The sequence below is a fragment of the Elephas maximus genome, chromosome 3 (assembly GCF_024166365.1).
Source record: "Elephas maximus indicus isolate mEleMax1 chromosome 3, mEleMax1 primary haplotype, whole genome shotgun sequence".
NCBI lineage: Eukaryota > Metazoa > Chordata > Mammalia > Proboscidea > Elephantidae > Elephas > Elephas maximus.
The window spans coordinates 165,351,697-165,495,875 of NC_064821.1; the positions used below are offsets into that span (position 1 = coordinate 165,351,697).

The following is a 144,179-nucleotide window of genomic DNA, read 5'->3' on the forward strand; positions in this document are numbered from 1 at the left end:
ACTGGGTAATACTAACCCTAGTGATGCCACTGAGTTCTACTCTGTCACATAGAGTCACAATGAGTCGGAATCAATTCCACAGTGCAAACAACAACAATCTTCATAATGACTCTATGAGGTAGATATGGTTATTTCCATGTTGCAGATGAGGAAACCGAGGTGTAAGGATAGTTTTGAACTTTGGTCAGCTGACTGAAAGCAGTGATTTCGCCTGGCACCTCTCCAACTCACCTGCCTCTCTGCCTTCACTAGAGAGGGCTGTCTGCTCCACTTGGGCTAACTACATTTGGGGTAGTTCTCCCAGAGGCCTTGCTCTCTCCAGCCCTGTGCTGGGGCACATGCTGCCCCCTCTGCCTGACTGTTCTTCCTCTCCCTTCAGATCCATTCAAGACCAGATTAGGCCCTCCCTTCTCAGCATAGCCTTCCCTGGCAAGGCAATGAGGCCAGGCCCTGCCTGCCCGGCACCCGCCTGACCTCCTCACCTCACTGTAATTATTTGCTTACAGTCTACTTCCACCACCAGAGAGGACAAACCCTCCAGGACCAGGGCTGGCTTTCTCCTCATTGTTGAATCCCCAAGGCCTGCTACTACGTCTGGCCTGTAACAGGAAGCTAAATTTTTGTGCATTAATGCATAAGCTCTCTGAGTTTTACACTTTATTGTCTCTACTGTCTGGCACCACATATTGTAGAAGCTTAGTCAACAGGAGTGGGAGCCTAATTTCCCCAGCCAGCCGCCTAACTTAACAAAACAAAGCAAAACTAAAATTGCCCCTCTCGCCTATCTCTACAACACACTTAAGGTCCCGAGGATTTAGATTGCTTTTTAAGTCCTCCCGTCAGTTGAAGCCAGCAGAATCCAGGGAGTCTGACTTCCCCTCCACTAGCCAGGATGGGGAGCAGCTGTCAGGGCGCAGGGCAGCCGCACCCCACGCCTCCTCCAAGTTCTTGCCTATTAAGGTAACAGTCCTCCGAGGGGCCGGAAGGAGGGTCCCCTCCAAGCAGCCTCCGCGGTCTGTGCGCTTGCCCGGCGCTGCGGGACCCAGCGGGGCCGCAGTCCTGCACGTTCTGGCGGGTGCCCCGCGACGGGTCCTGCCAGTTTCGGGGCGGCCTTGGATCCTACTTATCTCTTCTACCCAAGACTCTCTGCCTCGGTTTCCATAGCCACCGGGCCCGCGTCCTTATTCCTCCACCATCTCCGCAGGCCTCTGGGCTGGGCGCTGATTAAAGGGGTCCAGGGTTCTTAGCAGACGCTCCTTCCTCGCCGATGCTCCGATAACCACCTGGAGAGGTGCGCCTGCAGGGCGCGTGGCCCAGCATCTCAGGCAAAGGAGGTGGCCCCTCACTGCAGGAAAAGAGAAGCGGACCTACTCCCACCTACCGCCGAACGACCACCCCCGCGGCGCCCCCACCCGCCGCGAGCCCCTCCGCCCGCTCCGGCCGCGCCCCGCCCCCGGCCCGCCCCCGGCCCGCCCCCCGCAGGCCCCGCCCCCGGCCCGCCCGCCGGCTCCCGCCGCTCCCGGCGCTCGGAGCGCGGGCCTGGGGACTCGGGATCCCGTCGCCGGGGCCGCAGCATGGGGCGCTTCCGCGGGGGCCTGCGGTGCATCAAGTACCTGCTGCTCGGCTTCAACCTGCTCTTCTGGGTGAGACCCGGAGCCGGGAGGGCAGGAGAGGGACGGGGGCCGGGCGGGGGCGCGCAGGGCCGGCATCCCCGGGGAGCTGACCGCTGCGGCGTCCGAGCCGGGCTCTGGGGAGAAGGGAGGGCTGTTACCAAAAGGCCGAGGCAAGAGAAAGGCGGACAAAGAGGGAGGGGAGGGATGGAGGGCGAGAGAACGGAAAGAGGTTGAGCAGTGAGAAATGGTGAAAAGGGGAGAAACACCGTGAGCTCTTGACTGCTTTTGACTCCCAGCTGGTGACTCCCGGCGCGGGGACACCAGCCTCGCCTCACCTCCTGAAGGGCTGGGTCTTCGGCGGCCCCGCTCCCCTCCAGCCTCCCGTGCACACACACCCCCTTCTCGCTCTGCCTTCGCGGTGGAGCTGGGCCTGGCCACGGCATGGGAGAGAAAACCCCTGCCCTGGGGCTGGCGGGCGTGGTGCCCCATCCAGAGTACGTGGAGACACCACCTGCCTGTGATGGTTTGTCTAGGAAATAGGGATAGGAGTGAAAATGGGGTGGGGGGGTGTCCCTGGCTCTATTTCTGAGCATTAGGGGAGGGTACAGCTGGATGAGAGGGCGTGGGGAAGGGAGGGGCTTCGAAAGGGGTAGCGGCATCTCCCTATACCCCCTAGCCTGTAAAGCCTCAGTTAAATACTAATGCTCCCAGAGATGATCTCATTCAACTTTGCAGGGTTTTATTGAACTGACAGCATTCCTGGGATTAGTAGCTCACAGAGAAATAGGGCTGGAGAAGTGAGGCCGTGACCCATGTCTGGGGTATTATCGGGGGCAAGGTTAAACCCAGTGCTGTCGAGTCGATTAGGGCTAGGCTATTGCAGATCTCTGGATACTTGGTCCCAGGCCCTGGAGGACTGTGAGACAAGATCTGAAAACTATCCTGTCTGCCCCTTCCTCCCTGGGCTTTTTAAGAGAGTGTCAGCCAATGTAACTTCCCAGGTAGGCTCTGAGGGAAAATATATTTGTTGCTTTGGGGTAGGGGAGGTGGAGGTGTCTTAGGCCAGGGAGAGGGCAGCAAGGGCCTAGGTGCCTTGAAACTGCTAGAATGGAGGAGGATGGTTGCCCTACCTGCTCTGGAGAGGTTGTTTTCTCATGATTGCAACTAATTCATTATTGAATGATGGGCTGTTTGTGTCTGCCAAGCCCATTAGCTGAGATGCCAGGGTGACTCCAGTAACTCCAAGCTCCTCAGAGGCCAAGTTGCCATCTTCAGCATCCTTAAAGCAGTAGAAGCTGTGAAGGAGGTACCCTGTGGACAGCCCCTAGATTTAAAAAAAAATACACATAGTAGGCATTTTCATCCAACATACTATAGAGAAGGGCATTTTGACTCATAGTGACCCAGTGTGACAGAGTAGAACTGCCCCATATGGTTTCCTATGCTATAATCTTTACAAAGGAGCCCTGGTGGTGCAGTGGGTAAGCACTTGGCTGCTAACTGAAAGGTCGGCAGTTCAAACCCACCAGCTGCTCTGTAGGGGAAAGATGTGGAAGTCTGCTTCTGTAAAGATTACCTGTTGCCATCGAGTCAATTCCGACTCATAGTGACTGTATAGGACAGAGTAGAACTGCCCTATATGGTTTCCAAGGAGCAGCTGGTGGATTAGAACTGCCAGCCTTTTGGTTAGCAGCCAAGCTGTGCCATCAGGGCTCCACTGTAAAGATTACAGCTTTGAAAAAAAAACCTGTGGAGCAGTTCTACTCTGTTCTTTAGGGTCACTATGAGTCGAAATCGACTTGAGAGCAAATGGGTTTGGTTTTGGTTTGGAATCTTTGTGGGAGCAGATTGCCAGGTCTTTTCTTCCACAGAGCAGCTGGTGGGCTCGAACCACCAACCTTTCAACTGAAAGTTAGCTGCTAAGCACTTAATCTTTGTGCCACCAGGGCTCCTTAAAGGGCCTTTACATTGTGCTTTTTAATAGTCTGGCTTAATTTCAAGAGCAGTTAATTATAGCTGTCTTGCTTCTGCAACACCTTTCGCTCTCGCTGCTTACAAATTCAAAAGAAGTTTTCTATCAGCCTGAGAAGGAATCCTCAGGCTTGTCTCGGTGCGTATTTAGTGCCTGATATTGTGCCAGCCTTTCCAGGGATAATAGGTCACATTTGTAGATTGTTCTCAGTGTGTCAGGAACAGTGCTATACACATTACATTCATTACTTTTAATCCTCACAACAGCCCTGAGGCGCATACTATTATTATCCCCATTTTTACACAAGAGGAATCGGAGGCTCAAACAGGTTAATAACTTGCCCAAGGTCACATACCTAGTGAGTGGCAGAGATGGGACTCAGACTCAGCCTACATGTTCCTAAACCCTGTGTTACGTTCAGGTAAGCCAGTGTGTTCTCAGAGTGTGGTTCCTGGCTCAGCAGCGTCAGCATCACCTGGGAACTTGTCAGAAGTGGGAATTCTCAGACCCACCCCAGACCTGCTGAATCAGAAACTCTGGGGGGTCGGACCCAGCAAACTGTTTTAACAAGACCTCCAGGTAGTTCTGACGCACGTTCAGGTTTGAAAACCACTCTGTTAAACAGTGATATATTGTATATAAATGTAAAACACCGTTCCTGTTCTTTAAAAGCTGCTAATCTGGTTAGGAAACAAGACCAATGCATATAGAATAATAAAACAAATAAGACAGTATATAATCAAGTGAGAAGTTCACACTCTGACCATAAACATAGGAAGGAAGGGTATGGGAACAAAGCAGTGTTTAAGTGCCACATTTGTTAGCCACTAGTGTCAGGCACTGGGTTTAGCGTTAGGTCTGACCTTTTATAAACCAAAAAACCAAACCAGTTGCTGTCGAGTCGGCTCTGACTCATGGCGACCCCATGTGTGTCACAATAGAACTGTGCTCCGTAGGGTTTTCAGTGGCTGATTTTTCAGAAGTAGATTGCCAGCCCTTTCTTCCAAGGTACCTCTGAGTGGACTCCAAACTTTTGGTTAACAGCTGAGCTACCTGTTTATACCACCCAGGGACTTCCTGACATTTTATATTGTTGTTTGGTGCCCTTGAGTCAATTTCTACTCATAGCGACCTCATATGGCAGAGTAAAACTGCCCCGTAGGATTTTCTTGGCTGTAATCTTTACAGAAGCAGATTGCCAGGTCTTGTTCCCACAGACCCTCTGGGTAAGTTTGAACCGCCAACCTTTTGGTTAGAGCCACCAGGGCTTCTTGACATTTTATATATATATACGATCTAACTAAAATTTTAGAGAAAGGATCACAGTAATAGTGAGGAGTCAGGAAATTCTTCTGAAGAAGCAGATGCTTAAACTGAGCCTCGAAGGGTGGGTAGAATCCAGGTGGGCAAAGGTGAGGGGGTGACATACCATCCACAGGCAGAAGAACAGAGCAAGGGTGAGTGTGAGCGGCCATCTGACAGAGGGACCAGGCCGACTGGAGGGCAGAGATCTCACCTCTACCACTGACAAGCAGGATGAGCTTCGGCATGCTTTTCTAGCTTCTGGGCTCGTTTTCTCTTCTGTATGAACGGAATGATAGAGTTGTTGAGAAGATGAAAAGGGAATAGTAAAGCATATGACCTCACCTTACTATGAGCCTCGTACGCAGTGAGCACTCAGTAAATGTTAATTATTACTTTTATTAAGTACCTGACACATAGGAAGCTTTCAATAAATGTTAACTTTCTTTCCCCTCATTCCCCTAATATTGGAGAACAGTGTTTATGTGTTCAAGTGACTTGCGGCTTGTCTTCATTTTAGGGTAATAGACATTATCTTCTCGATTTGTGTTTGAATTTTTCCCCAACAGAACTTAAATGCTCTGAGAGGAGGGATTTTTTTTTTCTATTTTGTTCACTGCTGTATCCCCACGGGCCGAGAATGGTGCCTAGCATATAGGAGATATGGAATAAATATTTGCAGAATGAATGAAGAGATCTGCAGAATAGGGAACTTGGTACCAGCGGCCCTCCTGATTTGCAGAGAATCAGTTACCAACTTTACCTGGAGAACTGAGCTAAAATCTGATCCCTGGGCCTATCCCTGCCTGCTCATTACCTGTTGGTTTGTTCTTTGCATGCATGGATTCAACCCAGGAGGGAAATATGGGGGACTCACTCTCCCCCAGTTCCATTGCAGAAGGGGCTGGGTTTGGGGCTCTCAGAACAGCAACAGATCCAGGCAGCCTTTCCATGTCTACCTTTGCACAGCTGAAGGGAAAGCGGCAATCTGAAACCAGTACCTAACGATCTGGGGGAAAGCAGTTGTTTGGGATAAGTTTATCTGGATTATCTAGCTTCACTGAAACTGAGGAAACCTGATGCCCGAAAAGCCCCACCCTAGTTTCTGAAGTTGTTTTTTCCTGGTTGTAGGGTTTTGCGGGGAGTCTGGGGAAGGGGTGGAGGATGGTTTTCCTGGAAGGTTAGGCTTTAGCTGTAACTTATCATGTAACATTGTCACACACCCTTAGATGCTTATGTGCCTGCCCTTCTGAGGTATAGGGTGCTCCCGGGTGACAGCACTTCCTTTCCTGTCGGGAACTCACCAGAAGGCAGGCACAGAGGTGGGGCGGGACATACTTTGTGATCCACAATTTGATAAATGGATTTGCAACCTCCTTCTGGCAGCTTGGTTTTAGTTTTCCTAGGCTCCGCTCCTGGCTTCATAAACATCGAACTGCCAGAGCCAGCATAGCACTCCGTTGCCAAGCAAGGGCCACTGACTCTGTTCACCATTGAATTTTTAAAAAGCAAAAGCCCCCACTAAATGACTTTCTGTTATGGTTGATGTCTCACCCGAAACCCCTCCCAGCATCTGTCGTGTCTAAATTCGGACAGGACCATCAGATAGCATGGCATATTCCTTTGCCTTGCATTGAAATCACGTTTATTTTTTCCCCCTGCCGTTGCATAGCAATATAAATAAAACACCACAACCCACCAAGCCACAAACTTAAAGAAAAACCTGGGCGCTGTTTATTCCTTGCTTTATTGTTGTATGCTCAGCATTTTCCTATCATTGTGCTGTCCTGTGCTGCTGCTCCCTGTTACCGACCAACAGGAAGCCCGACTGTTCATTGTTGGAGTCAGATGCCATATATGGCAAGTTTGAAGCGGCTGTCTTTTCCTTCTCACCATTATTAATACAGCTTTGGGTTTTCACTCGGTGATGCCTAACAGGCGCTTTTAGGACAGTCGATGTTGCATGGGTTTGAGAATGAAAAACATTTGACTCAGCTCAAGCTTCCAGAGGCCACCTCCTCCTCTCTCTCAAACTTTTCTCAGACAGTAGCTTCACAGCTACCACCTGTCAGAAACTCTGGTAAGAAAAAATACCTAAAGAAAGTATTCTATGGGAGTCCATTCAAAAGCTAGACCACCCGGAAGGCAGATAGGAATGTCCTTAGCCTCACTGTAGGGCAGTCTTCATTTCTGATTTCTGCCGCAGTGGCCAGGCTCACTAGCGTGGACGACAGGGGCCTAGTGCTGCAGAGAGAGGCAAGGAGCTTCCATGGGGGCCAGTCTGGAGAGGCCAGAGCCCTGGTTCAAACAGGTCTAAGGATTAAAAGTCTGAAAATAGATACTGGCATCACACTACCTGGGGTTACTACTCCTGGCTCTACTATGAACTAGCTGGGGGACCTTGGACAAGTTATTTAACCTCTTTGAACTGTTTTCTAATCTATAAAACAGACATAATAAAGCACCAGCATCAAAACTATGAACTGTGTTCAGATAAAATGAGGTAATCTATGTGAAGTACTAAGCATGGTAGAGGCACATAATAAAAACTCATTAACAGAGGATATTAGTAAAAATAATAATAATAATAATAATAACCAAACCCATTGCTGTGGAGTCGATTCCGACACACAGCGACCCTAGAGGACAGAATAGAACTACCTCATGGGATTTCCGAGGAGCAGCTGGTGGATTCAAACCTGCCTACCCTTTGGTTAGCAGCCATAGCTCTTAACCACTGTGGCCACCAGGTTAGTAGTATCTAAATTTCAGAAGTACAAGTGGGAAAGCAGAATCCACAGTCTGAGAGGAAAAGCAAGCAGGGGTCCTAGGTCCACACAAAAGCAAAGCTGCAAGAGTCTTAAAGCATCTCAAGGCCATGAAGTCAAAAGGGGCAGTTCCTCCCTCTATCATCAGTGCTTTCAGCAAATGTGTGCTCACCATCTCCTGTGTGCCTCGCACCCTGCTCAGTGCTGAGAATTCAAAGACACAGTCCTTGATCTTGAGGCACTTGGACCTTTGCCCAATGCTCCATTTTGCCTTTGCTTATAGTTTATTGCCTGTCTAATGTCTGTGGTCCTCAGGGCAGGGAATGTCAGGCTGGTATCCCCATTCTCCCAACCCCTTAGCACCTAGTAGATTCAGCTCCAGCCAGCAGGGTTGTGCTCACTGATCCTGGAGCAGGAACTGTTTGTCACCTGCCCTGCCTTTGTGCCGCTAAGTGGAGGCTCAGGGGTGGCAATGGGGAAACTTTGGCTGATTAGTGCTTCTCAAACTTTAAAATGCATACACATCACCTGGGAATCTTGCTCAAAAGTACGTTCTGATTCAGCCCGTCTGCATTTCAAACAAGGCCTCAGGGATGGTGATACAGGTGCTGTCTGTCTGGGAAGCATACTGGAGAACTACTAGCCTAGATCTTGGCTGGAAGAGGCCAGAGACCCACAGGTGGCTTTTTGTTTCTGGATGGGGCGGGGAGGGCCCTGTCTCTTGGCTTGCTTGTGGCTACTCCCTTAGTTCCAATTGCCACTTTACCATTATTGTTTTAAGACACAATTTTTTACACTAAGAATCTATAGTTTCTAGAATCACCACGTTGCCATCTGGCCATTGTCCATTTCATTTCACTGTGCTATTTCTAGAACATCACTCATGTAGTATCTTGGTGTCTGCAGCCCTGTGTGACAAAAGAGAACATAAGCTTCATTTCTTATGTTAATATCAACAGTTGATGTCACAACAGGGCTGTCTCCTGAATCAAGTGTTGTTTTACTGACCAATGAGATAAATCATGTCGAAGTCACTAAGGAATTAAGAAGAGAATGAGGCAGAAGGTGGGAATACCAGATGGGCTGGGAGCGCATCTTACAGATAACCAAGGGTTACCTTCGCCTGCCTTTTCATCCCCTTTGGATTTGATTGGGAACAAAAATAACAATGATAGTGTTTGTATGATATTTTAGTTTGCAGAATGCTTTCACATGTACTACCCCCATTTGGTAATGTATCACAACAGTTCCACAAAATAGATGTAATTATCCCCATTTCATAGATGTGGAAGCTGAAAGTCAGGCATAGTCAGTGGTATGTCTAAGATCAGAGTCAGGGAGAGCCAAAGTCAGGATCCACATCCAGATCTTCTGGTTTTAAAGCCCATGTTCTTCTCACGGTATTAACTTATTAGAACCTGTGGAATATGAGAGATGCTACTGGCTGGGAAAATATGAAGGCTGAGACCAGAGAGTTTTTATCCAGTGTCAGATTTAGTCTTGATACATTCCAGAAATGCAGATACAGAGAGATGGGAGAAGCAGGCAAAGGGTTGAGAACAGTTTGGAGCCGAGGCAAAGCAAGTTGGAGAATTGAGAAAGGGTATGAATCAAAACACAGTTTAGAAAAGTAATTTCAGTAGCAGAAACTGAAGAACGATGAACATTATATAAATACTGGCTATGCACCAGTACTTTTCTAAGCACATTTTTATAGTAATTCTTTTAATCTTCACAACAACCCTATGAAGGGAGTCCCTGGGTGGCACAAACGGTTAAGAATTCAACTCCTAACTCCAAGATTGGCGACTCAAACCCACCCAGAGGCACCACGGAAGAAAGGCCTGGCAATCTGCTTCTGAAACATTCCAGCCTTGAAAACCCTATGGAGTGCACTTCTACTCTGACACTCATGGTGCCGTTATGAGTCGGAATTGAATCACCAGCAATAGTTTGGTTTATTATTCCTACAGAGGTACAGAGAGTATAAGTGACCTGCCCAAGGTTTCCGAGCTGGCCTGGGGCAGAGCTGGGTTTCTGTATGTGGCTCTAGAGTCTGTGTTCTTAACTACTCTGCATCTACGGACTAAAGGGGAGAGAAGTTTGAAGCTATGACAAGCATGTGAATTCTAGACCTGCGCTGTCCAACATGGTAGCTACTAGTCACATGTGGCTATTTAAATTAAATTCAACATTCAGTTCCTAAGTCTCACTAGTGGCTACAGTACTGGACAGCACAGACAGAAAATTTTCATCATTGGAGAAAGTTCTATTGGCCACTTCAACCCTTAATACATTTCTTTCTCCCCTAAATACATCTTTTCCTGTTTTTCTCTTATTGGGTCTTCAAAAAAAAAAAAAATTAAGATTAAAGAGGAGGGGGAGCATACCTTCTGTAAAAGGTCACTGACGTTTCTAGTATAGAAGGTTTAGGAAATGCAAGGGAATTCCAGCTGTCATGGAAAGAGGGAGCATAGAGCTACAATAAAAATTAGTAGAGAAAGGCAGCAGAGGACGCAGTTATTGGTGCCGTGAGAGTGGTGTTTCCTATCTCAAATAGGATTAAGTTTTCAGTTTGAATGTAACATTAGCAGTTCTACCAATACAGTAAGAACACTCAGGGCCAGGCATTGACTGTTTTAAGAGTGTAACATGAACTCATTTAATCCTTTAAGGAGACATTATTATTACCTCCATTTTGAAGATGAAGAAGCTGAGGGTCAGAGAGATTAAGTGACTTGCTCAAGGTCACAAGACTAGTAAGTGCAGAACCTGATTCAAACCCAGGCTGCCTAGAATCGCTGTTTTTATCTGCTGCACTCCCCTATACCACAGGGCTATATGTGTGGAGGTTTTTGTTCTTACCCTACGTAAGGGCATCCTTTCAGTCTGAACACTCAGAAGAGGTAAGATTTTCTAGGGGAGCAGTTGGCAAACATTCCAAAGTGTGTGCCAAGCCCTTTCTCCCCATGGTAATGGTGATTGGGAAAGAATCAATTTATAAACTGGGGGCAAGAGAATTGGGCAGGGATAGCAAAGGGACAGTGCTGGGATGCACTGGAAGCCCACCTGGTCTTCCTGTTCAAACTCAAATCTGTCTTGTCTTTTGTAAATGGGCAGATGCTGCCTACCTTCCTGACCTCAAATGTGTTCTAGTAACATTGTTGTTGAAAAAAAAATCTCTGTAAAACACCAAGCTAAACTTTTCATAATTTCTGCTGGATTCCATCCAAGCTAGGAGCCCTGGTGGTACAGTGGTTAAAGCACTCGGCTGCTAACCAAAAGGTCAGTGGTTTGAGCCTACCAGCCACTCCTTGGGAGAAAAAATGTGGCAGTCTGCTTCCGTAAAGATTTACAGCCTCGGGAATGCTGTAGGGCCATCTACTCTGTCCTATAGGGTCGTGATGAGTCAGAACTGACTCAACGGCAGTGGGTTTGGTTTTTTGGTTTTCCATCCAAGCTAACTTTTTAAAAAACAGGGTTTTGACTTATTTCAATCTAAACTGACTTCTACCAGGAACATTTTTTTCTTCCATTGTTCTCTCCATAACTAAAACGGGGTGAAGATAACTGAGAATCCTGTTTGTCTACTCAAAAATACTTATATCAACCACCTCGAAAAATCCTAGTCTGTAAAACAAATAATTTAATGCCCTGTCTTTCCATATATAAAACTTGATATGAATGAAACATCACAAGAGTCACTGTAGCCCTCAAGATAAGTGTTATTTATTCAGAGGGCCTGTGGGAAGCCTGGGATAAGGGGCAGCTGGATGCTACAAGAAGGAAGTCCAGAGAGGCTAGAAAAGACCATTTTAGCCCCCAGAGCTTATCCCCTAGGCAAAGTAAGGCAGACATTGGGTTTAATTCTTTTCTGTGACTTGGTAGATTGGATTTCAGCTCTATATGCGTTTGATCTTCCCTTGATAAAGCCATCTGCTCACCGGAAATGATGAGCCAGTAGTTTGTGACATTTGTTTTGCAGTTTAAAGAAAACTATATAGCCCTCTTTCTCCTAATTTTTGTTGTTCCCTGCTCTTCCCCTCCTTTCCCCTGTATTTTTATAGAGGAAAAAAACATGCATAACCACTTAAGAAATACAACAAAGTTTTTGCCATCTATATGTAAATTATCTGCTTTATCATTCGCAGCAAGCTTTTCATCCCAATTTCATTTCCTTCCCCTAAATTTGGTATTCACCCCACACTTCTAAGCTGCCTCCCGGCAATATCAGTCCCTCCGTGTTTAGAACATGCAAGTTCATTTTAATAACAACCTAAAGCAAACAGAAAAAGGTGTGTTTGACACAAATACAGAGCCCAGTGTTCTTTCCAGAGATGAATAGAACACTTCTGAATCCATCGTGGTTGGATTGCAGCGCCCTTCCAGCAGGGCCAAGAATTAAACACTGCCTGACTTTAAAATACACCCTTACCTGCAGGAAGTCTTTCAGGAATCTCTTAGCCTGAGCACGTTGTTATGGAATCTTTTGAGGAAAATGATAGAGGAAATCAGAGACACACGGTATCTTAAGGAGTTGCCATTCATTTCCAAGCTCACACCGCTGTCTCATCACCCACGGCTACGGTCCTGTCTCTCGATTCCGCCTCACCTGGTCCTGATGTCAAAGGCAAGGAAGGGCTGCAGGGTCCCTTGAAGGCGGTTTCACATGAGTGTCATGGCATTTGGCCCTCGTGTTTATTCTGATAAAATCCTTCATTTTGAGAAAGTTCCATCTGACTCCTCGCCTTGCTTTCACTGCATAATAGGATGAAAATCTTGGGAGCTGGCTTTCTCCTCTTTCAGAAAATTAGTATCGTCTTCCAGAGCAAATGTGCTTCTGACTTCTGCCTGCTAAAGGCTGAGACTCCGTTACCCTTATGATATCATAATGGAGTTTGCAATCACCTTGAGAATAGGGAGCACTCCATTACATGATCCCATCTGTGGTGAGAACTGCCACCAAGAGAAATTATTAGCTTAAAAGCTTTTGATGAAAACACTAGGATTGAAGTGTCACTTCCAACTTTGAGTGACCTCACGAGTAGAGTTGCAAATAAGTGGGGTTGTGTGTACACATGGTTTTCATCCCGGAGAAGCAGGAATACAGCATTGATTTTGTTCATTCTTTCCATTTGAGCACTGTGTGTGTGTGTGTATGTGTGTGTGTATGTGTCCCTGCATGGCATAAATGGTTTGTACTCAACTACTGACCTAGATGTTGGTAATTCTAACCCCCCGGGTGGTACTGCTGAAGAAAAACCTGGCTGTCTGCTTCCATAAAGCTTACAGTCAAGAAAATCCTATGGAGCAGTTCTACTCTGTAATACATGGGGTCACCATGAGTCAGAATCAACTTGAAGGCAACAGGTTTGGTTTTTGGTTTTATATGTTACCCATTTCTGTCAAGTCAATCCTGACTCATGGTAACCATACGTATATGTGTATATATATATGTGTGTACATACATATATATCTACACACACACCTGCATACATGTATATATGCAATATATAGGTATATATACACATAGAGATAGAAAGCACTGTATTTGAGTTACGGGTTCATATGCCGCTACCAGTAAAGGGAATGCATAGATTAATTCCTTGTGTCTGCGTGTGGTACGTAGTACACGCCCGAGCAGGCATAGGAAAACACAGAGCTGATACTACAAGCTCAGGGCTTGTTTGGCTTTTCTGTAGGCGAGTGTTTCTCTGAGTGTATCCAACACTGTGTTCACACAGCGCTTTTCTGAGGTGTCTGCACAGTGTTTCCCAGGTGCAGATGATTTTGAAAAGAATACTCTGCAAAGTATTCCCTTGGAGAGCTATGGGGAAGGTTGGTCACAGTCACTACTGTCAGCCTGAAAGGTGCCTTTGTGAAGGTCCTTTCTTCATTGCTGTAACACATGTTTGTTGGGCGCCCACTGCAAGGCAGAGGTAAGTGTTGGAGATACAATAACATAGACCCTGTCCTGGCCCTCACAGAGCTAAGGCCTTAGTTTTAAAAGCTGTTGAAATATTTAAATAGAAATGGTTATACGATTCTGTAATAGATTAATAGATACGGAGGGAAGCGCATATGTAGGCCAGAGTGGGCTTCCCAGAGGAAGTGACCTTTAGGGCTGAGAGCTGTAGGCCTTGGGTGTTAACCAGGCAGACGGGGAGGAGGAGAGCATTCTAAATCAAGGAAACAGCAAGAGCAGAGGCCTCAAGTGGGAGACAAGAAGTGAAACTGTGGCTAGAGCACCTGACCTTAGTTGACTGTGTCTCCCATCTCTGCAAAAGCACATATGCTGAGAACTTCCCTAAGTAAGGTTTTTTACCTAAAAGGGGGGATTTCTGCTGGATTCAGTCAATCACCAGGTAGCAGTTGTTAGGTGCCTTCAAGTCAATTCTGACTCATAGCAACCCCATGTGACAGACTAGAGCTGCCTCATAGGGTTTTCTAGGGTGTAACCTTTATAGGAGCAGATCTCCACGTCTTTCTCCTGAGGAACCCCTGGGTGGGTTTGAACTGTCAACCTTTTGGTTAGCAGCTGAATGCTTAACTGTTGCACCACGAGGGCTCCTTCAGCAGACAGCAGAGTAGTGTTTATTTGCTCTTTGTGATCAAGGCTGTTTAGCCTCCTCTGAGGGGTGGGGGGCAGACTGGAGGAGCAGTTCCAGGGAGGGGTGACCTTTGCATCTCAGCAGCCCCCCAGCCCTCTGTCTTCACTTGTGTACAAGTTACTTGCTCATCACTGGACCAGTGTTTCCTGTTTGTCATTCATGAAACTTTTTTTTTACATGAAAAAAAAAACCATGTGTCCCCAAGATAGGACATCGCCTCAGCAGTCCAGGGAAAGTTGAAATGAGTACAGTAAAATGAAGTTGAAATCCATTAAAGAGTTCTGCTTTGTGTTAAATAACTTGTTTGGGGCAGATAGCCATTATTTTAAGGAGACTTTTTGTTCATTCACTTTGCTTTAAATGTTTTCAAATCAAGTCCGTAGTCTTCTGCTTCTTTAGTTTTAGACTCAAACTGAACACAAAGACATGTTTACAATTTGGAACTTCATGTTCTGCAAATCTTCTGGAATATGGTTAGCTACTGAAATAACTTGCCCATGAAAATACATAATATAATTACAGTGTATCTGGTGATCCACTACTTAATGGCACATATTTGCATGTCACTGCTTTAACATTGGCTGAGATGAAACGATATATCTGAATGCAAAGGAGTGGCTGAGGTTAAAAGGAGAAGAGGGAATAGAGACAGAGGGGGTTGGAGCCCCTGGTGGTGCAAACTGTTAACATGCTCAGCTGCTAACCAAAAGGTTAGGAGTATGAGTCTACCCAGAGGCACCTTGGAAGAAAGACCTGACAACCTACTAACAAAAAATCAGCCATTGAAAACTCTGGAACTCAGCCAGTAGGAGAAAGGAAGTCTTGGTACACGCTACAATATGGATGGAGCTGGAAGACGTTATGCAGAGTAAAATAAATCAATCACAAAAGGACAAATATTACATAGCCTCACTTATATAAAAAGACAAGAAAAGGCAAATGTGTAGAAAACAAAGTTTATTAGTGGTTACCAGGGTGGAGGTGAGAGGGAAAGGGGAGGGGTTAAAGGTGGTGGGAATATTTTATTAATTAAGGGTACGGTTGCACAGCCAATTATTATAATTGTTGTCAATAAGTTGTACACCTGTAAAAAGTTGAATTGGCAAAAGTTGTGTGATAGATATGTTTACAACAATGACCAAAAAAAAAAAAAAAAAGTAGCTGCTGAGGCTGTTTACGTACAACCAAAACCTCATGGGATTTGGTTCCTTGGTTTGAAGGTTTAGGGTCATGGTTTCATGGGACATCTCAGTTAATTGGCCTAATAACGTGTTCAATGCTTCTGTTCTACCTCCTACTTCGTTGTGTAGTGCTTGGGGTCTTAAAAGCTTGCGAGCATTTGTCCAAGGCACAACAATTGCCTGGAGCAACAGAGGAAGAAGGAGAGTCAGGAATAGGAGGAGGATATGAACTGTGTGGCTAATTGGCTCCATGAACAACCACCTCCTTTGCCATGAGACCAGAAGAACTGGATGGTGCCTGGCTACCATTACTGAGTGTTTTGATCAAAGATTCTGTAGAAGAATCCTGATCAAGTGGAGGAAAATGCAGAATGGAATTGGAAATTCTCATGGACTCCAGACTTACTGGAGCCATGAAGTTTGGATGAACTTCTGAAACTGTTGCCCTGAGATAATCTTTAAACCTTAAACCAAAAATATCCCCTGAAGTCTTCTTAAAACCAAGCAACAGTTTAGCTTAACTAGTAAAAAAATATCTGTTTTGAGCATTGTGCTCTTTTAAGAACTATCTATATGGGATGAAATTGGTAACAGCAGCTCAAAAGATTAGATAGAAAACTTAGGGGGCAGTGAGTTTATATTTATAAGGAACAACTCAGAAAAGGAGAGTGAGAATGGTTGTACAACTTGAAGAATGTAATCGATGTCATTAAATGCTGTATGTAGAAGCCGTCGAATTGGTGTATGTTTTGCTGTGTATATTCTCAAAACAACAAAAGAGGAAAAAAAAATCCCTGTGGATCACACAGCTCTACTCTGACATACATGGCGTCATCATAAGTTGGAATCCACCCAACAGCAACTGGTTAGGATTAAAATTGGGGATTAGAAGGGCTTGCAGGCTCTCTACAGGCCATTCCAGGAGACCACCATCTCTTCCACTGTGTGGAACGCAGGGAGTGATGAGGACTTAATGACACTAGGCTTACTCATTTTGTTCCTGACTGGATTCCACATGAATTGTTTCAAACAATTTCTAGCCTGTGGTAGATCAACTAAAGTCCAGTGAACACAGAGTATTTCATGAGCCTTCCAGGACCAAAAGGCTCTATGGTCTCTGCTGATGCCACTTTACAAAATGGCGACTCCTCTGTCTCTTGTCACAAGCAGCTCCAGCCCTAACCAGGTCTTCACCCACAGTGTCCCCCACACAGTGAACAGCAGCATGCTGGGAGGATTCCCCTCCAAACAATGATGACATTCAGCTTAGCCACAGTTTCCTTGACCCAGAAGGAAACCCGTGTGGTTTGGGGCTCGAGGGCGTGGATGAGCAGGCGCAGATTTTTTTCTCCTTGCCTGGTGGCTTTAAATTGCAACCTCTCTTTTCATTTTCCATTATGCATCAAACACATCTGTGCCAGAACTGGACAAACGTATTCCGTCTGGGAGGATGATTCCAGACCACTATAAATTAGAGTTTGTATACAGAGATTCCAAAAATGTGGCCTGGTGGTGGGGTGTCCCTGGGACCAGCTACCTCCTCCACAGTCTACTTGGTGACTGCAGGCTTTGGCCCGATGCCTCTGTCAATAGGTTCTGCTTTGTATTTGGAAACTTTGCTTTTCCATCAAGTTGCTGCAGGGACAAGGATGGGCAGGGCTGGCTGGAGGCCCTGCCAAGCAGAGTTGGCCCAGGCAGCCTCCGGGTGCTCTGAGGATGGGGCTTCCCCGAGGGCATCGTTCTCTCTCCTGCCCCAGAAACAGCAGTAACTTCAAAGCTGGCTCCCTCCCAAACTGAAGCCCTCCCCAAGAGGACTCTCCTCACTTTTTCTGAATTGAACATATAAGCCACCCACCATGTAATGCTTTTTTAAGACAGTGTTTTTAAAGTCACAAGAGCAATAATGCAGGAAACTTAGAAAATGTAGTGCCAAGGAAAAAAATAATCACCTGTAGCCCCACCCTTCGAAGATGAAATATTGTTAATGTTGTAGCCTGTCTCCTTCTAATATTTTTCCATACCATGCTACTCTTTTTAAAAATCTTTTAGAAATTGGTTGAGCCCAGTTCTTGTAGCTGTCCCTCACATTACCCAATTAGTGCTTTCTTCTAAGTCCTGGAAAATTTTAGTTATTCCATATTAGAGAGTCCAGCTGGTAGAACTCTGCCCCTCTGACGCCTGCTCACTGAAGTACTGCCGCTTTTCTGAAGAAGCCAGTCACAAAGGGATTTGGCCTTTGGGGACAGAAGGTAAAGAGGGATAAAGTCGTATAAATCCAGCCACGTAGCCCCAGAGGGTAGTGCAGAGTCCTTAACACACAGCCCTACAAAACAGAAGGATCTTTTATTAAAAGGACTCTGGTCTTGCCCTGACTTTGATATCATTTTTCCTTACTGAACCTCTACTTCTTTGACTTTCATCCTTATACCTTCTTCTGGCCGGCATCTGTGAGTGCTTATCCCTGTCTGGGAAAGGCAGCCTCTAGATTGTCCGCCTGGTGATAGGCTAGGTGGGGCAGCCGAGCAGTCACCAGACTGGGTTGGCAGAACAGGAAGCTATTTTTACATCTCTGCTCACTTTCCCATAGTGTCTGGGGCACAGAAGGTGCCCAAGCAATATCTGTTGATTGATTGATACTGTGAAATTCAAGAGGGATGTTTGTAGAGAGAGAGGACGTGGTGGCTGGAGCCTGCTGGCGGGCGGTTGTGGCAGTCCTACAATGACGACAGCAAAGGGTCCAGCTCCGGGGCTGAGCCTCACGAAAGCCGTCAGAGTGGTAAAGGAGAGGAAGCAGGTGATGACTCTACCAGCCGCCAGCCTGCCCAGCCCTGCCTGCGCCAGTCCTCAGCCTCTCCACGCAGCCACACAGCACACAGACCTTGCTTTTTCAGAAAATTATTTTTTCCCTTTCTCACTTTCCATGGAAACTCAAAATAGCAACCAAGAAAAAAAAAAGCCAGCCAGGCTCCCTCCCTTCAACCATCCCCAGGCAGCGTGGTGACCGGTGACCATTGAGGAGTGGGGGGAGAAAGGGCTATGGACATCTCTGAAAAGCTTTTTAATTGGGGACTGCACACTCATGAGATGTAGGTGGGGTCTGAGGTTGGTGTGTTTTTTCCTATTTAGAAAAGTGGGTTTCCCCCAGGTCTCAGAGTTCATCTTGCTCTTGATGACCCAGCAGCTGAAGCACAGTCACCTGTCACTGTGGTGGTGGTGTTAGTCGCTGTCCAGTTGATTCTGATTCATGGAGGTCTCATGTATGAAGGGTAGAACTGTGCTCCGTAGGGTTTTCAAGGCTGTGACCTTGCGGGAGCAGATCGCCAGGCCTGACTTCCGAGGCACCTCTGCGTGGGTTCAAATCACCAACCTTTTGACTAGTAGTTGAACACTTAGCCATTTGTGCCACCCAGGGACTCCTGATGGTATTGGTGAAGAGATCCAAACTGCCCAGCAAGGGACAGTAGGGCAGGGGACAGATGCCTTCCAAGGGGAATATTATTCTTTGTGAGAAGCCTTCTGGGCTGTGCTGTGTTTGCCCCATAACCACAGGCAGCCTGGCAGAATGGGAAAAAACCCTGGACTTGGAGTCAGGAACCCCCAGTCCTATTATGACCCCAGGGATCTAGGAGGCTTGGAGCACACCATTGCACCTCTCTGAGCCTTAGTTTCCTCCCCCTGTAAAATGTGATGGGTGGGCAAGGGATGCCTGAGGGTCGGCTGTCTACAGTCGGTGACTCTGCCTGCTCTCAGGTTTGTGCACACACTTTCCCTGCCCTTGTAAACATGGTATTGTTTACCTTTCAGCTGGCAGGGTCAGCCGTCATTGCTTTTGGACTATGGTTTCGGTTTGGAGGCACCATAAAGGATTTATCATCAGAGGACAAGTCCCCAGAGTATTTCTACATGGGTGAGTGACTTCAGCTTCCCTAAGCATTAGCTCAGGATGGAGATGCCCCAGAGGAAAATCAGGCGTAGAGCATCACCAGCACTTGGACTTCTGGTGTGGGGGACAGAGGGGCAAGAAAGAGGTGGAAAGGAGCAGAAACCTGAGCCCTGCACGTTCCACCTAGCCCTCAGGGATATGTGGGAGCAAAGTGGGAGAGGACCCCACCTCCCACCTGGCTCTTCCCTTCTGCTCTTCAAAATCAAGGAAGACCAGTGCCGGTAAGATTAGACCCTGTGTATGTCTTTTTTTTTTTTTTTTTTTTTAATGTCTTTTAGCTACTTCAAGGAAAGAAATCCAGAGAAAATGTAACTAAAATTTATTTCCAAAGAATCAGAAAGCTTCCTTTTGCCCCCTCTGTGAAATGAGCTCACCACATATTCAGTCATTCACCCCTCCATCCAGGCTGACAAGGCCCCTGCCGAGTCAGGATTTTATTTGTAACCTTGTATTTTACATTATCTAGCAAAGAAATATAACTATGACTAGGGATGGTGGAGAGGAGATGAGCTAAAAGGAGAGAAGGAGAAAGGAGGGGAGGAGAGGGCTGCCCCTGGGGAGGGAGGGAAGAAGGCTGGGGGGGTGGCCGGGCAATAGTTCTGCCTCCTGCCTGCAGTAGGAAGGGGGTAAGGAGTAGGGGTGGGGTTGGAGCCTCCAATTCTGAGGCAGTGTTAGGAGTAGGGGCTAAGTGTTCTTTTCCTGGATTTAGTTCCATCTGATCTACTTCTGGAGTCCCCGGGTGGCACAAATGGTTGAGTACTCAGCCACTAACCAAAAGGCTGGCGGTTTGAATCTACCCAGAGGTGCCTCAGAAGAAAGGCCTGGCTTCTGAAAATCAGCCATTGAAAACCCTGTGGAGCACAGTTCTACTCTGACACACGTGGCGTCACCGCGAGTCAGAATCAACTTGACAGCAACTGGTTTCATTTTGTTTTTATTTTTTGTCTACTTTTAGTTTCTCCTGTAGCCTTTTCTCATTCTCCAGCTAAGTGGGCCTGGACTCTAGATTTCAAAAAGCTCAAGACCGTTGTCATTATACGTGATACCCCTATCTGACTGGCTGTTTTAAGATCAGTGCCAGATTGTAATCTTTAGTTATTTGTGGTGACCTCTGTGCTTGGAGAGAAGGAGGGCCCCGCACAGGTGGTTTTCTCCCATCCCAAAGAAGAGTAGAGTCTGTTTCCCAGGGGACATGAGAGCTCAGCCCCACAGTTATCCTCATGAAGGGCTGCCCAGGCTGCGTGACCTCCACTTCCAGGGCTCCCTCTGCAGAGCTCCCTTCTGTGAGGACAACACCCCTCTCAGGTAGGCTACCTTCAGAGGAAAGTGATAGAAAACCCACTAAAAGGTGAATAACACTTGAGACATTCCACTTTGTGTCAAATTTTAGATGCAGCCCATTATAAAGCATCCAATTGTGTCGGGTTCCACTTGGGAGCCCTGCTGGCGTAGTGGTTAAGAGCTCGGTTGCTAACCAAAAGGTGGGCAGTTTGAAGCCACCCACTGCTCCTTGGAAACCCGTGGGGAAGTTCTACTCTGTCTTTTGGGTCATTATGAGTCAGAATCGACTCAATGGCGAGTTTGGTTTGGTTTTGGTTTTCCACTAGGAAAAAAAGAAATGCTGCCAGTTTAACTATGACACCCCATGAGAGATCCTTCCCGATCTCAGAAATGTTATAATGTAAAACACTGTACGTCTCAAAACTGATGCAATATGGTTTAAAAAAATATATACCTAGATATGTGAAATTTCCAGATTTAGTTAGTTCGGTGCTCAACAAAGTCGTCAAGAATCCCAGTTCTTTTCTTCTTCCTATTCTGCCATCCGCAGTATAGTCTCAGACTTGTCCCCTCATGATTGCAAAATAGCTGCAACGGCTCCAAGTGTCATATCCTCCTATGGCAATATCCAAAGGAGAAAAAAGGAAGTTATACCTTATAGGGTCATTTTTAGGAATGAATAAAACCTTTCTCAGAAGTCCCCCAACAGACTTTCCCTGGCAGCTTATTGGCCAGAATTGCACTGTGTGTTCACACCTAAGCCAATTATGACCAAGAAGGGAATTACTATGTCTGGCTCTCTGACTAACCGAGAGTCACTCCTAGGCCTGGAGAGAGGCCCAGGCTGCCCACAGGTTCTCTGACAGTTGAACGAAATCGGAGTTTTGTTACAAGGAAGAAGCAAAGGAATCTGCAGTAGTACTTAACACTGAAATGCTCTTTTATACCCACTCGGTTTCCAGGTGTTGCACACTCTTTCATCCAAAAGCTAACACACACATTTACATATTCCACCTTAAGGAATTCCTGGTCTGACAGTCTCTGACAGCCTTTCCAGAAGCATTCTCCCCTCCCAGGGCAGGCCCCGAGCGTTCCAAGGAGAAAGCTCAGCCCTGCCCTTGTCCTGCACCACCTCCAGGAGCCAGTGAGCCCACCTCTACGTCCCCTGCTCCAGGAAACACACAGGAGCAGGCAGAGGGGAGGGCGGGAGAAGGACTGCCTTTTCCTTCATCTTGCTGACCTTCCAGGAGCTGCTTACTTCGGAGCTAGTCCCTGGGATTTCTCATTCTGTTTTGGTGTAGTCACAACTCAGTTCTCACTGAATTAACTGCAGCAAAGGTTTCATCCTCCCAATTTGGTGGGACTCTTGCCTCTCCAGACATATATAGAGGCTATGTGCAATTATAAATAACAGACAACAATCACCAGCCTGTGGTATAGACATAAACACTGAATTAAATAAGACAAGAGAGAGAGCAATAGCCTTGAGGAGGGGTGTGTGAATGGGACCTTGAAGGACGGATAGGTTTGGATAGACTGAGCTGGGGAGGGCCTTATTCATGTCTCTGAATAGGGTTGGCAAATACAGGACAGAGTAGAACTGCCCCATAGGGTTTCCAAGGATTGGCTGGTGGATTCGAACAGTCAGCCTTTTGGTTAGCAGCCAAGTTCTTAACCACTGTTCCACCAGGGCTCCATATGGCAGGCAACTACCATCTTTTCCTTTGCCCAAGGCAAATGTGGCTAACTGTTCAGGACACTTTTAGGGGAATCTTCCTGACCCAGCTCTTCCCAGTCATTTACAGCCAATGCTCAGGATGAGCCCTATTTGCTCTCCTTGCTCTGAGGTCTGTAGTTACTTGGTGTCCTGGCGTAGGTCAGTCCCTACACAATAGTGGAAGCCTTTTGCTCCTGAAATTCCTGCATGTTGGATATTATAATTCAGTCTGTCTGTTCCTTGCTGTGCTGCTGGTTTGCCCTGGAGCCCTATGGATATTGTGTCCCTCAGGTATGACTATCAGAATTTTCCAGAAAATAACTACATCTGTGCCTTGAGGTGGATGGGGAGGAGTCCACCCTTAAAACCTAAAACACAGAGAAACACCAACCAGTTCAATTATATTCAGAAAGTTTCTTTCACGTTGTTTGGCCAAAATTAACTGCCTAAAACTCAGCCATTTGCCCACTGTCATCACCAAGTCTGAGGGATTTAAATCTCTATAAAATGATTTTTTCAGAGACTGAGCTGGAAATTTTTCAGCAATAATAAAGATCAACCATGTAAAAAAGGCCCTGAAGTCCCAGGTCATGTGAAAAGCACGTAAGAGGGGCCATCTTCCTCTCAATGACAGTAAACATCTGGCTATCCGAAAGTCTCTCCATGGTTATTTTAGTTTTCTGGATTTTGTCAAATACTTGGTTTTATATAAACACAGCTACAGTCTATGTATCCAAGCAAGAGTGCCTCTATTCTTTCCATTCCTTGTAGGCTACCCTCAAACAGAAAAAAAACAAAACCTGTTGCTGTCGAGTCAATTACGACTCACAGCCACCTTATAGGACAGAGTAGAACTGCGCCATAGAGTTTCCAAGAAGCGCCTGGCAGAGTCAAACTGCCAACCCTTTGGTTAACAGCCATAGCACTTAACTGCTACGCCACCAGGGTTTCCGTAGGCTACTCCATTTTGGGAAAAAATATAACGTACCCATGGATACATCAGTCAGCATTTACAGTCCTGGGCTCTGGGGTCACGCAGGACAGTAAAAGAACGCTGTACTTGCCCCCAGGTAACTGGCAATGTATTTGAAAAGACTCATAGGCTTGACAGGTAAAATTACAATACAAACTAGTGTGTAACTAAACACCAACCAAGCAGTATTGGCAGTGGGTGCCTCAGGAGTCATTGTAAACTGACAGAAAGACTTGAGTTAGGTTTCAACTCAGAGTGATCCATGGAGAGCAGGGAAATGGAGAGGAGGAGGGGTTCTGGGGGCCAGAATGTGCCAGGCAGGGCGGAGGGCTCTTACTGTAGTCAAGAGGAAGGTGGGATTAGAGACATTCTGGTAGGAGAAGAGGAGGAAGGACAAGTACAGACAGCCTTGAATTTGCTTATTTGGCAAACAGTAGAAGTATAATTTAAGATTTGAGGCAGGAGTTCATCTGTAGTGTATCTTAAAGAGATTACTCTGTCAGAGTAGAACGAGAGGTAGTCAGTCACAGGACAGAAAACCAGTATGCTAGATGATTGTGGTAGTCAGGCCCGATTAAATAAGAGCATAACCCAGGGTGTTTGCAATAGGAATTGTGAAGAAATGGACATAAAGAAAAGGCATTATTAAACCAAACCAAACCCATTGCCATCAAGCCGATTCTGACTCATAGCCACCCTAGAGGACAGAGTAGATCTGCCCCATAGGGTTTCTAAGGAGTAGTTGGTGGATTCAAACTGCCGACCTTTTGATTAGCAGCCGGATTTGTAACCTCTACGCCACCAGGAAGAGCTCTAAACATATGAAGCCCAGCTAATTAAACCCAGGACAAAAGGAATCATTGTGACAAATGATATCAGTCATAGACCAAGTCAAGCCAAGAAGGAATAATTGATGATTTTCAGATGGAAACCTGAGTTGCAGAAGTCAGGCAGCTCCTGCAGGGTTATATGAGACTGAGGATGGAAGCCAGTGCCTGGAGCTGCCTCTGTGCATGATGTTAGCTGTTAGGGATTGAATTGTGTCCCCCAAAAATGTGTGCTGTAAATCCTAGCCCCTATATTTGTAAATGTAATCTCATTTGAGAATAGGGTTTTCTTTCTTGTGTTAATGAGGCTATGCCAGTGTAGGGTGTGTTTAAAGCCAATCACTTTTGAGATATAAAAAGAGCAGATTAGGCTCAGAAACAAGGAAGCATAAGTGGGGAAAGATTGATGTCACATGAAGATCACCAGGGAACAGAGGAGGAGAAGCTGAAAGAGACAAGGACATTCCCCCAGAGCCAACAGAGAGAGCCTTACTCTAGAGCCAGCACTCTGATATCAGACTTGTAGCCTCCTAAACTGTGAGAAAATAAAATTTCCGTTTGTTAAAGCCACCCACTTGTGGTATTTCTGTTGTGACAGCACTAGATAACTAAGACATTTGAAAAAAAAAAAAAAAAAACATTGCCGTTGAGTCAATTCCAACTCATAGTGACCCTATAGGATGGAAGAGAACTGCCTCATAGGGTCTCCAAAGAGCTGCAGGTGGATTTGAATTGCAGACCTTTTGGTTAGAGCTGAACTCTTAACCACTGCGCCACCAGGGCTCCAACTAAGACATTAAAAAAAAAAAAAATTAGTTGATAGCAATTTCACAGGTGTAGATTTGAGTTCGATATAAGAAACATTTTTAGTGATTTGATAAAAAAAAAATGGAACAGACTTCCGTAGATGAAAGTCAACTCTCCTTTCCATCGATATTAACCTGCTTCCATTGAGTGGGTTCCGACTTAGGGCAAGCCATGTGTGTCACAGTGGAATTGTGCTCCGTAGGGTTTTCATGGCTGTGACCTTTTGGAAGCAGGTCTCCAGGTCGTTCTTCCAAGGCCACTCTGGACCGGGTTCAAACCAGGGCTCACACCCCTGCTGAGAATTTGCATTTCTAACAAGTTCCCAGGAAGTTATACATAAGAATCTTGTAAAAATGTAGATTCTGATGCATTATCTGGGGTGGGAATGCAAATTCTCAGAAGGGAACTTGTTAGAAATGCAAACTCTCAGCAAGGGTTCAAACTGGAACAAACTGGTTTGAAGTCTTGGTTCCAACTGCCAACCTTTCAGTTAATAGCTGAGAGCTTAACCATTTGTGCCACCCGGAGAATCCATTTAACCACTAACAAGGCAAAAATCAGAAGAGGGTGTTTGTCAATTCAGGAGATTTCTGTGTTGAGCAAGAAAGTGACCTAGCTCTGTGCTAACATTCCTGATTCTGTTTTCTGATCCAAAGCAAAGCAGCATGTACTGCCTGAGACTGAGGAATGAGTTATCACATCATTCCCAAAAACTTTCTGAAAATGTCTGTCAGGACTCTTAAGAGCACATCGCAGAAACCTGACTCAAACTAACTTGAGCAGAAAAAGAAAAAAAAGTAATGGCTCTGTCTTAGGCTGAGTCCTCTAGAGAAGCAAAACCAGTGAAGGATATACAGAGAGAGCGAGAAAGAGAGAGGTTTATTTCAAGGAAATGGCTTACGTGGTTGTAGAGACTGGCAAGTCCCAAGTCCGTGGGTCAGGAGTCAGGCTGGAGGCTTCTCCGTAGCTGCAGGGACTAATGAACCCAAGATCGCCAGGTAGACAGCAGACTGCTGGCTCAAGTTCCGAGAACCGGAGGTCAGATGATGACAAGCCGAATGCAGGATCCAGAGCAGAGCAAAAGCCAGCAAGCTTTGCCAAAAAGTCCATATATATTGGATGCAGGCAACACCCCCAAGGAAACCCCCCTTCAACTGATTGGCTGCTTATAGCAGATCTCATCATGGCGGTGACTACATTATATCAGATCTCATCATGGAGGTGATTACATCGTTACATAACTACCAGACTACACCGTAACTGCCAAACCACTGAGACTCATAGCCCAGCGAAGTTGACACACAACCTTAACCATCCCAATTCTCATAACTGAAAAGGTCAGGATTAGTGCTGGTTTCAGGGATCACAAGATGTGATCAGAGTCAAGTTTGAAGCCATCTCTTGGCTCTGCTTCCCCTGGCTCCACTCTTCAGAGATTTTCTCTCCACGTGGCAAAATGGCTTCCAGTGGCCCTGCTACATCCTCCAGAGTAACCTCAGTGGAAGAATACACTTTTTTTCATTCCAACAGATCTATCTAAAGTCCTGAACCTAACTCTTATTGGCAATATTGGTTCCAGTGCCGATCCCTGAGCCAATCATTGTGGCCAACTGCTTGGGATTTGATTGTTAGCTTGAGCCTGGGCTACATGCCTACCTTGGAGCTTGAGGTGAGTCAGCCCCATTCAAACCACATGGACTGAGAATGGAGGAGGTTCATTCATTTCTCCAATAGAGTAAAAGAGGAAATGAATTCTAGGTAGAGAAAAACATCAGTCTACACAGCAGGACCTGACTCCTTCCTGCTTGTTCTGGTGGCCTGGGGCATGGATGTGGGCTCACCTACCCTTAGTTCTTCTTCCTCAGCCACATCTCCTGTCTCGAAGTCAGCCCTGGAGTGGCTGGTGGAGAAGATGCTCGTGGCCAGTGCTCAAAATCTGGGGAAGCGGATTATCATAGAATCTCGGCAGTAGGTAGAATAGAGAAATTAAGGATCAGAGGGTCAAGCAATGGGTGCTGGTAGTCAGTTCTGGTTTCCCAGCCTCTCACTGGTGGTGCTAAGCCCAGGTCTGCTGACACCGGGGCCTGTGCTTGCTCTGTTACCTATGCTGCCTGTCTTGGTTGTTGTATGGTAGCAGCAAGAAAAACTCCCTGGAAGGTCAGGGGCCTTTTCTGCACTTCAGGTATTTCTTCCGATGTGAATAAAAACAGCAGTGTGTATGTTCACAGAGTTTGATATTTCTTTTCCCAATAAACACTTTTCCAAATAAGTAAGGTACCTGCTCTCTAACAATAAAATGAGTTGCGAACTACTCTAGGATACCATTTATGGACTTGCATAGCAAACAGGGTGAGGTAATAGGACTCTTAAAATGAAGCAGGCCCAGTTTTTGGAAAATCTCACTTCACATGGCAGGGCACACAGTTCACTGATGTGTGTATTTTCTTTTCAGAATCAGGTCCAGAGCAATCAGCCAGCCCATTAAGCTCTTATCACACCTTTGTTAAAGAGTGTGTGTGAACAAGCTTGGCACGTTCAAGTGGCTCGTAAACAAGGCCTGACTACCTAGAGTCCTCCCTCTGAGAGGGATCTCAGAAGCCATATTGTCTAGCTCCCTGCTCCTTGGGCAGCTGACTGACAAGCTTTCTAAGAGAAATTGTTTCACCTTCTAGGGGAAGCTTTGCTCTTTGGAGTCCTTGGCTCTTCCTCCTTGGTGAACGGGGAGAGGTTCCCTTCCTGTGATAAAGATTCAGACTTAACTTCAAAGCCGGGAGAGCCGTATATCCTAGGATAGGGCAGGGAGAGTTGATCTGTGAGGGGGGTTGTGAGAAAGAAGGACAGGGAGAGAGGGTAGTCAGACTGACTGCTACCTGCCGCCTCTTCTCGAAGGACCTCTGATTTCAGCCCAACACTTGGAGGCAGATCCAAGGTCCCTGTGTCCACTGGTTGCTAATGTGGAGAAGGGAGAACCTGGCAAGAACAGAGCTGGCAGCAAAAAAGGTTTGAGTAACTTGGTGTTTCCAAGACCCTCTGCCTTTAGTCTGCTGCAGCAACTCCTGGGAGAAGTGCCCAGAGTCTTCCAAATTTGCAGACCTGCTCATCTGGGGCTGTCTCTTGGGCGGAGAGATGCCCCCAGAGTTCTTCTTTCTAGGAGTGCAGGGTGGGGAGCCAGCCCCTCAGCCTTGGAAAGCTATAGAGACAGTGTGTACTTGAGCACATGAAGTCATGTCTGTGAGCAGAGGATATTAGCAGGTTTTCTCCGTGAAAGGGTTGCCCACACAAACAGGAGCCACTTGGCTCTCCAGGATCACAGCCGGACTGCAGCTGACTTTCACTGTTGAATTCAGAGTCTCGGAGCCTGGCTTCCACCTTGGCTGGAGGTTCTGTGTCAGGAAAGAGTTCCCTTGCTGAGTGTTAAGGGGGCTGGCTTACCTTTTTAAAGACTCTGACTCACTGGTAATTTTTTTTTTTACTTCTTGGTTTTCACTTGTACCTGAGAGTCATGGTAACTGGCTAACAGAGATGAGCTGTAGCTTACATTGTTGAGATCCTTCCTGCAAAGCATTTTTGCAAGAAGGTAGAGTAGATAATTATTCCCATGGTGCAGATAACTGAACTGATTAATAGGAGGAGTTATCTAAAGCCACAGTTGGCAAACTTGGCTTTCTGGCTCCCGACTATGTACTTTCAGGAGAAAACCCAGGGATCATCAGTTCTAGACATTTCAAGCACTTTTGTCAAAAACAAAGAAGAAGAGCCCTACTGCCCTCCTTCCATTATCAAATTGCAAAATGAATGGATTTCTAACAAAGAGATTCAGCGTTCTTCTGAGGTCCCACTTAAAGTGTAGCTTAGGAGTTAAGGGCATGTGCTTTGGCGTAGCCCTCCTGGGTTCAGTTCCAGTCTTGCCACTCACTAGTTGTGCAATCTTAAGGTAAATTAATGAATCTCTCAGCAGATTCCTCCACTGTGAAATATGAATACTAACTACCTCTTGTTGTTGCTGTTAGCTTCTGTGGAGCTGGCTTCAACTGTGGCAACCCCATGCACAATAGAATGCTGAGCCATCTTCATGATCAGTTACGGACTGGACCATTATGAGCCATAGGATTTTCATTGGCTGATTTTGGGAGGTAGATTGCCAGGCTTGTCTTCCGAGTCCATCTTAGACTGGAAGCTCCACTGAAACCTGTTGAGCATTATATCAACACACAAGCCTCCGCTGAAAGATGGGTGGTGGCTATGCATAAGGCGCATTGCCCAAAATAGAACCCAGGTCTGCATGGAAGGTGAGAATTCTACCACTGAACCACCGCTGCCTCTCATCCACCTCATAGGGTTAGTGTCTTAAATGATTTAACACATGAACATGCTCAACACAGTACCTGTTGTGTAATTGTTATTAGATGACATTGAGTCGGTTCCAGTTCATAGAAACCCTGTGTCTCTTGTGCAAAGAGATGTACATTTTATGTACAACAGAACAAAACACTGCCATCCTCACAGTTGTTGTTTGAGCCCATTGTTGCAGCCACTGGGTCAGTCCATCTTTTTGAGGGTCTTCCTCTTTTTCAGTGACCCTTTTCTTGACCAAGCATGATGTCCTTCTCCAGGGACTGATCCCTCCTGATAACATGTCCAAAGTACTTGAGACGAAGTCTCACCATCCTCGCTTCCAAGGGGCATCCCCACGATATTTCTTCCAAGAGAGATTTGTTCATTTATCTGGCAGTCTGTGATATAGTCAATATTATTCGCCAACACCACGATACAAATGCATCAATTTTTCTTCCATCTTCCTTATTCATTGTCCAGCTTTCGCATGCATCTGCAGTGATTGAAAATACCATGGCTTGAGTCAGGCACACCTTAATCCTTAAAGTGACATCTTTGCTTTTTAACACTTTAAAGAGGTCTTTTGCAGCAGATTTGCCCAGTGCAATAAATACGTCATTTGATTTCTTGACTGCTGCTTCCATGGGCATTGATTGTGGATCTAAGTAAAATGAAATCGTTGACAATTTCAGTATTTCCTCCATTTATCATGATATTGTTTATTGGTCCAGTTGTGAGGATTTTTGCTTTCTTTATGTTGAGGTGTAATCCATACTGAAGGCCATCGTCTTTGATCTTCATCAGTAAGTGCTTCAAGTCCTCTTCACTTTCAGCAAGCAAGGTTGTATCATCTGCATATTACGGGTTGTTAATGAGTCTTCCTCCAATCCTGTTGCCGTGTTCTTCGTCATATAGTCCAGCTTCTCAGATTATTTGCTTAGCATGCAGATTGAATAAATGGTGAGAGGATACAACCCTGATGCACACCTTTCCTAATTTTAAACCACTCAGTATCCCTGTGTTCTGTTTGAATGACTGCTTCTTGGTCTCCGTACAAGTTCTGCATGAGCACAGCTAACGTTCTGGAATTCCCATTCTTTATAATATTATCCATAATTTGTTATGATCCACATAATCAAATGCCTTTGTGCAGTCGTTAAACACAGGTAAACATCCTTCTGGTATTGTCTACTTTCAGCCAGGACCCATCTGACATCAGCAGTGATATCCCTTGCTCCACATCCTGTTCTGAATCTGGCTTGAATTTCTGGCAGTTCCCTGTCGATGTACTGCCGCAACCACTTTTGAATGATCATCAGCAAAATTTTACTTGCGTGTGATATTAATGATATTGTTCAATAATTTCCATATTCTGTTGGTTCACTTTTCTTTGGAATGGGCACAAATAGGTATATCTTCCAGTTGGTTGGCCAGGTCGCTGTTTTCCAAATTTCTGGGCATAGACGAGTGAGCACCTCCAGCACTGCATCCATTTGTTGAAGCATCTCTATTGGTATTCCCTCAGCTCCTGGAGCCTTGTTTTCCACCAATGCCTTCAGTACGACTTGGACTTCTTCTTTCAGTATCATCGGTTCTTGAGCATATACTGCCTCCTGAAATGGTTGAATATCGACCAGTTCTTTTTGGTACAGTGACTCTGTGTATTCCTTCTCTCTTCTTTTGATGCTTCCTGCATCGTTCAGTATTTTGCCCAGAGAATCCTTCAATATTACAATTGAAGGCTTGAATTTTTTCTTCAGTTCTTTCAGCTTGAGAAATGCCGAGCATGTTCTCCCCTTTTGATTTTCTAATTCCAGGTCTGCACATTTCATTGTAACATTTTACCTTGTCTTCTTGAGCCGCCCTTTGAAATCTTCTGTTCAGCTCTTCTACTTCATCATTTCTTCCTTTTGCTTTAACTGTTCTACATTCAAGAGCAAGTTTCAGAGTCTCTTCTGACATACATTTTGATCATTTCATTCTTTCTGTTTTTTTTTTAATGACCTCTTGATTTCTTTATGTATGATGATGCCCTTGATGTCATCCCACAATTTGGCTGGTCTTTGGTCATTAGTGTTCAATGCATCAAATCCATTCTTGAGATGGTCTCTAAATTTAGGTAGGATATACTCATGGTTGTACTTTGGCTCTCATGGACTTGTTTTAATTTTCTTCAGCTTCAACTTGAACTTGCATATGAGCAATTGATGGTCTGTTAAGCAGTCAGCCCGTAGCCTTGTTCTGACTGGTGATATTGAGCTTCTCCATTGTTTCTTTCCACCAATGTAGTCAATTTAATTCCTGTATATTCCATCTGGTGAGATCCATGTGTATAGTCACTGTTTATGTTGTTGAGAAAAGGTATTTGCAATAAAGAAGTCATTGGTCTTGCAAAATTCCATCATGTGACCATGACCACCAGCATCATTTCTATCACCAAGGCCACATTTTCCAACTGCGAATTCTTCATCTTTGTTTCCAACTTTCACTTTCCAATCACCAGTAATTATCAATATTTTGATTGCATGTTTGATCGATGTCAGACTGCAGAAGTTGGTAAAAATCTTCACTTTCTTCACCTTTGGCCTTAGTGGTTGGTGCGTAAACTTGAACAATAGTCATATTAACTGGTCTTCCTTGTAGGCGTATGGATATCATCCTATCACTGACTCTGTTGTACTTCAGGATAGATCTTAAAATGTTATTTTTGATTATAAATGTGATGCAATTCCTCTTTAATTTGCCATTCCTGGTGTAGTAAACCAAATGATTGTCTGATTCAAAATGGCCAGTTCCAGTCCATTTCAGCTCACTAATGCCTAGGATATCGACCTTTATGCATTCCATTTCACTTTTGACAACTTTCAACTTTCCTAGATTCATGCTTCGTACATTTCTCACTCTGCTTATTAATGGATGTTTACAGCTGTTTCCTTTCATTTTGAATAGAGGCACACCAGCAGGTGAAGGTCCCAAGAGCTTTACTCCACCCACGTCATTAAGGTCAACTCTACTTTGAGGAGCCAGCTCTTCCCCAGTCGTATTTTGAGTGGCTTCCAACCTGAAGGGCTCATATTCCAGCACTATACCAATATTCCACTGCTATTTATAAGGTTTTCACTGGTCAGTTTTTTTTAGAAATAGACCACCAGCTCCTTCTTCCTAGTATATTTGAGTCTGGAAGCTCCACTGAAACCTGTCCACTATGGGTGATCCTGCTGGTATTTGAGACACCGATGGCATAGCTTCCAGCATCATAGCAACATGCAAGCCACGACAGTATGACAAACTGACAGACAAGCGGTGGTAAGCCTTCAATAAACATCAGCTCTTTTAATTACTGTAATTGAGGGCATGCTGAGGAAGGGTTCAGCCTATGAGAGGCATGATTACATGTGAGGAGGCAGGAAGAAAAGATAAAGGAGTAGCTCAAATGTCATTTAGTCAGAATAAGAGAATATTTTATAACATTGAGACTTCTCAGCCAGTAGGTTCTTGAGCTGATGTATGTCAAGTACACAGTAGAAATGCCACACACAGCAGGCTAAGCCACCGGTAAATGGTGGTTATTACTATTAGTGTTGGTTGACTCCATGACTTAATACATGCTAAACACTTAGAACAATGCCTGACAAATAGTACTTAATAACCAATAGCTGTTGCTGCTGATATTTAGAGAGAACCCATATCCATATTTTTCCCATAAACTGAGTCCCAGCCAATATATCAGATACATATTAATTGTGTGCTTTCAGGAGAAGGTGGGAAGGAGGGAGCGTTCGAAAGGCATAAAATGTTTTGAAATGAAAAATGGTCGTTAGCGGGTTACATAAGACCATCTGCTGCCAAAAAGCCACTAAAATTGATGACCGTGCCAATATCCAGTCTCTAAAGAGGAGGAGGGTATTTTAAAATGAGTTTATGCAGACAAAGCTTTTAAGAGGTCATTCTCTCCTTTCTGTATTAAGTGAAATGATGCTTCTAGCTTAAAAAGAAGTATCTGAAACCCAAGAGAGAAGGGGTGGAATTGTCAAGGTGTCCCATGGAAAGCTGTTGTTGGGAACAAGTCATTGGCATTGCAAGGCCCAGCTTTTAATGATAAATTTGCAATTCCAAAGCATATTCTTTTTTTCAATTCAAGGGAACTAGGACTCAGAAAGCATGAGGGATTTGGGAAATAGGTCATGCGTCTGTCACACATGCAGCTGCGGCAGGGACAGGACTCTACAGAAGCAATCTTGGAGTTAAAATGCGACTGTAAGTTAACTTGTTTATTCAACAGCTATTTTTTGAGGGCCAGACCATAGAAAGGATAAAGTCTCCTTTGAAAGCCATAGGTGGCCTTCAGGTGTGCAGAGTATTACAGCCAGATTTACAGCTGGACTGAGTAGGCCTGAGGAACTTTGCCACCGGTCGAATTTCTTTTGATTTTCCCTTCAGCCCCAACCAGCAATGTTCCTTTGGAATTGGGCTGAGTCTAGGGGTCCACACATACACATCATAGGGATGGAGGTTTATTGGGAGGAGGCCTTAAGAGTTAAAGCTTCCAGGCAATTTCAGGGTGTGTTTTCTTTGAGCTCTGGGACTCTGATTGTCTCAGAACAGGATATTGTACAAATAAGCAGATTTTCTTGGAAAGCTCATTGTTTCAGAAGGGCTGTGAGCCAGGATTGTTGCCTGAAGGACTGAGCATACTTGTTCTCAGCAGGGAGAAACTCTGTCCTCCTTGGATCCCTCAGCCTCAGTCCACTGAGCCCCCACCTTGCCCAGAGGCACCACTCTTTCCTATATTCCAGAATTTCTCAGGAGCCTTTTCTCAGGTTATAAAACCACCATCCACCAACCCTCTGTCAGTTTGTTTTACTGTGATGGCTTGTGTGTTGTTATGATGTTGGAAGCTATGCAACCAGTATTTCAAATGCCACCAGGTTCAGACACCACGGCAAACAGGTTTCAGTGGAGCTTCCAGACTAGTTGAACTAGGAAAATCTACTTCTGAAAATTAGTCAGTGAAAACCTGATGGACCACAACAAAAGATTGCCTGATATAGTGCTGGAAATGAGCCCCCTAGGTTGGAAGACACTACACAAATGTTGCAACAGTGGACTCAGACATACCAACAATTGTGAAGATGGTACAGGACTAAGCATTGCTTCCTTTGGTTACAGATACGGTTGCCATGAGTTGAGGCCAACTCCATGGCAACTAACAAAACAGTGGCAACTCAACAACAAAACCATCATCCTCATCTCCCCGGCCTTGGGAGAATATCGCCCCAGCCCTTCGGTTCAGCCCTGTGGCAGCTTCGGTGCTCACTGACATGTATTCCCAGGATACATTTCTAAGCAAAGATGGGTGATGACGGCCAGCAAGTCCTGAACTTATTAACAGTCTGATTCACTCTGTCCTCATCCATTTATCAACAAATACTTATTAAGAATTCTGCATTTTGCTGAATATATTCCAGATAGGATGAATATGATTTGTTTGTGGACTTAACATCTACCAAAAAACTAAACCAGTTGTCAAGTCAATTCTGACTCATGGCGACCCCACGTGTTGAAGAGTAGAACTGCATTACATAGGGTTTTCGAGGCTGCTGACCTTTCAGAAGCAGATCTCCAAGCCTTACTTCTGAGGCTCCTCAGGGTGTGTTTGAACCACCAAACTTTTTGTTAGTAGTCAAGTACTTGATCGTTTGCACCACCCAGGGAATTCCTAACATCTACAGAAAGAAACAAACCTGAGAACCTGCAAAGGCACAAGTGGAAAAGAACAGGCATGTCTAGATCACGGTGAATTCCCGTGTGGCTAGAGTATAGGAGAGACTGGTCCCTGGAGTAACACAAAGCTGTGACTTCCTGCAGAATATGTAGGCTGTATCATGATAAAAAAAAAAAAAAAGTTTTTTATCGTGTAACGGTGGGGAGGCAGTGAACATCTTAAGCAGGAAATCAATATAATAAGGTAAGTTACCCCTAAGACTTTCTACGTGGCCACTGAATATTGTGTTATTGTTGCTGCCCTCCAGTGCCCTTTCAGCCAGGTGGCCCAATACAAGGCGCGTGGGACAGGAACCAAGGCTCCAAGCCTGTGTGTCTTGGCTGGAGCCATTTTCCCTCTCCGAGCCCCATTTGTAAAACAGAAATAACAACACTTGCCTTACCTAACAGGGTTGTTTCAAGGAGCCAATAAGATAATGAAAGTGAAAGAGCATTGAAAAAAAATTTTTTTAATTATAAACAATAAGGTTTTTAGATAGTGGGGCCAAATAATAGTATTATTTTTAATATGGTATCATTATTTGCATTACCACATCCATCTCTTATGAACTCATTCTTTTAGAGAAAAGGAAAAGGGAGGAAGTGGCAGAGCCAGAACAGTAGGACTTCGCCTGTCCCTGAACAGGAGTCCTGTGAGACCAGGCCCTGGCCATGCAGGAAGCCCAGCAGCCTCGCCTGCCGGCTTCGTCTGTGTCAGTCAGCAGACAGATCTGCCCACAAACCGCGTTCGGCAGCCCAGAGGGGCCCCAGGAAGCACCCTGAATGCCAGGCTTCAGGGTTTCCCCACAGAGGTGGGACACCAGCTCCCCCGTGTCTCCAGAGAATGGGAGTGGTTTCCAGGTGACTCATAGGAATGAAATGTTAAAAGTGCCAAGAAACAACTAGCATTCTTTGTAGCAAGTCAAGTGCCAGGTCCCATATTGTGTTCTAACTTATCTTAGGATCAGAAAAGGAAATATAAAAAGGCTTGGCTTTCTTCTTCCCGGAACACGAGCATTTCTGTCTTCTTCTTTCTCTGTGAGAACAACTGTTCCAGGTAGCTTGACTTGGGTAGTAAGTGAAATCACCACCCAAATTCAGATTGCCCATGTTGCTAGGAGGAGCCCTGGTGGCACAGTGGTTAAGCCCTCAGCTGCTAACCGAAGGGATGGCAGTTCCAACCCACCAGCTGTTCCACAGGAGAAAGATGTGGCAGTCTGCTTCCATAAAGATTTACAGCCTTGGAAACCCTATGGGGCAGTTCTACTCTGTCCTATAGGAGTGCTCTGAGTCAGAATCGACTCGATGGCAAGGGATTTGGTTTAGTGTTGCGTAGAGAGGCAGGATAGAGTAATGGTTATGAACCATCTTTAGTAACGGCTAGAGGTCGATGGCTTTTTTCATCCCAGGTCTGCCAAGCACTGACTTTAGGCAAATTGCTTAACCTTTTGGTGCCGAAGTCTGTAAAATGGAGATAATCATGGTACCTACCTTATAGGCTTGTCATGAGGATTAAATTAAAAAATATACGTTAGGTGTTTAGCACAGTATCTGGAATAACATAAACTGTTCATAAAGGTAGCTTGTGTTATGTTAATAATAATAATATTCAATACATATTAGCATATCTGCTGCCCTCCTTGGCTATCACTCATAATCTCCCATTAAGGCCTGAACCAAAAGCTCCTCCCTGACCCACCCACCCCCTGCTTCCCCACCTGTTCCTGGGCAGATCATCAGCCCTTCTCCCTCCCAGACATTTTGCCCTCCTGGCCTCTCACGAGATGGGACAGCCATTAGTTCCCAAGGACCATGGCAAGGAAGCAGAAGGGTTCAGTAAAAGCCATGACTTCTCCCCCAGCTCAGACCCTAGCTCATAACTGTCCCTGGGCTCAGATTCATCCATTTCACGCCAATAGTAGTCATGCTGTCATTACAGAGTGGTAGAAATCTTAACTGCAAAGCGCCTGGCATATAGGAGGCTTACTGGGACAATTAAGAAGAGCATGAGACTTGGGAGTCAGACAGACAGACATGATTTCCAGTCCTGGCCCATTGTTTATAGGTTGTGTGACCTTGAGCAGGTTTCTTCACCTCTGTGAGCTTGGGTTTTCTTCTCTTTGAAATGGGGATAATAGTAGCCCCTACCTCATAATTTAAGTCAGCTAATGTATATGAAGTAATAAATGTTAACCATTATATTATTATCAACTAAATGCCATGATATGCCTGAAATCTTGAGCCATTTTTTGCAGAAGGCAGTGCTGTTAGTTCTGGCCCTCAGGGGAGGGAGAGACCAGAGGCAGCCTTTCTCACCGGGCTCTGAGTTGGCAGCATCTCCTCTGACCTCTTCCCACAGGGCTCTATGTGCTGGTTGGAGCTGGAGCCCTGATGATGGCCATGGGGTTCTTTGGGTGCTGTGGAGCCATGCGGGAGTCGCAGTGCGTGCTCGGATCAGTAAGTGGGGTCAGAGGGTGGGGGAAGAGGGAGGAGTGGCAAGGGATTTGGTCTGAAGGGAGTCCGGACATCTGGCCTCCAGCCCCAGCTTGTCTACAGACTCACTGAGACTTTGGCAACTCACTCCCTCTCTCTGCATCTCAGTTTCTCCATGTCCTTGTCTCATGTGGAAAGTGTGAAAATAAATGAGTCACTGGTGTGAAGATGTTTGGGGAGGAAAAATGCCTGAGAATTCTAAGGAGTTGTTATGATTGTTCTTCAAAAAACCATATTTCATAGTGGGTGAGGCAGCTAAAAGATTCCTGTAGCCAAGGGAAGCACTGTTACCTACAAGAAAAGCACTTCTGTTTGAGATCAATAACAACCAAACATCCCTCTTGTGGCTTATTTTAATGAGCAGCCACTGGTTAAAAAAAACAAAAAAAAAACCAAATAATTTCAAATAACTGCTATACCTCTAGTGTGGCCTAAGGAGAAACAAGGAGAAGGACAGGAAAAGAGAACAATTTGGTATTTCTCCACAGGGCTTCAGAATAGCAGTTTTATTAGGCAGCCTCTCATTGCTCATTGAAGTTTTTGGATTTTTCAACTGTGGCTGCTTATTCTGATCTCTGGCTACATAAAATTCCTCATTTCCTCAGCCCTCTGTTCTTCCTGTCTTTCCTCTGTCGCTGAGTATCACTGAGCTTAGTTTGACCAGAGCAAACCCAAGAAACCTGAACAGAGGGACATCCCCCTCACCTCCACTCCCCTTTCTGTCCCTAAAAGGCCACCGCCTCTGAGAGGCCTTCTTTCTGGACCATGCAATCCTCCTCAAGCCCAAGCCCCACCAGTCAACTCCCCTGTCTCCTGGCCTTATTTTAGATACTTAATAGAACCTTATTTGTTCATCAAATGTTTATTGAGCACATAGGTGCCAGGCAGTGTTTTCGGTACTCGGATTTTTATATCACTATCTGAAATTACTATGTTCACTGTTTTATTGGTTTACTTATCACACCTTCCCTCCTCTAACATAAGGTCCATGATAGCAGAGACATTGAGATCTTACCTTGCTCACTTGAACGAATGAATGGATGAATGAACTACAAGAAAGTGACTCAGCTGTTACGTAAAGGAGACTGAGGAGGCAAATGCTTCCTGTAGATCAATTCAAAATAACTCTGCGTAATGTTTTTCAAATGGAATTAGAATCAAAGAGCCTAATTAAATTGAAAAGGGATTGAATTAATGAAGTTAGTGTTTTCTCTCCTCTACAGTTTTTCACCTGCCTACTGGTGATATTTGCTGCTGAAGTAACCACTGGAGTATTTGCCTTTATAGGCAAGGGTGTAGTAAGTAAAAATGACTTCCAGTGTTTTCTGTATGATGGTTAAAGTGTTCTCTTTATGATGAAGGATATGAAAATATCAATACCCACAATAATATTAAGAAACCAAATAACCACCAAGATTATAGTTTAAGCAGAACTTCTTGACCTAGACGTGATGGACAGAGCTGAGCATATGTGTCTCTGAGTGTGCACGCGTATGCATGTGCACATGTTTCTGGGGAGACGGTCCATAGCTTGCAGTAGATTTATCCAAGGACCTTGATCCAGAGAAATAAATAAGTAAGCATCTCTGGCTTAAGATTAAGCCCAGTTTAAAATGGAGGTAGTGGTTAGATTGGAGACATGGGGAAGAGGGACGGGGAAGAGCCTGCACTTTCAACGCTTGTTAGACTTAGACTGTCATTTGTCCTTCAGACGTGGCCTGGACAGAGACTGTGTTGTTACCAAAGAATAAAGCCTGACCTACTGTGTGCTGGGTGGTTTACATTTGCTGCCTGAATGATAGGTGTCCAGAATAAGCTATTAGGAGAACCCACAGAGGAAGTGGCCTTCTTAGACAGGTAAAACAGACTGGAAAAGAGGAATGAAATGGAAAAGGAGGAAGAATGGAACCTTAAGTTTACCACAATTCAGATAAATTCATGTGCCATCAATATTGTGTTTATGATCTTATTTTAGATGAGAAAAAATGGTAAAAATGTAGAATAAGTAAAGGACACCTCCTTTGGAATTTTTCTAAAGTAGCTAGTTATATTTGTAGGTTAGTTTCAATTCAATTCCATACAGAATTAGAATTGGATCTTAGGACTTTTTGAGATCTTTGTGGATTTAGGGGTTACAGACCTTTACACTATAAAAAGCATTTAATAAGTTCTATATGATATTTCAGTGTAGAAACATTTTGCCTTAGTGATGAACACCTTTTAAACCATGTCATGAAAGAACTTGAGTACTTTTAACCAGTGGAGTATCAGCAAGGCATAGGATCCAAACCTGGCTGTACGTTAGGAACACATGGCGGAGGGAGGCGGCAGGAATCTGGGCCCCAGGTAATGCTGATGCCAGCTCAGGTTGGGAACCTCCACTCTTTAAGAAATTCTTCAAGTCCATGAATCTTCCATCCTGAAAAGCATCTTAGATACTCCAGAATATAACCTCTTCCATATGTGCAGAACTATCTTAACTGCCCCATGGGGTTTCTAAGGAGTAGCCGGTGGATTTGAACTGCTGACCTTTTGGTTAGCAGCTAAGCTCTTAAGCACTGCACCAGCTGAAAATACAGATAAACGTATGGAAAGACAGTATTTTTAAAGGGTGTAGAAGAGGAGATTTTCCTTGACAAAGGAAAACGTTTAAAATTCCCCACTTGTTTTCCCTTCCATTTACCTGGTATTTTTTCAGGCTATACGGCATGTTCAGACCATGTATGAAGAGGCTTACAATGATTACCTGAAAGACAAGGGAAAGGGAAATGGGACGCTCATCACCTTCCACTCAACGGTAAGTAACTATGCTTCTTTCTTAAAATGGCATCTTCTTTTAAAAATTATGCATGAGCCAGGTTCTCTCTAATCATTTTGATTAAGAATAAAAATAAGCCCAGTCAAGTCAAGCAGCACCTCCTATCTTAGCCCTTATGAGAGCTGTAGTGTGCATTGGATGCAGAACCCTAGAGGAGAAAGAGTCCCAACACACAGAGGTCACAAGAGGAAGTCAGGATATGTGTCCAAAACAGATAAAAGAGCACAAACAGGAACACAGAGAAAGCAGCCTAAATGAATATGTTAAAAATAACCAAAACTCAAGGAAATTTGAGCACAAGGTTTATTCTGAGTAGTAATTCTGTATGCATGTAGGGAGACCATTTTGATTCTAGAAAAAGCAAATGGCTCGAAGAAACTAGGTACAGTGAGACATAATGAGAAGAGAAGGGAGAAATATAGAAGGTCAACCATTGGCTAAGCTTAAAAAAAAAAAAAAAAAAGCTTAACATGATTGATTTAACCCTGCCCTCCCCCTTTTACTGAGATCAACTAGTATAGGGCCACTAGGTGGCCTCTGGCCCTCCACCCAGCCATATCTTTTGAAATTCAAATTCAGTAACCCTGGCTTCAAACTGGAATTAAAGGATTTGCAACTTTGGGTGAAAGAGAAGCTGCTGACACATTAATTTTGGTCTGGGATTTCTTTAAAGTATTTGGTTTTGTGGGTAAGAAAACCCCAAAATCAAGGCAGGAAATCTGCTCTTGATTTCTCTCTGACAAATGTCAAGTTCTCTAGGATAGCATTGTGGTATAACAGAAACAACTGTGTCTTCAATTCAGAAAAGCTCATTTCCAGAGATGAGTCTTCCACTTAACACTTTCGTAACCAGGAGCTGGTTACTTAGCCTCCCTGATACTCACTCAGCTCCCTGCTTTGTAAAATGAAGGGTCATATGAGATAGCCATGCTCCCTTTCTTCTCTAACATTCTGAGGGAACATGCTGTCCTTAGAGTAGAGTGGTCAAAGCTCCAGGGCGTTAGTCAGGGATGGCTTTACAAGGAGATGGGCAAGGCCAGGGTTGGGCGGATTTCTTAAACACTGTGATTTGGAGAAGCAGTTATGAACTCCTGTGCCAAGTGTATCCCAGTTCTTCTTTGTGACAAGAGTGTCTTGGAAAGGCCACCAAATTAGCTGCCAAGCACTTATAATGTTTCACCTCAGCTGCCCCAAGTACATCAAGCTACATACAAGTTCCTCTGTGTTTCAAGGGACATCCCCAAGGCATGATACCTGTTTGCCCATCAGTCCTCAAACTCTGGTCTCCTGGCCCCTGGGACTTAGTGTGGCCACTTCTTCCCAGACTGTCCCCAGTTAATGTGCCCTTCCTGAAGCTCATAAAATTTCAGCTACCCAGCAGGTTAAATTGCTCCCAGTAGGAAAGAAAGGATCTAAAGGCCCCAATTCCTGCCTAAAAAGCAGCAATTTACACAGACACTGTTAATTAGCTTGCTGCCCTGTTTGGATCGCTTTGAGTCACTTCCTATCATAAAATTCAGACAGCTTTGGAGGTCATTTTCTTATTTTGCCAGCACAATTATGTGATTCTTCGCTCTGTTTCCAGAAATGCTGGTTTGTGTTGCCATGACTGGGGCTTCATGGCCACCTTATTACCTCAGCCACCCTAGTCATTATCAGTGATCCCCAGCTCGTAGCTGCTGCTTCTTCCTCTGTGTCCTAAACTCTCTCTTCCGACTCTAGTTTCAGTGCTGTGGAAAAGAAAGCTCTGAACAGGTCCAACCCACATGCCCAAAGGAGCTTCTAAAACACAAGGTGAGTCCCTCAACCAGCATCCTATCCTACCTGTAGTGTAAAATGATACTTGCCCTCAGAGGAGGAGGGAGGGATGCTCAGGTCCTACGTCTGAGATTCTAGGAGGCCTTCTCCTAGGGCCTTCTGTGCCTAGGCTTTATATATGAAAATAATTGAAGTAATGCTGAGTTACAGTCTCTCAGTATCCTGGGGGATGATGCGTGCTGACTTGCCAGTAACGATGCAAAGGATTTCTGGCCTTAATTAAATTCACCAGGGCTGGAGGTGTGCATGCTAAGAATGCTGCCCCACACCTCTCCATGGGAATTACAGCACTGATAAACATTTTACTTGTTCAGTGCCATGTCTCAGGCACTATGCTAGGTTCTGGGAACTCCAAGATCCAAAAGGCATGAGCTCTCTGCCCTCAGTACCCTCACAGACTAGTCAGGGGAGATGGTGATATGACAGAAGTCTGTACTGGGTACCCTGGAGACACAAAGGAGTTAGGAAAGGCTTTATACAGGAGGGGATCCTTGAGCTCGGTTTTGACAAGGGAAGGTCATGCCAGGCCCAGAAAGCAGCAAGAACAGAAGCACGGTGGTATGAAACTCCAGGCTTGCAGAATAAGGAATTCAAAGGGAATAGTGAGTGATGTGTTCAGAGAGGCAGCAAAGGCGTGATTTTATACCTGGAGGTTTGGAGGAACCATTGCTTTCAGCAGAGAATTAAAATAATCAGTTTTGCACTTTAGAAAGAATACTCAGGCTGCTGGTGGCACAATGGTTAAGTGCTCAGCTGCTAACCAAAAGGTCAGCAGTTGGAACCCACCAGTGGCTCCATGGAAGAAAGACCTGGCAGTCTGCACCTTCAAATAATACCCCCTGGGAAACCGTATGGGGTAGTTCTACTCTGTCATATAGCATCATACAGTGTGAAAAGTAGAATGGAAGGCTGGAGACTAAGGGAGAGACTACTTGGGGGACACTTGTGGTCACCCTGATAAAAGAAGCTAAGGGGCTAACAGGTCACAAACAGTGGAGATGGAGAGGAAGCGATAGATTCGAGAACTGTTCAGGAGGTAGAATCAATAGGCCTGGTGACTTATTGAGTGTAAGCAGGGAGTGAAAGGGAGGAGGCTAAGATTTGCAGATTTTGGCTTGGGTGACTGGGCTGTTAGAGGGTCCACTCACTGAGACAGGCAAATATAGGAAAAGATGCAGATCATGGGGGCAGATGACAGTTTCATTTTTGGTCAGGTTTACACTTTAGGTGCCTGCAGGACTTACAGGTAGTCTGAGCTGCAGACATGGGTGTAGGAACTCCTGGCATATTGGTGGTAGTTGAAGCCGTAAGAGTGGATGAGAACACCCAGGGAGCATGTGTAGAGTAAGGAAAGAGATGGGCTGAGGACACTAAGCAAACGTAGAAAGACCAAAGTTTATTAGTGGTTATCAGGGGCGAGAGGGCGGGGAAAGGTTGGGTGGATTAACAGTGAGGGAAAAATCACACTGATTGAGGAGAGGGTTGCACAGCCAATTATTGTAATTGCTGTCAATAAGTTGTACACCTGTAAAAAGTTGAATTGGCAAAAGTTGTGCGATAGATATATTTACAAAAAAAGAATAGCAGCCGAGGCTGCCTGTGTACAACCAAACACCTCATGGGATTTGTTTCCTTGGTGTGGAGGTTTAAGGTCATGGTTTCATGGGATATCCTAGTTTATTGGCCTGATAACATGTTTAGTGCTTCCGTTCTACCTCCCAGTTTGTTGCGTAGTGCCTGGGGTCTTAAAAGCTTGGAAGTGGCCATGGAAGGCAGAACAATTGGTCTCTATTCACCTGGGGCAACAGGACGGAGAGTCAGGAATAGGAGGAGGATATGGAAAGTGTGGCTACTTGCCTCCGTGAACAACTGCATCCTTTGCCACGAGACCGGAACTGGATGGTGCCTGGCTACCATTACTGAATGTTTTCATCAAAGATTCTATAGAAGAATTCTGATCAAAAGGGGGAAAATGGAGAACAGAATTTCAAATTTTCATGGAAGCCAGACTTTCTGGAGCCATGGAGGCTGGATGGACCCCTGAAACTATTGCTCTGAAATAATCTTTAAATGTTAACCAAAAGTATCCCCTGAAGTCTTCTTAAAACCAAACAATAGTTCAGCTTAACTAATAAAATGTCTGTCTTGAGCATTACACTTTTTTAAGAACTACCTATATGGGATCAAAGTGACAACAGCAATTCGAGAGATTAGACAGGAACCTTAGGGATAGTAACTTTATGTTACTGGGGGAGGAACAATTCAGAAAAGGAGGGTGAGAATGGACGCACAACTCAAAGAATGTAATCAATGTCACTGAATTATAAATGTAGACATGGCTGAATTAGTGCATGTTTTGCTGTGTATATACTCAACAAGAACAACAAAATTCTGATAGAACTAAGTTAAAAAAAAAATAGTACAAGATATAGTGAAGGAAGGAGTCAGAGTCAGGGGAGAGTCCAAAGACAGTGGCATGTAAGAAACCACGGGAGGAAATAAAACCCAGTTCCAGTGCCATCGAGTCGAGGAAATAGTTATCCATAAAATCAAATGCTGGGACAAGGACAGGTTAAATGAAGACTGAAAATAGTTTGCTGGATTTGGTGTTAGAAGATGATTAGTGACTTTTGCCAGACAGAGCAGTGAAGTGGTTGGGGAAAACACAAGTACAGTGGAGGAAAGAGGAAGGAAATGAGGGAATATGGGGACAATGAGAGATACTTTAGGCATTTGGCTGTGAAGGCATGAATGAGATTTTAGTTCCAGCTCACGCCATGAATCATCCATCGAACGTTTATTGAGTCCTTCTGAGGCTTCTGAAATTAACAAGGCACAGCCACTACCCTCAAGGTGCCCACCGTCTTCTGGGGAGACATGTAAGCAAGCCTTAACATCACACGGGGTGAACAAGGGCTACGCTGGAGAGAGCATGTCAGACTCACCCAGGTGCATGGGAGTCGAGGGCTCACGTGAGGCTTTCCTGATGTGGTTCTTAGGACGAGTTTTGAAGGATGAATAGGAATCCAGGCAGCAAACAAAAGTGGGTGGGGTATTCCAGGCAGAGGGGGCAGGCAAAGACAGGGAAGCAAGAGAAGGTAGGTGTATTCAAGTAAATACAGGCAATGGGAGTGGCTGAAAGTCCAGGGTGCCTGTGGGAGGGGAGCAGTTTTTGAAGCGCTCGAATACTCTTGTGAAGCCAAGAGTTTAGAGTTCACACTGCAAGCTTAAGAAGGCATTGAAGGTAGAATCTGAAGTAAGAAGGGGACATCATCAAATTTACACTTTAATGAGGTTACTCTAGTTGCAGTGCGGAGGATTGATGGGAAATGAATAACCTGGAGCTGAGGAGACCAGTTGCGAAGGCTGCTCTCGTTGTCAGCCAAGAGACATTAGCTGGTAACCAGCTGGAGTGAGCGGCAGGAATGAAGAGGAGAAAGTCATTTAGAAAGTAAAATCTTCAGAACCTGGTAACCAGCTAGATAAGAGAGAAGAAAAGAGAATCCGCTGCTGGGTTTCTGGCTTCAATACCTGGAGAGATGATGGCATTGTTTGTTGAGCTGAGGACTAGAGGATAAGGAGCAAATTTGGGAGAAAAGAAAGTGAGTTTAGTGTTATACATGCTAATTTTGAGGAGTCAGTGGAACTTCCAACTGGAAATGTCCAGTAGACAGTTGGAAAATCTAGTATGTGACTCAGGAGAGAGGTTTGGATGTCTGTACTTTATGGTAATTTTGAAGCTGTAGGTATGAATTTGATCCATTAGGTCTGGAAGAAACTGACAAGGGTAGAACCCTGGGGAACAATATTTAAGGGTGAGCAGAGAAAGGGTTTCCAAACAAGGAAACTGGGGAGGAGCAACGAGACAGACAGAAGGAGACCCTAGCAAGTATGCTGTGGGTACCGTGGAAGGAGGAAATGGCCACCAGCATCAGGTGCTGTTGTTGAGGTCACTTCAGCATTTATTGACCAACTACCATACATGAATACAAAGATGAGTTACACAAACCCACTACTCTGAAGGAACTTGCAGTCTAACTGAAGAGAGGAACACAGAACTGGATGAAGTGCTGTAACAGAGATATCCACAGAGTGTGCATGGTGCTATGAAAGCACGGAGCCGCACTTAGGAGAGGCCAGAAGTTGGGGGATCAGGGACGGCTTCCCGGGGGGCAATGATGTATCAGCTAAATCTCCAAGTATAAGAAGCACGCAAGCACTGGGCAGTAGAGGGGCCGGAGGAAGACTGCCTGCAGGGGAACAGTGTAAGCAATGACACAGAAGCAAAAAACATGATGGTTTGTCTGGGGAACTAAAAGCCCGAGAAGGTCCAATAAGACAACTACTGAAAAACTGACAGGATTTACAGTTAAGGAAGCAACTGGTGAACCTTGACGAGAGCAGTTTCCGGGAAGGAGGGAAGACAGAGCCCAGGCTGCAGGACACGAGATGTGCAGAGGGGGGCACCCTTTCAGGTGGTTTGGCTGTAGGCAGAGGACACGAAAAGAGAGTTCATAAAAGACAAAATACAAATTACCATTAAACACACACAAAAAAAGTATGTGATTAATAATAATTGTAAGAATTAATAGCAAATTCGAATGAAGAGATGCCATTTTTTTTAACCTATAAAATTGGCCAACTTTTCTTTAATACTAATGCACAGAGTTGGCAAGGGTGATGTGAAATGAGCATTGTCAGAGACATTGGGACAGGGATTTTAGAGGTCAGTACGACCATGTAAGGTTGGAGGGTTAAGTATGTTCATGCTCTTTGATTCAGAATTTTCACATCCCAGAGTTACTCTAAAGAAAAAAAAAAAAAAATCTGAGATGTGAACGGAGATTTAGTGCGACAGGATTCATTGCAGTGTTATTTATAAGAACGGAATATTGGATAGGCCCTCAATGTGTAACTCTGGGGAATTGTTCAAAGAAATTATGGCACACTCATATGATGAAATGTTTTACAGCCATTAAGAATCAGGATATCAAGGAATTTTTAATGAAACAAGACATTTTTGAAGTTGTATTTTAAAGTTGTAAAAACACATGGCCATATATAAAGGATGAACTAAGTGTGGGAGTATATTTGTGTGTGTAAGAAAACTCACCAAAAATGTTACGTATTATCTTTAGCGTTAGGAATACAGATGATTTTTATTTTCTGCTTTTTACGTTATCTGTTTTCCAAATGTCTTCAATAACCATTTATTCCTTTTATAATTAAGCAAAAACTAATATGTATTTTGTTGGTTTGTTTTCCACAAAAAGAGGCTGCCTGAGAAGGAGAAGAGAGAATATGGGCAGAGCTCGAGGGGGACTGTCCTAGGAGAGGGGGTTTGTTTCCATTGATTGAACAACTTGAGCATGGTGTTATGTGATGAGTGGAATGTCAGTAGAGAAGAGGCCAAAGGTACAGGAAGGAGATGAGAGAATGAGATCCAGAGCCTGTAAAGGAGTTAACTTTCAGCAGAGAAAGGGCACCTGTGAGAGGAAAAGAAGGAAGGAGTGGCACTGCCTTGTTGACTTGGTCTTCTCAGTCCCTGCGACAGTCCTGGCACTGAATGAGTGGAGCATCTAAGCTTATAGGGGAGGGAGAGGAAAGTTGGAAGAACTGCTGTAAGTTGACTCTCATTTTTGCCAGGAAGTAAGGGAGCCACTGTCTAGAGCAGTAGTTCTCAAACTTTTACCATACTGTATTAGAATTATCTTTTGTGGGCTTGTGTCCTTCTCTAAGCTGTGAGCTCTCTGAGAGCAGAAACCATGTCTTATTTATCTCCATATCCCCACCCCTATTCCAGCGATTGATACAAGGTAGATACTGAGGAAATGTTCATTGAATGAATGAACAATGTGATAGCAGACATAAGGGGAGTGGTGAGGGCTTGGTGTAGCTTCCCTGGGGATCGGACGGAGCCGACCAGGGACAAATAAAATGGTTTGAGCAGATGGAAGACTCAGCTGGGTTTGAGCAAACCTCTGTACTTAAGAGGATTCCAAATAGAAGCTTTTGAAGCTGGGAAGACTAATTATGCTTACAGGTAATCTTCTATCCTTGTCCAATTTTCCCCTCCATCAAGGAGAGTTCTTTGAACCCAACCTTCAGGGGTCTCTTAGGGGAACAGATAAGAGGATAAGGACCCACCTAGCCCAGCTCGGCCACCATAGAAGAGAGGGGCGCTCCAGCTCCCAACACTTGGCTTCCCTAAGTTTAATTTGAACCTGTACAGACTTTGGTTCCCTAATGGGTAATACCAGCTGATGTAATAAATTAGATCGAGTATTTAGAAAGGCTTTTAAACTATAAATTATAATCCAAAAGCAATGGGTTATTATTTTAGGGATTTTTACTCACTATTCTTTGCTGAAGGTAAGAAGCCCCCAAATTTTAAATGCCCCAGATGCCAGAACTGCTTCCTCCAGCCGGGTTTCAAGACTCTAAAGCAGCCACTGGCCTAAACAGGAAAATCCCACCAAAAGGAGAGAATTATATCTTTTTTCCCCAAATTACGTTTTTGCTTTAAGGTTCCCAGGATGACGGTACCCGAGAGGGATGGTTTAGATATTGGTAGCAGCTGGTGTGGATAGTTACCCTGATTAACCTTCGCAGGATGGTCTGTAGAGAAGGAAGGGAGTGGGCCAGGGCGATTTCATGGATAGAATCAGTTGTTATTCCCGACATTTTTTTTTTTTTTTCCAGAATTGCATTGATGAAATTGAGACCGTAATCAGTGTTAAGCTCCAGCTCGTCGGAATTGTCGGTATTGGAATTGCAGGTCTCACGGTGAGAAAGTTCCAGAACTTACCTCTTTTACCTTGAACATTTTACTTCTCTTCAAGCATGATTTGGCGGTATCCTATGAGCTTTTTCTTATAAAGTACAAAGACATTTGTTCACAGGAACCTCTCCTAATAGCAAAGCCAATTAGATGCATCAATACAACTTTCAGCTTGAATGTAATCATGACCTTGAGCTTATCATTGCAATAGCTTCCCATTTTAAGGCTACCCAGTTTAAACTAGATAAGTGACTTTCAATTCTGGGTTTCTTCTTACCGTCAAACATTCTTACTACTGTAATATCAGGTCTCTCACCTGTGATGTGAAAAGGCAGTATAGTATCGGGATTGATAGTACCAGCTTGGGCATCATGCTGTCGGGATTCAACTCCTGGCTCCATTACTTATAAGCTCTGGGACCTGGAGACAGTTTCTCTGTGCCTCAATTCTGTCATCTGTAAAAGAGGGATTTTAATATACCGACCTCATTGGATTATGATGAAAATTAAATGAGATAATAGGTATAAAGTGCTAATGATATATTAAAGGAATTAATTCATATAAAGTGTCTATCACACTTGATAAATGCTAGCTCTGTAAAATTTGAGGGTTTCCAAACCCAAAATTCAGGCAAAGGGAATATCATATGCAAAGATGTGATGTATAGTGCATCCAGGCACCTGCAGCTGCTTCAGTACTGCTAAAGGACAAAAAAAGGGTGTGCTAGAAGAATTGATAGGGGCAGAAGGGCGTGGTAGGAGTAGCAAGAGATGGCACTGGAGAAGTCATCTGGATTATATAATAGAGGTCTGTGTTTGCCCCTTTAAAGAGCCTGGGCTTTATCCTTAAGCCAAAGGGGTGTTACCAAGCGTTACAAGGACCAAGGGTAACAGTGTGGTGGAAAGGTTGAAGGGAGGCAACGCTGGAGTCAGGGAGGCCAGTTAAGAGGTGATTTCTACTGTCCAGGAGTTAGGCAATAGTAGCTAACGTGCTTACTCTGTAGCCCTCTATATATTAACTCATGGCCTAATCTAAACGGAGGGCAATGGGAATTATCAGGAACTCAATGAATCCGCAGTGCTCAGGGTACCCACAAGCACCCTTCGCCTTTTTGGTATTTAGAGCACAGAGAGGTGGGACAGTGGGTGGAAATACAGTGCCTCCAAATCCAGGGGCATCTCTCAGGCCCTCCCTATCTGCTCTGGTGCTAGCCTGATGGCCATTCTGTGCTCCCCAGGGGCAGTCCTGGGGTACAAGTTTTGAAAATGTTCTACATTATGGAGGCATCGAATAGACCCTCCTAAACAATTCCCTGATCTCAACGAATGAGCAGCCTAAAAGTGGCCACCACTGACTCCTGACTGTGGCAGGCTGAGGCTGAAGAGGTTTCTTTCCGAGGGGATTCCCTCAGAGTTCAACCATAATAAGGTGGGGGTTGCATCAAACCTGGCAACCACGGTAATGGGAAGCGCCCTCTGTTGGCCATCTGGAATTAGCACCCGGTACAGTTTTTTCTTCAGTGCTTTTCTTTGTAAGAGTTTCACAGAGTAATCAGTTAACCAAACGTCCTTTAGGTGTCTCCCCTGCCACACGCTGGTTCTGAGTTCTGTCAGCCAGAAGTTTGAAATCCTGCTCCTGATGATTCCCTTACCATAAGCTCCCTTCCCTCCAAAAAAATAAAAAGATCATATGTGCTATTTTGAAATTAGCATTCCAAGTTCGTAGTCTGACAGGATAGGACTAAGGAGAGAACCAGAAAATTATGGGACCAATTTTTTAAAGAACATTGACAATAGTTTTTAAACATTGTACACCCACAGGTGGGATTTCACTGGCTCTACAAAATTGTAGGGGAAGTGAGCAAGAGCAAGAAAGGTCTTTTGTCATCCTTCCATTCAAATTATCTTAAGTGGCATGGATTTTGCCCAACTATTTGGCCTCTCAAAGAACTTTCCAAGAGAGAGAAAGAAGTCAGTAACCCCATGGTCAAACACCTCAGCTTATGGTAAAACTGTTGAGTTAAACAGTGAAGCAACATTTGTACTAGGAATGGGCCACAAAAAAAAAAAAAAAAAAAAAAAAAAATTAGAGAAGAAATGGACCAGGAATGAATAAATGCTTTTTAATATGTGGTCACCGTTGCAAAAATTCAAAACTTTTCTGACAATAGAAAGCTATTTAGAACGCAAGAGTATTTAAACAACATATTTTTCAAAATATATAAAAGAGATACAAGATCTGGTATTTACCTTAAATATAAAATCACAAAACCAGTAGTGTATCTGTCTGCTTTACAGTTATTAAGAACTCTTCTTTAAGCTAGAAACAGGGCTTTTTTCTTAAAGTCCTTGTTATTTGTTAACGGCAATAATGTAGTAGTAGTGCATTTTAAACGGTTAATGTGGAAATCCTTAACCAGTAGCCATTTTTAAGTACATATAAAAATGCCATTTCTAACCGGTGAGTATTGATTAACTTAAGTTAGACATGCAGGCAGTTTTCAGACACATATGCAAGTCACTAACATGCGGACCCTTCTGTTTCAGATCTTTGGCATGATATTCAGCATGGTCCTTTGCTGTGCAATACGAAACTCGCAAGATGTGATATGAAGCCACTTCTACATGAAAATTACAATCGAAAGCTTTCATACTAAATGTCATGGGAGCTGCCTTCCGGCTCATTTTTAATATCCAAAGGACATTAAGACCTGAAAGTAATTTGGTATCAATTGTACATTTGCACATGTTTGTATGGAGGGCTCACTACTGGCTTGCCCTTTGGGTGAGTGCCTATGTCCTGACTGAGAGCATGTTATGTGTGGGTGAGTGTTTCTGGTATATGCATTACAGATAATGAGAGCTGTTGGCTGGGAATTCCTAATTTTTGTTGTGGAAAGGGAGTAACCTATTTAACAACCAAAAAAAAAAAAGAATCAAAAGTTTTGATAAACTTTCAGAATTTGCCAGTTCAGAAAACTTGATAAATGGTCAGTTTCTCAAACTCTAGCCGTGGAAAGTCGGGTACAGAGAATTCAGGGATTTCTAGAAAATGGTGTCAAGAAACTACAGGCTTTGAGAGATCACAGTGGAATGTTAAAACTGACCGTCTAAGTTGTGTGTAAGGATTTCCTTTTTTTATATACATGCTATCCCCAGAATGTAGTAAACACAGCTTTAAAACTAAACACACCAGTGAAACTAAATATAGCATGGAAAATCTAATGTGAGCAACTCATGCTTTCCTAGTGTTTTTAAAAACAAAAAAAAACCTCCCTCTGGAAATAGCAGTCACATAGACAATCATGTGCCCTAAAAAAGTGAGTGTTTTTAGGACAAAAAAAAAAAAAGAAAAGAAAAAACTTGTAACAGCTTTTTATAGAAATATTTTTGTTCTCAGACAAAGACATGTACATATTGCTGTACTACTTTTCCTTTTCTGACTTTGCTCTGAATTCTGCAACCCTTACATCCTCAGAGTGGCTTTTATCTCGGACTTCTCTGTGTTTCTCCAGATGTAAGGCTAGAAAGACTAAAGCAAGAGGCCTGGCAGTTGCAAATTGTGGGGAAGAGAATCTTTACCAGCACTGTATCTTTGAAATACCTCATAACTTGAGTTTACGTATTTTCCTTTTTTTGTGTGTGTATTCTTATTTATTCACTTAGAGAATTCTTTTCCCTAGATTAAGAACTACAGTTTTCCCCACTTAAAATAAATAAAACAAAATCCAACTTAATTCATATATTATCTCATGAGCATTCTTGGCCAAACTAAAAAAATAATAACAATACACAAAAAAGCAATAGAAAAGCATCCTCGCCTGGGTGTGTGCACACAAGAGGGACAAGCTAAGGAAACAAGAATACTTATACACACACACACAACATAAATGTGTCCTTTCTGTACAAATCCCTTAAGAGAATAAAATTTTCAGCTCCTTTTATGGCTTTAATGATTGATTTTAGGTACGTAAACCCAAATGTAGAGTTCCTGGGTGGTGTGAACGGTTAAGCACTTGGCTACGAGCTGAGCGGTTCAAACCCACCTAGAGGTGCCTTGGAAGACACACGTGGCTGGCAACCTCCTTCTGAAAGGTCAAAGCCTTGAAAACCCCATGGAACACAGTTCTACTCTGCACACATGGGGTCACCATGAGTTGGACTCTCCGTGGCAGCTAACAACAATGACAACAGCAAACCCAAATTTAGGATGTGAATTGGCATATTAGTAACTTTCAACAACTTCATTGCTGTTGTTGTTAGGTGATTTTGAGGCGGTTTTCAATTCATAACGTCCCAATGTGACAGAGTAGAACTGCTGCATAGGGTTTCCTATACTGTAACTTTTACATAAGCAGATTGCGAAGTCTTTTCTCCCACGGAGTCACTGGGTGAATTCGAACTGCCAGCCTTTCAGTTAGCAGCCAAGTGCTTAACCATTGCATCACCAGGGCTTCTAACAACTTGGTACTCCAAATCATGGAGTTTTGTTTTTTGTTTTTCTTTAATTACATTTAAAAGTGCCACAACAAAGTGAAAGTATGGGGGACTGGGACACCCCAGGTGAGTGTGTACACGTGTGAGAAAACAAGTCTCTGGATGTGCACTAAGGGAAAGAAGCTTTTATAAAGCCTTTGCTGAAAAGATATAACTGCTTGAAATATTCTCAGTCCCATAGAAAGCCGCATTTCTCTTTCTGCCACACTTGCTACTACTAACTTTGGAGGAAGCTTTTCTAGGAAAACCCGTCAGATTAGAAGAAGGCTAAAAATTTAATTGTGCATAGCTATTTTACTGTGTCTGTTTTTTTTTATAACTAAAGAAAGATTATTTTAAGAAAATCACTTCATGAAATAGATATTTGTACTCCAATAGTTATGAAATGAAACTTTTAAAGCAAAAAAACAGACGACAGTCTAATCTCACTCTCGGTGGCTTTATTCATTAGGTCATTTAGTTCATTTCTCTGCCTGAAGACAGGCGACAGGCCCCAGGGCACACTGAGGGTCATTCCAACTCATCTCTGATTCAACAAAAATGAGTTTCGTTCCATATATGAGTTAACAGCCTTGAAGAAGACTACCATAGTTCAAAACGGGGAAGTGGAGAGCTGTTCCGTATATGGTTAATGTGCCCCTTTTGGGGGTAATTTTTCCAGAATTTGTGCCATGTGTAAAATTAGAGAACTACATCACTAAATGAGGGTAAGCTATACATTTTCTGTATATGTAGAAAGAGAGAGATGTATGTATGTGCGTATGTATATATCTTGAAATATATATACAGGTATGTAACTTGAATATACACATATATGTGTGTATGTGTGTATATATATATTGAAATATATATAACTTGAATGTATATACATATATAAAACTTGAATATATATACACCAAAGTATGTATATATGTGTGTGTATATATTTGAGTTTTATATATATGTATATATGTTCAAGTTATACATATTTCAAGATACATGTATATTTCAAGATATATATATACACACACATATATATTTTTTGTTGTTGTTGTTATTTCTGTTTACTTAAGCTCATTTGAGACCAGACCCAAACATTTCATTAAGCCTCTCTTGCCAAGGCACTAAATTAAAATTTCTTAATGATGACATATTTTAAGTTATTTCAAATTAAATTTTCTAAGAACTGGAATTGATTGTTTGATTTGTCTTAAAATACTGTTATATCTTTCTACACACCTTCACACAATTTATCTACATGTCCAACTACCAATCAACCCACACTATGGTGAAAAAGGAAACAGAGTAGTAACTTTTTTATGTTACTATTGGAAGCTGGACAAGCTGTGGTGGCGCAGTGCTTAAGAGCTCGGCTTCTGACCAAAAGGTCGAGAGTTTGAATCCACCAGCCCCTATGGGGCATTTCTACTCTGTCCTATAGGGTCCCTGTGAGTCAGAATCAACTCAGTGGGCACGGGTTTATTGGGAGCAGGACCTGCCCTTAAAGCAACACCTGCTCTAAGGACTTTGATTTCATATAGCTGTATTTCAATTAATATCGTTTTGCCCTAAGTATACTTCTCTTCCCCAGAATAGCTCCTTTGTTATCTGTGGCTCAGTCTGTAAAAATGCACAGTGAATCAAGGTCCAACGTAGACCCCCACACAACCAGCAACAATAGTTGCTCTCCTTTCCCTTTTGAACAACGCTAATAGGTTTGGCTGATGAGAATGAGGTTCATGGGAAGATGGCAGTGAGAGAGCATGCTTACACTTATGAAGTGTTCACCGAAGATTGTAAGAGGAACCCTTGCTGTCATAGGTCAAACATGGTTTCCGTGGCCCTATATGCTGCCATTGGGGCTTCCATAGGCCACGGACTTTCCTGGTTCACTGCCACCTTGACATCCCCTTTGGCCACCAGCCCCTCAATTTCAGCAACCCCATTTTTCCCACCCCTGAGAGGGAGTGCTCGTGGGCTCTTGAAGCTAGTAGATTAATTGAATCGTACTTTTGTTTCATTAAAATTAAATTTGTGTATATTTTAAGAGTTCTCCAGGTCTTTGCACATGTCATCATAATACTTTACTTTGTCTTCTCGAGCCGCCCTTTGAAATCTTCAGTTCTTTTACTTCATCATTTTTTCTGTGACGTTCAAGAGCAAGTTTCAGAGTCTTTTCTGACATCAACTTAGGTCTTTTCTTTCTTTCCCATTTTTTTAATGACCTCTTACTTTCTTCCTGTATGACATCCTTGATGTCATTCCACAACTCGTCTGGTCTTCAGTCATTAGTGTTCAGTGTGTCAAATCTATTCTTGAAATGGTCTCTAAATTCAGGTGAGACATACTCAAGGTCATACTTTGGCTCCCATGGACTTGTTCTAATTTTCTTCAGTTTCAGCTTGAACTTGCATCTGAGTAATTGATGGTCTGATCCAAAGTCGGCCCCTTGTTCTGACTGATGATACTGAGTTTTTTTATCGTCTCTTACCACAGATGTAGTGGATTTGATTCCTGGTAATTCCATCTGGCGAATTCCATGTGTATCGTCGCCCTTTATGTTGGTGAAAAAAGGTATTTGCAATGAAGAAATCATTAAGTCTTGCAAAATTCAATCTTGCAATCTCCAGCCTTATTTCTATCACCAAGGCCATATTTTCCAACTACCGATTCTTCTTTGTTTCCAACTTCCGCACTCCAGTCATCACCAGTAATTATCAGTGCATCCTGATTGCATGTTCGATCAATTTCAGACTGCAGAAGTTGGTAAAAGTCTTTAGTTTCTTCATCTTTGGCCTTAGTGGTTGGTGCATAAATTTGAAAAATAGTTGTATTAACTGTTCTTCCTTGTAGGCATATGGATATTATCCTACCACTGACAGTGTTGTACTTCAAGATAGACCTTGAAATGTTCTTTTTGGCAATGAGTGCAATACCGTTCGTCTTCAAGTTGTCATTCCCTGCATAGTAGACCATATGGTTGTCTGATTCAAAATGACCAGTACCAGTCCATTTCAGCTCACTAATGCCTAGGATACTGATCTTTATGCGTTCCATTTCATTTCTGATGATTTCCAGTTTTCCTAGATTCGTACTTCGTACATTCCACATTCCAATTATTAATGGATGTTTCCAGCTGTTTCTTCTCATTTTGAGTTGTGCCACACCAGCAAATAAAGGTCCTGAAAGCTTGACTCCATCCATGTCATTAAGGTAAACTCTTCTTTTAGGAGGCAGCTCTTCCCCAGTCATGTTTTGAGTGCCTTCCAACCTGGGGGGCTCATCTTCCTGCACTATATCAGACAATGTTCCACTGCTATTCACAAGGTTTTCACTGGCTAATTCTTTTCAGAAGTAGACCGCTGGGCCCTTCTTCCTAGTCTGTGCTTAGTCTGGAAGCTCAGCTGAAACCTGTCTGTCGGGGGTGACCCTGCTGGTATTTGAATACCAGTGACATAGCTTCCAGTATCACAGCAACGCACAAGCCCCCACAGTACAACAAACTGACAGAAGCGTAGGGGAAGCCAGGCTTAGCTGAGCCTAAGTGGCATGTCCACCGCCATCAGTCCCATTCAAACAACCTAAACTAACAGTGGGGGTAGGGAAGACCCTCAAAGGAAGGTTCAGTTTCCAGAAGAAAAGAAATGGATGCTACACAAGCAGAAGCAGCAGATGGAGGTAGGGTAATAGAATTAGAGAAAGTGAAACCAGAGTTGTCTTAAAGGATAAGTAGGGATTAATCTGGAGAGATGAGAGGGTAGGGAGGAGCTCAAGAGTCAACAGTAAGGATAGTGTGGAAGTTGCCTCAATAAAATAATTTTTATTGTAGTTCTTAAAAAGCAGCAATTTCTTATATAAAGAAGAGCTTCCACTACTTGAAGTTGTATTACTAAGAAGCATCAATTGGTTACCTACCAATAATATTCACCCTGGTACACTCACTCCTAAAGAATTTGGCCATTAGGAAAGCAGAGATTGGAGTTGCACTGATCCCAAATTCAATTAATTATGAAAGAACTCTTTGTATTTCAAAGTCAAATGAAAAACAAGAGGTACTTTTTTTTTTTTAAGCACTGAATCTCAAACTTCTTCTGCCAAGAATCAACTTCTTTAAATTTTAGGTTAAATTTAAAGACCACTGAAGAGGATCTTTCTCCTGTGACACACACAATGATTGCTCACCTTCCCATTTCCAAGCTGTCTATTCATGCTCCCTCTCTTAAACCCAGAGAAAACCAAGGCCCTCTAAAACAGCATTTCTCTCTTCCCCAGTTTCTGGATCCAGTTGAGGCAAGTTGTCAGTCATCCCAATCCCTAAACTCTCTCCCCAGTTAGGCAACATCTAATACTAAAGATTATCTGTCCTGTACAGCTCCACTTTCAAGAATAGTTTAATATAATGTATATGGGCATCTATTGCAAATGGATTGCCTTCAGTGGGAGGAAATGAGTCATCTCTGGTGTGCCCACTCTGAGGAACTCTGTGGTCCATGAAGGCACAGGCCCACCACACCCATGCCTAGCCTCTGTGCAGTTTGAAGAAGCCCATTTAAATAATGCCTTCTGAGCTGGACTGTTTATATGAAACCTCCCTAAACTTGTCAGCCTTTCAAGAGTTCAAGTGCTTAGAAAATGTTTTTCAGAATCTATGAATGTCATAGGTGACTAGTGCCAGTTAGGTTTGAATTTTACTCTTTTTCTCTATTAATCAAAGATTTATATCTAATAGACAGTTTTCGGAGAAGTTATATCCTGCAGCTTTAAGTATCCATGCTATCAAGTGATATGAGGCTCTAAAGCCCTAGATCAATATTTGGGGCCATGCTAATTAATACCGACCCTATAGGACAGAGTAGAGCTCTGTCATAAGGTTTCCTAGGCTGAAATCTTTACAGAAGAGGACTGCCACATCTTTCTCCTGCAGAGCAGCTGATGGGTTCAAACTGCCGACTTTTCAGTTAGCAGCCAAGTGCTTAACTAGTGTGCCACCAGGGCTCCTTGAACTTCAGGTAATACAGTAAAACTAGTGACAGTCCCTGACTCTTTTGTATAGAAAGGTGGAATTACTCCCTCCCTATTGGCAAAGCATGGGCTTGGTATTAACCCATCTATACAACCCTCCCCACCACCCAACACTGTCACATGCAGACATTTGCAAGATAGCTGGAGCCCTGTTTGTGTGGTAGTTAAGAACTCAGCTACTAACCAAAATCCACCATCTGCTCTATGGAAGCCCTGTGGGGCAGTTCTACCCTGCCCTATAGGGTCACTATGAGTCGGGATCAACTCGACAGCCATGGGTTTTGGTTTGGTGGCTGAATGCAATCATTGCTGTGGGGTTGGCTAACTCGCCCTGCTTATCAAGGTGATATTCACCTTGATAGTGGCAGTGTGGATGGAAAAAATGGACAAATACAGGGTAAGTAGTCTTTTTTTGAGGTCAAGTCTGCAGGGCACTGGGTCTGTCTCATTTCACACATCTATTGAAACCAAACTCTCATGAAAGATTGTCTGAGGAAGGAAAAGAGACGTAAACAACTGCTTGCTGAACTTATTTTCCGGAAAACAGTGTTTCAGTATTGATGATGGTTGATTAGAATCAGGATGACTCTATTCTGTTAAATCCCTCAGCACTCTTCCCCGTCCCTAAAATCTTTCATGATTGTTTTCCCTGACATCAAAAGTCAAAACAGGACAAGTTGCTTTCAGTTTAAATGCTGGAGAGTATCTCCTGTCACTTGAATGATTTAGGCTTCCACATGTAAAATGATCGTGGCCTCTTTTCTAGGCCTTGTAGATTGACTTTTTGGGGTATAACTTTTGTTGATCAGTTGGCCCACCAGAGTAATTTAATCAAATAGTTTCTGTAGTGTTTACTGAGTGTTCGTGGAGTTTTATCCAGCACATTCGCATGACTAGGATAAAGCATTATGTTGCAGATTTCACGTGTTCCTTCTTCCCCGCCTCCACACCAACTCTGCTTCTAGCCTTGAAGTAGGTGTTTCCAGTACCCTGGTGCCATCGATTCCTTCAGCTTCTGGTCACATTACCATCTCCTCCTAATTCTTAGTGGTCCCATATTCACTTTCTATGATAAGGCAAACATCCTGACCCTCTGTTAGAAGAGTCAGCTGAAGGCTGGCTTCATTAGCCCCTATACCCCCTTTTACTTCCACTCTACCCTCTCATGTGGAAACCATCCTTCATATGAGCTTGAAAGGCTGTTTCACTCGCCTTCCCTTCTAAAGCCCCTTCAGCCCTCTAATGCATGTATGGGTATGTGTATGGATGAAACAGGACTCAAAGTGTACATAAGGTATTGCGAAATATATTGATATTTTATTAGTTTTATTCCAGATAGACACATTAACCAAATTGCAAGTTACATTTCTATTGAAGTTAGACAGAAAACCCCACTGCATAAGATTTCTGAGGTTTGGTACAGTAGTCTGTCTTGATGGCCTCCTGTATACAGTCACTGTAGTCAGTGTTACACTTGCCACACCTACAGCTTACAGCAACAGGGTAGGAGTAATAGGGAGCAACATGGCGTGGGCATCCCGGTATTTCTACAGTCCTGTAGATGAAGTCTCTATATGCACAAACATTCTGGGACAGAGCATACTTGGGGAGAAACAGCTTGCCATTAATATCCTGAGGAAAAAAACAAAAAAGGGAGTATAATGTGATGGAACTTTCAGAAACATATAGATAATGGAATCAGATAAAAGTCAATTCACTTTTATTTGCTATCAAGTGTCCTCTGACACAAATAGGACCAGGGGAAGGATTCTTCATCCCACTCCCCAATACCAACTGAACATATCCACACTGAATCCCACAGAGACGGAATTGACAATCTTTTATCCATGATCATGGGAACAAGAATAAGGTTTAAATAAATACGGAGAAGTTAAACCATTATAAAATATTAAAATAATATTGTAATCTATACATTCTAGATTTAAGGAACCAGTAACAATTACATTTCAGAAATGAGGTTATGATTTATTTCATATTCTTTCTGGATAGGAATAGACTGACTCTAGGTTTATCTAACTGATAGCTAAAAAAAAAGGGAGATGAACTACATACCCGTGTCATACAATATCCAGCACAGACTGTGGTGTTGATAGCTAGGCAATAAGCACACTCCCACCTTTCGACGTGCATTGTGTACTCAGTTGGAACACAAAAAGACATCGTTTGCCCACATATGAAGCCAAAAAGTATGGACATCACGAAGATAGCAGTCATGCTAAATCAAAGATAAAATTAAAGAACCTATTATATGTATCTCTTCAGGACATTCAGAAGGAACACTTGGAGAGAGCTAAAATACATAAAATTGCCAATAATAATAATAACAGCTACCATTTATTAAGTGCCTTCTACGTGCTAGGCCCTAAGTAGGTGCTTTTACATATTTAATACTCACAGTAACGTTTTAGTACTCTTTGAGGTGTGGCTATGATCCACATACCCTATTGTGTAGAAACTTGCACAACACAAGTCCTATTTGCAAGCCCCTCTAAGCTCTACTGGGCAATGAAATGGCAACCTGAAATGCCACAATGGGAAAGTAGAGGAGATGTGTATGTTAACTAAGCATAAAATAATTCATTCAATGGAAAACCAATCCAAACACCTGCCTCTGTGATTTTAAGAAGTGAGTTAACAATTATACTTCAGGAAGGGCTTTCTCAGAACTGTAGTTTCCTGAAATGTTTGGCTCAATAGCCTAAAAGGCCAACAAACTGGCCGTAATCTAAAAGGGCAAAGAACCCAAGAAGCATGACCAAACTTTGGTGCCATCCCAGTGCATTACCCCTTTCCCATAGGTTTTCCAAGGCCATAAATCATTTCTGAAGCCAACTGCCACGTGTTTCTCCAGTGGATTCAAACCGTTGGCCTTTTGGTTAGCAGTCAAGAGTTTAACCGCTGTGCCACCATAGCTGGCACTAAATGCTCTGAAAGAGTCCAAATTATGGCTCCCTTACCTACAATTACCAAAGATTCCCTATGTTTACTTCACTCACTTCTGTATAGATAAGGAAGTGAACTAGATACTTTAAGAAGACTTTCCAATATTAAGGGTGAACTCTTCTAAATCCAGTTTTGCATATTCCAGAATTTTTTCGTAGTTTGTTGTTATTTGAATTAAGGCAAGAAAACAAAATTTCTCGCTCCTAGAGTCTTGTGTTCTCAAGCGCTTCACAAATGTGAGCCCCCTTCATGGCATAGAGTTGGTTTCATTTTTTTAGAGCCACATGCTTAGAGGATCTTTTGCAGGGTCTTAAAAACATCAGCTGAGGAAATGATGTAAAACACTCACCCACTATGCGGATATGGTTCTTGTCTATCTAACCAGCCTGCTACTTACTGGGTTTTCACCATCAGAAGTAATGAATTTCATGTATTCTAATTTCTAGCTCCGTGATTCTATGTAAAGTAGATGCCCAGTGACCTACTGGTAAGAATATTGGTCTATAAATTAAGAAACAGAGTTCTATTTTAAGATCTCCCATGGATCTATGAGAAATTGACTGAAATATTAAATCCGCCTGGGTCTTAGTTTCCCCATCTCAAATAGAAAGAGACAAGTACACCTGACTCTTTTTTAAGTTACTGGATAAAAATTGTTTTGGAAGTTTTACCTGTTACTGCCATATTCACCATGGACACTCTCTACTTTTTCAAAGTTCCTCTTATAAATGCAGGAGTGTAAAATAACAAAAGGAAAAAAACTATTGGCCATAGTAGCTATATAACTTTGTGGATGTAAAGGAGGGAAAAACTATCCTTTTTCTTCCTTATTGAAAATAGTGAAACCTCGTCCACAGAATCTTTCCGGTCCACAATTTCCTCACCTAGAAAAGAAAGGCTCAGAGCCCAGAAGATGGTCAGGAAGGTCTTTTCAGCACAAGTAGTCTGTGATTCTATATGGTAAATTAGTGTCTGATCCCTGGTTAAGAGCTAGTGACCTGGAATTCTGCTTCCAGATTTAATTGCAGATGTGTGTAACTGAGAAATTTAATATCCTGTGCATTCATTTTCCTATATGCCCCTTCCAAAAATCATAAAAAGATTAAAAAAAAATACACGTGACGCACTTGGAATTCTACAGAAGAAAGGCTATATAACTATGTAACACTCTATAAATTAGTGTTAATTAATACCTTCTTATATGCCACAATTTCTCCTTTATTGCCTCCTGGGTTCTCATCTCTGCAACTTAATTACCTCTTTTAAAATCATCATGCATGATTTATTGAGCCCCTGAACACAGAAGGCATGATTTCAGTTCCTAAATAATAAGAGATGTCAATGGCATGACCACATATGTCCCCACTTGCAATGTTTTTCCTTATTCCAAGATATGTTCTTTCCTTTGCCTCTTTCTCATTCTTTTCACTCTTCTAAGTCTCACCACCTTCGTTTAAAAAAAAAAAAAAAATTCTCTGTATTCTGCTAATTTCCTTTGCCAATCTTTTCTCTCCAAATTCCTTACTATACCATGAAAAGAATCTGTTGGCCACCCTATGAACAATCCTGGGACTTCACTAACCAAAAAACCAAACCAAACCCATTGCCACTGAGTTGATTCTAACTCACAGTGGCCCTATAGGACAGGGTAGAACTGTTTCCAAGGAGTGTCTGGTGGATTAGAACTGCTGACCTTTTGGTTAGCAGCCATAGCTTTTAACCGCTACACCATCAGGGTTTCCAGGGACTTTACTAAAGCACTGTAATTTTCCAGAAAGCAAAATGTACTATTAGGCAGGTGTGTGTTGGACACTATCCAAGGAGGTTTAGCTATTAAGTAGCTAAAAAGACCTTAGGATACAGAGTCCATTACCCCTGCAGGTGCTTAAAAATGAATCTACTTTGTTTTCCCTGAAGTATATTTTCATCATAGATGACCATCAACATTTGAGAGAATTAAATACACAGATTATTCAATTCATAAAAATATTTAAATAAAAAAATAAACAGGAGAAGAAAGCCATGCATATCAATGTTCATTAGGAAATTGATCAATTGTCAATGGAATTTTATTTTTTTCTTACGTATGTTATTCACTTACCTTCACCCCCACCGAGCAATTTCGAACAATAGTTTAAAAATTTTAAAGCCTATCAAAGCTTGCGATTTTAGAATAGATTTTAACATGGGGAAAATGAAGGAAAATTAGAATAAGAACATTTCACTACACAAAACCTTCTCAGGATAGACACCTACCTGACTTTGCACTGGAGCTGATGCTGTAATGGCCTTGACTAAAAGCTCTTGGTTCATTTTATACCCTTCAAGATAATTCCCCTCTGATCTTCTTGTTTATATAATTGCATTTGAATTATTGCTTTCTTATCTGAAAATCATCTACTGAAAATTCATAAATAAAATGTGTTTAGACAAGCAAGTTCATAATATCTTCCTCTGGCAGCTTTGACATTATTGCAGTGTGCACTTCCCTCTGTCCTATTTAAAAACAAAATCATCCTTTTAAATATTTCCTTTATTAATATGGTCTCAACACAGAATGAGGGGGGAAAAATAAATAAAAACTGAAAAACCTTAACGTCATAAGCAAGTCTTGGGAATGAGAATTTATTTGAGACTTGAATGCCCAAAATTTTACCTAAACACTCATTTAGACATCTATGAAGGTATTCCTCATCCACAAGGCAAAGGCAACTTCGTATATATGTATGAATATATGTATTTATATATATATGAATATATATATATTTCATTAGAACAAAATTTTTAATTAGTTCAAAATATTTTATTGTTTTTTCTCAGGATTATAAAAGCTGTTAAATAAAATTTACTTAGTGAAAAAAACTAGCCATTTAACTAACATGGCCAAATCTAGTAGGATGTCAAACTGATCTGAGATCAAATCCTGGCTCTGCTATTTACTAGCTATATGACATTGGCATGCTTGACCTCTCTATATCTAGGTTTCTTCACCAGTTATAAGGCAATATCAGTATTCATGTAAAGCACTTAGCATAGTGTCTGGCACATAATAAGTGTCTGATAAGTGATAGCTAATTTATAACAATTCAACATTTATTTATTTAACAAATATTTAGTCACAGTAGCTAGTACCTAGTCATAGTTGCTATTAGTTGCCGTTGAGTTAATTCTAACTCATGGTGCCCCCATATGACAAAGTAGAACTGCCCTATAGGGTTTTCTAAGCTGTAATCTTTACAGGAGCAGATCTCCAGGTCTTTCTCTTGTGGAGCCTAGAGTACACAGTAGATTTTATTTTTCTTGCACATATAAATGAGTGAACAAGTGCATGAAAAAATACGGAATTTTAGAACCAACCTACACGTTTCTCCATTTCCATAGTTATAGTCCTGTTTTGCTCCTTTCAATTCATTTTCCTCACTGTAACTAAAGTAATATACCATAAAATGCAATGGGAACTACTCATTGCCCTCAGAAAAAAGTCCAACCTCTTTAGTATTATTTACAAAGCCTTTCCGAGTTTCATCTGTCATCATTTCCCACCCTTCTCCCTAACTTCCCACACCCTTCCTCCACTTTCTCTGTTCTTCAGCCAAACTGAACTGAGTTCTGTAAATAAGCCACTTTCTCTCTTGTCTCCAAGGCCCTTCATATGGCATATCCTCCGCCTAGAACACCTGCCCCACACCTTATTCCATGCCTGATCTCACCTGCTACTCACCTTTCATTACCTAACTTAGAAAACCTCGCTTTGCAAAGCCTTCCCTGGTTCTCCAGGGCCTTTCTTATGGTTAGTAGTTTTTTTTTTTTTAATTAACTTTTATTGAGCTTCAAGTGAACGTTTACAAATCAAGTCAGACTGTCACATATAAGTTTATATACACCTTACTCCGTTCTCCCACTTGCTCTCCCCCTAATGAGTCAGCCCTTCTGGTCTCTCCTTTCGTGACAATTTTGCCAGCTTCCATCTCTCTCTATCCTCCCATCCCCCCTCCAGACAGGAGATGCCAACACAGTCTCAAGTGTCCACCTGATATCATTAGCTCACTCTTCATCAGCATCTCTCTCCTACTCACTGTCCAGTCCCTTTCATGACTGCTGAGTTGTCTTCGGGAATGGTTCCTGTCCTGGGCCAATAGAAGGTTTGGGGACCATGACCGCCGGGATTCCTCTAGTCTCAGTCAGACCATTAAGTATGGTCTTTTTGTGAGAATTTGGGGTCTGCATCCCACTGATCTCCTGCTCCCTCAGGGGTTCTCTGATGTGCTCCCTGCCAGGGCAGTCATCGGTTGTAGCCGGGCACCATCTAGTTCTTCTGGTCTCAGGATGATGTAAGACTCTGGTTCATGTGGCCCTTTCTATCTCTTGGGCTCTTAGTTATCGTGTGACCTTGGTGTTCTTCATTCTCCTTTGATCCAGGTGGGTTGAGACCAATTGATGCATCTTAGATGGCTGCTTGTTAGCATTTAGGACCCCAGACGCCACATTTCAAAGTGGGATGCAGAATGTTTTCATAATAGAATTATTTTCCCAATTGACTTAGAAGTCCCCTTAAGCCATAGTTCCCAAACCCCCGTCCTTGCTCCGCTGACCTTTGAAGTATTCAGTTTATCCTGGAAACTTCTTTGTTTTGGTCCAGTCCAGTCCAGTTGAGCTGACCTTCCATGTATTGAGTATTGTCCTTCCCTTCACCTAAAGCAGTTCTTATCTACTAACTAATCAGTAAAAACCCTCTCCCACCCTCCCTCCCTCCCCTCCTCGTAACCACAAAAGTATGTGTTCTTCTCAGTTTATACTATTTCTCAAGATCTTATAATAGTGGTCTTATACAATATTTGTCCTTTTGCCTCTGACTCATTTCGCTCAGCATAATGCCTTCCAGGTTCCTCCATGTTATGAAATGTTTCACAGATTCGTCACTGTTCTTTATCGATATGTAGTATTCCATTGTGTGAATATACCACAATTTATTTAACCAATCATCCGTTGATGGACACCTTGGTTGCTTCCAGCTTTTTGCTATTGTAAACAGACCTGCAATAAACATGGGTGTGCATATATCTGTTTGTGTAAAGGCTGTTATTTCTCTAGGGTATATTCCGAGGAGTGGGATTTCTGGGTTGTATGGTAGTTCTATTTCTAACTGTTTAAGATAACACCAAATAGATTTCCAAAGTGGTTGTACCATTTTACATTCCCACCAGCGGTGTATAAGAGTTCCAATCTCTCCGCAGCCTCTCCAACATTTATTATTTTGTGTTCTTTGGATTAATGCCAGCCTTGTTGGAGTGAGATGGAATCTCATCGTAGTTTTAATTTGCATTTCTCTAATGGCTAATGATCGAGAGCATTTTCTCATGTATCTGTTAGCTGCCTGAATATCTTCTTTAGTGAAGTGTGTGTTCATATCCTTTGCCCACTTCTTGATTGGGTTGTTTGTCTTTTTGTGGTTGGGTTTCGACAGAATCATATAGATTTTAGAGATCAGGCACTGGTCGGAGATGTCATAGCTGAAAATTCTTTCCCAGTCTGTAGGTGGTCTTTTTACTCTTTTGGTGAAGTCTTTAGATGAGCATAGGTGTTTGATTTTTAGGAGCTCCCAGTTATCTGGTTTCTCTTCATCATTTTTGGTAATGTTTTGTATTCTGTTTATGCCTTGTATTAGGGCTCCTAAGGTTGTCCCTATTTTTTCTTCCATGATCTTTATCGTTTTAGTCTTTATGTTTAGATCTTTGATCCACTTGGAGTTAGTTTTTGTGCATGGTGTGAGGTATGGGTCCTGTTTCATTTTTTTGCAAATGGATATCCATTTATGCCAGCACCATTTGTTAAAAAGACTATCTTTTCCCGCAATTAACTGACACTGGGCCTTTGTCAAATATCAACTGCTCATATGTGGATGGATTTATATCTGGGTTCTCAATTCTGTTCCACTGGTCTATGTGTCTGTTGTTGTACCAGTACCAGGCTGTTTTATGGTTAGTAGTTTTAAGAGAATTAGAGAAAATATATAGAACACCCATCACATGGGAGATGTTCAATAAATAGTAGATTCTTTTATAGGTTATTGACAACACATTTTGTCTTGGCTTATCCTAGTCTTTACCGCCTATAAGTCAACGAAAGAAATGAATTTTCCTGGAGAGATGGATGGAGAGATCCGAGTCTGGGATATAGACCAGAAGGGGCCATTCCAGGTATAAAGAGGCCACACTGGGGACCCCAAGTGTTGGAAATGTGAGTTGCTAAGAGGAGGACCCTGAAAACAGGGAAAGTGGAATAGAAGGTGCTGCTTCACCTGATTCCAGGGGAGATGTTAAGACAAGAGTATGCACCTGCAGGGGTGTTTTTTCCTAATAGAACTAGTGCCTCTATTGTGTTAAACCTTGATTCAAAAATCCAGTTTCTAGTGAATTTATATCAAATCCCTGGAAAATTATATATATACACACACACATAATAGATGAAAATGATAAACACTTGGCCTATTACTAGAAGAACTATAATAAATACCATGCGTTGGGTAGTGATTTTCTTTTCAAAGGGGCTTTGTGTATACGATGTCACATTGTTAAAGAATCCAAGTAGGTTGAACTTCATTATACTCAAGGTCGTACTTTGGCTCTTGTGAATTTGTTCTAATTTTCTTCAGCTTCAACTTGAACTTACATATAGGTAATTGGTGGTCTGTTCCGTAGTTGAACCCCGGTCTTGTTCTGATTCATAATATTGAGTTTTTCCATCATCTCTGTCCACAGATGTAGTTTATTTGATTCCTGTGTTTCCAACCAAGTGAGGTCCACGTATACAGTCATCATTTATGCTGTTAAAAAAAGGTATTTGAAATGAAGAAGTCGTTGGTCTTGCAAAATTTTATCACGCAACCTCTGGCATCATTTCTATCACCAAGGCCATATTTTCCAACTACCAATTCCTTTTCTGTGTTTCCAACTTTCGCATTCCAATCACCAGTAATTATCAATGCATCCTGATTGCATGTTCAATCAATTTCACACTGCAGAAGTTGGTAAAAATCTTCAATTTCTTCATCTTTGGCATTAGTGATTGGTGCATAAATTTGAATAATACTATTAACTGGTCTTCCTTGTAGGCGTATGGATATTATCCTATCACTGACAGAAGTGTGGGAGACATGGAGCTATAAAAGATCCAAATTGAACTTCTAAAAATACAAACAACTATATCTGTGATGAAAATACACTGTAACATGTTGACAACAGATTAGACATTGCATAGGAAAAGGTAAGTGAAGTTGAAGACATAGTGATACAAACTATTCTAAATGAAACACACAGAGGAAGAAAGAGGTGTATAGAAAAAAAATTACAGATATAATGGCCAAAATTTTTACAAACATTATGAATCTACATGTCCAAAAAGCTTATAAACCCCAAGCCTAAGAGACATGAAGAAAACCAAACCAAAATACACTATAATCAAATTGCTTAAAATTGAAGCAGGCAGAGGAAAATGAGGAGAGGAGCAAAGATAAATATGACAGTAGATTTCTAGTTAGAACAATCAGTGTAAACCAGAAGGCAGTGGACCAACATCGGTAAAGTACCAAAAGACAAAAACTCTCAGCCTAGAATTCTTAACTCAGCAAAAATATCTTTTTTAAAAATTTAGGCAAAATAGACTTTTACAGACATGCACAGTTTGAAAGAATTTATCACCAACAGACCTGCACCATAAGCAAAAAGAAAATGATACCAGGTGGAAATCTGGATCTGCACAAAGAAATAAAAAAGACTAGAAATGGTAATTACATGAGTATCTATAAAGATTTTCGTATCATTACTTAAATTTCTTTAATAGATAATTGACTATTGAAAGGAAAAATAATAATATATCATGAGGATTATAATACATGAAGAAGTAGAACGTAAGGCAACAAAAAATGTGCTACCTGGGGAGATACATATACTTGGACATATATACATTTATATATATATGTACACATACCTATATGTGTATATATGACTAGGAGTCTCCCTCAGTGGTGCAAAGAGTTCATGTACTAGGCTGCTCACCTAAAGGTTAGACGTTTGAGTCTACCCAGAGGTGCCTCAGAAGAAAGACCTGGCAATCTACTTCTGAAAAATCACCCATTGAAAACCCTATGGAGTACAGCTCTACTCTGACATACGTGGGGTCACCATGAGTCAGAACTGACTCAAGAGCAACTAGTAAAACTGGTAAAATATATTATAATAGCACAAAGGCCAAGAGGGCAAATACAGAAATACACTTTTGTAAGGTTCTTATGCTGTACAAAAGTGATACAAGCTGAAGGTAGAACATGATTAATTGAAAGATGTATAAAAATATAATGCTTAAAGCAACCACTGCAGCCCTGGTGGCGTAGTGGTTAAGAGCTTGGCTGCTAACCATAAGGTCAGCAGTTCAAATCCACCAGCCACTCCTTAGAAACCCTCTAGGGCACTTCTACTCTGTCATATGAGGTTACTTTGAATTGGAATCAACTCGATGTCACATAACAACAACAACAACAACAAAGCAACCACTAAAATAACACAACAGTTATAGGTAATAAGTCAACAAAGAAGATTAAACATAATTATGAAAAATGCTCAGTCCAAAAGAAGTCAGAAAAAGAGGTAAAAGGGAACAAAAAATAAATGAGACAAACATAAAGCAAATAGAAAGATGGTAGATTTAAACCCAACCACATAAAAAAATCACATAAAATACAGTCTGTGGTAAACAGAATTCAAAGAGAATCCCCAAGATTCCTGTCCACTGGTATGCACATCCTGTATTATGCCTTCTCCTTGATTGTAGGTGGACCCTTTTAAAAGACAGCCTAGAAGTTAGAGACAGAAAAAGTCAGAGAAATTCGAAGCTGCAGCAGCTGCAATCCTGTTAGCCTTGGAGAAGCAAACTGCCGTGTTGTGGAGAGGGTCTCATGGCAAGGACCTGACAGCGACCTGTAGGAGCGGAAAGCAGTTCCTGGCCAACAACTAGCAAGACAATGGGCACCTCAGTCATACAACCACAAGATCTGAATCATTCCAACAATTTGGGAAAACTAGTCAAGTCTCCAGGTGAGAATGTAACCAGTTGACACCTGATTTCAGCCTTGTGAGACTCTGAGCTGAGTAGAACTGTGCTCCATGCTGTCTTAGTTATCCAGTGCTCCTGTAACAGAAATACCACAAGCGGGTAGCTTTAACAAACACAAATTTATTTTCTTACAGTTAGAAGGTTAGAAGTTTGAAGTCAGAGTGTCAGTTCTAGAGGAAGGCTTTCTCTCTCTGTCGGCTCTGTCTCTTCAGCTTCTATTCCTTGGCTCCGTGGTGATTCTCATGGCATCTATCTTCCCTGATCTCTGCTCCCTTGCTTGCTTGTTTGATCTCTTTTATGTCTCAAAAGAGATTGACTTAAGAAACACTAATACACGAATACTGTCTCATTAACACAACAAAGACAACCCTTTCCCAAACAGGTTTATAACCATTACAGGATTTATAACACATATTTTGGGGGGACACAATTCAATCCATAACACATGAAAACTGAGATAATAAATGTGTGTTGTTTTAAGCCACAAAGTTTGTAGTAATTTGTTGCTCAGTAAATTAATGCATGGCATAAACACACCATTAAAAGGCAGAGATTGCCAAAGCGTAGGGAAAAAAAAAACAATTACACACTACCTATATTTTTTTTATATAAGAAAGCCACTTTAAATATGGAGGTACAAGTAAGTTCAAAGTTAAAGGGATAAAAAATTGTAAACCATATTAATATTAACAAAAAAAAGCTGGGGTAGCTATACTAATATAAGAAAAAGGAGATTTCACAGCAAAGAATATCACAAGTGTTAAAGAGAGTCATTTCAAAAAGATAAAGAATTCAATCCACCAAAAGGACTCCAAAAAACCAAAAATCCACTGCTGTTGAGTCAATTCCAACTCACAGCGACCCTATACCAGCAATTCTAAAAGTTTATGCACCTAATGATATATCTTCAAATTACATGAAGCAAACACTGATAGAACTTCAAGGAGAACTGGACAAATTCACAATTAAAGGTGTATACTTCAATGCCCCTCTCTCAACATTTGGTAGAACAAGTAGACAGAAAGTCATTAAAGATATAGAAGATTTGAACAACACTATCAAACAACTTTTCCCAATTGATATTTATACAACACTTCACCCCAAAACAACATAATATACATTCTTTTCAAGTTCTTAAGGAACATTTATCAAGATACGCCATATTCTGGGTAAAAAAAAAAAAACAACAACAACAAAAAACCTGAGTCTCAATACAATTTTAAAATTTTAGATTCAAATTGTACAAAGTATGATTTCTGACCAAAATGGAAAAAAATCAGACATATGATAATAAAAGGTTATCAGGAGGTAACAGAAAAAAATCAATGAGGGAATCAAAAAATTCCTAGAATCAAATGAGAATGAAAACACATTATACCAAAACTTTTGGGACACAGCAAAGACAAAACTCAGAGATCAATTTATACCAACAAACACACAACAAAAAAGAACAGACCAAAATCAAAATGTTAGCTCTACAACTCAGAGATCAGCAAAAGAAGCCCACAGTCACCAGAAAAAAAGAAATGATAAAGATTAGAGCAGAAATAAAGGAAACAGAGAACAGAAAAATAATAGAATCAACAAGACCAAAAGTTGGTTCTCTGAAAAGATCAATAAAATCGACAAACCACTGGCCAAACTGACAAAATAAAAACAGGAGAGGAAGCAAATAAGCAAAGTAAGAAATGAGATGGGGGGCATTACAACAGACCCAACTGAAATAAAAAGGATCATAACAGAATGCTATGAAAAATTGTTCTCCAACAAATTTGAGAACCTATAGGAAATGGACAAATTTCTAGAAACACACTACCCACCTAAACTAACACAAACTGAAAATCTGAACAGACCCATAACAAGAGATGAAAGAAGTAATTAGCAAAGAAAAACTCCCAACAAATAAAAGCCCTGGGCCAGATCCCTTCTCCAGAGAATTCTAACCAACGTTCAGAGAAGAGCTCACACCAATACTACTCAAAGTGTGTCAGAACATAGAAAAGGAAGAAATACTCCCAAATTCATTCTATGAAGCCAGCATAACCCTGATACCAAAACCAGGCAGAGACACCACAAAAAAAGAAAAGTACAGACCAATATCTCTCATGAATATAGATGTAAAAATCTCAACATAATTCTAGCCAATAGAATTCAGTATCATATCAAAAAAATAATAATATACCACAACCGAGTGGGATTCATACAGGTATGCAAGGATAGTTCAACACTAGAAAATCAATCAACATAATCTACCACATCAATAGAACAAAATAAAAGAATCACATGATCATCTCAACCAATGCAGAAAAGGCATTTGACAAAGTCCAACACCAATTCCTGATAAAAACTCTCAATAAAATGGAAGTAGAGGGGAAATTCCTCAACATAATAAACAGCATCTATACAACCAATAGCCAACATCGTTTTCAATGGAGAGAGGCTGAAAGCATTCCTCCTGAGATTGGGGTCAAGACAAGGATGCCCTTTATCACCACTCCTATTTCACACTGTGCTAGAGCACTAATGCAAGAAAAAGAAATAAAGGGCATCTAAATTGGAAAAGAAAGAAGTAAAACTAAACCTATTCACTTATGATATGATCCTGTACATAGGGAATGCCAAAGATTCCACAAGAAAACTACTGGAACTAATAGATTCAGTGGAGTAGCAGATATAAGATCAACATTCAAAAATCAGTTGGATTCCTATACACCAACAAAGAGAACTTCAAAAAGGAAAACAATACCAATTACAATAGCCCCCTTTTTTTTCTAAAAAGATAAAACACTTAGGAATAAATCTAACCAGGGATGTGAAAGATCTATACAAAGAAAACTACAAAACAGTACTGTCCTGGTGGAAGAACTGTATCCTTCAGTATTCCTGAGCCTGAACTGTAACCTGTTACTTCCCAAATAAACCCCATAATTGTGAGTATGGTCTGTGAGTTCTGCGTGGCCATTGCAATGAATTATCGAACCCAGCAGAGAAGTTGAGAGTGCTGTGCGAGGGATGGCTGGTGTCAAAATTAGTAAAGATGGTGAAGAGAGGAGGCTTGTCTGGACTCCCCCTCATCGGAGTCAGCCCTGCACTGTTGACCTTGGTTCTCCTTCCCCCTTGTGGGGTTGAAGGAAGTCAGACACTGCCCTCATGCTGTTTTTACACCCAGCAATACCATTCCTAGGTATATACCCAAGAGAAATGAAACCATATGTCCACACAAAACCTTAACACAAATCTTCATCGCACCAGTCGCCATAATAGCCACAAAGTGGAAACAACCCCAATGTCCATCAGCTGCTGAATGGATATATAGCTATACAATGAAATAGTATTCGGTAATAAAAAGAAATTAAGTACTGATACATGCTACAACATGGATGAACTTGGAAAACATGGTAAGTGAAAAAAGTGTCACAAAGGAGTACCTACTGGATAATTCCATTTATAGGAAATATACTGAATATGCAAATCTACAGAGCCAGAAAATAGATTGGGGTTGCTGAGGTCTGGGAGGATTATGGAAAAATAGGGGTGACTGCTAAGGAATACATGGTTTCTTTTGGGGGCGATGAAAATGTCCAGAAATTGATTGTGGTGATGGTTACACAACTCTGTGAATATACTGAAAACCATTAAATTGTACACTTTAAATGGGTAAATCGTATGGTAGATGAATTATATCTAAGTAAAGATGTTATTTAAAAATATCCTCAGAGCACTCTTCTTTGACCGCCAAATCTAATGCAGCATACTGCCCTGTCAGTTTTTATCACATTTTCCCATATTTTCTTCATAGCACTTAATTAATACTACATTAGCTGTTTACATGTTTAATGCTGTCTTTCCCTGCCCAACAAGAATGTAAGCACCATAAAGGCAGGGCTTTGTCTTGATCACCACTGTATCCTCAGGCTCCAAAACAATTTGTGACATATTTTTAAAAAACCCATTGCCATCAATTCCAACTCATAGTGACCCTATAGGACAGAGTAGAACTGCCCCACAGGGTTTCCAAGGAGTGGCTGATGAATTTGAACTGCCATCCTTATGGTTAGCAGACGAACTCTTAACCACTGAGGCATTAGGGCTCCAAATGACACATACTAGGTGTTCAATAAATATTTATTTAATGCATAAGTAAATGAAAATACAGATGTTATTCCCACAGTTCAAAATTATATCAAATGGAGGGATTATTAACTACTCTGAAGCCCTATATATAATTACAGGATAATTATAGGCAAAGCCAAGCTAAAATTCAACTTTCCTGACTTCCTCTTTATTGCATTAAAATTTTAACTCATATTTTAAAAAGCCACCCTAAATCCCAAATTACCTAAACAGAGGTGTGGCATTGGAACATGAATCAGACTTACCAACATTCCCCTCTCCCCGAAGAGTGGGTACTTTTCTAGTTTCTACTACATTCTATTTCCACAAAATTCTAAAATCCTGGACGCTAGATATTTTTTAAAAATCAGTTTAGCCATCTGAAGTCTGAGTTATCTGTGAAAGTCACATTAGAATGGTCTGCCATTTAAAACAAAACCTGTTTGTTTACATAACTTTCTTCTATGCTTTTTTCTTCAACAATACAGATAATTGACAGCAAGTAGAATTGGCCCTAACGTGCATATTGATCATTTTATTATCTGGAAGCTCCCAAGTGGAGAGGAAAATTTGATTTAATATGTATAAAAGTTATGCCACTTTGCTTCCTGACATGTCAGATTTATATGAACTTATGCAAGCTGTTTTCCTTCTGTTTCAAAACATTTTTTTAAATTAAGGTCATATATTAATATTAATAGGAATTGCTAACACCTGTAATAAAATTCATAGTGTTATAAAGTCATATGAGTATAAAATTTTCCTTTCCTGTATATCGAAACTTGGTCCTCTATCCCTTAATATATCTCTCATGCTACTTATGTTACTTTATATAACTTCATGGTAATTAAATATTACTTCTCTGGCTGAATAATATAAGAACAGTATTAACGCCACTCATAATAACTCGAGTAACCACTATTCAGCACCTAACCAACAGTATGTTCTTAATCTCACTAAAAATTATTTTAACTTTTGTCATCTCTTTTTATGCACTTTCTATTTTAAAAGGTCATAGTATTCTCACATGCAATAATCAATAAAAGATTCAGTTAGCAAATTAATCCATGGTAGCCAAGAAGTAATAAACTTACAATACAGTAATTTTCCATCACTACATGTATGTGTTTGCCCACGCGCTTAGAATTGTCTTCATTAAGAATGATGGATATTCAAAGGAGCTCTGGAGGTACAATGACTAAGAGCCTGGCTGCTAACTGAAAGGTTGGCAGTTCAAACCCACCCAGTGGCTCCGTGGGAGAAAAGACCTGACCATCTGTTCCCGTATAGGTTACAGCCTAGGAAACCCTATGGGGCAGTTCTGCTCTGTCACGTGGGGCCACTATGAGTCGAAATTGACTTGACGGCACCTAACAACAACAACATGATTCAGGAATTTAAAAAGAAGAATACACTAAGAAAGATGGATATTCAGGAATCTGTTCATTCATTTACTCAGAAAATCTCTATGAGATCTCTACCTTATGACAGACACTGTCCGCAAAGAGCTCATTGTCACCACTTGGCTTCCCAGACCCACAATCCTCACACATTCTGAAATAGCAGTCCTTACCTCTCTCCCCGAATTCCGGACCCATATATCCAACTACCTGCAAGACAACTCTAACTGAATGCTCCACAGGCACTTCATAGTCAGTGAGCACCCTGAATCCCCATGATTGGGTTATATGCCTCCTTCACGTGCCAGCATATGGACCCTCTGGGGCTTGCTTTCAAGAGAAGGCAGAAAGACAAAGCTAAGCCAGAATTCTTGCCCAAAATACCAACCAGATTCAGTGCACCTCTCCACAGGTGAAGGAAGGAAAAGAGACCAAGATACGTGTTTAGGGAAAAATCTTCCTCAAGGAAACCAGGAGCCGGGAAAAGCCTTTCCTTGTCCAGCACAAGAGGATGCCTCTCAGTCTCTCTCCAGCATTGCTGACAACTGTTCCCATTGGGCAGTGCCTAGGCTGTTAAGACCCTCCCAAAACAGCAGCCTATTTCTTCTACTTCCACAAAGGATTAATTGCTATAGCAATTGCTCTTCTACTGTAAACAATTGAAAACAGGACAAAATACATGAAACAACTGTTTTCAGACATTGCACAAAAAGTAGCACAAGATTGACCAGAAAGAAGGGAGACAAACAGGTGAAGTGCAATGATTGTCCTAGCTTAATTACTGTCTGCAGGCAGTTGCAAGACCCTAGCACAGAGTGGTGGAACCCTAACAGTGATGACCATCTTGCTGATTTAAGAAGACAGATATAGGAGCTTAGGGAGACTGAGGTGGCTAAAATTTGTAGGATAGAGTAATGGAAGGGGGGGAGCTGCCTAAAAGGGAAGTTCAGATCTGAAGGTGGGTTTGCAATGAGTCTTTGGCTGAAGATAAATCTGTGTATGATAGGGTCAAAACTGTGAGGCTAGGGAAGGAATAACCAGAAAGCAGGAGGCTGAACAACACCTGGGGCTTACTTGTAGTTTTTGTTGCCATAAGCCAGAGTGGAGAGATCTCATAAAACATGGAGCATTGGACAGAGTTCTCCTGCATCAGGAGAAAAATCAATAAATAGAAACAGACTCAAATGACGGAAATAACGGAATTAGCAGGTAAGAACCTTCAAATATCTTTCACAAATATTTTAAATAGGCTCAAAAATCTAAAGGAAAAATGAACAGGAAGTGAAGTGGAAGACCCAAATGGAGTTTCTGTTGTTGTTAGGTGCTCTCAAGTCAGTTCCAACTCATAACGACCCTTATTACAACAGAATGGAACATTATCTGGTTCTGCGCCATCCTCACAATAGCTGTTATGCTTTAGCCTATTGTTGCAGCCACTAAGTCAATCCAACTCGCTGAGGGTCTTCCTCTTTTCTTGCTGACCCTATACTTTACCAAGCATGATGTCTTTTTCCAGGGACTGATCCCTCCTGATAACATGTCCAAAGTATGTGAGACGAAGTCTCGCCATCCTTGCTTCTAATGAGCATTCTGGTTGTAATTCTTCCAAAACAGATTTGTTGGCTCTTCTGGCAGTCTATGTTATATTCAGTGTTCTTCACCAACACCATAATTCAAAGAAGCCAATTCTTCTTTGGTCTTCCTTACTCATTGTCCAGTTTTCACATGCATTTGAGACGACTGAAAACAACATGGCTTGGGTCAGGTGCACCTGAGTCCTTAAAGTGACATCTTTGCTTTTTAACGATTTAAAGAGATCTTTTGCAGCAGATTTGCCCAATGCAATGTGTAGTTCGATTTCTTGGCTGCTGCGTCCACAGGCGTTCATTGTGGATCCAAGTAAAATGAAATCCTTGACAAGTCAATCGTTTCTCCATTTATCATGATGTTGCTTATTGGTCCAGTTGTGAGGATTTTGTTTTCTTCATGTTGCGGTATAATCCATACTGAAGGTTGTGGTCTTTGATCTTCATCAGTAAGTGCTTCAAGTCCTCTTCACTTTCAGCAAACAAGGTAGGTCATCTGCATATCACAAGTTGTTAATGAGTCTTCCTCCAATCCTGCTGCCCCATTCTTTTTCATATAGTCCAGCCTCTCAGATTATTTGCTCAGCATACAGATTGAATAAGTATGGCAAAAGGATACAACTCTGACACACACCTTTCCTGACTTTAAACCATGCAGTATCCCCTTGCTTTGTCTGAGTAACTGCCTCTTGGTCTAAGTGCAGGTCCCTCATGAACACAATTAATTGTTCTGGAATTCCTATTCTTCAAAATGTTATCCATAATTTGTTATGAGCCACACAGTCAAGTGCCTTTGTGTAATCAATTAAACACAGGTAAACATCTTTCTGGTATTCTTTGCTTTCAAATACGATCCATCTGGCGTCAGCAACGATATCCCTTGTTCCACGCTCTCTTCTGAATGTGGCATGAATTTCTGCTAGTTCCCTGTTGGTGTACTGCTGCAACCACTTTTGACTGATCTTCAGCAAAACTGTACTTGTGTTTGATATTAATGATACTGTTTTATAATTTCTGCAGTCTGTTGGATTACCTTTCTTTGTAATGGATACAAATATGTTTCTCTAAGGAACTTCTAGAGATGAAAAATGCAATATATGAAATGAAAAAATTTTCTGAATGTGCTAAACAGCAAATTATATGCTACAGAAGAAAAGAGTAATAAACTTAAGTACATAGCAATAGAAACTGTGGTAGCCAGCCTCCAAGATGACTTCCAATTATCCTTACCTCCTGGTACTTACACTCTTGTATAATACCCACCCATATCATATCAGGGTTTGATATGTCTCTGTGATCAATGACTGTAGCATAATTAAAGGTAAGTGACTCCTGAGGCTAGGTCTTAAAAGGCATTTCCATTTCCATCTAGTTCACTTGAAACACTTGCTTGAGGGAAGTCAGTAAACAAGTCATAAAGATACTCAAGAGGCACTAACTATGGATCAGTTCATGTGCTGAGGAACAGAGGTTTCTTGTCAACAGTTAGCACCAACAATATCAGTGAGTGATCTTAGAACTTGATCATCAGTCCCAGTCAAGTCTTCAAATGGCTGCAGCCCCAAAATGACATCTTCACAGCAACTTCATAAGGAAAGCTACAAGCCAGAACCACCAACTAAGCCACTCTCAAATTCATGACTCACAGAAATTGTGTGACATAATAAATGTTTATTGTTTCTCTAAACACTGTATTTTGGGATAATATCTTAAGCAGCAATATATAATTTATACAGAAACTATCAAAAATGAAGGACAGCAGGGAAAAATGTTTAAGAAAAAGAAAAGCAGAGCCTAGTGGAACAATATCAAGCAGAATAAAATATATATATTTGTAGCCGTAGAATAAGAGTAGGGAATTGGAAAGAAGAAAAAAAAATGAAGAAAAAATAGCTCAAGTATTTCCAAATGTGATCAAAACAAGTCCACAGATCCTAGAAGTTCGAATAAAATAAGCATAAAGAAAACTACTCAAAAATATAATCAAATTTCTGAAGATAAGGCAACCAGAGAAAATGGACATGATAGGTAAAAAGGAACAGAGATAAACATTATAGCAGACTTGTTAGAAATTATGAGACAGAATGCAATAGAAAAAAATATTAAGAGTGCTGAAAGACTAAATCTGTCAACTTAGAACTCTATTTCCAGCAAAAATATCTTTTTCAAAAATGGGAGGAAAATAAAGACTTTTTCAGATGAAAGCAAACCTGAGAGAGTTCATCACCAGTAGAGCTGTATGCAATAAATGTTAAAGAAGCTCTTTGGGCAGAAAAAAAGAACAAAAGAAAAAAAAAAATTGGAACTATCCAATGGCTAGAAGAGCTTAAGAAAAAGGTAAACACGTGAATAATTTTTTTCTTATTTTCATTATCTTTAAAAGACTATTGAAGTAAAAGAAGCCAGACACAAAATATCACACATTGTATAATTCCAGTCATAAGAAATATCCAGAATAGGTAATACCATAGTGACAGAAGGCGGAATTGTGGATGCCAGGGCCTGGGAGGTGGGAATGGGGATTAACAGCTTAATGAGTATGGGATTTTCTTTTGAGGTGATGAAATTGCATTAGAACTAGATAGAGGTGATGTGGTTGGACAAAGTTGTAAAGGTACTAAAAGCCACTGAATTGTTCACTTAAAAATGGCAAGTTGTATGTTATGTAAATTTCCTTTCAATTAAAAAAAAAAAATACACTTGACAGCTTAAAGCAAAAAAACAAAATCAGAAAACTAGGTATTCTTTGGCTTATACTCTACACAGAAGTAAATTTTATGTTAAAAATTGAAAAAAGGGAGGGGAGGCCAAGACGGCAGAGTAGTCAGATGCTTCTGGTGAACCCTCTTACAACAAAGACCTGAAAAAACAAGTGAACTGAATATATTTATGACAGGCTAGGAGCCCTGAACATTAAAAACAAAAGAGAAAATGGACTGAGCAGCAGAGGGAGGGAGAGATGGTTCAGAAGCAGAGAGGAGTTGCCGGACCTGAATCTCTGGGAACCCTCAGGCAGCATTCCTGAGAGCAAGTGCAGGGGGCGTTGGTAGCATTCAGCTCCAGTTTCCTCAGGGAGAAACAGCCAGCAGCACAGCCTACTCACACCTCTGGAACCAGAGAAGAAAGGCACTTTCAGCAAAAGCTAAGTACTTGTGCATATTTTACTGAGCCCCTAGCCCCCAAGCTGGCTTCAGTAGCTGTTGATTTCCCTGGGCTTGAGATGCTCCCTGCTGATTCTCCAGGCCTTGGAGAAGGAATAAACTCACAACTGAGGGAAAAGAAAATCTGCCAGCTCCACTAGCCTGAGAAGCTCAGGACAGAAGCGGCTCCTGACCAGGCATAAATGGTCGTTGGATTTTGAATACATTTTCCCCCTGCGTGGACTTGTGTGGGCCTATTTCAGGGGAATAGTCCCTTGCTGGCAGACTGCAACTGTTTCAGCTGTGTGGTGGAGAGGTGGGTGTTTGATGTTGGACACTGCTTTGCCTATTCAACAGGGTCCTCACCTACCCACATCAGGAGCCTAAGGACTGATGGCTCCACTCAGGTCATGAAGCAACCTCTGACAAGGGTCCAAAGATAACTGGTACCTCCCAGTCTTTACAACCAGAAGCATTGGTTGCCCATGGTCCATCTGCATAACACACCCACCTGTGCACTTTAGGGGACAGGGATGTGCTTTCCCCACAGACACTTGGGGGATGATTGTTGGCCCACTCCCTTGCTCAGACCATGACCCCCTGCTGCAACCAGATACCAGTACCTACACCAAACACCCCTGCCCCTCTAAGACTATAGGACAGAGCCTGTACCACACACTTGAAGACCAACAACCTGGACACCTGAGTGGAATCCATACAAGAAAAGTGAATGGACTTCTAGGCTGATATACCTCATAACAGCTCTAGCCACCTGGTGACAGGACATGAGAGCTTCAAAGGTGAAAATAATCAAGCTAGCTCACTCAAGAAACCTATTTGGGCATATCAAAACAAAACAAAGCAAGAAGCAATAATTTATAGATGGCTTGGAGACAACAGTCAATATCAAATCACATAAAGAAGCAGACCATGATCACTTCAACAAGCTCTCAAAACAAAGAATCAAGAGATCTTCTGGCTGAAGGTGCCTTTCTGGAATAACCGGATGCAGAATACAAAAGATTAGTGTACAGAACTCTTCAAGATATCGGGAATGAGATCAGGCAATATGCAGAACAAGCCAAGGAACACACAGACAAAGCAGTTGAAGAAATTAAAAAGGTTATTATTCAAGAACATAATGAAAATTTTAATAAGCTCCGAGAATCCATAGAGACAGCAATCAGAAATTCAGAAGATTAACAATACAATTACAGAATTAGACAACTCAATAGAAAGTCAGAGGAGCAGAATTGAAGAAATGGAAGGCAGGATTGGTGAGACTGAAGATAAAGCACTTGGCACCAATATATTTGAAGAAAAATCAGATGAAAGAATTTAAAAAAATGAAGAAACCCTAAGAATCATGTGGGGCTCTATCAAAACAAATAACTTGCAAGTGACTGGAGTACCAGAACAGGGAGAGATAACAGAAAATACAGAGAGAATTGTTGAAGATTTGTTGGCAGAAAACATTCCTGATATTGTGAAAGATGAGAAGATATCTATCCGAGATGCTCATTGAACTCCGTGTAAGGTAGATCTTGAAGGAAAGTCATCAAAACAAACTTGACAAAACCAAAGATAAAGAATTTTAAAAGCAGCTAGGGATAATCAAAAAATCATCTATAAAGGAGAGTCAATAAGAATAAGCTCAGACTACTTGGCAGAAACCATGCAGGAAAGCAGGCAATGGGATGACTTATATAATGCATTGAAGGAGAAAAATTGCCAGCCAAGAATCATATATCCAGCAAAACTGTCCCTCAAATATGAAAGCAAAATTAGGACATTTCCAGATACACAGAAGTTTAGGGAATTTGTAAAAACCAAACAAAAAGTAAAAGAAATATTAAAGCAATTTCTCTGGTTAGAAAATCAATATTATCAGATATCAACCCAAGACTAGAACACTGGGCAGAGCAATCAGATGTCAACCCAGATAGGGAAATCACAAAAATAAATCAGATAAAAAAAATCCCAAACAGGGAAACAACGGGGTCGTTATGTAAAAGACAACAACATTAAAACAATAAAGAGGGATTCAAAAATGTAGTCATAGACCTTTCACACAGAGAGGAAGACAAGGTGATCAAAAGAAATAAAAGATAGATTTAAACTTAGAAAAATAGGGTTAAATATTAAGGTAACCACAAACGAGACTAACAATCCTGCTCATCAAAAAAAAAAAAAAAAAAACAAGAAAAAAATAGACTCAAAATCAACAACAACAAAAAAGGGGAAAAGACAGTATATAAACTACTCAGCCCAAAAAAATAAGTGGGAAAAAGAAACAGTCAATACCACACAAAAAAGACATCAAAATGACAGCACCAAACTCATACCTATCCATAATTACCTTGAGTGTGAATGGACTAAATGCACCAACAAAGAGACAAAGAGTGGCAGAAGGGATAAAAAACACAATCCACCTATATGCTGCCTACAAGAGACACACCTTAGATTTAGAGACACAAACAAACTAAGACTCAAAGGATGGAAAAAAATATATGAAGCAAACAAAAAAGAGCAGGAGTAGCAATATTAATTTCTGACAAAATACACTTTAAAGTTAAATCCACCACAAAGGATAAGGAAGGACACTATATAATGATTAAAGGGACAATATACCAGGAGGATATAACCATATTGAATATTTATGCACCCAATGACAGGGCTGCAAAATACATAAACTCTAACAGCATTGAAAAGCGAGATAGCCAGTTCCACAATTACAGTAGGAGACTTCAACACACCACTTTCAGTGAAGGACAGAACATCCAAAAAGAAACTCAATAAGGACACACAAGATCTAAATTCCACAATCAACCAAACTGACCTCATAGACATATGCAGAACACTCTACCCAACAGCAGCCAAGTACACTTTCTTTTCTAGTACACATGGAACATTCTCTAGAATAGACCACATATTAGGTCATAAAGCAAGCCTTGGCAGAATCCAAACCATTGAAATAATACAAAGCATCTTCTCTGACCATAAGGCCATAAAAGTAGAAATCAATAACAGAAAAAGCAGAGAAAAGAAATCAAGCATGGGAAAACTGAACAATACCATGCTCAAAAACAACTGGGTTATAGAAGACAATAAAGATGGAATAAAGAAATTCAGAGAATCCAATGAGAATGAAAACACTTCCTATCAGAACATTTGGGACACAGTGAAAGCAGTGCTCAGAGGTCAATTTATATCAATAAATGCACACATCCAAAAAGAAGAAAGAGCCAAAATCAAAGAACTATCCCTACAACCTGAACAAACAGAAAGAGAGCAATAAAAGAAACCCTCAGTAACCAAAAAAAAAAAAGGGAATAATAAAGATTAGATTAGAATTAAACGAAATAGTGAACAGAAAAACAACTGAAAGAATTAACAAGACCAAAAGCTGGTTCTTTGAAAAAATTCACAAAATTGATAAACCATTGGCCAAACCGACAAAAGAAAAACAGGAGAGGAAGCAAATAACCCAAATAAGAAATGAGATGGGCGACATTACAACAGACCCAACTGAAAGTAAAAGAACCATATCAGATTACTACAAAAAACTGTACTCTAACAAATTTGAAAACCTAGAAGAAATGGATGAATTTCTAGAAATACACTACCTACCTAAACTAACACAAACAGAGGTAGAACAACTTAATAAACCCGCAACAAAAGAAGACGTTGAAAAGGTGATCAAAAATCTCCCAACAATGACAACAAAAAAAAGCCCTGGCCTGGATGGCTTCACTGCAGAGTTCTACCAAACTTTCAGAAAAGAGCCAACGCCACTACTACTAAAGGTATTTCAGAGCATGGAAAAAGATGGAATACTACAAAACTCATTCTATGAAGCCAGCATATCCCTCATACCAAAACCAGGTAAAGACACCACACACACACAAAAAAATTACAGACCTATATCCCTCATGAGCTTAGATGCAAAAATCCTCAACAAAATTCTAGCCAATGGAATTCAACAATATATCAAAAAAATAACTCACCATGACCAAGTAGGATTCATACCAAGTATGCACAGATGGTTCAACATTAGAAAAACAATTAATGTAATCCGTCATATAAATAAAACAAAAGACAAGAACCACGTGATCTTATCAATTGATGCGGAAAAGGCATTTGACAAAGTCCAACACCCATTCATGATAAAAACTCTCAGCAAAATAGGAATAGAAGGGAAATTTCTCAACATAATAAAGGGCATTTGTACAAAGTCAACAGCCAACATCATCCTAAATGGAGAGAGACTGAAAGCATTTCCCTTGAGATCGGGAACTAGACAAGGATGCCCTTTATCACTACTCGTATTTGGCATTCTGCTAGATGTGCTAGCCAGAGCAATTAGACTAAATAAAGAGTATCCAGATTGCAGATGACAGTATCTTATACACAGAAAACCCTAAAGAATCCTCAAGAAAACTACTGAAACTAATAGAAGAGTTCAGCAGAGTATCAGGATACAAGATAAACATACAAAAATCAGTTGGATTCCTCTACATCAACAAAAAGAACATCAAAGAGGAAATCACCAAATCATTACCATTTGCAGTAGCCCCCAAGAAGATAAAGTACTTAAGAATAACTTACCAGAGATGCAAAAGAGCTATACAAAGGAAACCACAAGACACTATCGCAAGAAACCAAAAGAGACCTACGTAAGTGGAAAAACGTACCTTGCTCATGGATAGGAAGACTTAACATTGTAAAAATGTCTATTCTACCAAAAGCGATCTGTAGATAGAATGCAATTCTGACCCAAATACCAGTGACATTTTTTAATGAGTTGGAGAAACAACTCACCAATTTCATATGGAAGGGAAAGAGGCCCCAGAGAAGTAAAGCGTTACTGAAAAAGAACAAAGTGGGAGGCCTCATTCTACCTGACTTAGAACCTATTCTACCGCCACAGTAGTCAAAACAGCCTGGTAGTGGTACAACAACAGATACATAGTCCAATGGAACAGAATTGAGAATTCAGACATAAATCCATCCACATATGAGCAGCTGATATTTGACAAAGGCGTAAAGTCAGTTAAATGTGGAAAAGACAGTCTCTAAAAAATGGTGCTGGCATAACTGGTTATACATTTGCAAAACAATGAAACAAGGCCCGTACTTCACACCATGCACAAAAACTAACTCGAAATGCATCAAAGACTTAAATATAAAATCTAAAACTATCAAATTATTGAATAAAAAATAGGGACAATGCTAGGAGCCCTAATACATGGCATAAACAGTATACAAAACATTACTAACAAATGCAGAAGAAAAACTGGATAACTGGGAGGTTCTAAAAATCAAACACCTATGCTCATCCAAAGACTTCACCAAAAGAGTAAAAAGATTATCTACAGACTGGGAAAAAGTTTTTAGCTATGACATATCCAGTCAGCATCTGATCTCTAAAATCTAATACTGCAAAAACTCAACTACAAAAAGACAAATAACACAATTAAAAAATGGGCAAAGGATATGAACAGACACTTCACTAAAGAAGACATTTGGTTAGCTAACAGATACATGAGGAAATGCTCACAATCATTAGCCATTAGAGAAATGCAAATTAAAACTACAATGAAATTCCATCTCACTCCAACAAGGCTGGCATTCATCCAAAAAAAAACTAATAAATGTTGGAGAGGTTGTGGAGAGATTGGAACACTTATACACTGCTGGTGGGAATGTAAAATGGTACAACCACTTTGGAAATTGATTTGACACTTCCTTCAAAAGCTAGAAATAGAACTACCATACAAAAAAAAAATTTAAAAAGATACAATCCAGCAATCCCACTCCTTGGAATATATCCTAGAGAAGTAAGAGCCATCACACGAGCAGATATATGCACACCCATGTTCATTGCAGCACTGTTTGCAATAGCAAAAAGCTGGAAACAACCAAGGTGCCCATCAACAGATGAATGGATAAATAAATTATGGTATATTCACACAATGGAATACTATGCATCGATAAATAACAATGATGAATCTGTGAAACATTTCATAACATGGAGGAATCTGGAAGGCATTATGCTGAGTGAAATTAGTCAGTTGCAAAAGGACAAATATTGTTTGAGACCACTATTATAAGAACTCAAGAAATAGTTTAAGCAGAGAAGAAAATATTCTTTGATGGTTATGAGGGGGGGGAGGGAGGAAGGGAGAGGGGAATCCACTAATTAGATAGTAGATAATAACTAATTTGGTGAAGGAAGGACAACACAAAATACAGGCGAGGTCAGCACAGCTGGACTAAACCAAAAGCAAAGAAGTTTCCTGAATAAACAGAATGCTTCAAAGGCCAGCATAGTAGGGGTGGGGGCTTGGGGACCATGGTTTCAGGGGACATCTAGGTCAGTTGGCATAATAAAATCTATTAACAAAACATTCTGCAACCCATCTGGAGGAGTGGCTTCTGGGGTCTTAAATGCAAGCAAGCGGTCATCTAAGATGCATCAATTTGTCTCAGCCCACATGGAGCAAAGGAAAATGAAGAACACCAAAGACACAAGGTAAGTATGAGCCGAAGAGTAAGAATGGGCCATATAAATCAAAAACTAAATCTGCCTGAGACCAGAAGAACTAGATAGTGCCCGGCTACAACCAAAGACTGCCATGACGGGGAATACAACAGAGAATCCCTGAAGGAGCAGAACAGTGGGATGCAGACCTCAAATTCTTGTAAAAAGACCAGACTTAATGGTCTGACAGAGACTAGAAGGACTCCGGAGGTCATGGCCCCCAGACTTCCTGTTAGCCCAAGACTGGAACCATTCCCAAAGCCAAATCTTCAGACAGGGATTGGAGCAGACTACAAGACAGAAAATGATACTGGTGAGGAGTGAGCTTAAGTAGATACATGAGACTGTGTGCAGGTCCTCTCTGGAGGGGAGATGTGAAGGTTGAGGGGGACAGAAGCTAGCTGAATGGACACAGAAATACAGGGTGGAGAGAAGGAGTATGCTGTCTCATTTGGGAGAGAGCAACTAGGAGTATATAGCAAGGTGTATATAAGGTTTTGTATGAGAAACTGACTTGATTTGTAAACTTTCACTTAAAGCACAATAAAATTAAAAAAATAATTTACACTATAGTTTACTTCACTTGGTAAACAGTTTTATAAGAACACAGTGTTTGGAAAGTATATACTTTCTACTTTTATTTACGAAGTGCTTTGTACACTTAATACATATTTTCATACCAGTAATTAAATGTTTTTACTATCACTCTTAGGCAACATCTATTAAACTAAAAAATGTATAGATCCATAGATTCACTTTAATGTGTTGAATTGTGTCCCCCAAAAAAGACATGTTCAAGTCCTGACCCCTGGTACTTGTGAATGTGACCTTATTTGGAAATAGGGTCAGTGCAGGTATAATTATTTTAGGTAAAATGAGGTCATTGTGTTGGACCATAATCTCTTTATCGCTAGTGTCCTTTTAAGAAGAGACGCAGCAAGAAATACAGAGGGAGAAAGTCACAGGAAGGTGGAGGCAGAGATTGGAGTGCTGCATAAACAAAGAATGCTAGGGATTGCCAGTCCTTACTAGAAGCTCGGAGAGACACATGGGACAGATTCTCCCTTGGACTCGTCAGAATAAATCAACACTGCTGACACCTTCATTTCAGACTTCTAGCCTCCAGAACTGTGAGACAATTAGTTTCTGTTGTTTTAAGTCACCCGGTTTGCGGTACTTTGTTATAGTAGCCATAGGAAACTAACACATCCGTGAATTCCAACACTTGGAATTTATCCTAAAGAAATAAAAGCACTAATACTAGCATTGTTCATAGTGCAAAAAACTGGGAATGAATAGAATTCCCTTTATGTCAATTAGAATAAAGTAGGTTTTGTCAACAATAACACACAAACCCAAGCTCTCAGAGGCTTAAAATCACAAAGATGTATTTCTTAGTCATACTACATGACAATTAGGGGTTAGTGGGGGTCTTTGTTCCATGTCATTTTTACTCAGGGACCTAGGATGAGTAAGACTTCATTATCAGGAATGTCACAGATTGCGGCAGCAGGAGGAAGAGTGCCACAGAAGTTCTTACAGCATTAATTATTTTGGCTCAGAAGTTATATATACCACTCTACCCAAAATTCATTGGCCAGAACTACTCACATTGTCTCACAAAGGAAGAGGGGAAGTGTAATCTTCTCATATGCCTGGGAGGAGAGAAGAACTGGATATAAATGAATATTAAAATGCCTCTACCACCCCTTTGAATAAAGAAATGGCTAAATAAATTACTTTATATCCATGAAGTATTACACAGCCATTAAGAAGAATGGGCTGACACTATACCGCATAGAAAGATGTCCATGAGATATTGAGTGAGTGACGCAACACTCTGAAAAATATGCGTAATGTTACTCCGTTTTTGTAAATTAACCATGACCAGAAAACCTTGAGTGTACACGTTTATGTAAAAATATAACTAAGTAAATAAATAAATTATACCTATATCATCTATATCTATCTACCTGCCATGGAGAAAAGTAATGAAAAATACATCCTAGACTCTTGACAAGGGTTAACTAGGAGAGAGAAAGTTGGGGGAAGGGGATCCTGATGTAAGTAATAGATAGGGGAAAGAGGGGGGACAAAAGCAAAAGAAGAAAAAAAATAGGGATTTAAAATTTTATATGATCACATTTATGTAAATAATGTATATGCACACAGAAATGAAAAATCATTTTTAAAAACACTTTTCCTTTAAAATTAATTTTGATTGCTTTTATAGGCCTCAAATTACTTATCTGTTGAAATTAAATGATCTTTTCATTCCCTCCAGTTATAAACTCAGTGCTCTCATAACATCAATAATGCCGTCTTATCTGTCTCCTGTTTATCATTTCCTGTTTCTAACCCACAGTTGACCTGTCACTGATTAAAGTTCTCGAAGTATTACTACAGCCTGTGAACTATTAATTATACTGAATTCACATTGCCTAAATGATGAATAATTTATTTCTAACCTTTATATCAACCAAAGCAACTTGCTCTTTGACATCATTTAGATTTACATGAAATAGGAGATATTTTATTACTGCTAGAGTGATAAAGTTATGAATATTTTTCTTGTTGTTGTTGGATGCTGTCAAGTCGATTCTGACTCATAAAAACTCCATGTGACAGAGTAAAAGTGCCCCCATAGAGTTTTCTTGGCTGTAATCTTTACAGAAACAGATTGCCAGATCTTTCCCCTGCAGAACTGCTAGGTGGGTTCAAACCACCAACCTTTCAGCATTTAACTGCTGCACCACTAGGTATTAGATCTAATTCAAAAGTCTGAAACCTAAACTTTCACCCTAAGAAATTTTCTCATCTCTTATCTGACTCTTTCGACACTTGCAACAGCTTCACTCTTTTTTAACTGTACTAATCTTCCTCAAACAAAAGCCTTTCTCAACTATGGGGCTTGATGATAAGAGTTAGGAAATCTTATACTTTATATCTCTTTGTAAAATTTAAATTGTAAAATACTGTATTTTAAATAATAAAGTCTGATTTTCATTGCTTAAACTATATTCCATTATCCATGCCAAAAAAAAAAAAAAGTCCTAGCTTTGCAACATAACACTTGTAAGTCCTCCATGGCCTGGTTCTTGTAATTACTCTTCACCTCATCCTTTATATGGCTATTTCTTCTGCCTTGATTTTCTCTGTCCTTCATGTACATGTGTAGCATTTCTATTAATGTCCAAAATCCATGTCTTCCAGAAGTCCTTCTCTGATGCCAAGACACAAAATTTATCATTCACTTCTCTGATCTCCTACATATGTATACTGTTGAATTAATTACACTATATGTGGGTTATTGTTTGTTGTTGTTGTGATGTGATTCATTTGTTTCCGCATTTCTATCTGCTGCTGGACTAAAAGTCACTGAGAACAGAGATGTATATCATATAACCCCAAATTCAACGATCCATTCCCCGTTTGCAGGTATTACCATTCAGCAATATTTGACACGGGGGAATACTCCCTGCTTCTTGAATCACTTTGTTCTCTTGGTTTCCATGACCCCTTGTTGTTAGTTACTGTCGAGCGTGCTCTGACTCATGAAGACCTTATGTATAACAGAACAAAATGTTGCCTCTTCCTGTGCCATCTGGACAATGTTTTCAGAAGAGTGGCGAGGGGAGGGGGGCAGAGTGCAGAGGGAAGCACTTGCTTCTGAGTGCAAGTTCAAAAGGGGTGCCAGAGGCATGGAATGACATTCCAAGGTGCTGCAAATATGAAATGCACCTGACTGAGGCAGCCAGGCAAGAGGGGGTAAGGTGTTCCCACTAATGCACTGCCGCTATCAACGTCTATTCATCTTGACATTGAGAGGAAGGGTCACAACTTAGAGATTGCCCCTGGACACTCCTTACCCTCCCTATCCCTCTGAGCTTTCTGTTATTATCCATGAGATTTTTATTGGCTGATTTTTGGAAGTAGATCATCAGGCCTTTCTTCCAGTCTGTGTTAGTTTGGACGCTCTGCTGAAACCTGTCCACCATGGGTGGCTCTGCAGGTATTTGAAATCCAGTGGCAGAGCTTCCAGCATCATAGCAACAACACACAAGCTACCACAGTATGACAAAATGGGTGATAGTAAGGACCCCTACCACTCCTGGTTTTCTTCCGTCCCCACTAGCCTCTCCTTCTTAGTTTCCTTTGTTGGCTCCTCCTCTGTTTCCTGGCTTTTAAGTGTTCCAATGCTCCAGAGTTCAGTACTACCTCCTCTCTCTTCTATAACTACATATTCATTATCCTTGACAGTGCATTCAGCCCCACGCTTTATATATTGTCTACTTGCCAATAATGACTAAATCCTGACCCTTCTGGAGGACTCCAGAATCATTTTCCCAATGGCCTGTTCAACATGTCCATTTAGGTACCTAAATATTACATGTCTAAAACAGAACTTCAAAACATACTCCTTTTAACCTTGTACCTTCTCTTTCCCTCATGTCATCCTTATCTCCAGTCAATCTGTCAGCAAATCATTTTGGTTCCATTACCAAAATGTGTCCAAAATATGACATCTGACTGAGTCCCACACCTTTGCCAAGTCTAGTGTGGCTAATATTTGCCTTTTTTATAGCCAGTATTTGTCTGAGACCCCTTAACCCACATCTCTTTTGAAGCATATGGCCCACAGACATGCTCATTTTGGCTCCAGACAGACAAAGCTTATGCGCCATTCCCTTAAGACCCAGTAGCTGCAACCTATTTCTATAGAAACAGTCACTCATGCTGAGAAAAAGCTACCACAGGCTGCAGTGACCCATTAAATGACAACTCCAGAACAGTGCTACAAAAGTCACAACAGAGATTCAATAGTAGCGTGTTATTTAGCTTGCCAGATGGAATACACAGGAATCGAAATGACTACATCTGTGGAGAGAGACAATGGAGAAGCTCAATATCATCAGCCAGAACAAGGCCAGGTCCCAACCATGGGACAGACCATCAACTGCTCATATGCAAGTTCAAGTTGAAGCTAAAAAAAAATTAGAACAAGTCCATGACAGCCAAAATACGACTTTGAGTTTATCCTACCTGAATTCGGAGACCATCTCAAGAATAGATACGACTCATTGAACAGTAATGACCAAGATCAGACAAGTTATGGAATAACATCAGAGACATCATGCACATCATACAGATGGCTTCAAAGAATTAATAAGACGCAATTACTTAACGCTCAAAATAGTTTAATAGTAAAGAAAAAAGAGTAAATCTCAATAATGTGCTCCTAGCATTCAAAGGCTAACTGCAAATTTGAAAACTTGGCAAAAAAGAGTCTTCAAGGATACAAGAAAAGATAACAAAATATAATCATCCATCTGAATACAATTGTAACTTTTCAGGTAACATGTAGTTATTTCACATTTAGGCCAAAATATAAATTTAAAAAACTAAATTATTCATGTAAACATAAAAAATATTTTCTCAATGTCCAGATAGAATTTGGCTCTTTAGAAAACAAGAATAAAAAAATTAACTATAAATTTGATGTTATTAGGCTCCTTAATCACACTAATTTCCTGAAATTAAACAAATAGCTTTTCTGCTTCCATTAGCTTTTTCTTCCTATCCATTTTAGCAGTTGCAGCCCAATGATCCTCTGGCATCTTTCACATAGCTCCAAACTTCACTGTGGGTCCAAGAGTTGTTAGAGACGAAGGGGTCTGAATACAAAATAAAATACAATAAAAGTCTTAATTAAGAAAAGGAAAAAGAAAAAAAATCCAACTTCTAAAATTTGCCTTCTGAAATAAAATTTGAAAACTACCTGTTTTTGTGCTGTGACACGAAGTTGAGAAACTGGTAGATGATTATTTTTGTATTGTTTTTTAAATGTCTCTTCCTCTGAAACCATGCTCTTAGAGAAAGATGCAAAAAAGTATAATTTGGGGAAAACCATCATTAATATTATATTATTAAAATTTTGGCTACATATCACATATGAGGAGAAGAAAAAGAAAGAGGGAGGAAGAAGGAGAAAGAAGGAAAAAAAAGTAGAAGAAAAAAGATGACAACGACGATAAAAAATTCCTCAATCTGCCAAGTAAGAACCTAAATCTTGGTTCTATTTTATTCACCAAAATTTAACTCCTACAGCCAACAACATTACAAAAACAATGAAAAGATTCAAGGGACTATCAAATGGGTTTTTAGGCTAGTTTAACAATCATGTGGGATTCTATAATACTGAAATGTGCTTATTGTGTTGTAAAGTTTAAAAAATTAAATAAAGGAGGCAGGGCCAAGATGGCCGACTAGGTAGAAGCTATCTCGGATCTCTCTTGCAACAAAGACTCGGAAAAACAAGTGAATCGATCACATACATCACAATCTACGAACCCTGATCATCAAACACAGATCTAAAGAGTTGACCTGAGTGACAGAGACTGAGAACGAACAACCACGGGGAAGCAGCGACTGTTTTCGGAGCCTGGAGCCAGCATCCCAGTCAGGAAACCTTGGCACCGGGCTTTGCACTGGGCACAGGAGAGCTGAGCACGGCATCCTGAGACGGCGCAAACACGGGGCGCAGCCCTGGCCCCCTGAACTGACCTCGGGGGAAGCCCAGCCAGTGCATGCAGGCAGTGCCATGACGTGGCTGACAGGAGGAGAAGTCACCGGGAGGCAGCGACTGGTTTTGGCACCGGGAGTGCGGCTCCCAGATGGGGAAAATTGGCGCGGGGCTTTGGACTGGGAGCGGAGGAACTAACCGCGGCTTCTGAGACAGGGCAAGCACGGGTTACGGGCCTGACCCTCGGGGGCAATCTCTACCCAGCCAGCGCACACAGTCGACGCGCCCCTCAGGAATCTCAGATAAAACAGTCATCCCAAGCCAAGATAAGTAAGTTTGTCTATATTCTGGGGTGCTACTCTCTCCTATTTATCTGAACCCTCCCCTCCCCTTCCCAGGCAGCTTCATTAACATTGGAATTTCCTGAGCCAGAGAGTAAACTGCTCTGCGGTTTTTCTTTCTTTCTTTTTCTTTTTTTTTTTTTTGTCTTTTCCTAACCCATTCTCCTGGCCTGAGAGAAGCAGCTACAAAAAACCCAGGGACCAAAAATCCTTCCCTAATTGGACTAAAAACACAGAACCAGCTCTAGCCAAGCATATGTGATCCACAGTCTTGGGCTTGCATCCCTACAGGGAACAATGTGGCTATTATACTGCAAAGGCATTTCTGATAGGGATCGGACTGTAATTGTTTTAGCGCATTACTGGAAAGACAAGTTTCCCAGGTCTGATACCTCTGCGTATTCAACAGAGCCCTCACTGACCCACAACAGGGAACTGAGGGCTGAAGCTGCCCCCAGACCACCTACCCTCCTGCCTTAGGGGTCTAAGGAGGGTGACACCTACCAATCTGTAGAGGTACTTGCATTGGGGGCCTAAGGTACAGCTGCAGAGCCCACCCACCAAAGTGCTTTAGGAATAGAGACACACCTACCTCACTGGCACTTGGGGGAAGCCTGTCAGCATCCTGCCCCTCTGCTGTGTGTGAACTCCTGCTGCTACTAGAATCTGGTGCACACAACTATCACCACTACTTCTCTAGGTGGATAGGTGACAGTCTGCACCACACACTTGATGACCCAAAATCAGAGATTCTACTCAACTCAAGAATAGTGAATGGACTCTTATGCTTATATATCTGGTAACAGCCCAAACCAGCTGGTAATAGGACATAAGTGACTCAAGGGCTACAACAATCAAGACAGCACAATCTAGTAGCCCATCTATGTATATTGAAAGAAAACAAAACAAGATAAGACTCAGTGAGCAAATATAGAATAAATCACTAAAATATCTTAGTGATGGCTCGGAGACAGCAGTCGATATCAAACCACATAAAGAAGTAGACCATGATTGCTTCTACAACTCCCCAAACTAAAGAATCAAAATCTTTCCCAAATGAAGATACAATCCTGGAATTGCCAGATGCAGAATATAAAAAGCTAATTTACAGAATGCTTCAAGACATTGGGGATGACCTCAAAAATGAAATAAGGCAATCTACAGAAAAAGCCAAGGAACACACTGATAAAGCAGTTGAAGAAATCAAAAAGATTATTCAAGAACATAGTGGAAAAAATAATAAGCTGCAAGAATCCACAGAGAGACAGCATTCAGAAATCCAAAAGATTAACAATAAAATTACAGAATTAGACAACGCAGTAGGAAGTCAGAGGAGCAGAATCAAGCAATTGGAATGCAGAGTGGGAAATCTGGAGGACCAGGGAATCGACGCCAATATAGTTGAAAATAAATCAGATAAAAATTTTTAAAAAATGAAGAAACCCTAAGAATCATGTGGGACTCTATCAAGAAGGATAACTTGCGTGTCATTGGAGTCCCAGAACAGGGAGGAATAACAGAAAACACAGAGAGAATAGTTGAAGATCTGTTGGCAGAAAACTTCCCTGACATCATGAAAGACAAAAGGATATCTATCCAAGATGCTCATTGAACCCCATTTAAGATTGATCCAAAAAAGAAAATCACCAAGACATATTATCATCAAACTTGCCAAAACCAAAGATAAAGAGAAAATTTAAAAAGCAGCCAGGGATAAAAGAAAGGTCTTCTACAAAGGACAATCAATAAGAATAAGTTCAGACTACTCAGAAGAAACCATACAGGCAAGAAAGCAATGGGATGACATATAAAAATAGAGAGCACTAAAGGAGAAAAACTGCCAGCCAAGGATCATATATCCAGCAAAACTCTCTCTCAAATATGAAGATGAAATTAAAACATTTACAGATAAACACAAGCTTAGAGAATTTGCAAAAACCAAACCAAAGCTACAAGAAATTCTAAAGGAAATTATTTGGTCAGAAAACCAACAACATCAGATACCAGCACAACACAAGGTCACAGAATAGAACATCCTGAAACCAACTCAAATAGGAAAATCACAAAAACAAATTAAGATTAATTTAAAAAAGAAAAAAAACGCTCAAAACAGGGAATCATTGAAGTCAATATGTAAAAGATCACAATAATCAAAAAGAGGGACAAAATACAGGTGGCATAGAACTGCCATATGGACAGAGATACAAGGCGATATAGGACAATACAAGTTAGGTTTTTACTTAGAAAAATAGGGGTAAATATTAAGGTAACCACAAAGAGGTATAACAACTACATAACTCAAAATAAAAACCAAGAAAAACATAACGACTCAGCAAACATAAAGTCAAATACTATGAAAATGAGGATCTCACAATTTACAAAGAAAAACGTCTCAGCACAAAAAAGTAAGTGGAAAAATGAAATTGTCAACAACACACATAAACAGGCATCAAAATGACAGCACTCAACACATACTTATCTATAATTACACTGAATGTAAATGGACTAAACACACCAATAAAGAGACAGAGAGTCTCTGATAAAGAAACACGATCTGTCTATATGCTGCCTACAAGAGACACATCTTAGACTTAGAGACACAAACAAACTAAAACTCAAAGGATGGAAAAAAATATATCCAGCAAACAATAAGCAAAAAAGAAGAGGAGTAGCAATATTAATTTCTGACAAAATAGACTTCAAAGTTAAATCCACCACAAAGGATAAAGAAGGACACTACATAATGATTAAAGGGACAACTGACCAGGAATATATAACCATATTAAATATTTATGCACCCAATGACAGGGCTGCAAGAATCACAAAACAAACTTTAACAGAACTGAAAAGTGAGATAGACACCTCCACAATTATAGTAGGAGACTTTAACACACCACTTTCGGAGAAGGACAGGACTTCCAGTAAGAAGCTCAATAGAGACATGGAAGACCTAATTGCTACAATCAACCAACTTGACCTCATTGACTTATACAGAACACTCCACCCAAGTGCTGCAAAGTATACTTTTTTTTCTAGCGCTCATGGAACATTCTCCAGAATAGACCACATATTAGGTCATAAAACAAACCTTTGCAGAATCCAAAACATCGAAATATTACAAAGCATCTTCTCAGACCATAAGGCCATAAAAGTGGAAATCAATAACAGAAAAATTACGGAAAAGAAATCAAATACGTGGAAACTGAACAATACCCTGCTCAAAAAAGACTGGGTTATAGAAGACATTAAGGAGGGAATAAAGAAATTCATAGAATGCAACGAGAATGAAATCACTTCCTAATAAAGCCTCTGGGACACAGCAAAAGCAGTGCTCAGAGGTCAATTTATATCAATAAATGCACACATACAAAAAGAAGAAAGAGCCAAAATCAGAGAACTGTCCCTACAACTTGAACAAATAGAAAGTGAGCAACAAAAGAATCCATCAGGCACCAGAAGAAAACAAATAATAAAAAATAGAGCTGAACTAAATGAATTACAGAACAGAAAAACAATTGAAAGAATTAACAAAGCCAAAAGCTGGTTCTTTGAAAAAATTAACAAAATTGATAAACCACTGGCTAGACTGACTAAAGAAATACAGGAAAGGAAACAAGTAACCCGAATAAGAAACGAGAAGGGCCACATCACAACAGACCCAACTGAAATTAAAAGAATCATATCAGATTATTACGAAAAATTGTACTCTAACAAATTTGCAAACCTAGAAGAAATGGATGAATTCCCGGAAAAACACTACCTACCTAAACTAACACATTCAGAAGTAGAGCAACTAAATAGACCCATAACAAAAAAAGAGATTGAAACGGTAATCAAAAAACTCCCAACAAAAAAAAGCCCTGGCCCGGACGTCTTCACTGCAGAGTTCTACCAAACTTTCAGAGAAGAGTTAACACCACTACTACTGAAGGTATTTCAAAGCACAGAAAATGACGGAATACTACCCAACTCATTCTATGAAGCCACCATATCCCTCATACCAAAACCAGGTAAAGACATCACAAAAAAAGAAAATTACGGACCTATATCCCTCATGAACATAGATGCAAAAATCCTCAACAAAATTCTAGCCAATAGAATTCAAGAATATATCAAAAAAATAATCCACCACGACCAAGTGGGATTTATACCAGGTATGCAAAAAAAATAATAATAATTTTTTTTATGCAAGGCTGGTTTAATATTAGAAAAACCATTAATGTAATCCACCATATAAATAAAACAAAAGACAAAAACCACATGATCTTATCAATTGATGCAGCAAAGGCATTTGACGAAGTCCAACACCCATTCATGATAAAAACTCTCAGCAAAATACGAATTGAAGGAAAATTCCTCAACATAATAAAGGCATTATACAAAGCCAACAGCCAACATTACTCTAAATGGAGAGAGCCTGAAAGCATTTCCCTTGAGAACCAGAACCAGACAAGGATGCCCTTTATCACCTCTCTTATTCAACATTGTGCTAGAGGTCCTAGCCAGAGCAATTAGGCTAGACAAAGAAATAAAGGGCATCTGGATTGGCAAGGAAGAAGTAAAATTATCTCTATTTGCTGATGACATGATCTTATACACAGAAAACCCTAAGGAATCCTCCAGAAAACTACTGAAACTAATAGAAGAGTTTGGCAGAGTCTCAGGTTATAAGATAAACATACAAAAATCACTTGGATTCCTCTACATCAACAAAAAGAACATCGAAGAGGAAATCACCAAATCCATACCATTCACAGTAGCCCCCAAGAAGATAAAATACTTAGGAATAAATCTTACCAAAGATGTAAAAGACCTATACAAAGAAAACTACAAAGTACTACTGCAAGAAACTAAGAAGGACCTACTTAAGTGGAAAAATATACCTTGCTCATGGATAGGAAGACTTAACATAGTAAAAATGTCTATTCTACCAAAAGCCATCTATACATACAATGTGCTTCCAATCCAAATTCCAATGACATTTTTTAAGGCGATGTAGAAACAAATCACCAACTTCATATGGAAGGGAAAGAAGCCCCGGATAAGTAAAGCATTACTGAAAAAGAAGAAGAAAGTGGGAGGCCTAACTCTACCTGATTTTAGAACCTATTATACAACCACAGTAGTCAAAACAGCCTGGTACTGGTACAACAGCAGGCACATAGACCAATGGAACAGAATTGAGGACCCAGATATAAATCCATCCACATATGAACAGCTGATATTTGACAAAGGCCCAGTGTCAGCTAATTGTGGAAAAGATAGTCTTTGTAACAAATGGTGCTGGCATAACTGGATATCCATTTGCAAAAAAATGAAACAGGACCCATACCTCACACCATGCACAAAAACTAACTCCAAGTGGATCAAAGACCTAAACATAAAGACTAAAACGATAAAGATCATGGAAGAAAAAATAGGGACAACCTTAGGAGCCCTAATACAAGGCATAAACAGAATACAAAATATTACCAAAAATGACGAAGAGAAACCAGATAACTGGGAGCTCCTAAAAATCAAACACCTATGCTCATCTAAAGACTTCACCAAAAGAGTAAAAAGACCACTTACAGATTGGGAAAGAATTTTCAGTTATGATATCTCCGACCAGCGCCTGATCTCTAAAATCTATGTAATTCTGTTAAAACTCAACCACAAAAAGACAAAACAACCCAATCAAAAAGTGGGCAAAGGATATGAACACACACTTCACTAAAGAAGATATTCAGGCAGCTAACAGACACATGAGAAAATGCTCTCGATCATTAGCCATTAGAGAAATGCAAATTAAAACTACGATGAGATTCCATCTTACTCCAACAAGGCTGCGTTAATCCAAAAAACACAACATAATAGATTTTGGAGAGGCTGTGGAGAGATTGGAACTATTATACACTGCTGGTGGGAATGTAAAATGGTACAGCCACTTTGGAAATCTATCTGGCGTTTTCCTAAAAAGTTAGAAATAGAACTACCATACAACCCAGAAATCCCACTCCTTGGAATATACCCTAGAGAAATAACAGCCTTCACACGAACAGATATATGCACACCCATGTTTATTGCAGCTCTGTTTACAATAGCAAAAAGCTGGAAGCAACCAAGGTGTCCATCAACAGATGATTGGTTAAATAAATTGTGGTATATTCACACAATGGAATACTACGCATCGATAAAGAACAGTGACGAATCTGTGAAACATTTCACAACATGGAGGAACCTGGAAGACATTATGCTGAGTGAAATTAGTCAGGGCAAAAGGACAAATATTGTATAAGACCACTATTATAAGATCTTGAGAAATAGTATAAACTGAGAAGAACACATACTTTTGTGGTTACGAGGAGGGGAGGGAGGGAGGGCGGGAGAGGGTTATTTACTGATTAGTTAGTAGAAAAGAACTGCTTTAGGTGAAGGGAAGGACAATACTCAATACATGGAAGGTCAGCTCAACTGGACTGGACTGGACCAAAAGCAAAGAAGTTTCCAGGATAAACTGAATACTTCAAAGGTCAGCGGAGCAAGGACGGGGGTTTGGGGACTATGGCTTAAGGGAACTTCTAAGTCAATTGGCAAAATAATACTATTACGAAAACATTCTGCATCCCACTTTGAAATGTGGTGTCTGGGGTCTTAAATGCTAACAAGCAGCCATCTAGATGCATCAATGGGTCTCAACCCACCTGGATCAAAGGAGAATGAAGAACAAGAACACCAAGGTCACATGACAACTATGAGCCCAAGAGACAGAAAGGGCCACATGAACCAGAGTCTTACATCATCCTGAGACCAGAAGAACTAGATGGTGCCTGGCCACAACTGATGACTGCCCTGACAGGGAGCACAACAGAGAACCCCTGAGGGAGCAGGACATCAGTGGGATGCAGACCCCAAATTCTCATAAAAAGACCATACTTAATGGTCTGACTGAGACTAGAGGAATCCCGGCGGTCATGGTCCCCAAACCTTCTGTTGGCCCAGGACAGGAACCATTCCAGAAGACAACTCATCAGACATGGAAGGGACTGGACAATGGGTTGGAGAGAGATGCTGATGAAGAGTGAGCTACTTGTATCAGGTGGACACTTGAGACTGTGTTGGCATCTCCTGTCTGGAGGGGAGATGGGAGGGTAGAGAGGGTTAGAAACTGGCAAAATTGTCACGAAAGGAGAGACTGGAAGGGCTGACTCATTAGGGGGAGAGTAAGTGGGAGTATGGAATAAGGTGTATATAAGCTTATGTGTGACAGACTGACTTGATTTGTAAACGTTCACTTAAAGCTCAATAAAAATTATTTTAAAAAAATTAAATAAAATTATTCTAATCATTCTAAGATCAGCTAAGAAACTGGTCTAAACTCACACTGCTAAAAAATAGCAGGGATTTCAACTCCGGGATATTTAACTCCAAAGCCCCTTCTTTTTACTAATTCTCACCATATTTTTATATATCTGGACTTCAGTTTGAATTGGCAGTTATTAGAATAGTGATAACATGGGTTATGAAGCAGGTGGTCTGTTCAAATTATGGCTCCATGCCTTACTAGCTATGTGATCTTGGACAAGGTACTTGTATGACTCAGTTTATTCATTTGTAAAATGGAGATAACAGAATTGTCTATACTGCTACACCATGGAATTGTTATAATAAATAATCTTTGTAAAGCAGGCCTCTGAACTGGTTCTAAACAGTTCAATCATGGCCAAGTGAAACAAGGCAGGGCTTCCAAAACCAGCTCAAAGCAGTTCAGTCATGGCAGAGGGAGAGAAGGGAAGTGTACTCATTGTGTCGCAACCAGATCTCTTGTGCACTGGCTTTTGGCCCAAGAAGGAAACAGGTAGCAGGTGCCCCACTCAAAGATGGTACAATGGCTTTGAATATGTGATGCTCTCCACAGCCCTGCCCATAATCCAATCTCCTGCATGAGGCTCCTGAAAGTTTTCTGATGTGCGAGATTGGGTAATAGGCTCCAGAAAATGTCCTGATGCAGGACATTGGATTATTGGCAGGGCTATGTTTTTTTTTATGGACAGCCAAGAGGTAAGCAGTTCAAATCCGCCAAGCATTCCTTGGAAACTCTATTGGGCAGTTCTACTCTGTCCTATAGGGTCACTATGAGTCAGAATCAACTCGATGGCAGTGGGTTTGGTTTTTTGGGTTTATTGAGAGTGACATACATTCAAAGCAGCCCATCAGCCACCATCTTTGAGCAGGGCACCACTGCCCATTTCCTACTTGGGTCAAAAGCCAAAGCATAAGAGATTTGGTTGCTATGCAATGCATGCACTGCCCTTGTTTCCCTTGGTCATGGCTGAACTGCTTCAAACTGATTTGAAGTCCTGCCTTGTTTCCATCAGCTATGACTGTGCCATTTAGAACCAGTTCAGAGCTCTGATGTAAAGTGATTAGAACAGTGCCTGGCACACAGTTTTAATTACTAAAATGTTAATCATTATCTATACAACAGGGGTACTAGACAAAAAGCTCTACAAGTTACCTTCAATAATTAGGGTTTTAAGACATCAACTACTCATTATTCCAAAAGAAATAAAAGTAGAGAGCCCCAAAGCAGTGGAAAAGCTTGAAGGATCTTCAAAGAGTGAGATTAATAAAAGAAATGACTTTAGCTGGAATTTTTTAAGTATTTTAGTGCATTGTTCCATTTAGTATGTCAAGGTTAATCTATTTATAAATTCACTGAATCTAGGTTAAATTAGTCCCAGAAATTCATCATTATGACTTTATAAAATACTTGTGTGTGTGAACACACTCATGGTAAGGATTAATTACTGATATAAAGTATTAGGGGAGACAGCATTCTTAAACGTGCTATCCTTAATGCATTAACATTTTTAAGAGTGATAGAAATGTTAAAGTTGTCAATCAATATGTTGATATGGACTTTACCTAATAAGTGATGTAAAATAAGGGAACGAGTATAATATACAAAATAAAGAGCGCCCAGAAGAACACAGTTAGCTGTAGCAAGATAAAAAATATTCACCTTACCTTTCTTAGAGAAACAAAGAAGAAAAGAAAATATGATTAAAAATTTCCCTTATACATGTGGCTGGAAAGCAAGGCAATGATCACTCATCTCATATGCTAACTGTGTTATAGCCAGTATTTTCAAAATGCCATGTTTTCTGAAATTTGGGGGCAAATTATTTGAACCCTAATTTCTTTAAAATGCTGCAAATGCATAGGGCTTTGTGTTATGGTAGAGTTCTCCTGTATTTCAGTATTTCAATGACAGTTATCATCTCCATCTATTATACACATACATTAAGAAATAATGTAAAAAATAATAAATGTCACTTATCTGCAATTTTTACCAAAAGATCAGTCATTGCTGAACTATCTAAATTAATATATCAAATTCAAAGACCATTTTTCTCTTTTTATTACTCTCTTCATTTGATAAATTCTGGTTTTCCTTTGGATGTATTTTTACTTTTGTTGGTGTCTTCACAGTATATATCTATCAAAAAGAAAAACAATTCATTATCACATCAGATAAAATATATATTATAAAAAAAACTTAACAATTTCAAGGAAATATGAGGCTTTAGCAATCCAGAAATCTCCATTATTAGTAGCATGTATATGAGGCAGAATTTTTTAAAAATAATTTTTATTGTGCTTTAAGTGAAAGTTTACAAATCAAGTCAGTCTCTCACATATAAACTTATATACACCTTACTACATACTCCCATTTACTCTCCCCCAATGAGTCAGCCCGCTCCCTCCTTCCAGTCTCTCCTTTCATGACCATTTTGCCAATTTCTAACCCCCTCTACCTTCCCATCTCCTCTCTAGACAGGAGATGCCAACACAGTCTCAAGTGTCCACCTGTTACAAGTAGCTCCCTCCTCATCAGCACCTCTTTCCAACCCATTGTCCAGTCCAATCCATGTCTGATGAGTTGTCTTTTGGAATGGTTCCTGTCCTGGGCCAACAGAAGGTTTGGGTACCATGACCGCCAGGATTCTCCTAGTCTATAAGGCAGAATTTTTGGATAAGAATTTAATACAGATGTTTTCAATACTAGAAATTTTAGAGCCCTCCTCAAAAAATTTACAGTAGACTCTCATTGTCCTTCTCTTCAACTTAATGAAGAAAATGTCAGAAAGAGAGAAGGCTCCACCTTCAGCAGTCAACAATCTTAACAGGGCCTTGAATTTTACTAATCGGACTAAGAACAAAGAATTGAGTGAGTTTTGCTCTATCTACAGAAATCCTCACTGCTTTATGAGAAAACATATTTCTTTATTTTTTGTTGGTAAAGCAGCTCACATTAATCAATAACATTTGGTAATCCATTGTTGTTGTTGTTGTTGTTAGGTGCCATCGAGTCGGTTCCGACCCATAGCCACCCTATGCACAACAGAATGAAACACTGCCCAGTCCTGAGTCATCCTTACGATCATTGTTATGCTTGAGCTCTTTGTTGCAGCCACTGTGTCAATCCACCCCGTTGAGGGTCTTCCTCTTTTCCGCTGACCCTGTACTCTGCCAAGCATGATGTCCTTCTCCAGGGACTGATCCCTCCTGACAACATGTCCAAAGTATGTAAGACGCAGTCTCGCCATCCTCGCCTCTAAGGAGCATTCTGGCCACACTTCTTCCAAGACAGATTTGTTCGTTCTTTTGGCAGTCCATGGTATATTCAATATTCTTCACCAGCACCACAATTCAAAGGCGTCAACTCTTCTTCGGTCTTCCTTATTCCTTGCCCAGCTTTCACATGCATATGACATGATTGAAAATACCATGGCTTGGGTCAGGTGACCTTAGTCTTCAGGGTGACATCTTTGCTCTTCAACACTTTGAAGAAGAGGTCCTTTGCAGCAGATTTGCCCAATGCAATGTGTCTTTTGATTTCTTGACAGCTGCTTCCATGACTGTTGATTGTGGATCCAAGTAACATGAAATCCTTGACAACTTCAATCTTTTCTCCATTTATCATGATGTTGCTCATCGGTCCAGTTGTGAGGATTTTTGTTTTCTTTATGTTGAGGTGTAATCCATACTGAAGGCTGTGGTCTTTGATCTTCATTAGTAAGTGCTTCAAGTCCTCTTCACTTTCAGCAAGCAAGGTTGTGTCATCTGCATAATGCAGGTTGTTAATGAGTCTTCCTCAAAACCTGATACATCGTTCTTCTTCATATACTCCAGCTTCTCGGGATATTTGTTCAGCATACAGATTAAATAGGTATGGTGAAAGAATACAACCCCGATGCACACCTTTCCTGACTTTAAACCAATCAGAATCCCCTTGTTCTGTCCAAACAACTGTCTCTTGATCTATGTAAATGTTCCTCATGAGCACAATTAAGTGTTCTGGAATTCCCGTTCTTCACAATGTTATCCATAGTTTGTTATGACCCACACAGTCGAATGCCTTTGTATAGTCAATAAAACACAGGTAAACATCCTGGTATTCTCTGCTTTCAGTCAGGATTCATCTGACATCAGCAATGATATCCCTGGTTCCACGTCCTCTTTGGAAAACGGCCTGAATTTCTGGCAGTTCCCTGTCAATATATTGCTGCAGCCGTTTTTCAATGATCTTCAGCAAAATTTTGCTTGCATGTGATATTAATGATATTGTTCTATAATTTCCACGTTCGGTTGGATCACCTTTCTTGGGAATAGGCATAAATATGCATCTCTTCCTGTCAGTTGGCCAGGAAGCTGTCTTCCTTATTTCTTGGCATAGACAAGTGAGCATCTCCAGCGCTGCTTCTGTTTGTTGAAACATCTCAGTTGATATTCCATCAATTCCTGGAGCCTTGTTTTTCGCCAATGCCTTCAGAGCAGCTTGGACTTCTTCCTTCAGTACCACCTGTTCCTGATCATATGCCACCTCTTGAAATGGTTGAATATCGACTAATTCTTTTTGGTATAATGACTCTGTGTATTCCTTCCATCTTGTTTTGATGCTTCCTGCATCGTTTAATATTTTCTTCATGGAATCCTTCACTATTGCGACTCGAGGCTTAAATTTTTTCTTCAGTTCTTTCAGCTTGAGAAACACCGAGCATATTCTTCTCTTTTGGTTTTCCATCTCCAGCTCTTTGCACATGTCATTATAATACTTTACTTTGTCTTCTCGAGAGGCCTTGTGTGTTGGTAATCCATATTATTCTGTAATTCTTATACTTAAAAATTATGTTTAAAAAGTAAGGTCAGTGATATCAGCAAAAATGGCAGAGTAAGGATCTCCAAAAATTCACCCCTCCATTAAAGCAATAAAAACAATGCTAAAAATTATCAGAATCATCTTTTCAGAAATCTGGAAATTAACCAAAGGCTTGGAGACTGTTTATTCAAGAAGAACAGCTGAATTTCAGTAAGAACAGCAAGCTTTATGGTCTTTTAAATTTCCCTTGTCCTATCTCCAGCTCTCCAGCAGGTTTCATACAAAAGCCCACATTCTCAGTCAGTCTGGCAGTCACCAGAGGAAGCAGAACAGGGCTGGAGGTCTTTCAAAGCCTTATTCTCAGGGAATTGTCGTTATTTGACCTGTCTATTCGTTGGTTCCCCAGAAGACCCTACTTACAATGTTGTCTGTATTTGACTTAACTTGAGCTCACTCACTGCAAAAAGCACTTGTCTGGGGGTAGTGGAAGAGGAGCATTTGTTGATAACAATTACAGGTAAATGCTGTAACTTTGCAGCTGCTTGAGTCAGTGATTCACAGCTGAGGCAAACAATGTTATTTGCCACCAAGTTGATTCTGACTCCCGGTGACCCAATGTGTGCAGAGAAGGACTCCTTCATTGGGTTTTTTCAAGGCTCTGAACTTTGAGAAGCAGATCACCAGGTCTGTCTTTCAAGGAGCCTCTGAGTGAGTTCTAACCACCATCCTTTCAGCTAGTAGTTGAGCATTTAACCATCTGTACCACCCAGGAATTCCAGAGGCAAACAATAGACTAAACAAAAAGGTTAAAAGGAAAGGTGGGGAATAAAATGTCCATAGAGGCTTTGAAAAGCTCCGACATATTTCTAGAAATATAGAAGGCCATAGATATGCATAGGGCTGTCTTATGCTCAGGAAAGCCTTAAGAAGCTCTAAGCTCTCACCTCTGGCTGACCTTGAGGGTTTGCACAAGCAGGAATTGAAGGCTAAGGGAGAGTTGTCAAGTGTCTGGCTGAGCATTGATGGTGTATTCCAACACACACATACAACCTCTCAGCAAAAACTGGGAGATTTACTGGTTCCAGGAATTTAAGGAAATCACTGTCCAAACACTAGCTGAACACTAAGCTAATCAAATAGAGGCTAGTGGCACTCACAAAAAAAGAATACAGGCTTTATATAATTAGTTCAGAAAAGTGGCTACACAAACAATAATAGATACAAAAAACAGTAACAATACACCATACAGAAAAGGGAGATTCTGATTTCCAGAGTTGCCACATTATATTATATAAAATGTCCAGCTTTCAACAAAAAATTATGAGCCATTCAATGAAACAAGTATAGCCCATATATACACAGGTTAAAAAAGGCAATCACTAGAAATTGTCTTCGATGAAGCCTAGACATTGAACTTATTAAACAAAGATTTTAAATCAGCAATTTAAGTATGTGCAAAGAACTAAAGAAAACCATGCCTAAAGAAGTAAAGTATGAAAATGACTCTCACTAACTACAGTATCAATAAAGAAATTAGATTTACAAAAAAAGAATCGAGTAGAAATTCTTGGGTTGAAATGTACAATAACTGAAATGAAAAATTCACTAGATGGGCTCAATAGCAAATTTGAGCAAGCAGAAGAAAAAATTGGCAAACCTGAAGAGAAGTCAATTGAGATTATCCAGTCCGAGAAACAGAAAGAAAATGGAATAATGATAGATGAACAGAACGTCAGAGACTTGTGGGACACCATTAAACATACCAACATATACATTAGGAAAGCCCCAGAAAGAATGGAGAAAGAAAGAGTAGAAAGAATATTTGAAGAAATAATGACTGAAAACATTCCAAATTGGATAAAAATATGAATATACACATTCAAGAAGCTCAACAAAACTCACCTGGAATAAACTCAAAGAGATCCACACCTAGGCACATCATGATAAAATTGTAGAAAGCCAATGACAAAAAGAGTCTAAAAGGTAGCAAGTGAGAAGCAACTCATCAAGTACAAAGGACCCTCAATAATACAATAACAGCTGATTTCTCATCAGCAACCAGTGAAGACAGAGGCTTATTCGAAGTGTGAAGAAAAGAAAAAATTATCAAACATGAATTCTATACCTAGCAAAACAATCCTTCAGAAAAATGAAGGAGAATTTAAGACATTTCCAGATAAACAAAAACTGAGAGAACTCATGACTAGCAAATCTTCCCTACAAGAAATACTAAATAGAGTCCTTCAGCATGAAATGAAAAGACATTAGACAATAACTCAAATCCATATGAAGATATACAGCATAAATATATTTTTGTTTGTAACTCTTTTCCTATATGATTTAAAACACAAATGCATAAAGTAATAATTATAATATTGTGTTGATGAGCTTATAATAGGCTTATAATGCATAAATCTGTAGTTTGTATGACAGTAATAGAAGAGGGAAGAGGTAATGAAGCTATTTTAGAGCAAAGTTTTCTTTACCATTGAAATTATGTTGACATTAATCCAAACTAGATTGTTTTAATTTAAAGATGTTAATTGCAATCCTCAAGGCAACCACTAAGAAAATAAAAAGTATAGTAAAATAAACAAGGGAATTAAAACAGTATACTAGAAAATATCTGTTGAAAATGAAGAAGGTAGTAATGGAGAGACAGAGGAACAAAAAAATAAGATATATCAAAAACAAATAGCAAAATGGCAAACATAAATTTTACCTTATCAGTAATTATGCTGAATATAAGCGGATTAAACACTAATATAAATGCAGAGATTGGTAGGCTGAATTTTTCAAAAAATGATCCAACAACATGCAGTCCACAAGAGAAACACCTTAGATTCAGTGACATATAAGTTGAAAGTAAAAGAATGAAAAAGATATTTCATACAAACAGGAGAAGGGGAGGAGCAGAAGTGTCTACTAATATTAGGCAAAATAGGCTTTAAGACAAAAAATTGTTACTAGAGACAAAGGACATTTATTAAGGATAACAGGGTCAATCCATCAAGAAGATACAATTATAAACATATGCGAACCTAACAACAACAAAAAAGAAAAACCATTGCCATTGAGTTGATTCTGACTCATAGTGACACTATAGGACAGAGGAGAACTGCCCCCTCCCCCTACAGGATTTCCAAGGAGAGGCTGGTGAATTCGAACGACTGACCTTTTTGTTAGCAGCTGAACACTTAACCAGTGCATCACCAGGGTTCCAAACCGAACAACAGAGCCCCAAAATACATAAAGCAAAAACTAGTAAAAAAAAAATAATAATAAAATAGACAATTCAACAATAATAGTTGGAGACTTCACTATTCAACTTTCAATAATGGATAGAACAACTACACCAAAGATCAACTAGGAAACAGAAGACATGAACAACACTATAAACCCTGTAGTTATAACAGACATTTATATAAAAAAAAAAAAACAACTCCACTCAGCAACAACAAAATACACATTCTTCTCAAGTGCACATGGAACATTGTCTAGGATAAACCATATGTTAGGCTATGATTTTCAACCACAATGGAATGAATTAGCAATCAATAATAGAGGAAATTTGGGAATCCACAAATATATGGAAATGACACACTCCTAAATAACCAATGGGTTGCAGAAGAAATCGGAAGGGAAATTAGAAAATGAGATGAATGAAAACAAAAATGCAATGTATCAAAACTTATGGGATGCAGCAAAATCACTGTTTAGTGGAAAATTTATAGCTGTAAACACCTATATTAAAAAAAAATAAGATCAATGTAGAAAATTCAAACTCACAAAAAAAGACCAGACTTACTGGTCTGATGGAGACTGAAGAAACCCCAAGAGTATGGCCTCTAGACAAACTTTAAACTCTGTACTGAAGTCACTCCTGTGGTTCACACTTCAGCCAGAGATTAGACAAGCCCATAAAACAAACAATAATACACATAGCTTAATAACATATACAAGACTACATGGGCACACCAGCCCAGGGGCAAAGACAAGAAGGCAGAAGGGGACAGGAAAGCTGGATGAATGGAAATGGGGAACCCAAACTTGAGTAGGGGAGAGTGTTGATACATCGCAGGGTTGGCAACCAATGTCACAAACCAATATGTGTATTAATTGTTTAATGAGAAACTATCTTTGTAAACCTTCACCTAAAGCACAATTTAAAAAAATAATTAAAAATAAAAGATCAAGACTAAAGAGACATGCCAATTAAATGCAATGAAATATCCCACACTGGATTCTGGAACAGAAAAAGGACGTTAATGGAAAAACTGTTAGTCCAACACAAGTCTATAGTTTAATAATCGTGTATCAGCATAAATTTCTTTAAAAAAAATAAATAACCTATTGCTGTTAAGTCAATTCTGACTCATAGCAACTCTACAGGACATAGTAGAACTACCCCATAGGGTTTTCAAGGCTATAAATCTTACAGAAGCAGACTGTCACATCTTTTTCCTACAGAGCAGGTGGCAGGTTCAAACCACTGATCTTTCAATTAGTAGCCAAGTGCTTAATCACTGCACCACCAGGGCTCATGTAAGTTTCTTAGCTTTGACAAATGTACTAAGGCAATATAAGATGTAATGTGGGCCTTTTTTGCATGGCAGAGAGGCCAGCTCAGAAGGCAGAGAGGTCTGTTTACAGGACAGAGAGGACTACTAGCAGCAGAGGGCAGCTGAAAGAGTTGTCCTAGTTGAAAACTGTCCTGATTGATGAACTGTATCCTATTCTGAGTTGTATCCTATTACCTCCAAGTTGATCCTGGTCCTGAGTTGTAGCCTTTACTTCCATAATAAGCCTGTGAGTTCTACGTGGCCACTGCAACAAATTATCGAATCCAGCAGAGAAGTAAAGAGGGCTGTGGGGGGGGATGGCTGGTGTCAGAAATGACAAAAAACTTGGAGAGTGGAGGTGTTTGTTGGGTCTCCAACTCATAGAAACCAGTTTTGTACTGGTCCAGATTCTTATCCCTCAGAAATTTAGGCAATTCCGAGACCGGGGCAAGTTGGTGAACTAGTCAGATGCTCTTGCTGATCGCCTTACAACAAAGGCCTGAAAAAACAAGTCAATCAATTATATATATGACAAGCTAGGAAGCCTGAGCATCAAAGGCAAAATCAAGGAATCAGTCTGAGTGGTGGGTAGAGAGAGAGATGGTGCAGAAGCAGCAACAAGTTGCCGAGCCCACGCAGCGCCTCAGCTCCGATTCCTTGGCCCATTCCTTGGTGTGGCTGCGGTGGGGCTAGTGGTAGTTTCCCAGGACACAACAGCTTCAGTGAAAGAAAGCAACCGAGTGGAGCACCCCTGACCGTATGGCGTGTCTACAGTGGGGCTAGCCGTGGCATTTAGGAAGTGGCTGCTTCAGCAAAAGAAGGCAAGTGCGGGACATAGCCCTTACTCCCTGGGGCAATCTCAGCGGGGACCCAGCCAGCGCACACAGGCTACACACATCTCTGGAATCTGAGATAACACAGTGCTTTTGGCACAAGATAAGTGATTTTGTCTAATTTACCGCACGAATCTAATAGCTCCTTCTTTTGACAGAACTCTCTCCTATCTGTCTGAACCTTTCTCCCTCTGCCCCAGCTGGCTTCATTAACAGTTAATTTCCCTGGGCCTGAGATAGGACCTGCTCTGCTTCTTAAGCCATTCTCCTGGCCTGGGAGAAGGAATAAATTAACAAATTGGGGAAAAATACTCTGCCAATTCCCTAATCTGGAAGCTCAGAGCAGAAGTGGCTCCAGTCCAGGCACAAGTGATCCAGACTTTGTCTTTCACCCCTGCGTGGATCCAGGTGGCTGTTATATTGCAAGGGCAAATCTGTTGGAGATCTGACTGTTTCAGCTGGGCAGTGGAGAGGCAGGTTTTGGAGCTCTGACACCACTCTGCCTATTAAACAGGGCCTTCACCTACCAACAAAAAAAAGTAAATTTTACTTTTTTTCACCTACCCACAGCAGGGACCTGAGGACTGGAGGCTCTATCTACACCACCTAGCCACCTGTGAAAGGGGCCGAAGGATAGTGGTGTCTACCAATCCTTACAGGTATAAGCATTGGGTGCCTAAGGTACAGGTGCAGAGCCCGCCCACCACAGCGCTGTAGAGAACAGAGATGCTCCTTCTTCACTGACACTTGGGGGAAGGCTGTCAGCCCCCTGCCTTTCTCAGAGTGTGACCCCCTGCTGCTACCAGAAACCAGTGCATATACCCATCACCACTGCTCCTCTAAGATAGTAGGTGAAAGCCTACACCACACACTAGGTGACTGACTATCAGGACACCAGAGCTGAATCTATACAAGAATAGTGAATGAACTCCTAGGCTCATATACCTGGTAACAGCTCTAGCCATCTGGTAACAGGACATTAGTGCATCAAAGGCTCCAATAATCAAGTTAGCTCACTCTAGTAGCCTACTTGGTATATCCAAACAAAACAAAGCAAGAAACTAGGACACAGTGAGCAAACATAAAATAAATTAATACAAAACTAATAGATGGCTTGGAGACAACAGTCGATATCAAATCACATAAAGAAGTAGACCATGATTGCTTCAACAAACTCCCAAAACAAATAATCAAGGACTCTTCCAGATGAAGATGTATTCCTGGAATTACAAGAAGTAGAATACAAAAGATTAATATACAGAACTCATCATGACATTAGGAACAAGATCAGGCAACACACAGAAAAAGCCAAGGAACACACAGATTAAGCAGTTAAAGAAATTAAAAAGATTATTCAACAACATATTGAAAAATTTAATAAGCTTCAAGAATCCATGGAGAGACAGCAATTAGAAATTCAGAAGATTAACAATAAAGTTACAGAATTAGACAACTCAATAGGAAGTCAGAGGAGCAGAATTGAGGAATTGGAAAGCAGAATTAGTGAGAATGAAGATAAAACACTTGGCAACAATATATTCGAATTAAAATCAGATAAAAGAATTTTAAAAAATGAAGAAACCCTAAGAATCATGTGGGACTCTATCAAGAAGAATAACTTGAGAGTGATTGGAATACCAGAATGGGGAGGGATAACAGAAAATACAGAGAGAACTGCCGAAGATTTGTTGGCAGAAAACTTCCCTGACATCGTGAAAGATGAAACGATATCTATCCAAGATGTTCATTGAACCCCAAACAAGTTACACCCCAAAAGAAAGTTACCAAGACATATTATCACCAAACTTGCCAAAACCAAAGAGAAAGAGAAAATTTTAAGAGCAGCCAGGAATAAGCAAAAAGTCACCTATGAAGGAGAATCAATAAGTTCGAACTACTCGGCAGAAACCTTGTAGGCAAGAAGGCAATGGGATGACATATATAAAGCATTGAAGAAGAAGAATTGCCAGCCAAGAATCATATATCCAGCAAAACTGCCTCTCAAATATGAAGGTGAAATTAAGATATTTATAGATAAACAGAAGCTTAAAGAAACAGAAGCTTAGGGAACTTTAAAAAACCAAACCAAAACTACAAGAAATATTAAAGGGAATCCTCTGGTTAGAAAATCAATAATATCAGATATCAACCCAACACTAGAACACAGAACAGAGCAACCAGATATCAACACAGATATGGAAATCACAAAAATAAATCAAAATAAAAAAACACTCAAAACAGGGAATCAGTGATGTTATTATGTAAAAGATGACAATGTTAAATCCATAAAGAGAGACTAAATAAAGTAGGCACAGGTCTTCCATATGGAGAGGAAATCAAGGCAATATAGGGAGATACAAGGTAGGTTTAAACTTAGAAAAATAGGGATAAATATTAAGGCAACCACAAAGAAGACTAACAATCCTACACTCCAAAATAAAAAACGAGACAAACATAAGACTCAGCAAAAAGAAATTCAACTACAGTGAAAAAGAGGAACACATAATTTACAAAGAAAAACTTCTCAGCACAAAAAAGTAAGTGGAAAAAGGAAACTCAACAATGCACAAAAAAAAGGCATCAAAATGACAGCACTAAACTGGTAGCAATCTATAATCACGCTGAATGTAAATGGACAAAATGTACCAATAAAGAAACAGAGAGTGGCAGAATGGATTAAAAAAACACTATCCAGCTATATACTGCCTACAAAAGACACACTTTAGACTTAAAGACACAAACAAACTGAAATTCAAAGGATGGAAAAAAATACATCAAGCAAACAACAATCAAAAAAGAGCAGGAGTGGCTGTAATAATTTCTGACAAAACAGACTTCAAACTTAAATCTACCACAAAGGATAAGGAAGGACACTATACAATGATTAAAGGGACAATACACCAAGAAGCTATAACCATATTAAATATTTATGCACCCAACGACAGTGCTTCAAGGTACCTGAAACAAACTCTAACAGCATTGAAAAGTGAGGTAGCTAGCTCCACAATAACAGTAGGAGACTTCAACACACCACCTTTAGTGAAGGAAAGAAAATCCAGAAAGAAGCTCAATAAAGACACGGAAGAGCTAAATGGCACAATTAATCAACTTGACCTCACAGACATATACAGAAATTTAGATAATTCCTTACACCACATCTCAAATATCTATGAATTTTTCTTACATATATTTCAGTAAAAAGGTTTTTTAAGCAAGGTTATTCTTTAATAAGAGATCATGCCATATTCTAAATAATATAAGTAAATATGAGGAGCTCTACTGATGCAGTGGAAACCCTGGTGGCATAGAGGTTAAGTGCTACGGCTGCTAACCAAAGGGTCGGCAGTTCGAATCCGCCAGGCACTCCTTGGAAACTCTATGGGGCAGTTCTGCTCTGTCCTGTTGGGTCGCTATGAGTCAGAATCAACTCGATGACACTGGGTTTGGTTTTTGGTTTGGTTTACTGATGCAGTGGTTAAAGCACTTGGCTGCTAACCAAAAGGTCAGCAGTTCAAACCCACTAGCTGCTGTGTGGGAGAAAGATGTGGCAGTCTGCTTCCATACAGATTTACAGCCTTGAAAATTCAATAGGGCAGTTCTACTCTGTCACATGAGTTGAAATCAACTCGATGGCAGCTAACTACAACAAATATAAATAAATAATTCTATATAAAACCTCTCTAAATTATATAATTTACTAATTTTTATAATTTCCATGAGATAGATAATATTGTATATATGAAAGGATATGAGTGGGACTATTCCTTTTGCTCTGGGATTGTGAACCAGCCACAAAGCTGGGAGAAAAGGGGCTACTAACACATATCCCCAAGAGCAACCTATGATTGAGACCAGATCCTCCTCTAAGGATTACTACAGGTGAAAGAACAAGCTCTATAATCACCAAACACCTTTCTCCTTCCCAGTTGTTTCAAGGAAACTGAGAGGAAAAGGCATGAAATCTCAGTTTAATGGGATGGAGACAGGTTGAGGCACTCTTTCCCTCAACTCCCAAGAAAAGTAAAGAGGAAACTCCAAGAATATTCTTACAGAGGCTAGGAGCGCCTTCAAGAAGAGGAGACCGGCACCTCATTCCCTAGTTGACTATGAACGTAGGCAACAGAATTGCTTATATGTTCTGGCTGAGCAGAGGAAAAGGAAATTAGAGAGAAATGGATGGCAGAGAGGAGAGAGGAAGCAAAAGTAGAGCATCTCACACTGCCATTTCACATGGCAAGGCTGTGACTCCTGGATTAAATGAACATTGTGGAAAATAACTAAGATTAAGACACCTGGCTAGTGGAACCTACCCCAAGAAAGGTGGCTACTAATTAAAAGGCTCCAGAAGCAAGATGATGTAGGGTAAACAGCAAGGAGAGGTAAGTGGGGGTGATACTGGAAAATGTCAAATCAGAACCAGATTTCCCACATCAGGGACCGAGGCATTAGTGAACAACCAGCAAGTTCGGACCAACAAGATTGTGGGCAAATGTGGGCAGTGATTTAAAAAAAAAAAAAAAAAAAGGTGAAACAATTTCATGCTGATATCACAATAAATTTGAAATTTTCAAGAAACTAGCTTTGTGTGTGTGTGTGTGTTAAGTATATTGAGGAATAGAAATCAGGAATCTAAATACCCTAATTAATTTTTTAAACTGATAGTAGAAACTTCTTGTTTTAACCTAAAAAAAAAAAAAAAAAGACACTGCTATCGTGTAAAATGTCAGCAACCAACCTTTGGTAATGGTGTAGATAAAGTATTTTTGGCAGATGTCCACAAGTAGTCTCTTTTATCTTTGGATTTACCATGGTCAGCTGATGTGAAAGTTCTAGATATATTTTGTGAAGAAGCTGCTTTAGAATCAAATTTCCGATGACTTGTTTCAGGTGTTTCCAATAGAGACGTCTGTGTTTTCTGCATTGAACAACAAAAGTGAATTAAATCACCATTAAATGTCATTCTAATCATTTGTTTCTTTAATTAAAGTGCATCAGCTGGTAAAAATAACACTGAAGTAAACTAGAATTTACTCAGAAATTTATCATTAATTGGATAAGATTAAATAAATTACATTTATCCTCTTTGTCCCTTTTCCGCAAAGACATAAGATGAAAATGGTATCTACTCTTCTCTGTCTTCACGGAGTTGCTGTGAAAACAAATAATGTATCGCAACTCTTGATATGACTAAAAGTTGAAGGTTCTCTAAAGAGAAATCTCTATTCTTGGTGGTGAAAAGCCTTAAAGGTGGTAGAACACTTCCTGCCATCACCAGGGGCCTAGAAACCAGAGGACAACTTATTTTCATTTTCATTCATCCTCTCTTTCATGCATTCATACTTTCTCTCGGTCAACTAGAAAATATCAGCATTTTCCTAATCTACCAGTCTCATCCCCATTCCCTCCCCACAAAAGTGGAAAAAACTCTGAAAATAAAGAATTAGAGGAATTTTCAGGAACGGATATTTGCTTCAATTGTGAAAGTAAACAAATCGCAAATTTACTCTAAACGCTTAGACATTATTTCAACTAAGTTTCCTCAGGTCACTTTTTCTCTACTGTTGTATACAGCTTTCTTTAGCAGCTGACCTAGCCTTTTAGTAAAAGCTAATAGTAGTTGCTTTAGTGGGATCCTGCATGGAACCCATGCTCATCACTTTCTATTTTATCACTTCCTTCAGTCACCACGGGAAACCCTGGTGGTATAGTGGTTAATAGCTACGGCTGCTAACCAAAAGCTGGCAGTTCCAATTCACCAAGCTATCCTTGGAAACCCCATGGAGAAGTTCTACTCTGTCCTTTAGGGTGGCTATGAGTTGGAATCGACTTGACGGCAAGGAGTTTCTGTTCACCACCATCTCTCTGAAGATAATCATGACAATCACTCACATGAGAGAATGGAGTACAAAAAAAAGGGCTACAAGGACAATACCACAAACCTGATGGTTTAATTTTCAGTGGGTTTAAATTAATATGGCTTAGAGTGCAGGATCAAGAGGCAACTATGTGTACCATAAAAACATTAGACTAGGAGCCAAGTAATATTTTTTTTTCTCCTGGATCTTTCACTATCTTGGATAATGATTCTAAGTAAATCACCAACTATCTAAGGGCTTAAATTTATACATCTCTCTAATATCAAGGGGTTAAATGAGATGATTTGTAAGTTTCTTGCTCAGTTCTAGTCATCTGTCATTTCATAATCCTTTTTCTAGCAGGTGGGAATTGTGGCGCCATTTTTTCAGAGTTGCATTTCTGTATTCTTTTTCCTACATTTCTGTATTTGCTCTCTGGATTCATCAGAGTCACATACACACACACATCCCACCACTTTCAAAACGTAACTGCTTTCATGGACAATTTTTCCTTCCTAACAATGACAATTTAGAGTCACGGCACCATCATGTGGCCATGTCTTGGAGATGACATTTGCCTGATTGCCTAAAAGAAAACATATTCCATTCCAAAATACTGAAATATCTCTTTTCATATACATCATGAAAATGTACTTTCCTATAAGTTACATTGTTTTCTGAAGGTTACACTTCAAACGATGCATGTATACAGAACATTCACAATTTTCTGTTATATATTTTTTAAAACAAACTCTTAAATTTGGCACTTGCTTTACAAATACTATTTCATCTAATCCTCATAACAAATTTAGGAGATGGGTACTGTTATTATGCAATTATAGATGAGGAAACTCAGGCATTGAGAAGTAACTTGCCCTAAATCAGGAATCCTATTGGAAAATCTAATGATGAATAAGGATGGTGATATTTCAATATTTTTGGCAATGAAATATAGCAAACAAAAGTGTAGCTTATTTTTTTTAATCATTTATTTTATCATTTTCCCATTATTTTCAACATATCTACCCAGGTCCCAATATAAAATAAAGAGAAATTATTAATCTACTTAATAACAGATAATTACTGAAATTATACATAACTCAAAACAACTGTAAGAATATGTGATACATACTTTCGTGATATGAACACATTCTATATTTAGAAAAGAATATTGGAGTTTAACCAATTTATTCATTTTCATCAGACACTTACCTAAGGCTATAACTAGCTCTGCTGGCTAATTGTATTATGACAATAATTTCTCCAAAAATAATGTGCTCAAGTATCTACTATAGTGTCTGGATATATGAGGCAGCTAATATTCATTTATAGATTCAATCTTTCTTTCCTTCTTCTTTGAACCCAAACTTGATAAAATTGTAACATTTTCTATACCTTATAACTGAACTGTCTCCTGACTGTTCTGATTGTAATTTCCATTCTAATTGTAACCAAAACAATATCTGTTTCCTGTGGAAACTTAGGAGACTATGCCACTGTGTATGAAAAATACACTTAATTATTTTAACCAAAAATTCCAATCAAAATTGTTCTATAACAATCCTAGACTGCCAAATGGGTTAGATGGTGAGGGATACTCTTCTTCCCAGTACCTGGTACATCATTTTCATGTGAAGAGAGCACTATTAGAGCAACATTTCTAACTTCTCTCTGTTTCCTTAGGGGAGGAACAATGATTTAAAGTGATTCATCAATTTGGAAGGAAACTGGGCATGTATAGTTCCTTCCTTTTCCTGTTGGGAATCAGAGGAAGCACACTCCTGTTCTGCTCCTTTATGCCATAGGTTTTACAAAGCAAGTCATCAAGTGGGTAGGCCTGTCCCAGTCCTGTTCTACCTGTGACAGAGTAGGTAAATCTGTCTAATTTGGCAATTCAGGATTAGTAAATTCTCTTGCTGCAAATATAAGCCGCATTCTCCAATATTATCTCTTCTAAAGATATTATTTTGGTTCTTTGTCTATCTCAACTGATTTAGAGTTAAGAGAGAAAGCATGTAATTTATCAGGTCCCTTCACAACTCAACATTAGAAATAATCTAAATATGAGCACTAGAAGTTTTTAAGAAAAATATTGGAAATTGCTCAAGAAACACAGAAGCACCTAACTAATTTGAGACAATACTATAAACAGATTAGAGAGAGTGAACAAAATCTTCTCTCTAAATTTCCAAATAACAAATGCTTTAAGATTTTTAGCTGATGTTTTTTCATTAATAAATAGCAAGAAACAATTTAGGAAATGAAATTGTGTGAATATTTAGAATGTTCTTTTGCCACATATGAATAAAAATTATTTCTAAGCGGATGTTAAAAAATATTGGTTATAAAGAAAACTATGAGAATTATACACAACTCTTACCTTGTCTCTTTTGTCTTTGAGAACAACTGTGTTTTCTTTTCCCTCTCTTTTGAGTTTTTCCTATTAAAAATACAAAAGAACATACAACATAATCATTACTATTGTCACAAATGAATGTTCATACTATCAAAGTAATAATCTTTCCTAAAAAGTATTAAAACAAAACAAGAAGACTGACCACTAAATCTTATAAATTAATGGGACAAAAAATTATTTCCTTTCTACCAAGGTATGTTATTTGGTTTTGATTATCTTTATGATTACTCTGATCTTTCTCTAGTGTGTATTTGTGGAGTATTGAGTAACTCTTTTAAAACTATGAATCTCAACTTTCTCATTTATAAAATGAAGTGGATGGATGAGATTATTGGGTAAGAGAGACACACAACTAAATTATTTGTGAAGGGTTACGTAGAAGTCTAAAATTTTACAGCTCATTAGAAGTAGAATTCACTTTGTTCTAGGAGTGTTGAGAAAAAGTGCATTTCAGTTGGACCTTAAATAATGAACACTTTTCAACATGAGATAAACAGGGGTAAGGGATAAAAATAAAGAAAAATCTGAGAAGCAAAGATAATCGTATGCCTAAATATAGAAAAGTATAAAATATTTAGTAAATAACACATCGCTTTTGCTGGAGAGTACAGTGTGTGTAAGGAAATAGAGTGTCTGGCCTATAGAAATGAATACATAGTATGCATGTAATACGACAGTCATCTGTGAAACAGAATTGCTATAATCCCACAGTAAATGACTTGCCATCAAGTTGATTCTGACTTCATAGCAACTCTATGTGTGCCAGAGAACAGTGCTTCATAGTGTTTTCAGTTGCTGATATTTCAGAACTAGATCACCAGGCCTTTCTTCCAAGACACCTCTAGGTAAACTCAAACTTCCAGCTTTTCAGTTAGCCACCAAGTGCCTTAACGATTTGCACCACCCAGAGACTCCCTTATAGCCCCAGGGAACGTGAAGGGTCTTTGAGGAGGAAAAGCCTTCCGGTTGGCAGAATTTTAGGCAGTCAAACTGTCCTTGCCTATCCCAATATCTATCCTCTCTGAATGCTTCATGTACACCATGCTATCTCCCCCACAGTGTTGCTACTGACAGAGAATTCACTTCACCATGAAAGAAGCAGGCAGTAAGCTGATGTAATAGTATTCACTGTTCTTATTATGTATACTATCATCCACCAACAGTTGATCTTCAGCTATAGTGACTACCGGGGTCTATTCCAAAGGACTGGAGTGCTCTTCCTAAAGTATATTCTCTAAACTAGCAATATTGCATTGATTCTTTTACAGGTAAATGGAATATCTTGGTTTCTAGAGTTACAGGAGGGAGAAAACAACTCTCACAAGTGCTCTGTCTCTACAATTCTGACTTTTGGTGGTTAGAGATCTTAGTACACACTGTGCTGAAATAACACATGTTTCTGAGGTATGAATTAGGTCATGCACAAATATGTATCCTTGGTGATGGCTAATTGATCATAAGTTTCCTAAGTCCAAAAGACATGAGCAGCCCACTAACGTCCCTATTTAATCTGAGTAACCAAAATATTCTAGGTCTGTAAACATAAGATTGACTTGAGCCACCAGCATAGAGAATGGCAACCCTGTATCCAGATTTCAGACCCAAATCAATTTACAAATGTAGAGCACTTTGAATAAAAAAGAAGCCTAATACTCATGTGGAAGAACTCTGCAGTAATATTACAAATACATGCTGCATCCTTCCTACTTCTGCACTAGGGAGATAAATACTTTTAGGGAATTGGACTCTAAGCTAACACCAATTCCTGGGGGCCCATAATGTTACTATTATTCACTAGTGAGAGGGCAGGCATATTAAAGTTGGGGAATAAATGGATTTTAAACTGAGCCCAGAGACTTCATGATGGACTCAGATTAAACCTATCCTTTGGTTATTTCTGTAGATCCTGAGTATATAGTTTGAATAGATAAACGGAGTAACAGTATAATCCCCACACTGGTTCTGACCCACAGAATGAGAGTTTTTAAGGTTGGAAGAACCAACTGGAAGATTTGAAACTGTCCCTCCACATTAAGATTAAAATACCACAACCCTAGGCAGAGACTAAAGGCCCAACAAAGCATGAAAGATGTAAGGGAGGTGATTTATCACAGTCCCAATAAAGCAAAAAAAAAAAAAAAAATTCTTTTTAATAAAGCCAACCTATTTTAATTGGCAGCTAAGACTGTCATCCACTTCGTTGTGCCAACGGACTTATCTGTAAACATGAGGATTTTCATATTGACTAGGATCAAAACTGACAACTGAGGAAAAAATGTTGCACATAAAATAGGCTGAATCTATAAAAATATAAAGCTTAAGTTAAACAGATATAGATATCATGGTCAAAGGGCAGACTATAGATATATTAATTGCTTACACGGAAAAAGAAGGGCCCAAATCAATAACCTAATTTTATACCTTGAGAAACCAGAAAAGGCAGAGCAAACTAAACCCAAAGCAACCAATAGGAAGAAAATAATAAAGATTTAGAGCATAGATAAACAAAATAAAGAATAGAAAAACAGAGAAAATCGACAAAACCAAAATTTGGTTCTTTGAGATAACAAAATTGACAAACCCTTAGCTAGACTTACACAGAAAAAGAGAGAAGACACTACCAAAATCAGAAATGGAAGAAGCAACACTACTGCAAACCTTACAGAAATTAAAAGGATTGTAAGAGAATATTATGAACAGTTGTATAACCACAAAGTAGATAACCTAGGTGAAACAGATAAATTCCTAGAAACATTTAAAATGTCTAAATTGGAGAGGCAGAGTCAACATGGCACTATAGACAGAAGCGCCATGCCATCTCTCTGCAGCAAAGACCCAAAAAACTAAGTAAAACAGATATGAACATCAATCCTGGAACCCTAAGCATCAAATGAAGGAAGAAAGGACTCAATCAAGCACCCAAGGGAATAAGAAAATGACAGAAAACAGAGAATGAGGACAGTTATCAAGTGGAGGTATCCTACTAGCTAATACAGCACGGATTCACCTTCTGGGACTACAGCCACCAGGGAGTGCCAACAGTGAGTACGGGAAGGCAGCTTCACAGAGCACCCAGCAAGAGACAGGGATACACACTTTACAACCCCCTACCTTTCTTCCCTCTACATGGCCTTCACCGATTTCCAACAGGCCACGGTCACTCCACTGGAGAGACAACAGTTCATTGCCATCAGGGTCTACCCCTCCCCCATCAGCCAATCCCTTCAGAGCCATTTTTTGTTTAGTTTTCTTTGTTTTTTGGCTTTTTTTTTTTTTTGCTTCTCTCTCTCTCCCTTCCTTCCTTTCTTTTCTCCTGCCCAGCTAGCCCTGTGTGCCATCCACTCCACTTGTTGAGGGGCTATGATTTTTTTGCTTTGTTCTTTTTTTTTTCCTCTTTCTTCTCTCTCTTTTCCTTTATCCTGCCCGCCCAGCCTTGTGCACCATCCTCACTCCTTCTCGAGGGCCTGTGCTGTAACACTCAGCTGAAAAGTCATTGAACGTGACCTCTCCTGGTCTGCACCACCATCACTGATGAGCTCCCTCAGTGCCAATTTATTTATTTTTGGTTTATATTTGTTTTTGTTGTTGTTGGTGGTGGTGTTTCTTCATTCTCTCTCCCTTTCTTCCTCCTTTCCTTTCTCCCACCCACCTAGCCCCATGTGCCACCTCCCTTTCTTGGTGGTCTGTGCTGTACTGCTCAGCTGGAGATCCTCTGGCACGCAGCCTACCTGGGTCTGCACCACCCCACAGATCAGCTCTCTCAGTACCATATTTTTTTGTTTTTCTTTATCTTTCCCCTTCTCCCTTTTCCTACTCCCTCCCACCTAGGCCCTACACTGCCTCCACCCCTTCATGACACCTGTGCCATGCCACCTGGTGAGAGAGACATCAGCTTGCTACCTCTCAATTCTAATCACCCCCAATGGCTGACTCCCCTACCATGATATAAATTTTTTATTGTGGTTGTTTTATTTTTTTTATTTACTTTTTTGTTCTTTGGTTGTTTGGTTTCTCCTCCCTGGAGTAGTTTGCAACTGGACTAGTTGGTACTTCTTTCCTTTCTTTTCTCCTGCCTACCTAGCACCTGTCTCTGCCAATGCCCCTTCTCAACAGACTGAACCACACCGCATGGCTAGAGAGTCATCAACGCACAGTCACACCAGGTCTTCCCTGCTCCAACCCACCAAATCCTACTGTGCAGCCATTTTATTGTTTTTCTCCCTTCATTTTTTCTTTTTCTTTTGTATCTCTCTCTTCTTTCTCTTCTTTTACCCACCCACTTAGCTCTGCACATCATGTCCTCTACTTTCACCCCTTCCTATCTACACCATGTGCTGAGTGCTGTGCCCTGAGCAGCACCAACATGGTCCCCTAGACCCCACCCTGCACTTCCCCCTGGCTTGCTCCATCAGCCCCAGTTCATGTCAGAAACTACTTACCCTGCTCCTCCACCATCACTAGACTCACCCTGCTGCACCACAGCTGACTGACCAGCCCTGTCCACCTGGACAAGATAGTGAGAATAATCATGCCCACGGGTAAGCAAGCAACAAAACACTCTCGGCCCACCTTCTCAGACATAACCAAATAAAACAAAAAAGCAGAAAAAACAATCATATCTACAATCAATAAATGAAGACAATAATTCCTGAATGTCCCGGAGAAAGCAAACAATAATAAATAAAAAAAAAAAAAAAAAACAGGAGAGGATGTCCCCAGAAAGCAATCAAAATAAAACATCAGATGACCTTGTGGTAGAAGAAAAGGCACTAGAACTACCTGATAGGGAATTCAGAACTCTAATATTCAGGGTTCTCCAACAGATGAAGGAAAATGGAGACAAAAATAAGGAAAAGATAGACAAAATTATGGAAAATACAGACAAGATCAGGGAAACCACAGCCAAGACAATGGAAGAATTCAAGGATAATACAGGAAGAAAATGTCAAAATGAATAACAGCCAGAAATCATACAGAAACAGCCACAACAAATCTGAAAGATAACAAGATTTCAGAAATGGACTGCAGAATAGAAGGTTTTAGGAGCAGATTTGAAACAATGGAAGACTGGATCAGAAAACCTGAAGACAAATCAATAAATACCACTTTGTTTGAGAAAAAATTAAAGAATGAAGAAACCTTGAAAATGATGTGGGATAAAATCAAAAGCAAAAATTTGCATGTGATCAGAGTTCCGGAACAGGGGGGTCAACGGAAAACACAGAGAGGATCACTGAAGATTTGCTGACAGAAAACTTCCCTAATATCTGTCGTGAAACAAGAAAAGCCAACCACCCAAGAAGCTCAATGAACCCCATATAGCATAGACTTCATAGGCCAATGGAACAGAATTGAGAAGCCAGATGTAAATCCATCCACCTACGGTCACCTGATATTCAACAAGGGCCCAAAGTCTATCAAATGGGGAAAATATAGTCTTTTTAACAAATAGTGCTGGCAAAACTGGATGTCCATATGCAAAAAAAAAAAAAAAAAAAATTAAACAGGGTCCCTACCTCACACCATACTCAAAATCTAATTCAAAATGGATCAGACACCTAAATACAAAACCAAAAACTATAAAGACTGTAGAAGAAAAAATAGGGTCAACATTAAAGTCCTAATACATGGCATAAACAGGATACAACCATAACTAACAATATGCAAACAACAGAAGATAAGCTAGTTAACTGGGATCTTCTAAAAATGAAACACTTATGCTCATCAAAAGACTACACTTGAAGAATAAAGAGGGAATATAAAGACTATGAAAAAAAAATTTGGCTATGTTCTCATCTTTAAAATTTATAGAAAAATCCAACACCTCTACAACAAAAAGACAAATAATCCAATTAAAAAATGGCAAAGGATATGAACAGACACTTCACCAAAGAAGGCATTCTGGCAGCTAACAGACACGTAAGGAAATGCTTGCGATCACTAGCCATTAAAAAAAAAAAAAGAAATGCAAATCAAAACTTCAATAGACACCATCTCACTCAGACATTACTGGCACAAATCAAAGAAACTGAAAATAACAGATGGTGGAGTGGCTATGGGGAGACTGGAATTCACATGCACTGCTGGTGGTAATGCAAAATGATAACAACCATTCTGGAAAATGATATAGTACTTCCTTCAAAAGCTAGAAAGAGAAATACCATATGATGCAGCAATCCCACCTCTAGGAATATATCCCAGAGAAATAAAAGCCATCACACAAATATACACATGCACACCCATGTTCACTGCAGCATTATTCACAATCGCAAAAGATGGAAACAACCTAAGTGTTCATCAACAGTTGAATGGATAAACTACGGTACATACACACAATGGAATACTATGCAACAATAAAGAACAATGATGAATCTGCTGAGCACCTCACAACATGGATGAAACTGAAAGGCATTATGCTGAGTGAAATAAGTCAATCACTAAAGGACAAATACTGTATGAGACCACTTTTATAAAAACTCATGAGAAGGTTTCACACAGAAACAAATGATCTTTGATGGTTACTAGGGAAGGGAGGAGTAGGAAGAGAAAAACACTAACTAGACAATAGATAAGTACTGACGTTGATGAAGGGTAAGACAGTACACAACACTGGGGAAGTCAGCACAATTTGACCAAAGCAAAGTCACAAAAATTCATAGACACATCCAGACTCCCTAAGGGACCGAATTACCGGGCTGAGGCCTCGGAACCGTGGTCTTGGGGGACATCTATCTCAATTGGCATAGCATAGTTTATAAAACAAGTTTTACATTCTACTTTGGTGAGTAGCGTCTGGGGTCTTAAAAGCTTGTGAGCAGCCATCTAAGATATTTCACTGGTCCTACCCTTCCTGGAGCAAGGGAGAATGCAGAAAACCAAAGACACAAGGGAAAGATTAATCCAAAGGACTTACGCACCACAAGAACCATAGCCTCCATCAGACTGAGTCCAGCACAACTAGATGGTGCCCAGCTACCACCACAGACTGCTCAGACAGGGATCACAACAGAGGGTGCTGGACAGAGCTGGAGATAAATGTAGAACAAAATTTAAACTCACAAGAAAAAAAAAAGCCAGACTTACTGGTCTGACAGAGACTGGAGAAACCCCAAGAGTATGGCCCCCAGACATCCTTTTAACTCAGTACTACAGTCACTCCTGAGATTCACCCTTCGGCCAAAGCTGAGACAGACCCATAAAACAAAGTGAGACTAAATGGGCATGCTAGCTCAGGGACAATGACAAGAAAGCAGGAGGGGACAGAAAAGCTGGTAAATAATGACCCAAGGTTGGAAAGGGGAGTGTTGGCATGTCATATGGTTGGCAAACAATGTCACAAAACAATATGTGTATTAATTGTTTAATGACAAACTAATTTCTGTAAACTCTGTAAACCTTTATCTAAAAAAAAAAAAAATTTTTTTTCAACTTAAAAAAATGAAAATAATTGCGATGTTTTGGGTTAAATAACATACATTATTAAAATTAAAAAATAAAATAAAATGCCTAAATTTACACAAGAAGAAATAGAAAATCTCAACAGACCTGTAACAAGGGAGGATTTTAAAAGAGTAATCAAAATACTCTCAAAAAGAAAATCCAGGACCAGGTGGTTTCACTAGGGTATCTTACCAAACACGTAAAGAATAATTAGCACCAATTTTTTTCACACTCTTCCAAAATATAGAGGAGGGAACACTTCCTAACTCATTTTATGAGGCCAACATAACTCTAATACCAAAGCCAGATAAAGATATCAAAATAAATGAAAACTAAAACTATGGAAACTCTTAGAAGAAAACATAGCGGTAAAGCTTTAGAACCTTCTTTTAGGCAATGGATTCTTAAACATAACACCAAAAACACAAGCAACAAGAGAAAAACAGATAAATCAGACTTCAAAATTAAAAACTTTTGTGAATTAAGGGACATTCCCAAGAGGGTGAAAATACAACCTAGAGAATGGAAGAAAATATTTAGAAACTATATATCAGATAAGGATATAAAGAACTATTAAAACTCAACAGCAAAAAGACTAACAACCCAATTTAAAAATGGCCAAAGGACTTGGATAGACATTTCTTCAAAGAAGATATACAAATAGCCAATAAGCATATGAAAAGATGTTCAACACTACTAGTCATTCCCAAACCAAAACCAAACCCAGTACCGTCAAGTCGATTCCAACTCATAGCTCCAAACCACAATGAGATACAACTTCATGCCCACTAGGATGGTTTTGGTGATGGATTGAATTGGGTCCCCCAAAAAACATGTGTCAACTTGGTTAGGCCAAGATTCCCAGTATTGTGTGGCTGTGCTCCATTTTGTGATTGTAATTTTATGTTAAGAGGATTAGGGTGGGATTGTAACATCACTCTTACTCAGGTCACCTCCCTGATCCAGTGTAAAGGGAGCTTCCCTGGGGTGCGGCTGGCACCACCTTTTATCTCTCAAGAGATAAAAGGAAAGGGAAGCAAGCAAAGAGTTGGGGACCTCATACCACCACGAAAGCAGCACCAGGAGTAGAGCGTGTTCTTTGGACACAGAGTCTCTGCACCTGAGAAGCTCCTCGACCAGGGGAAGCCTTCCTCCAGAGATGACAGAGAGACAGAAAGCCTTCCCCTGGAGCCGACGCCCTGAATTTGGATTTGTAACCTACTAGACTGTGAGAAAATAAATTTCTATTTGTTAAAGCATTCACTTGTGGTATTTCTGTTATTGCAGCACTAGATGAGTAAGACAGCTATTGTTTTAAAAAAAGAGAAAAGAAAGAGAGAGGAGGCAGAGCCAGGAAAGTGGAGTAGTCAGATGCTTCTTGTGGTCCCTCTTACAACAAAGACTGAAAAAAAATCAATCGTTTATACATGACAATCTAGGAGCCTTGAACATCAAAGAAAAAGTTGAGGAATTGGACTGAGTGGAAGGAGGAGGGAGAGACGGTTCGGAAGCACCGGGGAATTGCCAGACCTGAACTCGCTGCCACTGGAACCCTGCAGGCTGGATTGTCTAGCACACAAGAGGTGAGGCAAGCAGTAGCACTCAGGACACTTTTTCCAATCAGAAGAGACTGAGCAACAGAGAGTCTGATTGAGCCACCAGAACCAGTGAGAAACAGTGCTCAGTCGGTGAAAGATGAGTACAAGTAGCTAACCTATCACTTGGATCAAAGAAAAACCCCCTCTTTTGGGGAAGTATCCCTCACCCATTTACGTGCCCCCTCCCTGCTCTGCTCTGGATCCAGTCCGGCTTCAGTGATTGCTGTATGCCCTGGGCCAGAAGTAAGACCTGTCACATGACCAGAGCCATCCTCCCAGCTTTGGAGAGGGAACAAATTAACAAACAGGAAAAAATAATCTGCCAGGTCCCCTAAACCAGGAACTCAGAGCAGGAACAGCCCCTTTGTCTAGGGAGAGGCATAATAGGTCCATGGACTTTGAATGCCTTTCACCCCTGTGTAGAGCTATGTGGGCCCATTTCAACAGCGCAGACCCTCATCAGCACAGTACAACAGAATGTATACGTGATGCCTATTTTCAACTGTATCAGCTATAAGGGGGCGTGGTAGGCTTATGACATTTGACACTGCCCTGCCCATTAAGTAGGATCCTCTCCTATCCACATCAGAGGTCTGAGGACTGGTGGCTCCAATCACACCCATGACAGGGGTCCAAAAATAAGTGATGACTCCCAGTCCTAACATCCAACAGCATTGGGTGCCCATACTCCAGCTGCAAAACCCACCTACCTATGCGCTCTAGGGAACAAGGACATACCTTCCACCCAGATGCTAAGGGACAGTAGTCAGCCCTCTGCCTTGATCAGTACATGACCCACTACTGCAGCCAGATATGTATACCTAGTCCAATCACCCCTGCCCATCTAGGACTGTAGGTGAGTGCCTGCACCACATACTTGTTGATTGGCCACCTGGACACCTGAGCTGAAGCCACACAAAAATGTAAACAGGCTCCTAGGCTCACATAACAAACAAAAAAGAGCAGGAGTGGCAATATTAATCTCTGACAAAATAGAATTTAAAGCAAAATCCACCACAAAAGATAAAGAAGGACACTATATAATGATTAACAGGTCAATACAGCAGGATGACATAACCATAATAAATATTTACGCACCCAATGCCAGGGCTCCAAAATACATAAAACAAACTCTAAAAGCATGGAAAAGAGAAACAGACAACTCCGCATTAATAGTAGGAGACTTCGACACACCACTTTCCATGAAAGACAGAACATCCAGAAAGAAGCTCAATAAAGACCTGGAAGATTTAAGTGCTACAATCAACCAACTTGATCTCATACATATATACAGAACACTCCACCCAAAAGCAGCCAAGTTTACTAACTTTTCCAATGTACATGAAACAGCCTCCAAAATAGACCGCATATTAGGTCACAAAGTAAGCCGTAACAGAATCCAAAACATCGAAATATTACAAAGCACCTTTTCTGACCATAAAGTCATAAAAGCAAAAATCAATAACAGAAAAAGCAAGGGGAAAAAAAAAAAAAGCAACAACAACCAAATACATGGAAACTGAACAACAACTTGCTCAAGAACTACTGGGCTATAGAAGAAATTAAGGACAGAACAAATTCACAGAATCAAATGAGAACAAAAACACATCTGATTAGAACCTTTGGGACTAGCAAAAACAGCACTCAGAGGTCAATTTATACCAACAAATGCACACATGCAAAAAGAAGAATGGGTCAAAATCAAAACATTAACACTACAACTCCAACAAGTAAAAAGACAGCAGTAAAAGAAGCCCTCAGGCACCAGAAAAAAGCAAATAAAAAAAATCAGAGCAGAATTAAATGAAGTAGAAAACAGAAAAACAACTGAAAAAGTTAAGACCAAAAGCTGGTTCTTTGAAAAGATCAACAAAATTGATAAACCATTGGCCAAACTGACAAAAGAAAAACAGGAGAGGAGGCAAATAACCTGAATAAGAAATGAGATGGGCGATATCATAACAGACCCAACTGAAATTAAAAGAATCATAACAGAATACTATGAAAAATTGTACTCCAACAAATTTGAAAACCTAGAAGAATTAGACAAATTTCTAGAAACACACTACCTACCTAAACTAACACAAACAGAAGTGGAACAACTAAATAAATCTATAGCAAAAGAAGAGACTGAAAAAGTATAATTTTAAAACTCCCAAGAAAAAAAAAAGCCCTGGCCGTGACAGTTTCACTGGAGAGCTCTACAAAACTTTCAGAGAAGAGTTAACACCAGAACTACTAAAGGTATTTCAGAGCATAGAAAAGGAGGGAATACTGCCAAACTCATTCTACGAAGCCAGCATAACCCTGATACCAAAACCAGATAAAGACACCACAAAAAAAAGAAAATTAACAGACCAGTATCCCTCATGAACACAGATGTGAAAATCATCAACAAAGTTCTAGCCAATAGAATCCAACAACGTATCAAAAAAAAATTAACCATGACCAAGTGGGATTCATACCAGGTATATATACAGGGATGGTTCAACATTAGAAAAACAATGTAGTCCATCACATAAATAAAACAAAAGACAAGAACAGCATGATCTTATCAATTGATGCAGAAAAGGCATTTGATAAAGTCCAACACCCATTCATTATAAAAACTCTCAGCAAAATAGAAATAGAAGGGAAATTTCTCAACATAATAAAGGGACTTTATACCAAGCCAATAGTCAACATCATCCTAAATGGAGACAGTCTGAAAGTATTCCCCTTGAGAAAAGGAACCAGGCAAGGATGGCCTTTATCACCACTCTTATTCAACATACTGCTGGAGGTCCTAGCCAGAGCAATTAGGCTAGAAAAAGAAATAAAGGGCATCTAAATTGCTAAGGAAGAAATAAAAGCATCAATATTTGCAAATGATATGATCTTATACACAGACAACCTCAAAGAATCCACAAGAAAACTACAGGAACTAATAGAAGATTTTAGCAAAGCATCACGAAACAAGGTAAACATACAAACTCATTTGGATTCCTCATCAACAAAGACAACATCAAAGAGGGAATCAACAAATCAATACCATTTACAATAGCCCCCGAGAAGATAAAATATTTAGGAATAAATCTAACCAGAGACGTAAAAGACCTATACAAGGAAAACTACAAGACAGTACTGCAAGAAACCAAAAGACACATAAATAAGTGGAAAAACGTACCTTGCTCATAGATAGGAAAACTCAACATTGTGAAAATGTTGATTCAATCCAAAAGGATCTACAGATACAATGCAATCCCTATCCAAATTCCAATGACTTTTTTTTTTAGGTAAGTAGTGTTTTTCTAGGAATTCATCCATTTCTTCTAGGTTTGCAAATTTGTTAGAGTACAATTTTTCATAATAATCTCATATGATTCTTTTAATTTCAGTTAGGTCTGTTGTGATATGGCCCATCTCATTTCTTATTGGGGTTATTTGTTTCCTTTCCTGTATTTCTTTAGTCAGTCTGGCCAATGGTTTATCAGTTTTGTTAATTTTTTCAAAGAACCAGCTTTTGGCTTTGTTAATTCTTTCAATTGTTTTTCTGTTCTCTAATTCATTTAGTTAAGCCCTGTTTTTTATTATTTGTTTTCTTCTGGTGCCTGATGGATTCTTTTGTTGCTCGCTTTCTCTTTGTTCAAGTTGTAGGGACAGTTCTCTAATTTTGTCTCTTTCTTCTTTATGTGTGTATGCCTTTATCGATATAAATTGACCTCTGAGCACTGCTTTTGCTGTGTCCCGCTGTTTTGATAGGAAGTGTTTTCATTCTCATTGCATTCTATCAATTTCTTTATTCCCTCCTTAATGTCTACTATAACCCAGTCTTTTTTGAGCAGGGTATTGTTCAGTTTTTGATTTCTTTTCCCTGATTTTTCTCTTATTGATTTCTACTTTTATGGCCTTGTGGTCTGAGAAGATGCTTTGTAATATTTTGATGTTTTGGATTCTGCAAAGGTTTGTTTTATGACCTAATATGTGATCTATTCTAGAGAATGTTCCATGTGTACTAGAAAAAAAAGCACACTTTGCAGCTGTTGGGTGGAGTATTCTGTATAAGTCTATGAGGTCAAGTTGGTTGACTGTAGCAATTAGGTCTTCCGTGTCTCTATTGAGATCCTTACTGGAAGTCCTACCCTTCTCCGAAAGTGGTGTGTTGAAGTCTCCTACTGTAATTGTGGAGGTGTCTATCTCACTTTTCAATTCTGTTAAAGTTTGTTTTATGTATCTTGCAGCCCTGTCATTGGGTGCATAAATATTTAATATGGTTATATCTTCCTGGTCAATTGTCCCTTTAATCATTACGTAGTGTCCTTCTTTATCCTTTGTGGTGGATTTAACTTTGAAGTCTATTTTGTCAGAAATTAATATTACCACTCCTGCTCTTTTTTTGGTTGTTGTTTGCTTGATATATTTTTTTCCATCATGTGAGTTTTAGTTTGTTTGTGTCTCTAAGTCTAAGGCATGTCTTTTGTAGGCAGCATATAGATGGATTGTGTTTCTTTATCCAGTCTGAGACTCTCTGTCTCTTTATTGGTGCATTTTGATTCTTTAATTTGGGGTTTTGTAGAAGCAATCATGGTCTGCTTCTTTATGTGATTTGATATCGACTGCTGTCTCTGAGCCATCTATAAGATATTGTAGTGATTTATTTTATATTTACATTCAGCATAATTATAGATGAGTTTAGTGCTGTCATTTTGATGCCTTTGTGTGTGTGTTGTTGACAATTTCATTTTTCCACTTACTTTTTTGTGCTGAGATGTTTTTCTTTCTAAATTGTGTGTTCCTCGTTTTCATAGTAGTTGAATTTATGTTTGCTGAGTTGTTATGTTTTTCTTGGTTTTTATTTTGAATTATGGAATTGTTAGACCTCTTTGTGGTTACCTTAATATTTACCCCTATTTTTCTAAGTAAAAACCTAACTTGTGTCATCCTATGTCACCTTGTTTTCCTCTCCATATGGAAGATCTATGCCTCCTGTACTTAGTCCCTCTTTTTGATTATTGTAATCTTTTACATAATGACTTCAATGATTCTGTTTTGAGTTTTTTCTTTTTAAAATTAATCTTAATTTGTTTTTGTGATTTCCCTGTTTGAGTTGATATCAGGATGTTCTGCTCTGTGACCTTGTGTTGTGTTGGTATCTGATATTACTGATTTTCTGACCAATTTCCTTTAGTAATTCTTGTAGCTTTGGTTTGGTTTTTGCAAATTCTCTGAGCTTGTGTTTATCTGTAAATGTTTTAATTTTGCCTTCATATTTGAGAGAGAGTTTTGCTGGATATATGATCGTTGGCTAGCAGTTTTTCTCCTTCAGTGCTCTATATATGTCATCCCGTTGCCTTCTACCCTGTATGGTTTCTGCTGAGTAGTCTGAACTTATTCTTATTGATTCTCCTTTGTAGGTGACTTTTCTTTTATCCCTGGCTGCTTTTAAAATTTTCTCTTTATCCTTGGTTTCGGCAAGTTTGATGATAATACGCCTTGGTGATTTTCTTTTTTGGATTAATCTTACATGGGGTTCGATGAGCATCTTGGATAGATATCCTCTCATCTTTCATGATGCCAGGGAAGTTTTCTGCCAACAGATCTTCAACTATTCTCTCTGTATTTTCTGTTATCCCTCCCTGTTCTGAAATTTCAATCACATGCAAGTTATTCTTCTTGATAGAGTCCCACGTGATTCTAAGGGTTTCTTCATTTTTTTAAATTCTTTTATCTGATTTTTCTTCAACTATATTGGTGTCAATTGCCTTATCCACCAACACCCCCACTCTGCATTCCAATTCCTTGATTCTGCTCCTCTTTCTATTGAGTTGTCTAATTCCGTAATTTTACTGCTAATCTTTTGGATTTCTGAATGCTATCTCTCTATGGATTCTTGCAGCTTATTGATCTTTCCACTGTGTTCTTGAATAATCTTTTTGATTTCTTCAACTGCTTTATCAGTGTGTTCCTTGGCTCTTTCTGTAGATTGCCTTATTTCATTTCTGAGGTCATTCCTGATGTCTTGAAGCATTCTGTATATTAGTTTTTTATATTCTGCATCTGGCAATTCCAGGATTGTATCTTCATTTGGGAAAGATTTTGATTCTTTAATTTGGGGGTTTGTAGAAGCAGTCATGGTCTGCTTCTTTATGTGATTTGATATCGACTGCTGTCTCTGAGCCATCTATAAGATATTGTAGTGATTTATTTTATATTTGCTCACTGAGTCTTATCTCGTTTTGTTTCAATATACCCAGATGGGCTACTAGATTGTGCTGTCTTGATTGTTGTCAGCTTTGAATCATTTATGTCCTATTACCAGCTGGTTTGGGCTGTTACCAGATATATAAGCCTAAGAGTCCATATACTATTCTTGAATAGAATCAGCTTAGGTGTTCTGATTTTGGGTCACCAAGTGTGTGGTGTAGACTGTCACCTATTAACTTAGAGGAGTAGTGGTGATAGTTGTGTGCACCAGATTCTAGTAGTGGCAGGGGGTCACACTCCAAGAAGAGCAGGAAGCTGACAGCCTTCCCCCATGTGCCAGTGAGGTAGGTGTGTCTCTATTCCTAAAGCACTTTGGTGAGTGGGCTCTGCAGCTGTACCTTAGGCACCCAATGCGTGTACCGCTAAAGATTGGTAGGCATCAGTATCCTCAGACCCCTTTGGCAGGTGGCTAGGAGGTTTGGGTGGAGCTTCAGCCCTCAGTTCCAGGCTGTGCATCAGTGAGGGCTCTGTTTAATAGGTAGAGATATCAGACCTGGAAAACTTGTCTTTCCAGTGCTCTGCTAAAACAACTACAGTCAGATCTCTATCAGAATTGCCTTTGCATTATAATAGCCATCTTGTTCCCTGTAGGGATGAAAGCCAAAGACTGTGGATCTCGTATGCTTGGCTGGAGCTGGTTCTGTATTTTTATTCCAGTTTAGGGAAATCAGGGAAGGATTTTGCATCCCTGAGTTGTTAGTAGCTGCTTCTCTCAGGCCAGGAGAATGGGTAAGGAAACGGAAAAAAATAAACACAGAGCACTTCACTCCCCGCCCAGGAAATTCCAAGGTTAATGAAGCCACCTGGGGCAGGGAGGGGAGGGATCAGATAGATAGGAGACAGTAGGACCCAGCAATATAGACAAAGTTACTTATCTTGCTTGGTGATGACTGTTTTATCTGAGATTTCAAGGGGAGTGTAGCTTGTGTGCACTGGCTGGGTTGAGACTGCCCCCGAGGGCCAGGCCTGCAAAAGTCTCGTGCATGTGCCGTCTCAGAAGCTATGGTCCGCTCCTCTGCTCCTAGTCCAAAGCCCAGCGCCAAGGTTTCCTGGTTGGGATGCTGCACTCCAGGCTCCCAAACTAGTGGCTGCTTCCTGGTGATTTCTCCTTCTGTCAGCCGTGTCATTGTGCAGCCTGTGTGCGCTGGTTGGGTTTCCCCCGAGGTTACTTCAGGGGGCTAGGGCTGCGTCCTGTGCTTGTGCCCTCTCAGGAAGCCATGCTCAGCTCCTATGCACTTAGTCCAAAGCCCGGCGCCAAGGTTTTCTGACTGGGACGCTGCTCCAGGATCTGAAAACAGTTGTTGCTTCCCCATGGTTGCCCATTTGTGTATCAGCCACCTCAGTGTGCAGCCTGCTTGCGCTGGCTGAGCCTTTACAAGGTTACCCCAGGGGGTTAGGGCTTAGGGTTGTGTCCCATGCTTGCCCCGTCTCAGTAAGCCACAGTCGGCCCCACCACTCGGCACCAGGGAACCGCGAGGGCTCAAGGCTGTGGCACGGGATGCGGTTCCAGAAGCAGTCACTGCTTCAGGGTGCAGCTTTTTGCTCCCCTGTCACTCAGGTCAACTCTTTAGTTCTGTGTTTGATGGCCAGGGTTCGTAGATTGTCATGTATGTGATCGATTCACTTGTTTTTCCAAGTCTTTGTTGCAAGAGAGATCCGCAGTAGCTTCTACTTAGTCAGCCGTCTTGGCCCCGCCCCCAATGACATTTTTTAATGAGATGAGAAACAAGTCACCAACTTTATATGGAAAGGGAAGAGGTCCCAGATAAGCAAAGCAATACAGAAAAAGAAAAACAAAGTGGGAGGCCTCACACTATCTGACCTAAAAGCCTATTATATACCTCTATGGTAGTCAAAACAGCCTGGTACTGGTACAACAACAGACACATAGACCAGTGGAACAGAATTGAGAATCCAGACAAAAATTCATCCACCTATGAGCAGCTGATATTTGGCAAAGGCCCAAAGTCCATCAAATGGGGAAAAGACAGTGTCACAAATGGTCCTGGCATAACTGAATATCCATCTGCAAAAAAAAGAAACAAGACCCATACCTCACACCATGCACAAAAACTAACTCAAAATGGATCAAAGACCTAAATATAAAATCTAAAACAATAAAGATCATGGAAGACCTAAATATAAAATCTATAGTGAAAAACGCCATGGAAGGAAAAACAGGGACAATGCTAGGAGCCCTAATACATGGCGTAAACAGTATACAAAACATTACTAACAATGCATAAATACCAGAAGAGAAACTAGATAACTGAGAGCTCCTAAAAATCAAGCACTTACGCTCATCCAAAGACTTCACAAAAAGAATAAAAAGACAACCTACACACTGAGAAAAAAACTTTGGCTACAACAAATCCAATCAGCGTCTAATCTCTAAAATCTACAAGATACTACAAAACCTCAACATCAAACAGACAAGTAACCCAATTAAAAAAATGGGCAAAGGATATGAACAGGCACTTCACTAAACAAGACATTCAGGCAGCTAATAGATACATAAGGAAATGCTCACAATCATTATTACCCATTAGAAAAACGCAAATCAAAACTACAATGAGATTCCATCTCACCCCAATAAGGCTGGCATTAACCAAAAAAAAAAAAAAAAAACACAAAATAATAAATGAGAGTGGAACACTTATACACTGCTGGTGGGAATGTAAAATGGTACAACCACTTTTGGAATTGATTTGGCACTTCCTTAAAAAGCTAGAAATAGAATTACCATATAATCCAGCAATCCTAGTCCTTGGAATATACCCTAGAGAAATAAGACCCCTCACATGAATAGATATACACACACCCATGTTCACTGCAGCACTGTTCACAATAGCAAAAACATGGAAACAACTTGGGTGCCCATCAACGGACAAATGGATAAATAAATCATGGTATATTCACACAATGGAATACTATGCAACAATAAAGAACAATGATGAATCCGTGAAACATCTCACAACATGGATGAATCTGGAAAGCATTATGCTTATTGAAATAAGTTGCAAAAGGACTAATATTATATGAGACCACTATTATAAGAACTTAAGAAAAAGTTTAGACACAGAAGAAAATATTGTTTGATGGTAATGAGGGTGGGAAGGGAGGGAAAGGGGTATTCACTAAGTAGATAGTAGACAGGAATTATTTTAGATGAAGGGAAGGACAACACACAATACAGTGGAAGTCAGCACAACTGGACTAAACCAAAAGTTAAGAAGTTTCCTGAATACAACAAAACACTTCGAGGGACAGAGTAGCAGGGGCTGAGTTTTGGGGACCATCTTTCAGGAGACATTTAGGTCAATTGGCATAACAAAGTTTATTAAAAAATGTTCTGCATCGCATTTTGGTTAGTGGTGTCTGGGGTCTTAAAAGCTAGCAATTGGCCATCTAAGATGCATCAATTGGTTCCAACTCACCTGGAGCAAAGGAGAAGGAAGAACATCAAAGACACAAGGAAAATATGAGCCCAAGAGACAGAAACGGCTAAATAAACCAGAGACTCCATCAGCCTGAGACCAGAAGAATGAGATGGTGCCCAGCTACCACCAATGACTGCCCTGGCAGAGAACACAACTGCGAGTCCCTGATGGAGCAGGAGAAAAATGGGGTGCAGGACTCAAATTCTAGTAAAAACTAGAATTTGATGGTCTGATTGAGACTGGAGGGACATCAGAAGACACAGCCCCTGGACTCTCTGTTAGCCCAAAACTAACCCATTCCTGAAGCCAACACTTCAAAGATTAGACTGGACTGTAAGACATAAAATGATATTGGTGCAGAGTGTGCTTCTTAGCTCAAGTAGACACAAGAGACTAAGCGGGCAGCTCCTGTCCAGAGGTGGGATGAGAAGACAGAGGGGAACAGGAACTGGTTGAATGGACACAGGAAATACCGGGTGGAGAGGAGGAGTGTGCTGTCACATTATAGGGAGAGCAACTAGGGTCAATAAAAATATGTGTATAAGCTTTTGTATGAGAAACTGACCTGAATTGTAAGCTTTCACTTAAAGCACAATAAAAAAAAGTTACATGTTGAATTAGCAAATTTTGAGCAAAGCTTGTCTATCAAGGAAGGAATGCCCCATGTTATTCCAATGGGTAGATCTTCTGGAGCAGGAGAAGTGGCTCTGGACCAGGGTGCTTCCTTTCTGCAGGTCCTTCCCGCCTGTTGCCAGATTCTATGGTTTCTTTCTGGTTTTTTGTTTTGCACATTCAGAATCTCATCTATAAGTAATGGTTAAACACTTGACTACTGGCTGGAAGGCTGGTAGTCTGAAAGGTCACAGCCTTGAAAATCCTATGGAGCAGTTCTACTCTACACACCTGGGGTTACCATGAGTTGGAATTGACTCAATGGCAACTAACAACAACAACATTTATATATTATATATAAGTATGTATACATGTGCATATATGTACACCTCAGAGCTCTGGTTTTTCAGTGGGTAAGAGCTTGGCTGATAAACAAAAGGTTAGCAGTTCAAACCACCAGCTGCTCCTTGGAAACCCTATGGAGCAGCTCTACTCTGTCCTATAGGGTCGCTAAGAGTCGGAATCAACTCGACAGCAACAGGTTGTATGTATATATTTTGAGCCATGCCACATCAGCAAATGAACATCTCAAAAGCTTTATTCCATCCATGTCATTAAGATCAACACTACTTTGAGGAGTCAGTTCTTTCTCAGTGGTATTTTGTGTGCCTTCCAATCTGAGCGGCTCATCTTCAGCGCTATATCAGTGTTTCACTGCTATCTGTAAGGTTTTCACTGGCCAAATTTTTCAGACGTAGGTTGCCACGTCCTTTTTCCCATTCTGTCTTAGTCTGGAAGCTCCTCTGAAACCTGTCCGCCATGGGTGGCCCTGTTGGTATTTGAAATTCCAGTAGCATAGTTTACAGCATCACAGCAACACTCAAGTCACCACAGTATGACAAGCTGACAGATGAGTGGTGGAGTTTTCTATACGTTACATATAATATATGTATATTTTACACTATTGACTGAAAGCAGAGAATACCAGAAAGATGTTTACCTGTATTTTATTGAGTATGCAAAGGCATTGGACTATGAGGATCATAACAAATTATGGATAGGTTTTTGAAGAATCGGAATTCCGGAACACTTAATGGCACTCGTGCAGAAGCTGTACATAGACCAAGAGGCAGTCGTTTGAACAGAACAAGGGGATATTGCATGGTTTAAAATTAGAAAAAGTGTGCATCAGGGTTGTATCCTTTCACCATGCATATTCAACCTGTATGCTGAGCAAATAATCCAAGAAGCTGGACTATATGAAGAAGAACTTGGCAGAAGGATTGAAGGAAGACTCATTAACAACCTTAGATATGCAAATAACAACCTTGCTTGCTGAAAGTGAAGAGGACTTGAAGTACTTGCTGATGAAGATCAAAGACCACATCCTTCAGTATGGATTGGACCTCAACATAAAAAAAACAAAAATTCTCACAACTGGACCAATGAGCAACATCATGATAAATGGAGAAAAGATCGAAGTTGTCAGAATTTCATTTTACTTGGATCCACAGTCAACAACCATGGAAGCAGCGGTCAAGAAATCAAATGACACATTGCATTGGGCAAATCTGCTACAAAAGACCTCGTAAAGTCTTAAAAGGCAAAGACGTCACCTTGAACACTAAGGCGTGCCTGACCTAAGCCAAGAGTTTTCAATTGCCTCATTTGCGTGTGAGAGCTGAACAATGAGTAAGGAAGATCAAAGAATTGATGCCTTTGAATTATGGTGTTGGCAAAGAAAATTGAATATATCATGGACTTCGAGAAAAATGAACAAATCGGTCTTGGAGGAAGTGCAGCCAGAATGCTCCTTAGAAGGATGGTGGGACTTCGTCTCACGTACTTTGGACATGTTATCAGGAGGGAACAGTCTCTGGAGAAGGACATTATGCTTGGTAAAGGGTCTGAGAAAAAGAGGAAGACCCTCAATGTGATGGACTGACACAGTAGCTGCAATAATGGGTTCAAACATAGCAATGATTGTTAGGATGGCACAGGACAGGGCAGTGTTTTGTTCTGTTGTACATAGGGTCACTATGAGTTGGAACCTACTCAAGGATACCTATAACAACAACATATATGTATATGTTATAATATAGATAGATTATTGGTAGAAAATAAATTCCTTCTCAGGTTCTTCCCTCCCACATCGACCTCTCACAGTGCTGTTTCTCTGGTGGCTTATTTGTCAGTGGTAACCTTATCTCCATGAATGCTACAGATGAATCATAGAATGACGCCTGGTGGAGCATTACATAATGTGACCTTATTTTAGGTGCCACCTGGTACCTCCCTTTTCTACTTCGCATCTCCTAACCCTTCCATACAGCCCACCCTCTTAGTCTGATGCAGCCTGGAAGATATTGCTTCCTAGGCAAAACCAGAAGCAAATCAAGTTTGTCCGTTGTGATCCTGTTACCGGGTGGAAACCCAAGGTTCCTCCTCAGCATGACTCCTATTGGCCAATAAACCAGAGACTGAGGTGGGAGAACAGGAAAGACACTTTTATTTAGTTGTACAAGGAAAGGAGTCAGTTGGAGCTGCTGCTGCCAAGACTGCTTGTGAAGGGCGGGCAGGCAAATTAATTTTAAAGGGGTTTATAAGTGGGGAGTTCATACAAGTTATGTCAGCAACATTCTTAATCATACTACACAGGTGCAATGGGGTTTACATATAACTCCAAAGCAAAACCCTACCCTAGGGCCCTTGAGTCGAGCAAAAGCAGGATTCAAATGCAAAGCTGGTGGGGAGGGGGTGCCCAGCAAAGTAAACTTGATTTTTCAATACAACACTGTGGGGGAGGAAACCAGGCAAAGAAAACATGATTTTTAATACGCCACTGTGAAGGCTCTGTCTCAATTCTATAACTTTCCTTCTGAAATCTATAGTGAACATCTTGGTTATTTTCTCTGTCCAGAATCTCTTCTCACATTTTTGGAAACATCACCCCAATTGCATTATGGCTGTCATTTAGGGAGCACACCTACCCCTTGCAAACTATCTTACCCAGAGACTGTCAGTCCACGTGTCTTTCTCTCTTCTGGCCACACTGAGCCTATCAGAGTCTATCTCTGTGGAATTTTAATCTTGAAAAGTGCAATGACTGGAAATGGTTGGAGCAGACTTGCTCTGATGGTAGCGATAGTCTCTTAATCCCTGCCACCTGGATCTTTAGCACTACCTTTGTTATTGTCCTTCTCAAGGCTTAGCTTTCCCTTAATGCTACAATTTTCAACCAATTTTTTTTTAAAAGTGAGCCAGAGTTTGTTATTGTTGCTTACAATAAAGAACCTGAAAAAGCCACCCTTCACTCCCCTTTCTGAGTCCTTTTCTAGCCTTCATCCCTGCTGAAAGCTCTTTACTAAATTCATATTTCTGTTAGAATAGAACTCAAATCCCAGCCACCACCCACAAAGTCCAGCCAGGTTGGGCCCTTGGTGGGCTCTCCAGCCTGATCTCACTCCACCTTCTCCATCACTTTTCAGCTTTGCTCACCTTCTTTCCCTTCCTCAAGCGTTTTGGTGTTCTCTCGCCGAGGGGTCTTCACACGTGCTCCCCTCTGCCTGCAGCACTCTTAAATCCGCCTTCCTTGCCAGGTCCATTGGGTGAGGGGCTCTTTTAACACATCAGGTACTTTCCCATCATACCAGTTATCTCAATTTGTAATTATCTATGTGTCAATTATTCAATCAATGTCTGTCTCCTCCACTAGACTGTGAGCCCCATGAGTGTTGAAGCTGTGTTTTTATCCACCACTGTGTTCTGATGTCTACCACAGTGCCTGCTATGTGGAAATAGCCCAAAACATTTTGTGGAATAAATAAGTAAATGTGCGATCTGACCTAGTCAGACCATCTGAGATACGAACCTGTGTTCCGAGCCTACCTCTCCCACTAAGATTTCTGAGCTTCACCTGTTCCCTTTGAGGATCTTGTCTGCTCTAGGTAACCGTCACTGGAATGGTTTAATCAAACATATGAACACAGTTTTTACTTTCCTACAGCTCGCCATTCTCTGACCTATGGTACCCCCTGCCTAACATCCGCCTTATACCACTTAATTATATTGTCCTACTGAGGCCCATTTCATAACAGAATTATTATATCCTTGAAGGCAGGAATGAAGGGTCTGAAGATTAATTCTTTTTCCGGTTGTGCCCCTGAGTAGCTAGATGGTCATTGGCTAGTTCATTTAATCTCACTGAACCTTAGTTTCCTCATCTTTATTATGGGGATAATATCTTTTCTACTACATCACCTTGTGGTGGTAAGGATGCAAAGAGATAATGAATATCAAAAGCACTTGAAAAATTGCTAAAGTAACATAAAATGTTAGGCATACTTAACATTACTTTATACCTTTCTGATATTCATTATAATATTCGGTCTTTTGGAGGCATTTTCCAAATACTGTATGCCTTACTCTGCTGACCCTTGCATTATCTAGTAAGTGAAATAAAGATGTACTACTAGTTACACTAGAGTCTCTGGGTGATGCAAATGGTTAATGTCTTTGGCTGCTAACCCAAGGGTTGGAGGGTCGAGTCTACCCTGAGGCACCTTGGAAGAAAGGCCTGGAGATCTACTTCTAAAAACTCAGCCATTAAAAACCCTATAGAACACAGTTCTACTCTTACACACGTGGCTGGTTAACTAAAACTAGTTACACTGAGTACCTACCAAGAGCTGGGCCCGAAGCTAAGGGCTTCGCATGTTACCTCGTTTAATCCTCAGTGCTCAGCTGCTAACTAAAAAGTTGGCAGTTCAAACCCACCAGCCACTTTGCCAGAGAAAGGTGTGGCAGTCTGCTCCCG

General features: G+C 40.7%; 2 protein-coding genes across 2 annotated transcripts; one reads left to right on the top strand and one right to left on the bottom strand.

Annotated features, from left to right (window-relative positions):
- Positions 1–1,505: 1,505 nt before the first annotated feature.
- TSPAN2 (tetraspanin 2) lies at positions 1,506–54,309 on the top strand. The gene is made up of 8 exons (XM_049880006.1): positions 1,506–1,643; positions 19,252–19,354; positions 37,453–37,550; positions 38,810–38,884; positions 40,285–40,383; positions 42,127–42,198; positions 48,925–49,008; positions 51,550–54,309. Exons 1-8 carry the CDS (start codon positions 1,575–1,577, stop codon positions 51,613–51,615), a joined length of 666 nt encoding a protein of 221 aa, XP_049735963.1. The 5' UTR covers positions 1,506–1,574; the 3' UTR covers positions 51,616–54,309.
- Positions 54,310–59,877: 5,568 nt separating this feature from the next.
- TSHB (thyroid stimulating hormone subunit beta) lies at positions 59,878–60,735 on the bottom strand. Its single transcript, XM_049875992.1, has 2 exons — positions 60,574–60,735; positions 59,878–60,132 (listed from the first exon to the last, which is right to left on the bottom strand). Exons 1-2 carry the CDS (start codon positions 60,733–60,735, stop codon positions 59,878–59,880), a joined length of 417 nt encoding a protein of 138 aa, XP_049731949.1.
- Between the last annotated feature and the right edge of the window lie 83,444 nt (positions 60,736–144,179).

What these genes read in the sequence shown, in the direction of transcription:
- TSHB (XM_049875992.1), bottom strand. Translation starts at nt 60,735, where the DNA reads ATGACTGCTATCTTCGTGATGTCCATACTTTTTGGCTTCATATGTGGG. An exon ending in CTGGATATTGTATGACACGG is followed by an intron (nt 60,133 to 60,573) that starts GTATGTAGTTCA and finishes TTTTTTCCTCAG; the next exon opens with GATATTAATGGCAAGCTGTT.
- TSPAN2 (XM_049880006.1), top strand. Translation starts at nt 1,575, where the DNA reads ATGGGGCGCTTCCGCGGGGGCCTGCGGTGCATCAAGTACCTGCTGCTC. An exon ending in CCCAGAGTATTTCTACATGG is followed by an intron (nt 19,355 to 37,452) that starts GTGAGTGACTTC and finishes CTCTTCCCACAG; the next exon opens with GGCTCTATGTGCTGGTTGGA. An exon ending in TCATCACCTTCCACTCAACG is followed by an intron (nt 40,384 to 42,126) that starts GTAAGTAACTAT and finishes TTCCGACTCTAG; the next exon opens with TTTCAGTGCTGTGGAAAAGA.